Source organism: Zonotrichia leucophrys, chromosome 13 (genome assembly GCF_028769735.1).
Source record: "Zonotrichia leucophrys gambelii isolate GWCS_2022_RI chromosome 13, RI_Zleu_2.0, whole genome shotgun sequence".
In the NCBI taxonomy this organism is placed as follows: Eukaryota; Metazoa; Chordata; class Aves; order Passeriformes; family Passerellidae; genus Zonotrichia; species Zonotrichia leucophrys.
Window position 1 is genome coordinate 10,633,247 of NC_088183.1, and position 129,592 is coordinate 10,762,838.

General features: G+C 46.7%; 3 protein-coding genes across 4 annotated transcripts; all 3 read left to right on the forward strand.

The window, feature by feature from the left end:
• The first annotated feature begins 1,167 nt into the window (after positions 1–1,167).
• PDLIM4 (PDZ and LIM domain 4) lies at positions 1,168–44,672 on the forward strand. The gene is made up of 7 exons (XM_064724785.1): positions 1,168–1,400; positions 14,272–14,423; positions 22,757–22,841; positions 33,733–33,911; positions 37,086–37,243; positions 40,903–41,023; positions 41,900–44,672. The coding sequence occupies exons 1-7, from the start codon at positions 1,308–1,310 to the stop codon at positions 42,102–42,104; spliced, it is 993 nt and encodes a 330-aa protein (XP_064580855.1). The 5' UTR covers positions 1,168–1,307; the 3' UTR covers positions 42,105–44,672.
• Positions 44,673–50,935: 6,263 nt separating this feature from the next.
• SLC22A4 (solute carrier family 22 member 4) lies at positions 50,936–75,369 on the forward strand. 2 transcript variants are annotated; one of them, XM_064725016.1, is made up of 10 exons: positions 50,936–51,476; positions 57,460–57,563; positions 59,153–59,307; positions 62,991–63,162; positions 65,017–65,143; positions 67,076–67,176; positions 68,158–68,372; positions 69,036–69,218; positions 71,627–71,762; positions 72,905–75,369. In XM_064725016.1, the coding sequence occupies exons 1-10, from the start codon at positions 51,084–51,086 to the stop codon at positions 72,978–72,980; spliced, it is 1,662 nt and encodes a 553-aa protein (XP_064581086.1). In that variant the 5' UTR covers positions 50,936–51,083; the 3' UTR covers positions 72,981–75,369. The 2 variants fall into 2 exon arrangements, with proteins under 2 accessions (XP_064581086.1, XP_064581087.1); XM_064725017.1 differs by having other exon boundaries at positions 63,039–63,162.
• Positions 75,370–76,774: 1,405 nt separating this feature from the next.
• LOC135453758 (organic cation/carnitine transporter 2-like) lies at positions 76,775–102,013 on the forward strand. Its single transcript, XM_064725096.1, has 10 exons — positions 76,775–77,240; positions 85,706–85,809; positions 88,333–88,487; positions 89,877–90,048; positions 90,989–91,115; positions 94,826–94,926; positions 97,758–97,972; positions 99,235–99,417; positions 99,862–99,997; positions 100,549–102,013. Exons 1-10 carry the CDS (start codon positions 76,848–76,850, stop codon positions 100,634–100,636), a joined length of 1,674 nt encoding a protein of 557 aa, XP_064581166.1. The 5' UTR covers positions 76,775–76,847; the 3' UTR covers positions 100,637–102,013.
• The last annotated feature ends 27,579 nt before the right edge of the window (positions 102,014–129,592 follow it).

Sequence of the window (129,592 nt, forward strand, 5' to 3'; positions counted from 1 at the left end):
ACCAGGCAGTGGGAAGGTGCTCAATGGAACTGGACTTTTTAAACAATGAATCCTTTGTTAGGTCTTTCTTTTTCAAGTGGTAAATTCTGGTCCAGCCCTTTCCAGGAAGAAAAGGAAATTTTACAGATATTTGGAGATTTTTTTCTCAGCTTCTGGGGGACATGCTTTGCAGCTCTGCTGACCACCTACCTCACCTGCAACCCACTCTGTGCCTGCAAACCATCCCATTAAACACTCACTGGCAGCATGGACATCTCCATGGTGCTCCAACAGTCACTGATCCAGCTGTACCACCAGGAAACTGAGATCCTCTGCTGGGCCAGATTCTCTGCTGCTCCAGAGACCCCTGCAAGGACACAGTAATGTTGGGGTACAATGGCCATGAAGATGCTCTGAGGGCTGGAGCATTTCTGCTGTGGGGACACACAGGGACACCTGGGAGCATTCAGCCTGCAGAAGAAAAGCTCTGGGGACAACTGAGGGCCTCTTCCAATGCCTAAAGGGGCTCCAGGAGAGCTGGAGAGGGACTTGGAGCATGGAGAGACAGAACAAGGGGGAATGGCTTCAAACTGACAAAGGTAGGTTGGATATTAGGAAGAAATTCTTCCCTATGAGGGTGATGAAGCCCTGGCATCTGTGGCTGCCCCATCCCTGGAAGCATCCAAGGCCAGGTTGGATGGGGCTTGGGTCGACCGGGGACAGGGGAAGGTGTCATTGTCCACAGCAGGGAGCTGGATTGACATGACATTTCAGGTGATCCCAAACAAAACCACTCTGTGATTCTGTGATTATTTTCCTGGAAGTTTATCTTTTGCCCAAGTGACGACCGTGAAAGATTCACAAAGCGCTTTAAACCAAATCTGATTGTTTCCTTGAACTTTTTTCTCATTCGGGAGACTTATTGTAATGAATAAAACAGTCACAACCAAACGTTTAGTGACCTATTGCATCATTTTCCTTGCACTGCAAAGGATTAAACTGCAGTGAGGGGAACTTTGACCAAAACCACACCAAACTTCACTTTTGCATACTGGTAGTATGCAAAGTACTTTACTACTAGTAAAGGACTGCAACTTTACCAGGGCGAGTGAACGCTCCGAACCCCACTTATAAAAGCATCCAGGGGGAAATCCGCGCTGTAGCTCCCCCAAGGCCAGTGGGAGCGGGTCCATCCCTCCTCCCCGGCCCGCCTTGAGGGCGGGGTGTGCCGGGAGGCGGGCTCGCTCCGTGCCGGCGCTGGGGCTCGCTCCGTGCCGGCGCTCGGAGTTGCCGCAGTCCGCGGGCAGGGAGCGCCCGCCGCCGCCGCTATGGCGCACTCGGTGGTCCTGCGTGGCCCTTCGCCGTGGGGCTTTCGTCTGGTGGGCGGTAAAGATTTCAGCGCCCCGCTGACCATCTCCAGGGTGAGCCCGCAGGGGGAGCGGGGCGGCCGCAGGTGATGGGGGCGGGCGGGTGGTACCCGGAGCCGGGCGGGTGGCAGCGCTTGGGCTCTTTGCAACTCCAAATTATTCTGTATGTACTCAAATGCGTGCTCCCCTCTGAGCTTTGCACTGTTTCAGCTGCTTTCCCCAGTGTTACAGCGTTCTCCGTGCTTTACTTTTTTGGATGTTAATTCATAAGGATCTGCTTTCAAAGTTTTTAGTATTCGCAGGGTTTGGATTCGTGCCCTGGACTGAGTTCACAGGCTGTTGGGGTTTTTAAAGAAGGCATGAGTTAAGTCAGCAAGAAGTTTCTCCATGCAGGCTGCAGTGTTCTGGGGTCTATGTGGGCTGGTAATAATTACTGTGTAAGTGTACTCACACTTGTGTTTGACCTTACAAATCTGTATTCTGGAAAATTCTTTGCTAAGACGCCCCTGATAGTTTGAAATAGGCTTTGTGTGTAGATACATGTGCAAACAAAGCATCCCCCGTGCGGGAAGGCTGGCGGCGCAGCGGTGTGATGGCTGGGTGATGGATGAGGTGCTGGGTGTGAGCTGGGCACGCTCCTTGGGGCGCTGATGTGTCCGTGCCCTGCTCTGCCTGCCCGGCGTGTCGGGCTCTGCAGCATTGCCCAGCACCCCTGGGCAGCTGCTGCTGCTGCTGAATTTCTGGAACAAACACTGAGTGCATTTGAAAGGAGCCGTAACTTAAAAATACTGTTGTAATGCGCACAAGCTGTTTGCCGTCTTTTAATCCATCTGCCAAAGCTGTGACAGAAAAGAGAAAACACGAATCCTGAGTTTCAGAGAAATAATTATGGAAGAGAATGTGTTTTAAAGAGGTTTAGTTTGTCTTTGAGTTCAAGCATGTCTATTGCATGGCTTTGTTTCTGTTTCTACTTTGGCCTGTCCCTTTCCCAGTGCTCCAGTGAGGGCTGTTTTGGGGAGAAGCAGGAGGAGCTGGATGGAGGAGAGGGAAGGTGGGGTGGTGCAGGTGGGCTGGCTGTGCAGCACGGGGGGCTGTATTCCACGCAGCTGGGGGAATGTGCTGTGAGAGGGGCACTCGGCTTTTGGGGCTCAGCCTGAACCTCCTGGACATGGAGAGTTCTATTTCTCCCCTGGTAACTTGGCATGTATCAAAAATCACTTCCCAGCAATTGTAGAAATGTTCTTGTTGTGGAAGTGAACATCTGAACTCAGTGGAGGGAGCCAGTTTTCCTGTTACTTAAAAAAAAAAAACCCAACTGGTTTAATATTAAACAAGAAAAACCTAAGTCTGCTTCTGCCTAGATATGTGGCTTGCCAAATTTCTTGTTTGATTCAGCAAACCTGGGAGGTGTCAGGAGGATGATTCTCAGGCCAGTCTTGCTGTGGATCACCAGGAGTTGTAATGCAAGAAGCAGATGTAGGGTGTTATTCCATTTGGCAGCCTTTTAAATTGGATCCTTTTTAAATTCTGTTCCCCCTGAGGAGTGGGCTGATGCTCTGATGTGCTGTACTCTAACAGCTGCTCCCAGAGGGTGGGAGACAAACCACTAGGGTGTAAATCTAGATGTAGGGTGCTCTGCTTGGGCTCTAGTCTCTAAACACAAGAAAAGACCTTACTTGCTTTGCAAACAGTACCTGAAAATGTTAAAGCTGGGGAAGAATTATCTTCTGCTGCAGCTCCTGGCTGTGGGGATGTAGGAAGGGGCTGCTGGAGGGCTCCTGGGGAGCCTGGGCTTTGCTTGGTGGTGGCTCAGAGCAACCCTGCTACTGTGCAGAGCACTGATCATGGCTGTTGTGGTGCCATATTCCCTTTTATTCTGTAATTGTCCAGGAAATCTGTTCTTTCTGGCTTTAAATCTTGGCAAGGGGGCTGGGGGCTTCCCATCTCCAGGAATGAGAAGCCTCCATCCCCTTTGTCCAGCCTGGCTCACGGCAGGAGACTCTTGCTAATTGTGGAGGCTTTTGGCTGACTTCTGCTTCCCTTCAAAGTGCCTTTCTTCTTTAATTTCGGTTTTATTTGTTTTATACTAAAATGCCATTAAATTACAAACATCTTTGGAAAAGCAGAAACCCTGCTGGAAGGCAGGACCACACTCTCAGATTCCCACATCCAGCTGTGGGCCCAGGATGCCAACATGTGCTGGGTGTGCTGGTCTGCCTGAGGGGTGTGGGATTGCTGTGTCCCAGTGCTTGGCCAAAGGAGGCTGAGGATCAACCTGTCACAAGGTGTTTGGGCTGTACAGCTCTGCAAGCATCCTACCTGGTTATGTTGGGAAATCAGGTGCAGTTTGGGATTTCAGGCATCCAAGGCCACCCACATTTGGCTCTGGGTGCTGGAGGCTGGAAATAATGAAAGGAGCTGCCAGGGTGAGCTGAGAAAGAGGCATAATGGTGTCAGGCAGGACACAAAGCTGAAGGTGGTCCACAAAAGTATCTTGTGATAATATTGTCAAGAGATAAAGGACAGTATAGGGGTTTACTAGCATGGAACATGACAATGACCCTGTCCTGCTTTGGGATGGAACTTGCCTCGCTCACAAGGGTTTACTTTGGCCTTTAGCCCCTGTGAGGTGGCTGTGGCTGTGCAGGTGCTGATGGTATTGCTCTGCTGAGCAGCTGATGCTGAACTCTGCCCTGGAGAGGCCAGGGCTCCAGGTGGGGTGTTGTGTTCTTTGGCATTAAAGATAAATGCAAATCCAGAAGGGCATGCTTAGGGCATCTCTCTCATACAGTCACATGAAGAGTTAGGTATGCTATAGCCACTCTTTTATCTTGTTTCTTCTTGTATATTCAGGAGGACCCATATTAGCAGGGCTGGAGTTTGCTGGACTGGTTTGGGGGCATGCAGCCCTGAGGGTGAGACTGGTGTGTTGTCAGCACAGGGCACAGTTTGTTTCATAGCCACTGTTACAGTGAGCTAACACTAGGTGTAGGACATCACATCATTCATGGTTACTCCTCCTAATGATATTTATGGGGGTAGGAAATTATCCAAAAGATCTCCTTCAAGTTGACCTTAATGACTGGATAGAGTGGTTTTAAGATTTAATTAAATTTCTGGTAGCTGCTTTTCCTTGGTTGAGCAGGCTAATACAGGGTGCTGTGTTTGCCCTCTGTGGGAAAGGGGGTTCCCTGTGGCTCTGACTCCAGTGACAGCATTCCTTTTGACCAGCAGCCATGGCTCAGGAGCAGGAATGGGATAACTCACTTGGCTGTTCTCAGTGTTGTGCTTGTAACCACATCAGTGAGTGCTGTGGTTCTGTGTGGGATCACAGTTGATCTATCCCCTTGCCTGGGATTAAAAGATAATCAGTCATTAGCGTAACTGGAGGAGCTGAATGCATTTAATCATTTGAACTTGCTTGTCCTGCTCCTGGAGCAGCTGATGTCATCATCTGCCCAGTTCTGCCATGTTAATCCATGCACTTGCTGTTTTTGAAATCACAGATAAATTACTTGGCTAAACAGATAATTGACAAATGGACCAATTCCAGTATTTTTAATGAGATTTTAACACAAGTTTTCCTTTATCTACTGGCTTCAACATAAGTTTACCTGCTGGTCTCTAGAGGAGCAGCAAAAATGCAAGTTTCAGTTTTGGCTTGGAAATGTAACACAAGAAGGATGAGAAATAATTGGCCTGCAATCCATTATCCAGGTATTGTTTGAGTTAAGGTTGACTTTTAAACTTAAGCAGCTTTCACATTTGAGCAGAGACGTGTCCTGTTAAAGGTTAGGATACTCGAGAAAGAATTCTGCTGAGGAAGGAATTCCAGTAAAAGTGGTTTTGTTGACTCTGTCAGGGCAGGCAGCAAATGCCCAAGTCTGTGCTGTGATCCTGTGTGAATGCAGAGGGAACTCAGTGGTATAATACCTGGGAGGTTTGTTCTTGTGTGGGTGGGATGGCTGAGCAGAAGGGGCTCCCCAGGGCTGGCAGTAACAGGTTTGGTTACCCCAGGAGCTCCACCTGTGTTGGTGTAGAAGGCAAGGATCAGAGACAGCAGCAAAAGGAACAGGAATTTTGTCTCTGTTTAAGACAAGTTAGGAGGATTTCAATTTCCTTAAGGTGGGGGGGTTTTGTTTCATATAGTTCTTATGTATATGATAGTTTATTAGATGGAAATGATGCACTCTGTTCAGAGCTCCCAAATGGACTGAAGAAGCCTCTCTGTGTTGCTGAATCCCAAAGCTATGCCCCCCCCTCGATTTCTGGATTTCTGCTGACTTTTATTGGGTTTGCTGTCTGTGTGGAGCTGAGTGATGAAAGCTGTCCCTCACTTTGTTGCATAGTAAAGTTGTTACAGTATTTCAAGTGGGATGATTACTTCAAGTGGAAGGAAATACTTTTGCTAGTCAGTTTTTGTTTTTCTCATCACTCCTATAAACTCAGGGCCGAGAGGTTTGGGTGTTTAAGTGTGAAGCTGTGCTGGTACAGAACACTTAATCTGAGCTACAGATAAGAACTAACAGAAATATGTCACAAATATATTTGCTGCTGAAGCGTTTCTATGGCTGAGGCTTTGTTTAATAACTGAAAGAGAAGAATAAATGCTTGTGCTGGTTCAGGAGACAGTAGTGGTGGAACATACTGGAATGAAAACCTAATACTAATTACCGTAATTAAGCACCCTGATAATCCTGAGTGGGAAAGCAGGTGGAAAGAATGATTCATGTAGATCCATGTAGGCAAGCTCTGACCTTGGGGCAAGTTAACAAAATAAACCCAGCACACCCGTGAAAACACCAGGCCTCTGCCAGGCTGGACAAAGCAGGGTCAGTGTCCCTGGGTATTTGGGATTTGGAGTTTTCTTCCTTCCCCCTTCTTTTTGTTTTAAATGGTGGTGATGTCAGCTTCCCTCGAAGATTGAAAGATTGCCTGTTGGGACAGGTATTCAAAATTATTTCATAGAAGTGTGCATTTAAATCCCACTTGATAAAGTGGGTTAAAGGGAATAGTTAGATAACAGGCTTACTAGAACAGCCCTGTTGGTGCAAGAAGTATGCAGGGGGAATTATGTGCAATTATTCTTATTTTCCTAAACTTTTTTTGCTATGTAACAAAACAGATGGTTATAATCCTGGTCTGCCTGAAATTGGGTAAGTCCTTTAATTTTTATACAAATATGTGTCGAATTAATGCAGACCAATGCAATTTAATTTCATTTTTGATAGCTTGAGGATGAAATACATGTCACAGGAAATCCTAGAAAGAGCAATATAGTATTTCTAACTGAATTTGTTTTCCAATTTCTGAGCTCTCAAAATACCTTGACTTGTGATTCTCAGATCCCCAAGCACTTAGTAAAAACATTTTTATTTTTAAGTCATCTGTAACCACAGGTTCTCAAGTGTGAAAGAAAACAGTAGCTCTCTCAAGATCTAGCAGTGTTGATAGAAAAGGTTAAAACAAACAAGTTCACAGAAAAATACTCTGCTTGATTTGTTATCAGTGCCAGATGTGTGCCAGAGCAAACCCCGTATCTCACTGAGCTTGTTCGTGTAGTGGGTTTGTACACAGCCCCTAACACCCCACTTGCCCCAGGCCCTGCTAGATAAGGCTGTGTTTGGTTTCTACTTCAGGATTTACACAAAAACTTCAAGCAAACACAGGTTTCACTATGTTACTTGAGCAACAGCAAAGATGTCAAGCCAGTGTGGCTTTTGAGGAGCTTTTCCAGCCAGGAGAAGCCCAAAACAAATTCTGATTTCTCCCCATAGAGAACACAGCTGTATTTAACAAAAAAATAAAAAGTGCTGTTCAACAGGATTTCAGCCAATGAGTTTTCCAAACACCATCAAGATGCCTCACAGCCACACTCAATCCTTCTTGACAACCAGAGCAACTTGCATTCACACCCATTAAGCCTTAAGTAGTTTTACATATTGTGTGGATTGATAGCAGATTATGTGGCAATGACATTTTACAGCCCAAGCTTCAGAAAACAAAATATGCCAGAATAAAGAAGATTATTTGAAGTCATTATTCTTAATTATTAGATATGGGCAGTGCACAGCTAAAGAGAAGCTGTTTTGAGCAGCTGACTCCAGGACGGGTTGATAAGAGCAGAGGAGATTGTCAGAGGGGAGGTTTGCAGGATGCTGACCCTGCTCTGAATGCTGTTGTCTACCATAAGCAGCAAAACACATCAGAAACCTTTAGTATATGCAAAGGTTCTGGTCCAAAAACCAAACCCTGCAAACTACTTGACATTCACCAATAAAGCAGCTGTGCAGCAAAGGCACAAATCCCTGCACTCTGTGATTAACACCTGAGTGTGCTACAAGAATGAAACTTCAGGTATGCTCACCAACTGGATTAAACTTTTTATGTTGAAGAATTTTTTTTCTCTTTGGAGATCACTGTGTGTACACTTTCCTTTTGATGGGAAGGAAAGTGTCAGCCTGCGTTCCTGGCCAAGAGGCAGATGGTTTGGAAGGCAAACTCTAAGCAATTCCTCTATGTCTTCTGTACAGTGCTTAAGGCTTGTTCCTGAGAAGGGCTCGAGAAGCCCTGCTCCTTGTTGAGGGGTGTCTGAGGGGCAGAACTTCACTGGAGAGCTGGCTCCTAAAGCCCTGAAGGAGATGAAGCAATTCTGGCCATAAACACTTTCTGTGATGCTGCTCAGTCTGGTCTGTGCAGAGGTGGGGTATCTGAGGGACTGCAATGGTGCTCCAAGCACACCCACACCAGGGGCTCACTGGTGTCCCCAGGGCAGCTCTCCCTCCCTGGCCTTGCTCCCTAACAAGGCAAAGTAAACACAGAGCAGATTTAAGTGTAGTGGCAGCTGTGTTGCTGAGTGGGGCTGTTCTGTGCTGTAAAGCAACACAGAATCTTTAACTTGTCTGTGGAGGAGGCAGTAGGGGCTCCTGGTGGCTGTGACCATGGGGAGTGCTCCCAGAGCTGTGCTGTGTGCCCTTGGGCTGAGCAAGAGAGCTGGTGACAAGATACTCCAGGTGATCCTTGTGGGTCCCTTCCTTGTTTTATTCAATCCATGTGCTGAGCTCTGCACATGGGTTAGTGGCTGGTGCTCTAAAACACGTCCAGTTTCACTGATTCTCAGCCTCTTCTTTGTACAGAGACCTCATACTTAGGGCTGGGTTAGGATCTGCTCTATGTTTCTAAATTTGGATTTGGATCCATTAGTACTTGGATTCAAAAGGATTTTTGACTGTCTTGCCTTTTATAATACTTGATTCTTTCCCTTCTATTGTTTTAAACTTATTTTCTCCAGTAGTTAAATGAATTCAGATTCCATGAACAGTGTTCTTCATGTACTGGGCTGTGAGCTTATCTAAATAATGCCTTGATACATCAGACTTTTATATAAGCAACTAGAAAAATGCAAATGAATTGGCAAGGAATTCAAGGCAGGATGCTTTGAAAAGCTGAAGAGAATCCCTAGAAAGAATGTTTAAAGGGTTCAGGGAATTTATTTTCGTTAGTTAATTATTTGACTCTTGGTTCATCTTGTTTTAAAAGATGTAGCTATGTAAGATCATTCCCTTCCCCATAGCATGGAACAGACAGGCTTTGTTTAAAAGCTGAGAATTTTGTCACACTGTCTTGAAAGTCTCTCAAAGACTTTAATTGGGTCCTTTTGATCACAGTTGCAGAACAGAGAATTCCCCCAGCCTTGCCTACAACAAACTACCACTGATTTAAGAGAAGAGTGATGTGGTCTGTGTAGGCTTGTTTGGGATTGCACCTTTTAACCCATTAAATCCTGGCTTTGTTCACTGATGGGATGCATTAGAGTACACCTTTAATAAAGTGAAGATGTGGCAGAGATAAAGCTGCCTTCATTGTGTAGGTGGGAATGGCCTGAATAGGCACCTTTTGTTGATTTGGATAAAAAATTTCTGTGGGAATAAAGACTAACCTAATCTTTCCCATGGCTGTGCTGAAGTCTTGCAGGGAGTGAGGAGCTGCATCCCTCATCCTTCAGTCCTACACAGGTGACCTCAGATTCAGGTTTCTGGGGGAAAAAGTAGAAATAAAAAGGGATTAAGTTAATATTACAAATTAACCTTTTACTAAACTATTGATTGGTTCAACTTGTGGTGTTTGCCCAGTTCTGAAGTTGGCTTGAGCAAAGCTGTTTCTGAGTAGAGCCATCCCTGTGAGGGCAGGGATGCAGGCATGGGGACTTCACCCTGGTTTGAATGCTCTCCCAGCCCTGGCTCCCTTCTGTGGCCAAGCTCCAGGGCACATGGTAGAACACTGTGTTTCAAGAGCAAACTTCTCTTGGTGCAAATAATCTTGCTTGCTAAATTAGACTGCATGGCTCCAACACCAACCAATTTAGGTTAAGCACAAGGCAGTTGCCCCAATGGACTTTATTTTAATGTCCTGTCATTGTCAGATGCCAGCACTCAGTAAATCCTGGTGATGCTCCAGTGGTCAGATAAGACAGCTGCTGCTGCCTTTGGGACTATCCCAATCTGTTTCATTGCATCAGAGTATGCACTTGGCTGGGGAAGGGGCTGCTGGAGGGTAACTGCCTGAGAGGAGAGGTGGGTGATAATCCTGAAAAAAGCAGTGAGGAGTATAGTTGAAAAAACCTAATAAACACAGCCAATTTTTAAAAATGAGATAGAGTTCCCTGGTGGATGATTTGGCAAAAGGCATGGTGTGGAGGTGATGCTTGCAGTGCTGTCACTGAACCTTCTGTGGTGACTGAAGAGGCAGAGGGCAGTGAAAGAAGGGCTGTCCTCTGGGGGCTCTTTCTTTAAATTTGTCTTTTTCTTACTGGAACAATAGAGGGGGTGGAGACAGGCACCAGTATTGGACCTCTGGTATTTTTTGAAGCACAATGCTATGTGGAGGACATGAAAAGATGTCACAAATGAGACATATCCCAAGGGGATTAGGAAGAATAATATTTTTATTAGAAAAGAGGGGAAAAGTTCTGGCTCCCTAGGGGAAAAAATCCCTGCAGGACACACCCTCCACAGGCATGCTGTGTGAGGAGGGGCTGCTCTCTGGGATCTGGAGAGCCTGGACCTGCTTACCTGGGGCAAGTGCTCTGCAAACACCCCCTTGTGCTCTGCTCTACCATAGCATTGCTGGCCAAGTGGTTTGTTTCTTTAGTCTTTTCTGTTTATAAGCTTTCTGAAGCATCTTCATTTTTTGAGAGCGAGAAGCGAGGAAGCAGCTGCTTGTTTATGTGGAGGGGTTAAAGTCAGAGGGTTGTTCTTTATTTAATTTTGGGAGAGCAGTGAAGCTGGCAGGCGTGCGTTCTCAGAGCAGCAACCGTGCTGTGCGTGCATGGCTGAGAACACCCCAGAGCTTCTTTGGGCATAAAAGGAGCTGGGAAAGCACCAGTGCCAGTGACCTCCCAGCACATGAACTGCTTCTGCACATATTTCATGCTTGGTTCCTTCCTGCTGAAAATGGAGCAGTGCTTAGGTGGTGGGTAGCACTGGGATCTGCTTAACCGTCTCATGAGGAGCTCACCCAGCCCTGCCATGGTCCCTGATGACAGATCCACTGCACTGGACCTGTTCCTCTGAGTTGCTTTGATTCACTCACAGAAGACTTGAGGATATGGCCTTAAGCTGAAGTAAGAAAGATTTAGATTAGATATGAGGAAGAAATTATTTCTGTGAGCATGGTGAGGTAATGGCATAGGTTGCCGGAGAAGCTGTGGCTGCTCCATCCCTGGAAGTGTTCAAGACCAGGTGGGATGGGGCTTGGAGCAGCCTGGGATAGTGGAAGGTGTCCCTGCCCATGGCAGGGTGTTGAAGCAAGATGATCTTTAGGGTCCCTTCCACCCCAAACCATTCTGTGGTTCTGTAAAACATTCAGCTCTTCTGGATTGCATCCCAGGCTGTGCCTCAGAACTGCTGAGCACCAGGGATGGCTCACAGGCAGGGGTTGGATGGTGCTCCTGGGGCAGGAAGATACAGAGAGATGGTGTTCTCCCCTTTCTGCAGGACTGGCATGTCTGTGTTGGGCAACTTCACCCCAAGTCTGCTGTAGGTGGCTTTGGATTTATGTTGTCCTTTCAAGAGCACAGGGCTGCAGTGACTTGGTGCAGGTTTTCTTTGCACTGTTTTTAGCTTCATAACCTGTCTGATTACTCTCAGATTCGTGTGTGCTTCCTTCAAGTCACACACTCTGTGGTTCTGGCTCAGGGCAGACCTGAGGGCTCTCTGGAGAGAGGCACAAGTGAGTGCCTCTGATCCAAGCTCCATCCCAACACCTCTGTGCACTGCCACGCTCCAATGTCATAAATCACAGAGTCCTTTGTGGGACAAGATTTTTAGGACATCGAGTCCAGCTGTTAAGCCAGGACTGCTGAGGTCACCACTAAGCCATGTCCAGAGCAGGTAAAACCTCTGCACTTCGATTCAGGCTCAGCACTGACCCACAACCAGACCTGTCAGGCTTTCTGTGGAGTGTTTGGTCTCAATGGCTTTGCACAGCTGTGGGTCAGGAGAACTTAGTCTACAGTATTTTAAATATTATTCACTAAAATACAAACTTTGGGCCTGACAGACATTACAGTAATGATTCCCAAGCTGTTTAGTCACTGATGCTGTATCTCAGATGAATTCTTGGAGTGCAGCTCCGTTTCAAGCCCTCAGTCATCTCCACAGCAAACATAAAATGCTAATATGAAAATACTGCCAAAACAATTTGAAATAAAGCAGAAGCTTAAATTAGGAAACAGCTAAAAGTCCCATTTGTGAACAGCTTATTCTTCAAGGAAGCTACAACGTGGTTAAGATCAGTACAGGGGAAAAAAATCCATCAGACATCTAGACAGCATTGAATAGACAAGAACAAAATACAGCTGTCCTGGGTCAAGCTGAAGGTCTGTTAGTCTAAAAGCCTGCTGGCAGCCAGGGATGAACACTGGGGGAAGCAGATAACAGCAGGCAAGAGCATGGAGGTGCTTCCTTGGAGGTGCTGGTTGAGCTTTAGGTTGCCTTTCTGGTGAGCCTGGCAGCTTCTGTGGCTGTAAAAGGACCCTAATGCCCTGTGAATGGATACAGGGGTCAGAAAGCCCCTAACAATGCCAGGGGAAAAATAATCCTGTCCTGGCTTGAAATGTCCTGTGTGAGAGCTAATGTGTGTGGAGCTGAGAGCCATCTCCTGTTGTTTGCTCTGAGCTGAGTCACAGGGCAGCCCCTGAGCAGTGGGTCTGGGCGGGTTTGGTGGAGCCAAACAGCCCAGCTGAAACTATTGAAGGGCAAATGGCAAATACTGATTTACTCTGACAATGCAACAAAAGCTGTAACTTGGGCTGCCAGTTCTGCTTAACTGTCAGAAGTGGTTTGGAGCTTGTCAAACACCTTCAGGTTTGTGTTTCTGTGGTGCAGGAGCCGTGCTCTTGCAGGGAGCAGTGCAGTGTTATGCTGGGCTGTTGTGGTAAGACTAAATCCTCTTCTAATTCCCTACAAAAACAGAACAAATTGTCCCTGGAAACGTTGAAAGCCAGGCTGGATGGGGCTTGGAGCAGCCTGGGTGGAATGTGCTCTGTGTTGGAACAAGGTGATCTTTAATCCTGCAAGCCATTGCAGGGTTGTACGAAATCAAGATGAAAGCTGGGATGTACATGTGCATGCCCCCTTTCTAAAAAGACCGCCTGTTTAATGATGAGCTGTGGTTGGGGGCTTCTGGGCACTGGGGAACTGCCCCACTTGGTCTTACTGCCTGAATAACTACACCACGTCTGCCTGGTTGCTGTCATGCACTGCTGTAAGCCAAGGGCAGGTGGTGGGTGCAGCAGTGCTCCTGTTGTCTGGGTTTCTCAAGCAGGGTGGGGCAGAGACCCAGCACCTAAGACAGGGAATTCCATTTGTGTAAATCAAGAGTAAACAGAACCAAAGCACCAGCTTGCTTTAGTGCAGTGACACATGAAGAACCAAAAGTCAGGCATGCCATAACTTCTCAGTTGATAAAATGTGTTTGGTTAGCAGATGCTGTGAATAAACTGAAGAGGAAATTAGAGGGAAAGCACATAGCATAGAGTTTAACCAGACATGTTTACCTGTTCTGAATATGCCTTGCGTCATTCTCTATTACTGTAAAATTAAAACCACATTTAGAATGATGTAAATGAAATGGTAATTTCTCAAGAACCTCTTTTATGGGCAATAGGATTGGTCTTGTTGCTGACCACAGACTGTACCTGGACCTGTCATTAGTTCCTCAGGAAAGAAGTTAGAAGTTTTATAAGGTTCTGGCACTCTAACAAAACCAGAAGGAAAGAATTGTGGAGGCTTAAAGAGCTGTGTGATATTTATAGAATAAAATCATGGAATCATTTAGGATGGAAATGATCTTAAAGATTCTCAGTTCCAGCTGTTACCTCACCACTGCCAAGGCTACCACTAAACCATGTTCCCAAGTGCCATATCTGCTAAATCCCTCTGGGGCTGGTGACCACGCAGGGCTAGAAAGAGACAAGTCATTTGGATGTCAGTGCAGAAGAAGGGATGTCAAACGTGACCTCTCCCCCAGCCAGGGGGATAGTGGTTAACCAGAGGAGGGTTTCATGTGCTGCTTAGGCACAGACTCTTGCAGCATCATGAAAGGCCTGCAAGCCAAAGGAGTGTGAAACATCTCTCTGGAAAGAGTGTGTTACATTTATTTCAAGCAAGAGACAAATGTGAAGAGGGGACCTGGTCACACAGTGGCTAGAGTTGACTGAAATTCCTTATTTCAAAGAGTGTTGTTATAGGGCATGGCCCTTGGAGACCTGAGAGCTCTGACATCCAACCCCAGGTAGGTGCTGTTGGTGAAAACACATATTCTCCAGAAATAACTCTTCCCTTTACCTGCATTTTACTCCAAGAAACTGGACTTCTTTTAAAAAACCCAGCATTAAGTAACTTTTTTTTTTTTTTTCCCCCAGATTAACCCTGGCAGTAAAGCAGCCATGGCAGACCTGTGCCCAGGAGACATTATTCTGGCAATTAACGGAGAGAACACAGACAACATGACACATCTAGAAGCTCAAAACAAGATCAAAGCCTGTGTGGACCAGCTGCTGCTCTCTGTGAACAGGTTGGTTCTCTCTGATGTGCTCCTCTGTCAGTTTTGCTCAGAGGGCTTTTGGCTGGCCCTGGAGCAGAAGAGCTCTCAGGCTGGGTTCTTGGAGCATCCCCATGGCCTGGGTAATTCTTCTGTGTTTTCAAAAACAGTAAAACAAAATGATTTTTAATGGTTCACTGGTAGAAAAAGTGGGCTCAGTTAATTTTTACATGTGGAATATCACTTGTACCTTGTAAGGCTTGTTCAGGCTGTGGCCTGAGTTGAGTCTTTGTGGTTGTGTCAACTCAAGCAAGAGTAGCATGGGAATCAAAATGTCCTTTGGACAAACCCTTCTGCTTCATTAACATCCACCATCATTTTAAGCATCTGTTCAATAAAAAAACATTTGAAGGTCCTGCCAGATTCGCTTTTTAGGGTATTTCAAAGCAAAATGAAGGCATGAGTTTGGTATTGGGGTTTTGGGTTTTTTTAATAGTTGGGATGTTTTGTGTGTGTTGTAGGGGTTTTTTGTTTGTTTTTTTTGGTTTCGTTTTCTTGGTCTTCTTTTTGATTTCTATTGGAATTAATTTTATAGCAAAATCACAAATTACCCAAGCAAAATGAGCACTCCTTATAAGGTTCACAAATGGCTAATAGTATCTGGCATAAGTTAAAATAAGTGAATATAGTTTTCCACTTCAGATTAAAGAGGCATTTCCTGATATAAAGAGCTATCATTTACTGTTTATACTTTTCTTGGAAAACCATGTAGCTGTGACTGGATGCCTGGGCAGTGGGGAAGGAGCACTGCCATAAATGGAGCAAACTCTCAGTGATTCCTCGTGGTTCCTCTGACAGGCATCTCTGAGCTGTCTGGCTAAAGCAGAGTCCCCTGAGCTCAGCTCATGGTGTACAGATGATGTGGCTTCAGTATTACAAAAGAAAGAAGATAAGAAAAGCAAGCAAAACCCCTTCAGACAGGTGGAGTTTCCCATAGCCAAGGAGGGCAGTAGTTCTGCTTTCTGTCTGGAGCAGTTTTAGGGAGACTTTGTGATTTTCTACCCCCAGGAGGACCTGTGCCCAGGGCAGGACCAGAGTTCCCTTCCTGACTGCCTGCAGGCTATTGGGGCTCTCCTTGGAAGAGGTGAAAATCCAGAACAGGAGGTTCTGGTGAGCCACCAGCTGCTGTGGTGGTCTCAGAGCAGAGCAGCTTCATTGGGAGTTAGAACCACGTTTTCCTGAAAGCAGCTTTCACCTGCAGCATGGAGGTGTTTATTCTCATTGATGAGGGTTTCTGCTGTGTGAATTGATAGACTGAATTCCCCTCTTTGCATTTTAGCCCCTGATATCAACTGGTGTTTGTTTTTTGGCTCAGACTGGACCCTTGAATATCTCTGTGTGGGTGCATCTCCTCTCCTAGGTGGCGATTCCTGCCCAGGGCAGAGGTTGTGGTCACAGAGGTCTCACAGCAGTGTTGGTGGGTGCCTTGCTGGGGTTAGGGATGATCTGTCTGCTTGCTTTCCCTTTCCATGCTCATTCATGACCTCAGGGTGACCTGGAAGATGCTGTGTGGAGGATCTGTGGCTTCAGGTTGTTTTTCCCAACTGCACCTAGCAAGGTGTAGATATTTTTAGCAGTGAGACCTTGTGGTGTGTCCAGAGGAGGTGAATTTTCTAACAGAGATGTTGCTGGTGGTCACCCACAACCTTTCAGTGGTGCAGGGTTTGTGGGTGACATGATTGGTCTTTGCTAAGCAGTAGGATTGCAATGGTTTTGTCTGGCCTTAAAGTCTTTATAAACACAGATTTTAAAGACTCTTGTATCTCATAGGCTCTGCAAGGCAGGAGCACATGGTGATGTGAGAAGCTGTTCAGCTTGGGGTGGCTCCTCTTGGCGATCACACTGCTTGGTGGCTTCTCCAAGGGCAGAACTCACCTTGGCTGTGCCCAGAGATGTCCATAAGAGTGGCATTTTTCTTGACAGGAAAAACGTAGTTTGTTTTTTCTGCAGTAGGGATAGCAGCTCCAGTGATGAGCTGTTAGGTCTGTTTTTAGTTTGGCCCAAAGTGGGTGCACAGTGACTTGGTTCTTGGATTTCTCTCCTGTCTCGCAAGTGACCTGTTGGATCCTGTTGCCCAGCTGTTGGTCATTGCTGAAAGCACATCTGGCATTCCCTCCTAGGTGTGAGTAGATCCCTGCTCCAGGATCTGCCTCCTAGAACCACCCCACCAGGTGGGGTGACCTGGTACTGCCCAGGGAGCCGTGTCCTCGGGCAATAATGAGGGGTTTTGTTGGTTTGTCTGCATGTCCAGCCCCTGCTGTTTGTCACAGCTGTGGATCAACACCCTGGACCCTGCTCTGAGGCTGAGCTTCAAGAAAGCCCTGCCTGTGGTGGTGTGGGTTGGTATCTTTTCCTTTGGGCTGAGGTTGCTCTTCAAACATCTTTTCTGTATGCTGCCTTCAACAAAATACAATTTGCAAGCCAACACAAAAGATTTATTTTTAAATGTGTTTGTCTGAAATACATTTGCAATTAGAAGCCTGTTTGTTGCATGTCTTTAGTGAGGAGCTGTTTTGTCAAAGCAGGATTCTTCCAGCCAGGCATGAGGGAAGGGGAGGGCAGGGAGTTGTGCAGTGCTTCTTTCCCTGTGGTGCCCTCTGGACTGCTTCATTCCATGCCCTTTCTCCATCAATCCTTGACATTTTGTGTTACTGAGCCAGAGAACAAGATGGGTTTTGTTTTCAGTCTCTGGTCAGTAAATGCCCTGAGACATAGGAACTTCAGTAGGAAAGTCAGAATGTGGGGAAAACAAGAAAGGGGAGTTACTGAGTGGTCTGACCAAGGCCAAGTATCATGCATGAAATAAAGGCAGCCATAAAATGGGGTTGGAGCTGTGTTTTGCTGAAATCACTGCTTGAAAGTACCTTGGGTGTGGGATGGGAGACCTCATGGCATCACTGTTCCTGCTGACACAGACTACCAGGAAACCCTTGGCAGCACTGTCCAGACCTGCCCATCTGTGCCAGAGGGCCAGGGCGAGCCCCACAGCTTCTTCTGAACCTTTTGTCATCTGCCAGGGAGGATGAAGGCTTGTGCTGCAGCTTTCCTGAAGAAACTGGCCCTGTGCCCACATTGGGAAGACTGCTGGCAAGGGGGTGCACAGGTTTTTGAGCTGTGGCTCCCTGCTGGGCTCCATGGCTCTCCTGTGCCCCTGGAGCCCACAGGCAGTGTTGGTGTCTGTGAAGCTGCCCCTGCTCTCAGGCTGGACTAGCAGATATTTCCTTTCTTTCAAATCTCTTTGTCATTTATCAAGGACAAATCTCTTGAGGGGGTTTTACTTCCTTCTTCATACCCTCCATTTTCTGCCTCCTTTCTTGGCCAGACCCCTGACCTCCCTGAAGTCAGTGGGTGTTTTGTCTCTGGATCTTTTGGATCCTGCTTTTCCGCAACATGTGCAAGCCTGTCTTTGGGCAGTGAAAGGCAAAGCAGCACAGTGGCCTTACTGTTCTGAAACAAAGTGGTTGAAAATCCTCATTGGTTTATGAAGTGTGTTGATTTATGTAACTGATGCCTATGTGGGCACTGATGTAAGATGTGAGGAATTACTTGGTGTGGGCACTCCTGGAACAAGGGCTTGGATGTTCAGGCTGTGGTTAATGGCTCCAGTAGGGGAGGCCAGGAGTTCACATGGGCTTAGTGAGCCTATGGGGAAGGCAGTGATAAAGATTCAGCAGGATGGTTCAGGCTGCTCTGGTGATAAATTAGGCAGCTGTTCCATCATCATCTTCCCAGGTGTTGAATCTCTAGCCAAGGTAGCACGAGCTGTACTTTGCCTGCCTTAGTGCAGGAAGGGTCAGACCAGTTACATGGCAGTTGGTTGGAGAAAGATCTGGGGTGTTGAGCAGCACCATGAAGTATTACTCACAAACACCTGGTATAAAACTTGTTCTTTTTACTCACTGTGAAGTTGCTTCCAAGTTACACAACAAATTCCTTAAGAGGCAAGGAGTGTGTTAGTGTGTTGTGCCAGGGGAGGTTTCAACTGGCTGTTAGGGAAAATTTCTTCTCTGAAAGGGTTTTCAAGCCCAGGGACCTCATGTCCCTGGAGGGATTTAAAAGACATGTGCATGTGGCACTTGGGGACATAGTTTAGTGGTGGGCTTGACAATGCTCAGGTAGCAGTGGGGCTTGATGGTCTGAGAGGCTTTTTCAACTTTCACACTTTTAAGATTTCCAGTCTAATCCAATTCCAGCCCTTTGTTTTGGTGACAGCCCTGGGGTATTGTGCACAGGGCCAGGTGGGTGCTGGACGGCTGGGAGCCCTGCTTGGCCCCAGGTGCAGCCAAGAACCCCAGGGTAGTTGAGATGAATTTCTTTCCTGACTGTGGTGTCGAAGAATAAATCCTTAAAGATTCAGCTTTGATTCCTTCTATCGAAACTAAATCCTGGAAGCAGTTTTTTCCCCCTTGGTTTGGTGTGTATGCCACTGCTGAGTCTGCTTGGAGAATTGACTAAGAAGATTATCTATTCCTGTTCTGTGCAAAAAGAAGGAGTTTCTCTGACAGTTTCTGTGTAAGAAAGCCCAGTAATGAATCTGCTGGACATGTAGCCCCAAAAGGACTTGGAACCTCACGTAGTTGATGTTCCTCCCATCTCCCCCAGTTCCTGGGGATTTTATTGGGGTCTGTTAGCTGTAAGCAGCACAAGCAAGCTGCTGGAAGATGGGAAGGATGACAATGTATGTTCTCAAGTTTCCAGTAAAAGTACAACTGAAAAAGTGAATCACAGCTTCCCCTCTGGAGCTCCTTGCAGACTATTAGAGAGGAAACCCGGCAGCTTTCCAGAGCAATACACAATGGTTTCAGCTGAGAGGAATGAAGGAGGAGAAATCCTGCAGCTTCTTCACAATGACTGAAGGAGTTGTGTCCTTTGGGGTGCTGAGCAGAGCTCAGCTCCTGTGCTGCTCAGCTGCCCTGCAGAGGATGGATCCAACACCCCACAGTTATTGGGGGAGGTTCACAAGCCTGGGAAGTTTGAAGCATCGGCTGTAGCTGCTTCTAGACTGAGTTCAGCTTCTGGAAGGCTGATGGCCATATCAGTGGTAACAATCAGCTGTGAGCACAGAGATGGGCCACAGTGGGAGGTGAAGAGAAGTCAGGAGGTGGGCAGGACCCTGGAGTCACTTCCAAAGAAAGGGGGTGAAAATAGCAATGTGATTATTCGGTGGTTTGCGGCTGCATGGTGACAGCAGTGACCTGGATCCAGGTTGGCACTTCCCCAAGTGATAAATTTTAGTTTTTAGGGGATGGAGAAATAAGAAATTTGGTAAGACACAGGAATTCTTGCAACTTAAAAGCAGCTTGACAAACTTGAGAGTGAGGCTTGCAGATCACTAGCAGGTGAAAAAACATTCTGGTAAAATATGTGAGCATATGCAAGTAATCTTTTGAGAGTGACTGAGACTCTTAGAAAGCAAATGGTGGGATAAAAAGTGTCTGCAACTTTGGTTTTTTTTAGTGATGTCCTGTTTATGGGTCCATTTCCTACGAAGCCCTGTGTGGAAGGCCTTGCACGAACCTAGGTCAAGTTATTTTTCTTGGGATTGTCCTGGATGCCATTAAGAGAGCAGAGTGGTGTAAGTGCAGGGTAATGATTTCCACATAACTGCCTTTAATCCCTTATAGCACATCTGAGAACACTTTTCCTGTCCTTGAACTGTAAATTAAACAACTTGGAACATTTGAGTGATGCCTGATCTGTTGCCTGTGACGTATGAGAAATGTGTTGGGATTTTGCTGTTGCCTAAACACAAAGCTCTGACTGTTGGTAGGGTGAACCTGCTCCTGGGGTGGGGGTCTCTGCCAGCCCCCAAGCCCCCACTGCTCTGGGGCTTGTTCTGGGGGTACAGGGGACCCCCCTACTGCTGGTCCTGTGAGCATGGGATAGATGTTCCTGGCAGCTGGGGTTGGGGTGTGAGCTCCAAGCATCAGCCCCTCCTGCAGTAGCTTCTGTAGCATTGTTCTCTCAGGCAGAGTAATCTCTTAATTATTTTGGATTATTTCAGATTACATGGTATTTTGCTGTTCCCAGGGAAAAGAGGGGGGTCTCTCTGTGTAAGCATAAATGCTCATTAAACTTCCAACTTGACTTTCTTTTTGGTGAGGCTGGTGGTTCTCCCATTCACCTTAGCTTTGCCTTTCAAAGTGCCAGGTGGAGCCCAGATTGTGCTGTATCAGCTTGTTTAAGTGTAGTTCAGGTGGAAGCTGGGGCTGATGTGAGCCTGGCTCTGTTCACACTGTTGCTGGAAGCTGTCAGAGTTGGTCTCAGTTATACCAAGAATTTGTTGTCACTCTGCAGAACTGATAGTGAAACTTTGAGTTTAATCATTAACGCATTAACCATGAATGGGCTTCTCCATGTAAACTGAAGTCTGTCCATGTCTGTCAGTAAGTGTAAACATACCCATCATGCCTTTTGGAAAGCACAGGTTTATTTGTTTTCTGCTCAGACAGTGTGATCTCTGTCAGGGATATGGGGAGCTGGGTGTGCTGGCAGTGCTGGTGACTAAATGCCATACCTTCACACAGAATGAATTTACTGCTATTGCTCTTATCTTCTGCAATCAGAATCACTTGCTGAAGCTGTGTTCTTATTTACTGGCAGGCTGAAGTCTTTGGGGATGCTTTAAGCTGTGTTTGGCATGTGGGCTCCAGAGCTGAGAGGGGGAAGTCATCATGGACCCTCCTCAGGGCACTGTGAGCTCCCCTCAGGCTTGCTCAGTGCAAGGGAAAGCACAGAAATAATAATGGTGATCCCTGCCAATGCAATTAGGCATTTCCATTGTTCTGGGCCTCCAGATTTGATTTTCAATGTGGAAGCAATGTACACAGCACCAGATCATGGCAAACAGCAAGTGGGGATTGCTGGGAATGCTGATGTTCCTGGGAGAAACAGTTTCCTTTGTCCCAGTTGGACAGACTAATTTATAAGTGAATTGTCCCAGCCTAAAATCAAATAATAACACTGAAGATAAATTACCAGAACAAGATACCTAGCTATGAGAGTAATCACTCCCTGTTGAAAAAGCTGTAATAGCAGTAGTGAGGAAAAAAAGCTGAAATCCTCAGAGGCTGGATCCAAAGTGTGTTCAAGTCAGTGGGAGTCTGGCATTTGGTAGGTTTTGGGTAGATTTGTAAAGGCAGCTTTGTATGTTGACTTGTGTAGCTGCAAAATACCAAAGGTAAAAATCTCCTCGAGAATTCCTGGGTTAAAATCATGCTCCTTATTTTTCAAACTTGAACTCTGCAGATAATTTAACTGAAAGTGAACATGGTATGTGGCAGGGGTGAAAGTCCACCTCTCTCATCCAAAGGATGCTTGGATGCATCTGTGCCCATGGAACAACAGCTATTTTTGTGAAGTGGTGCATGTACAGAGTGTGATGATAAATAGAACAGTTTCCATGTTGAAAGCTTTATCTTGAACTTACTCGAGTTTCCATCTTCCAGCTTAACCTTCTTGCATCCTGAGAAGTCTGGATGTACCTGCTGGACCTTGCCCAGGCCCCTGGGACTCCCTCATACCCTCAGTGCTGGAGATCACATTCCAGCTGTGTCCCCAGATGCCTTTGTGGGGAAAAAATGATCAGGCACATGGAAAATCTTTGGACAGTGACAGTATTCTGCTCTGCCTTGGCAGGACTGAAGATGCATTTGGGAATGGAAACTGTATTTTTAGGGCTTTTTCTATCTGGCAACTGTTGAAAGGGTCAGGATGATTCATACAGGGTGGTGAAAGCCTTCTCCCTGAAAGGTGTTTATGGAATTCCTGATGTGGTCTAGTACACAGGCCTGCCAGGGATTGCATGTGTATATATATATATATATATCTATACACATGTGTAATCAGAATACTTTCTGGATTCAGGGCCAGGAATGTCCAAAACAGGAGCCACCAAGAGCCTGTGTTCTGATTTCTTCAACCAAAATAAGTTTGTCTCTTTAACCTCAAACTAAGACAGAACCTTGTAGTTCAAGGATGGTTTTGAGCTTTAATAGAATGAAACTCATATTCTCTATTTATCATTGTAATTTTTCTGAGGATAATTTTGCACAATTGCAAATATAATATAAACCTGCCAAGGAATTAATAGATGCTATATATATATATATATATATATGGCTTTTTCTTTTTTGGCTTGTTTGTTTTGGTTTTTTTTTAATTTGTTTAATTGCTTTTTGTTTTGTTTAAGGAGCCTGTTTCTTTCTTTGGGATTTTTGTGGGTTTTGTTTGTTTGAGGGGGAGCACTTTGATTTGAGCTTTCTCAAAAGCAATTCAAGTAGAGTTTACCTTATTTCCCACTGCAGATCTGAAGGGAAGACCTGGTCCCCCCCTGTCCTGGAAGATGGCAAGGCTCAAGCATACCGGATCAACATCGAGCCAGACCCACAGGTATGGCAGCTGCAGCCCTGCCCCACTCTGCTGCTCTCCCAGCTTGCTTTTGGGGGAGAGGACATCCATGTCTGGAGGCTGGAAAGCCCTGTGCTCTGCCTGTGCTCCTTCCAGAAGTGAAGGAGTTTCCATGTGTGATGTTGAAGTTCTCTGCTGGTCTATCTGTGCTTTTCTTGGGCTGGTTCCCGCGGTGAGCCAGATCCTGAGCAGATCTGGCACAATCCCATCTGTGTCATTGCCTTCCAGCCAGGCCAGGCTTTGCTGGATCAGCCTGCTGGGGACACAGGATGGCTGGGCAGCACGGGGAGGGTGGCATCCAGCACTGACCCTGTGAGGCTGTGACCAGGCTCAGAGTTAGTGTTATTTTGGATGGAGCTCTTGGGAGTCCTCTGACTGTCCAGTGCCTGCCCTTCCCAGGGTACAGCATGTCCAGGGTCTGTCTGCCTCTACCTTGGCTGCTTCCAACATCTGCTGCGCCCTCCCAGTCCCGTGACAGTGATTCACCTCCCATGATGGTGGATTTATTTTCTTTTTTTTTTTTTTTTGGAATGTTCTCATCCTTTGGGTTGCTTTGGTTTTTTTCTCTCTCACTCCTCCTCTCTGTTTTGCAGCTTCTCTCTTTCCTCTGTCCTCAGCTCTGTTCCCTGGAGCCTTCTACCTGTATCCTGCCCTGCCTTACTACCCTGTCTCCTGCAGCAGCCAAGTGGTGGATGGAGCTGATCTTTTCTACCCATCTTTTCTACCCATCTCTGATGGCTTGTTAGCAAGGTCAGAGGTGACTCTCATTCTCCTTTGGCTTCTTGATGGAAAGAGGAATGGGGTTTCTCTTCTCCCTCTCTTCTTATAAGGTACCAGATTGTGAATTTTTGCATGTGCTGGTCCACGTTGTGGAGATATCTGGGGAACAAGGAGGAGACCAGGAGGACAGATGGGCAGAGGGCAGCTCCTGCTGTCTGGCTCCCCCTTGAATGTGTGCTGGGCTGGTGCACATGCTGCCAGCCTTCCCAGGGCACCTGAGGTCATGGATGGCAGGGCTGGAGCCTGCTGAGGCTTCTCACTGCTGTAGGTTGGCCACCCCTCCCAGGGCAGGGCAGAGGCCCTGGGGCTGCCTACAGCCTTCAGAACATCAGAGTCTGTCAGTTCAGGCTGACAGAATCCCCCGTGCTTGCTCCCAAAGCATGTGAGCTCCCTTTGGCTGATGCTGAGTGTTCAAATATTGCTCAGATGGCTGTCTCCTCCACAGAGGTGGTTTATGTCATATGCTTTTCCATGCTTTTTCTCCAGCCCTTACAAAATGCCTCTGTGCAGGGTCTGCTGGTTTAGCTCAACTGCTCCTTTCCAGAGAGGCTTTTAGAATGTCCTGATGAGGGCTCCAGGGTGTCCCCTCAGCCCTCCCTTGGCTCATTTCAGAAGGATTACAAGAGCTGCAAGGGTGGGAGAGAGGGAATGATGCTGTAAGGAGCAGTCTCCTTCAGTGAGGAATGGGGAGAAAGTATTGGCAGCAGAGAACCCACTGAGTGATCAGGATGATGGTGAGATCCCCAAAACCCCATGAGAAATGGACCAGAGTGTGAGGCCATTGGGTCTGTTGGCCATTCCAGCGATGTGGAGTTTGCAGATATTCTGCATTTCTGCCCAGGACAGCGGCACAGCACAGCAGCAGCAATGGCAGAGCTGCCTGGTACCACACACCAGCAGCCCATGGAGCTGTTTGTCTTTCCTTCCCTGACTCACAGCCCACGCTGATGTGTGAGCTTGGGCCTTGCATTCTGGCCATGTTTGCTTCATTTATCAATTACAGCCATCTTTTCGGACAGATATTTTTTCTTACTAGGCTTTACCTATGAATAATATTAAATTAGGAACAAATGTGCAGCAGTTCCACTGCCAGATACAACTTCCTGAGGTTTAATGCAGATTGGATTTGAATCTGACTATTAATATATATTACATATGGATCTTTTTAAAAATTAGACAGTTTTATAGGATATAATGAAGGGGATAGGGCTATATCCAGACCTACACTGAAAGTATGTAAATCTGGGAAGTTGGTGTGCAAGGCAGATGTGTTTGTGGTAGGGCACCAAGGTGTGTGTGAACAAGGGTACACAAGTACAGGCAGCAGATTCCTGCTCTTGCTCTTTTTTTTTTTGTGCCTATATCCATGTGTTGTCTTCCTCAGTGGCTTTTTGGGTTTCCCAGAGAGGAGGTGAAGGTGGTTCCACACACACCTCCACCTTGCTGTGCTTGCAGCCAGGGTGTGTTGGTTGACTCTTCTCCCTAAACTGCCTCCAGTGTGGTTCATGCTGGCAGCCTGGAGCAAATGCCAGCAGCTGTGCATATCTTATCCGTGTTGTCACTGATGTCCTCTGACCTGTGTGAGGCTGAGGGTCACCATCAGCTCCCAAAGAGAGCCAATCTTTGCTGCAGGTGCCAATCCCCTGGGAGCAGAGCTCACAGGCAGGGCTGGGGTCCCTGTGGAGCAGTGCCAGGTGACCCAGGGCTGTCCTGTGCTGTGTTCATTCAGCCCCTCTGGCAAAGGCACGTACGAGATTGTGAGAAGGAAAAATCTCATTGTAAAGTAATAACTTGGCTCAATATGTGCAACCTTTAGGTGCACTTCCTTGCATCTGGAAAAAAGCAATCTGCTTTGAAACGCAGGGAAAAATTTCTGCTGGAATTCTGCCCTCAAATCACAAAAAGAGTTTGGGGGTTTGTCCCTGAAAAAGGTTTTGAAATTTTTACCCCAAGTGGCCTTTGCAGTAATAGGGAGCGCATATCCTTTCTTCTTCCAGGTTTTGCTCTGTATGCTTTTTCATCATACTGGACAAAGATCTATTGAAAATCTTGACTTATGACTACAATAACTCTTGCCTGAAACATGTGAGCATAAAAGCAGAATGCCTCAGTCTGAATGATTTGTAGGAAAATCTGTATTTCTGTTATTACAATTTAGGTTTTTAGGTGTAATCTTTGTCTTGAAGGCAGTGAAATTTGTAGTTACCTTCTGTGCAAGAGAACTTGGAAGGTGTGGAGTAGCTGGTGAGTTTTCCTTTCCCCTTTTTCTAAATCTGTTGTGGTTTCTCAGTTGAGCTTTCTGGTAAACCCCTACTCAGAGTCCAAGAATGTGATCAATCCTCCTTATTAAAACTTTGGTTATTGCCATGACTGTGGGAAATAGCTGCCCTCAAACTGTAGAAGCAGGAACTGGAGAGCTGCTTTTTCACAATTAGCAGGAACAGCACTGAACAAGATGAGTGAATCACTTTGGGGAAATATTATTTTTAAAAGCAGACTTTGGTTATCAGTTGGTTTTGCTAGATGAGTCTGTCCTTAGCAGGAAGGACCTACAGAGGAGGCCACAAATGCAGTGATGCTCAGACTTGCAACCTAAAGAAGGGCTGCCTGTCTGTTGGACCCAGAGATGGGTGAAGGTGGGACCTACAGGGATGCTGGGCACTGCTCAGAGCTTTCCATTTTCAAGATTTCCATCATGCAGACATGACATCACTGCTGACATGTTGGGATCCCCAGTCTCACTTGGCCTGGTGTTGGTGTCCCTGTGGGCACTGATCCCAGCCACTCCTCCCCAGCAGACAGGGGGAATGGTGGCACCCATCCATCAGTTTCTGGAGATCCCATTGTTATTGGCTTCCTGTAGCATGAGCTTGCTAGTCAAAATATTGCCATGCAGTGCTAATAAAAAGAGAGGATGTTTATTTTGTTGTTCATTCCCAAACTGCCAGAATTGGCAGCTCTTTGGCCCAGGGGGGCTGGAAATGTGGGCTCTGGGCTTTGGGGACTCTGTCAGTGCTAACTGACAATAGATCAAGTGTGTTGGTGGGAGAATAATTGCAGCAGAAATTAAATTGGGAGCACGTAGCCAGAGCTGGAATAGGATGCAAGTCCTCCCAAACCTGGATGCTTGGCTGAAATAACTCCATGGGATGAAAGGCTGGGCTTCCTCTGGCAGTGCAGACAGCAGAGGCCACAGTTATCCAGGGCAGCAGCCTCCTGGTGCTACTGAGCTAGCAGAGCAGCCCCATGTCATTCTCAGGGCATGGATGAGGGAGGTGCAGCAGCACTCTTGCTCCTCTTGTACTCTGTCCTGAGCTTTCCCATACTGACCCCCTGACAGGGAGGGTGAGCTCTGGGCAGTGGAGAAGAGCCACAGCACCAGGGGAGCTGCACAGGAACAATGAGAAGGCTGTTTCTGCTCATCATTTACCAATTATTTTTCCTATGTGTTACTCTGTTCCTGAGTACCTAGGTCTCAGTCCACAGAAATTTGTTGTTAGTTTGCTCTGACTAAAATCAGGTGTGAGGTGTGTGGCTTGCTGTGTGAAAATGCCAGCCAGAATGGGATGAAGAGGAATTGGGATAAACTTTTGCATCTATTGTAACTGAGCAGCCTAATCCAGGCAGTGCTGGGTGTGAGCACACTGGGGTTTGAACACACCTTTGTTTGCTCTAGTCAGAGGGGCTCAGGTGTGTGTGGTTGCAGGGCTGAGGACCTGCCACCTCTCATTGCACATGGCATCCGCCCAGCATGGGCTCTGCAGTATCATTCCTGGGAGCTTTTCATACTTACAAATAGTATCACTGCTGATCCTGCTTGCTCCTAACTACATAAATGAAATCACATGTGGGCTTCAGGGCAGTGTGAGCCTCTGGTGCCCCAGCTCTGGGCACCCAGGGACAGCAGTGGTGTCCCACAGTAGAGCAGGGAGGGTAGTTGGCTGCTTACCTGTCCCTTAGAACTGATTTTAACACCTTTAAAATGTGTTAAATATGCTCATATTTACTTTTTTCTAGATTATATATAATTTATTTTTTTTACTAGGGATGAATGTCTCCTTATTTAATTAACTGAGTAATAGATTTAAGTTAACTTTAATTAGATGGAGTGTTGTGTTAAGTTTTCTGTGGGTTGCTGCCAAGCAGGAAACTTCTATGTACTTCTTTGCAAAAGCCTGGCATGGGCCATGCTGAGTTCTGTGAGCTGGGGGTTAAAGCCTCCTGGCTGGAGAGATGGAATTTCCTTTCTCAGGGAGACTGACCATCCTTCCTCCCCTGCTCTTGGGGCAGGATGGGCCATGCTTGCTTCTGGGAAAGCTCCTGCTGTGACCCCCAGCCCCAGCCAGCAGGGACACCAACCAACACTCTCCTGAGGAAGGAGGGAAAATGTCTGCTTTGGGGAAAACAAAGGATGAGCTCATGCCCTGGCACAAACCCGGGCTCCCTTCCATGGGAACTTGCAGCTTGTTGTTTGAGGACTGATTCAATAGCAGAAACATGCTGAATGCTGACAGCCACTGTGGGTGCATCAGCCCTGAGCTCTGGGTGCTCAGGCAGCATTTCACACCCAGATATTGGGGTTTTACACTACAAAAAACACTAATCTAATTTACTGGGTGAAAAGGTTACACACACATAGCATGTGCACTTGTGTTTACTTTTGCCTGTGATAGAATATTGCATCATTTGAAAGCAAAGGAGTTTTCTGAGTACCATTGTAACATCTTGAAGCTGTAACCTTTTATGTGAGATTCTCTGTGTGTGTCTTAGGTAAATTAGCATCTTAAAGTCAGTTTTGACAGTCCTGGTGTATGAAAGAGGCAAAAATAATATTGGGATAAAGGAGGGAAAAATGGGAGTGGAAACTTCAGAACAGTGTTTTTTTCTGTCCAGGTAACTTGAATAGTTTGTTCTCATTGAAGGTACATAGGAATTATCCTGAAATGATAACAGTGGGGGTTGATTTGGGACAAAACAAAATGCTGTTGGATTAAGTGCTAACACAGACATATACTGTGTTATTTACTTGATAACATCAGTTTCAGTGATGACTGCATTAGCACAGCTCAGGAAACTGCTGCTTGTGTACTCAGAAGTGCCAGGTGTTTGGAAGCACAGGTGTAGCTCAGTGGTTTTGTTCTTGTCCATCAGGAAAAACAGCTTATCCCCTTTCACTTTTCATTCTGTCTCACTTAAGAGGAATTAACTGCTCTTGGAGGTCACTGGAGTGGAGAGAGCCATCCCCAGTGGTACAAAGAGGGATGCTGGAGGGATGCTCACTGTGATCCCTCAGGATGATGAGGCTGAATCAGCTGCTTCCATCCCCTAAAGCAGCTCGTGCCACAGAGGGCTGGGAAAGGCTGAGACATGTTTTTAAATCTACCTGAATTTATCTTTTTTATTAATGAGGAAAAACAAAAGGTTGGGACAATCCAAAATGAAACCATATATAATCCTGTTGCTTTTGCTATGTTTTCTGGTGCACCTTATCCTGGCTTTTACAGAAGGACGTGTTCAGATAAGCCGTGCTGGTGAAGTAGGCACCTTTTGGTTTTAAGCATGTAATATTTTGTAGCCTGAAGCTTAGCTTGTTGCCAGTAAAATTTTTAGTTTCAATTAGCTGCTGATAATGATTATGGAAAGAAAATCAGAAAGTGTGATATGGTAACACCTGAAAATGCAACAATTCCTCAACTCAGAGAGAGGAGAGTAACAGTAAGGTGGAAAACATTATATCAGGGCATAGTCTGTTAGTGTTAAACCCACCAGGTTTGTCCTGTAAGCCAAACACCAGCTGGTGAGTAAAGTGATTCAATGGGAGCAGCAGCATCTTCCCTGGGAGAAAGGAGGCAGTCAGAAGAGCATGGACACTTGCAGTGATGGTTTCAGGTTTTTTTCCGTCTGTAGTGGATATTATTTTCTGTCAGTTGGAAATTTAATCCAACAGCAGCCTGTGCATGGTGGGGGTATCAGTCTGACACCTGCACTGAGCAATGCCCTCCTGTTCTGAGCTTGGAAGGTGACCCTGAACACTGGGATCTGGGACAGTCCTCTCTAGGGTTTAGGTTGTTGTTCAGCCTAGCTCTAGTGAGGTTGTCACCTGGCAAGAGCTTGCTGCTGGGCAAAGGAGGAAATTTCAAGGCTCTTCTACCAAGATATTCATACAGAGCTCTCCTCTGTCTGCTGGGTAAATGCCCCTCACACACTTGATGTTAGAAATGTGCTCTCTGCACTGTGCAGGCAAGATAAATGCAACAAACACGTTTCAATCTTGACAGTTTTAGGTAACTTTTTTCCATTGCTGAGGATTTTTAAGAGACTGCTGGGGAGCCAGGTAGGTTAAAGCCCTGGCATTGCAGCTCAAGTCTCTCCTGAGCTCTTTAATTTGCACAAGGGTGCAGCTTCTCCCTGGAGCTGTGGGAGGAAACATCCATAGGAGCCTTGCTGATGGCCATCCATCCACATGGCTGCTCCAAGGTGGAGAAATGTTACTGCTCTTTGTGTGAGAGATTTGTCCCTGGGTTAAATGTGTATACAGAGTCACAGAATGGTTTGGTTTGAAAGGGACCTTAAAGCTCATCTAGTTCCACACCCCTTCCATGGGCAGGGACACCTTCCCCTATCCCAGGTTGCTCCAAGCCCCATCCAGCCTGGCCTGGAGCACTTCCAGGGATGGGACAGCCACAGCTTCCCTGGGCACCCTGTGCCAGGGCCTCACCATCTTCAGAGGGAAGAATTTCTCCCTAATATCCCCTCTAAACCTGCCCTCTGTCAGTGTGAAGCCATTCCCCCTTGTCCTGTCACTACATGCCCTGGTGCAATACAGCCTGTCCTGGGAATATGGGCAGGCTGGGGCTCCACCAGGCTCCAGCTTGAGTCTGTTTCATGTGAACATTGTCTGCAGCCTTTTTTCAAAAAGATCATCTGATTTTAAGAGTTTGGTCTCTTACTTAGAGAGGTCTGAAAAACTAATTTAATATTTAGCTAACAGCTGTGAAAGGAGTGTAGTGAGAAGGATGTGATGGATAAGGCTTTCCTTCAGACTGTGGTATACATTTGTTAGGATCCAGTTTAAACCCAGAAAAGTGAGGAAAGCTGAGTCTCTGTGTATAAACCACAAAGAACTTTGAAGGTTCAAAATATACCCAAAAACTAGATTAAAACCAAATGAGGCTAGATATTGGTGCCAAAAAATAGATGTATTTTTTATTTAATAGTAAAAGAGGCAAAGAGAAAAGAAAGAGAAAAATAAGGGGGGGGAGAGAGTGACAGGGGTTAGGTGGAAGCATCACCCATCCAAGGGTCCCAACAATGTCTTGTCTCATTTTGTCTGGTCTGTGGTGGTGTGGGTCCCACACCATGCTGCCACATGCCAAAGAGTGCAGAATTCCATGGACAAATAGGACATTTTGCACTATGCATTAAAAAAACAGTCAAGCATGAGAAAACAAATTGGGAGTTTCTACTGGGCAAAGGAGGAAAAGAGGCTGAAAGAGTTCTCCTTGATGAGAGTTCACAGGCCAGCTCTTAAGAAGGGTTTGCAAGCTCAGTTTAAGAAAGGCCATGAAAAGCAGGAAGAAAATCCAGCAAAGAAAAGCAAATTGGGACTCAAAAAGGGGAAATTTGAACTGATCTTGAATTTGACAACTGGAAAGAAATCCATCTGGTTCTGGGTTTCTGAGGGTGAATGTGTGAGTGTTTTGCACTCAGACCTTGCAGAGGTCTCACTGACTTTGAGGAAGAGGAGACTGAGCTCTGGCCTAGGAGCAGCATTTTGTGCTGCAGGAGGAGCCTCTTGATCCCTATGGATGCTGCTGGGTCACCTGTGGCTTTATAACATGGCTGAGCAAAGGTGAGCTGCCACCACCATGAGCATCCTCCTCCCACAGGGACTGGGAGCTGGTGGCACTGCCAGGCAGTGCAGGAAGGCTCTGTTTCCTCCCCTCCATCAAGGGCCTCCTTTTGGAGAGTGCCCAAGCAATAAGTTTTAGCTTTATAGCAACATTTGGTCCTGATGTACAAATTGCTGAGCTTAACAGGGACGAAGGGGCAATGCTTTACAAACTACTCTGGATTTAAGCAAGTCCATGGAGATGATGGTCTGGAGGAGGTTTCCATTCTGGAAACAGCTGCCAGTTCCATGGTCTGGATGGCACCAGTGTGCAGCGGGCTCTTGAGGTCAGAGGAGAGGACCCAGCCCTCTCCTGTAGCCACCCTGGACTGAGTGTGAATCTGGCCCAGATAATTAAAGGTGATGGCTTTCTAAAAGCTTTGCTTCCACTCATATGGGCCATTGCTTTTATCCCAAAAAAATGTTTATGATCCTTCTTTTCCTCTCTGCAGCATAGTTGAGTATTTTCTTTATTTCCCTTGAAATAATAATCAGAATCTGGGAACTGGGAACACATAGCCTGCTTGTGTGTGTATATATATGGTTGGGTTTTTTTAAGACTATAAATTGGGGAACAGTTAAAATTATATTATTCCTGGCAGCAAAATTCCTTTTTTAATAGACAATTTGAAGTTATTATGTTGGAAGCAGTTTTCCCCACGTGTTTGTGCATGTGTGGTGTGGAGGGAACTGTGCCTGGAGGGCTCCAGGCAGCTTCTGAGGCAGGGGGAGCTGCTGGGAGCTTGCTGAAGGCTGCAGGCTTTCAGCTGATGGTAGGAAAAAAGCCTCAAAGACACAATCTTTCACTTCTGAAGTAAGCTTGGTTTTATCAATGGACATTTTGCCTTAGGAAGAACTGAAGAGTTGGACTTTCAAGATCTTTTTCTAGCAGGATCTGGTTTTTACTTCTCTTAGCTGTTGGTTTTTACAAGGTTTGTGAGTGCCAGTGTGTTCTCCTGTGCACTAGGGATAGACACTTGTTTCTAATTAGTATTTATTGGATTATTTTAGTCAAAAATAAGCTTTGTATCAGAGCCCCACGATATACACTTCATTATTTGCTCACAGGATGGTGTTTTATTTCCCTGCTTGGCTTTTTATCAGCTTCAATCTACTGAAAAGCTGGTGGAAGGCAGCTGTGTTGGGGAGCTGCCCTAGAACAAATTAAACCAGGTTAAACAGATTCCTGCCTCTTACACATCATCTATGTCTTTCATCAGCCCAAGCATGTTTGTGACTCAGATGGCTGGAAATAGCAGCCAATGTGTGTCCATGGGCTGTGTCCAGCTTCCTGCTGCTTTTCCCAGTTGCTGGGGTTAGCTCCTCTCCCCATAGTGAGTTTTTGCAGGCAAAGCCTGGCTCAGGTGACATTAGCAGTAGGTATTGCTTGGTTTATGGGTGTGGATGGGACTGACTAATAGGACACCCATGTATGTGGAATTCCATGTGTGTGGAATAACACATAGGTAATGTTTGACATCGGTAAAATTGTAAAATAATGTGGAAAATTTGTCATTTAATGGCATCTGAGTTCCTGACTTGAGGTCATATGACAAAAATATTTCCACAGTTTACCTTGGGACTTGAAAAGCAAATGGAAATATGAATATCAAGCTAGACCCTTGACTGATGTATTTCTCACACTGTAAATGACTAATCTTATTTGGGGAGAAAACCTTCCTAAATGAATGTGGATCTGTGTGGACAAGGGTGCTGCAAGTGAAAATCCCAGGACTGGTCCCTTGGCCTTGGGTGTTGCCCATCCTGCCCATGGACCTGCCTAGCCTGGGTTTATCCTGTTTTCCTGATAGAAATGGAAGGGATGGCCTTGAAGTCAGGAGCACAGCAAGTGCCCTCAGAGTGATGGAACGTGGAATAAGAAGTAGACTCACAGCCTTTCTTTTAAAGAAACAGCAGATGTGCTTTTAAATAATAAATGCAGGAGAAATAAATGCAGAATATTTGGCAGTGGCTCACCATGGAGAAACAGCAAATTCATTTGGTTGGGGACCAAGGGGAGCTGTGTAGATTCAGCACAATTTAACTGCAGGTCAAGCCTGAATTTTCCTTTTCCTGCTGCACATCTCTGTTTTCCACAGCACACGTAAAATGTTATTACTGCAAACTGCATGTCAAAACACAGCCCCTCCATGTGTATCACACACTATAAATCTCATGTTTTCTGCTTTCTTTCTCTTCCAGGATAGTGGCCCTGCCCAGAGCAGGAGGTCCATGCCCCATGGAGCTGGGGGCAGCCCTGTGGACAGCAAGCAGATGCTGAACATGCAGCATCACCAACCAACCCGGCTGTACACGAACAACAGCTCTGAGTCAGCCCTTCCAGGCCAGCTGAGTGGACTCCACATCACTCCTGCACACAGGTAGGAGCAGGGCAGGGCTTGGCTCTGCATCTGCTGCTGCTCCTGCTAACTAAGGTTCAGGGAGTGCACAGAGGCTGCTGTGCTCCTCAAGCTCCTGAGGTCATGGAATCCTAGACTCACTTCAGTTGGAAACACCTTCAAGATCATCCTCTCTAACCATTGACCTAACTCTGCCAAGTCCATCAGGATGCTGGGCTGGTCAAGTGTAGGTGGGAGGAGAAAAGAAACTAACCAAATAAACAAAACAAAGCAAAAATAAAAAGGCTTGGAGACGGCAATTTCTGAACAAAATAGCCACATTTACATAGGTAGCAACTGCAACATTAAATTGAAGCTTGTGAAGCAATGCTCAGGTTTGCATCTTGGTGAAGGTGCTCACTCTCCAGATCTCTGTTAAGATCCTTCTTTTGCTGATGTTAGTAGGCAGATTAGTGTCCCCTGGGTAGTCCCCCAGCTGGGATTAATGCCAAGGAAGACAAGAGGAAGACAGGTGTAAATTGGATAGCAGCAAAAATTTCTTCACCAACAAGGTTGTCAAGCCCTGGCACAGGCTGCCTTGGGCAATGGTGGAGTCACCATAATTGGAGGGACTTAACAGACATGTGGGTGTTTCTCCTGGGGACATGGTTTAGTGGTGGCCTTGGTAGTGCTGGGGGAATGGTTTGGCTTGATGATCTTAGAGGGATTTTCTTGCCTAAATAATTCCATGGCTCTGTGAGGGTCACAGACAATAATACTTTGTTTATACTTTGTTTTTTCAAAGTGTATCTCCGAGGCAGGATGGAGGGTGCTGCCCTCCTAGGAGTGGGGATCACCTTGCCACAGACCTAGGAGCCAATACTTGCCCTGGAAGCTGAAAGGATGAACTCCAGTAACTGGGATGTTTATAAGTGTAAGATCTGCTCAGTGCAGCTGTCCAGGAGGCTGAGAAATAAATAATGCTCCTAGGAAAGAAAAGGCTTTTGTGTAGCCAAGAATGGTTTGGGTGAATAACCCAGACTTTGAGACAAGCCAGGTTGTGGACTGGGATGCTTTCACATGGCTTATGAGGATCTGATTTATGTTCTTCCAAACTGGCAAAATATCCTGCAAGAAAGTAATGTCTGTATCACAAAGAGAGTTTCTTTTCAGCTTGGGAACTCTGTGTCTGCATGAATCTGCATTTCAGTGATGCAGCAAGCCAGCTCATTCCCTGTGCTGCTCTGGGAGAGTTATTGAAGTTGGAAAGAGGAGAACTGCACAGAAAATAGAGAACAAAATCTGGTATTTTCTGCAAATGAGCCTAAAGCAAGGACATTCACTTGGGTCTTTGGATAGAATTGGGGCAGGAGTGCATTTTCTTTGAATTGCAGTACATTTTCTTTGATGAGGCTGGGCTGGTGTCATGATTTGACACTGGCCAAATGCTGGGCACCACTAAAATCACTTGCTTACCCTCTCTTGCTTTCAGCTGGGTAGAGGAGAGGGCAAAAGAAATAACAAAGGGCTCATGAGTTGAGATGAGGACTGGGAGAAAACAGAGTAAAAGGAGGCTAATGAGAAGTAAAATAAGCCTTTAAAACACCTATTTCCCCCCCCCCCGCCAGCCCTCCTTTCCCAGTGACAGCGCAGGACAAAACAGGGTGTGGAGGTTTTGGTCAGTTGATCACCTGAGATTTTCTGTTCGCTCAGGGAGAGGAGTCTGTTCTCTGCTGTGCTGTGAGTCCTGCAGTGCCTCACTATCCCTGGAAAATCTGCCCCTGCATCGTTTTAATTTGCTTCTTAAATATGTCATCACAGAGGTGTTACCAACCTCTCTAATTGGGCCAGCAGCATATCCAACTTCAGAGCCAGCAGAGATTTGTTGTCAGACATGGTGGAAGCTTCCAGCAGCTTCTCACAGACGCTACCCTTGTGGGGCCCCTCCCTGCTGCTACCAACAAACCAGGCTGTGCCAAATTAACACAGCTGGCCAAAACCTGCCCTTTGCCATTGACAATGTGTGAATTGATGCAGGAGTGAGCTGTAGCAGGGTAGAGAAGCACTGGGAGCACACCTGTGGGGTTTGGACTGGTTGGGAGTCACAGGGATGGGTTCATGGCTCTGCACCACCCAGGCTGGTCCTCACCTCCCACAGGGAGCAGAGCTGCTGGAGAGTCACTACCAGAATATGGAGCTGTAGCCATTCTCTGAAAGTGACTTTTGCTGGAGGTTTTTTTCTCCTTCCTTCTTTCTTTCTTTGAAAAGTGAATGTTATGTCTTTTGTTTATTTGTTTAAGCAGACATGAATATAACACTGGTGGAGAAAATGATCCAGATGATAGCTAAAGTATGTGAAGCTGATGGAGTTCAGGGCTCTTGCTGTTTTTACTGGTTTTATAATGACCTTGATGACCCTCTCTATAAAAAGGAAGAGGAGCCCCTTCCCCTGGAGCTGTGCTGTGTGTTGGGGCCTCTGGAGCACAACAGCACTCGGATTCAGCTTTTCTCAGCAGGACATTTAAGCATATACCTGAAATATATTTGATTCCAGACCATGCTTTTCGTTTTTTGATGTTTTGGACTGGAATAATGGTTTAAATTGCTGTTTGTTGTCTGTGCATCCCAAACGCTCCTCATACAGAGCAGGAGCAGGTCCAGGCTGGAGGAGGAGGAGGGTTACAGGGCAGCCCCAATGTCCCCCTCCCTGGTGAGGTGGTTTTTTCAGTTAAGCTGTGCTCTGTGTTTGTGATGCACCTACAGTAACACCAGCTTCACAGGAAGCACTTGTGGGTGGTGAGGAATTTTGCTGTCCTGCCTGGCACACACTCTCCAGATGCCCTTACAAGGGGTGGGTGCATGCCGTGGCCTTACACAGTTAATGAAATGCATGTTTTTTTCCCATTTTATCAATAAATTCCATGAGTAGCGAAGCAATTTACAGCATTTGCAAGCAGCTGCCCTCTTTCCTGAAGGCATCTGGTAACTGGGCCAGCCCTTGCTGTGTTGCTCAATGGGAGCCCAACAGGGAACAAGTTTAACCTCCTCGGTTCAGCAACTGTTCCTGTGCCAGACATACCTCCAGGCAGGGAAACACATGAAAACAGAGGTGCTTAATTGAATCTGTGGGAATGTGGAGATTTCAGTACGTCCCTGATGAGCTGACAGTAGCTGTTTCTGTTTGACTTGAGCCTTTCTTTCTTTGCTTTAAACCAGCATTGACCCCGTGAAGTCTCTCCCACGGAACAGAAATGGGATTGATGTGGAGTCCGATGTCTACAAGATGCTCCAGGATTATGAAAAGCCCATTTCAGAGCCAAAGCAGTCTGGATCCTTCCGGTACTTGCAGGGCATGTTGGAGGCCAGTGAGAATGGTAAGGGGGTTGGCACCCAAGCACCCTCCTGTGAGGAGACCACTGGGATGGCAGGCTTCAAATCAGTGTTTCACATACTCGTGTTTACCAGATTTTGTGGCTGACTTGAGCACCGTGTGAAAGCTGGATTTGTAAGCAACGTGGCAGCTGTTTTCTGAGATGGTTTATGAGATGTGATGGCCTTAAGCAGTTGTGTAAGATCACTGTTGGAGAACCTGGTCTGGTTAAGTAAATGGCATTTGCATAAGAACGTGGGATGGTCCTCAGCAAGACAGGGATAGAGATCAGGAGCTCTTGGCTCACTTCTCAAGTCTGTCACAGCTTCCTGCCCATGTTGTTAACACATTAAATAATAAGATCCCCAATCTATACATTTCAGCTTCTTTTTTATTTTATTTGCCTTTCACCATTAAGTCTACTGGGGCTTTTTTGTTCAAATTTTTAGGCTTTGCTTTACAGTCTTACAGGGCAAGACCCCTCTTTCTGTTTCCTTCCAAGGGCCCCATACTGCAATCATGTGAATCCAGGAACATATCTTTTATGAGAAAATACCAACTGCTGTAAATCTCATTATGGAGCCGTGAGAGGTAGTGAGTTGGGCTGTTGCATTTCAGTTTCTGTTTGTGTAAAATGTTGGAGAAGTCTGTTCTTTGACTGGAAGGATGTTGATTCTTGCTTCACAAGAAGCACAATTGCAGGTAAATTCTGATCATCATGGAATTCCACCAGTGTTGTTTTTCTCAGTGGGACTGAGCCATAGTTGCAAAGCATGAGGTAGGATCAACCTCAGAAGCACTAGTTATATTATTGTATTTTATATTAGTAATACAGCCCCTGCATTGGCAGTATTAAAGCCCTTGAATTGATGTTAAATACAAGCCTCATTTGGACCTTCAGGTCCTTCAAGACCTCCAGGAGCAAGGACAAATCTGCTGCTTCTCCAGTCTCCTTGTAAGGAAGAAGTAAATGGGAAGTGACTGTGTTAATCCCAATTAGTAATGCTGCTGCCTTCTTCCCTGCTCTGTGCCAGGGAAAGGGAACAAAATTCAAACTTTGCTGGTTTGCTCCTGCCTCCCCCTGCATCCTGCAGCCCTGGGCTGGCAGAAACCCAGTGCTAGGAGGAAGGGAGAAAGTAAAGGCTGGGGAACAAAGAGGTGCCAGGACAAATCCCCACATCCTGAGACAGTGCAGCAGTCCTGAATGTGTGCTCATCAGCATTCTCTGGCTCTAACCTATCACCAGTGCAACCCTGTGTGTTTGACTGCAGCCTGACAGGCTGCTTTTGGTACCAGCCAGTATGGGACAGGCTGGAGCAGTCACTGTCACCTGGGTTCCACCATTCTCCCTCTCAGTAGTGTGGAGGGGATGTGTGACTGCCTGCTGGCACAGCCTCACTTATGCCTTGGTCATTCCAACGCTGTTTATTTCACAAGGGATGAGAAATTAGGTGAAAAGCATCTCTGCTTGGCATGAAGCTCTGTGATGTTACAGCACGTTTTCAATCCTAAATGTTCCTGCTGAGTTTGTTTTACAGCTGCCACCCCTGCTCCTTTATCCTTAAGCCTAAAATTACACATTTTAGGCTTGAGCCTGTAAATTGACCTGAGCCTGCTCTGCATTGTCCTTTTAAAGTCAAGCTCTCCTCTCCCAAGGAGCTGAGTGTCTTGGACAACAACCTGTTTTATATAGAATGTATTCCTACTGGAAGCATTTTAGCCCTATCCCACACCCTTAGGGAGCAGTGCCCACCCTCATATGCACCCATAACCCAGAAAGGACAAAAAACTCCAGCCATAACGTGGATGGCATGGTGGGGGCTGTGGAGTTAAAGCATTTTACTGCCTTGCTGAAGACCATAAATCACCATGAGACTGGGCTGGTAAGTAGAAGGAAATGATACACAGTTCAAGAAGATGGGAAGCAGCTTTCTCTGCAGGGTTCATTTTGCTGTAAAATCCCTTTTTTTTTTTCCTCTTCTTTCCTTTTTTAAGCAGCTTATCCAAGCACTCTGCATGAGAGGCAGTGACAGCTTAACTGTTAAATGTTGGCAGATGAGCCTGTCTAGTCCAAGCATGCTGTGTCTCATGCTGGGAGAAGCCAACAGCTTAAGCAGTTGCTTCAGTTTATTCCCAGCAAGGCAGCGGAAGGATTCACCAAGGGGCTTGGCTGGAGCCAGCCAAGTGCTGGGGGAACTCCTGGGGTGGAGTAGCCCTGCTCTGCTCTTGGGCAGGCACTCCTGCATGTAGGAAAGCTCTTGGCATTGCCCAACACTGTGCTGTGTTTTGGGGAGATGGGGGTCTGGTGGGAAGTTGGTCCTTTTGGTTTTACCCCCTCAGCTGGCACTGCCGGCAGTGTTGGCCTCTGTGTCAGAGCCATGGCTGGAGAGGGGGGCTGTGGTGGGAAGGTGCCTGTGCACCCCAGGGGATGAGTCTGGGGTGCACCCTCCTTCCCATCTGGGCCCAGGACAATAAACACTCCTGGGAGAGCAGGGGTCTCTTTTCTGAGTAATGCCCTTCAGAATGTATCTGTGGTGTGACCCTGCCCCAGGGCTGTGAGCAGCCAGCAGTGGTGATGTATCAGGCTTCAGGTACGCAAAATTCCCTTTAGGAAAGGCAGAGATGCTTCTGGAGCCATGGGAGGCACTTACACTGGATTTTGCTCTGAAGCTGCCGAAACTGGCAAAGAGTATACGCAGATACCTAGGTCAGAAAATGCTTGTGGCCTGCTGAAACCTTCTGGGCATCAGGACTTGAAGCCCATGTTTACAATGGACCCTGGACTGAACCACCTTGGAAGCCCAGGGAGTGTGGCAAATTAGAACTCTGGAGATGATTTGTTCATCCAAGAGCTCCTCTGCTGCTTTTCCAAACTGTGAGCCAACTGGTCCTTCTTCATGAGCCTTTCCTTTCTATGACCTTAGGCCATCACAGAGGAACCATAGATCAATATATGCCAAACAGACCCCAGTCAGTTGTCAGCTGTGGAAAACCATGCAGTCAATACTGGAAGCTTTTAAGTATCCCAGGGGTTGGCAACAAGCATGTTGGTGATGTCCAGAATTGGAGGGCAGATGGTAGATGGTCTGTAGGGAGTGGGAGCAGCAACACTGAAAATTCTGCTAAGATATTTTTCATATGCACAAAATCTTCATTACTTTCTTTCCTGTCGTTGGACCTTCATTAAAGGAGGCCTGGTGCCTCAGAAGACCTTACCTTCTATCACAGTATTTTGATTTATATTGTTTGAGCTTAAATATGTGCTCTGGGAAGAAAAGTGCATGTGATTCTATTATTGTTTGGTTCAATTTGCCTCATTCTCTGAAATTCTTTCATGGATGGAACTTTTTTTTTAGGGGGGTGGGGAGGAGTGGCTTTTCTGAGCTCTTCCCTTTATTCTTAACTCAGTAAGTAGTATTACAGCCAAATTAACCTCTCATCTCTAGATCACAGCTGCTGTGCATTTTGACAAGGTCTATGTCTGTTGAGCTGGGGCTGTCCTGAAACTTCCAAGGGAGTTGCAGGTCCTGTTATGACAGGCAGGCTCCATCTGACTCTGAAAAGGAAAAAAAAGGAAGAAGAAGAAAGAAGAGGGGAAAAAACAGCTCTGAGAGGCCAAGTTTTGGCCAAGTTTTCAATCTGTGTCTTTCTAATTCTTGGCAGGTGAGAAACTCGACAAACTGAGCAACCCCCGGAACATCAAGTCCCCAGTGCCAAAGCTTGGTGGCCCCATGTCTGGGCTGCAGATGCTCCCCGAGTGCACCCGCTGCAGGAATGGCATTGTGTAAGTGTCCTGCCTCACCAGGGCCCCTGTGCAGTGGGGACAGTGACACTGGGATGTGGCTGGGTTGGGTCCTGCCCAGCATGTGGGTTAGAATTTATGGCAGAATACCTTCAATCTCTTTCTGGCTTTTTCTAACCATATCTAAACCTGAGCAATGCAGTTTGGATTGCCCCTTTTAAGGGAATCTCGCAAGGGATTATTTATGGGATGGTTTGTGCCCTGCTTATCATAGTAGCTGCCCAGGGACTATGAATAGCACCACAGCACCAAGCACTTCTTCACTGCCTTACAAGGGTTGTGGGAGAAACACCTTGAGTGTTGAGAAGAAGACAGCTGGTTTTTTTGTTTCTTGAAGAGTTACTCTCTGACAGATGGATGTTTATTTCAGAAAGTATAGGTGGTTTTATGCTTTGTTGTTATTTATGACCTGTTGTAATTTGTGTTCTGCTGCAATTTACATCCTACTCATGCCAAATTTGCTGGCTGAGTGTGAGCAGTGCACATGCCTGCAGTGGTATTGTTGCTGGAGCTGTGAGTGAGGGTCTCTGCTCCACAAGTCATTTTGCCTGCAAGTGCTCAGCCCCAGTCCTTGCAGATGATTTTCAGATCCAGGCTGAGTGTGGATATTCAGGGCTCTGTTTTGCACCAAGCTGTGGAACGGTGCTGCTGGGTGTGGAGCACCCTGCCTGCAGAAGCACAGTGAAGCCACACCTGGAGTGAGGTGGCAGCTTTGGGTGGGCTGAGAACCCCTGATAACACCCTTACATGTCCCTGCACGCTGCTTTCCTCCACTTACTGTTTCACTTGAGGCAGCAGGAAAAGCTGTTCATGCTCCTCGTTCCTCCACCTCACTCGAGCTCTCCGGATCTCTCGCAGGGGCACCATCGTCAAGGCTCGGGACAAGCTCTACCACCCCGAGTGCTTCATGTGTGACGACTGTGGCCTCAACCTGAAGCAGAGGGGGTATTTCTTCATTGAGGAGCAGCTGTACTGCGAGACACACGCCAAGGAGAGGGTTAAGCCCCCCGAAGGATATGACGTGGTGGCTGTTTATCCAAACGCCAAAGTTGAACTCGTCTAAGGCTGGGCTGTGCTCTGGAGAGGTGGGATGGCCCACCCACGTCCTCCTGCCAGCTGCAAGCACTGGGGCTGTAATCAACCCCCATGACCAAAGCCCAAGTTCAAATGCCTTTTCCTAGATAAAACCGTTTACACTTGGGATCTCCGGGGAATGGTGTTGAAAGCATTCAAACAGCTTTTGCCCTTCTTTTTGACACTCTGCTTTTTGCTGTGTTGGGTTATTAGTCTGTGCTGTAATCTTATCCAAGATCTATGTAAATATTGATTAATTCTCTACTCTCTTTCATATAAAACCTGTATTCCTTTTTTTTTCCTTTTTTTTTTTTGTGCCCTCCTTCTACTGAAGATGTTTTAGAAGATGTTTTAAAAGCTCAAAGAAAATAAGGCACTTTAACAAAAGAAGCTGTCTCTTATGTCCTGACCCTAATCTCCTGTCCTGTGGCTGCCCAGTGATTAAAAACCAACCCCTGAGAGTCAGGACAGTACCAGTGGCTGCCTCACTCAGCTGCATCCCAGCAGATGTGCCAAGGAAGGGTGGTCTCTTAAAACAGTAATTACAGTGAGACTCTCTGGACCAGGGCAGTGCAGTTTGAGGCTGCCAAGGACTGATTCAAGTTCCCAAGAGATCTCCCCACTGAGTGTGTCATGAGGCCTTTTTCTTCCTCCTTCTACTCCTAATTCCATTATTCTGTTATCTAATGGCTCAACCACACCTTGAAAGGACACTGCAGCAGTCTGGAGCACCCTTTGATTATCCCCACCTCCTACATTTCTGCCCACAGCTGCCTTTGCTTTGGCCATTGTGACTATTCCCCAATTTTTGCTGTAATTTTACAGTCCTTTATTTCTAAATCCTCAGATTGCTGCTATCTGGGTCTGCCTCCCAACAGAGAGGGGGTGATAAAATCCCTCCAGGCACTTAGGGAATAACCAGAGCTTGGGTGAGCCCCAGGTCCCAGGGCAGCAGGATTGTGTTTATACCCATCTCCTAAGGCTGTGCTTTCAGCCAGGTCCATCGTCCACTTTATTTGACAGGGAAAAGATTTAGTGGCTCTTGAAATGCTTCTATGTTACAGAAATGTGGGTTTTTTCATGTTAGAGGGAGCTGACTTGCTCAGCTGCTGGGTGCTGCTGTGCAAGGTGATGGGAGCTCTGTCTGGTAACACGAGGTTATTTCTGCTTTGCAACAGCCTCAGTCTTCTTCCTCCTTATTTTGAGAGAGAAAGGATGTGGGGGAGAAAAAGAAATGCTTGTGCTTGCTTTCCTTCCATGGAAAAGGAAATAAGAAATGGAGTAATGGGAAAAACATCCCTTTCCCTCCTGGCTCTCCGTAAGAGGGAAAATTGGGGATTGGAGGAGGGTTGGGAACATAGTCCTAGTTGGGGCTGAGCAGGTAATTTCTTCCTACAGGTTCTGCACCCCAGAAGGGATTTTAGGGTGCTGTTGGTCTCCATCTAGACCTCTTCATGCAGTGCTTTACAGGGACACAGCAGCTCCTGCCCCATGCCCTGCAGCCTCCCAGCAGCCTGGGCTCCCTTCAGCTGGGTACCACAGAGATGCTGGCTGTGTGCATTCCTGCTAGCAGGGGAACATCCAGAGGACATCCTCTTCCTTCTGCCATCAGGAATTTTTAATTATTAAAGTACAAGAAATGTGGAACTTTTATCACAGTGCTGAACCACATTTTTCTTGTATTTGCATGGCCTTGCTTGGTCAGTTGGACCCTCTGAAGGGGGTAATATTTGGGACAAGTGTAAAGGAGAACACATGGTAATCAGGTGGGAAGCATTACTGCCCTGGTTTGCAGGGCTCTGCTTGGAGCTCCTATGGGTGCCCTTGTCAGAAACATTTATTCTGAATTCCTCTGTTATCCTTATACATTGCTGGTTTGAGCTCTGGTGCCTGTAGCTTGAGAGTTCAGGCTTCACCAAAATCCAGAACTGAATACAGCCCAGCTGCATGATGGAAGACTCCCAACATGAATGGCACAGGATGCCCTTCCCTGTTTCCAGGCAGGCAGTTGGAGCTCCAGTGGTGCTGTTTGTCACTCCCTGAGGCTCTTGTCCCCATTTGACTCTACCTGCATGGTGGCCATGTCCTGCAGGATGCCAGGAATCTGCAGCCTTGATAGAGGGAGCACCAAGAAGTTCATAAGTGGGTTCATTGCCCTCATTTTAAACACCCAGCTGAGCAGGCTGCTGCCAGGGCACCCTTGGTGGTCTTGCTTGGCTGCCACACCAGTGGGAATGCTGGGCATGGAGCTGTTCTTCTAATGATCCCAAGTTCCCTCAAATCAATATTCCCACATGGCATCTCCTGATACCCTTTCTTAGGAGTAATCCATTCACCTGATTCCCCTGCAGAGCTTGGAGCTGCTTTACTCAGGCCCATCCCAGGGCATGTGGTTTCCTGGCTTCAGACCACCCTGTTCCTGTTGTGAGGCTTGCAGGAGCAGCCACAAGTGTCACCTTCTCTGTCACCAGATAATGCTGTTAACTCTGTAAAATGTGGGGAGGGTACTGTTTGTATGAAACAAAAAATAAAATTGTATTATGGGTTTTGTCTCACATCACTTGGCCTTTGCCTGGTCTGTATGTGTGCGGGTCCCCTGGCATCCAGGTGAGGAGGACACCGGGTAAACTTCAAAAAGCATCTTGGAGATACAAATTGCATCTCCATGCCAATTGTAAATGTGAAGTACTTTCCACATTTCATTGAGAGCTTGTTTGAGGTTTGGTCTGTGTTTTGGGGGAGTTGGTGTGAGGTTTTTTTAACTTGGGACCTTCCTGGGATCCTACATCCTATCAGGTGTGGAGGTGGGAAAGGCCACTGTGTCTCTGTGTGTTCCCCCACTGGTGCCTGGCTCCTCTCCACCAGTGGGACCCAGCCCACCCTGTGATGGTCCAGAGCTTTTCTGCCTCTACTCCTGCACAAGGCTGAAGAACCAGTGGTTTTGGTGATGTTTAATCAGCCACAGTGACACTCCAAGGGATCCTTATCCCACCTGATGTCCCAGGCTGTCACCAGACTGGAATCCACAGTTCTGCAGTGCTGGAGTGAGCTGGGCCTTCCCAAGGAGCGGTTACTGCTGGCCCTTGGAGTACAGAAGCCCACTGGGTGGTGGGAGTGTGGGAGATTGGGAGGGGAGGGCAGGCTGGGGTTAGCAGCTGTGTCAGAGGGATGTTTGCTTCTGTAGCTCAGTCTCTGAGTTTTAACAGTCGGTTGGGATTCAAAGCACTGGTGTATGGGAAAGTCAGAAGGGGTGTGAGGTAAGTGCCTCCAATATTTAACCTAAAAGGTTTGATTTGGCAACTGTTCACATATGGAAATTGTTGTCTGTATGTGCCTAAAACATTTAAAAGACAAAACCTCTGAGGCTCAGCATGTGGCAGAAAAAGTTTCCATAGGGGAAAGAAAAAGTTTCCAGTGTGGGTCTGTGTGACTCTATGTCTAATTTGTACACATATTCAAATAATTAATATGGTTATGACTCTCCAATTAGTGGCTTTTCTATTCACCCTTGAACACACACATGTGTTGGATGTATTTCTTGGTTTAGCCTCCACCATCTCCAGCCCTTCTCCCCTGGGCATTGATGCTGGGGGGCTTCAGCCCCTTGGGGGGATCCCCACTGTGAGACTGAGGGGTACAGAGAGCCTGGGCAGCTCTGGGGCCCCCCAGACCCTCTGCTGCCCACACAGCTACTCTGACCAGCCCAACACTGGGAGCCTCCTCTCTTCTTCAGGAAAAAAAGAGGCACAAGCTCCACCGTGATGAAGCACAGCATTTATTAACTAAATGAGGTGGGACCAGGGCCAGACTGATGCAAGTTTTAATTGTTTAACTTTTTCCATGTATCATTAAAGTTTCTTACTTAGCCAGGCATTATTTCCACCACCACGCCCCTGCTCTGCTGCAGCTTTTGTTTGGAGTTGTTTAACTTTGCTTTTGTTACTACTGGTCTGCCCCAGGGACTGAAAAAATCTCAGCTTGTCCATTTATCTGAGGATAAATGTCCTGTGCCATAGGAGGGGGATTGAGGGGAAGAGGCTCTTTGGAAAAGTTCCCTCTCTTCCCTTTCTCATGTATGAAGGAAGCTATTTTCATTACTTTAGGGAGGAAAAAAATAATCTTCCCTTTACACATATAGTAAAACCCAGAAAACTGCTCCTGATTCTAGAGAAACTTATCTGCAAGTTGTCTCAGTTTCTCCTCAGCAAATACTCTCAGAGCTCTTCCAGCTAGGACCAGCTTCTCCCCCCGCCCAGGACATTTAAATATTCTGAATTTTTAGGTAGTCCTAAAGCAGTTGCTTGTGCAGGGAGCCCAGTGGGGAGGGCTTGGGCTGGGCCAGAACTGATTTCAGGGCAGTTCAAGAGCACAGGGCCACACTTCACTCTGCAAAGGTTCTGCACCTTAGTCCTGCACTCCCAAACCTGAAGGGTTGCAGGAGGCCAGTGATGAGTGTGTCCTCCCCAAACCGATGGGAGTCTGAGGAGATGCAAGCTGCTGGCACTGTGGGACCATGGGTTGGGAGGAATTGGGCTCACCAGTGGGACATGGACACCACCACTGGAAAATCCAGCTGAAGTGGCTCTCCAGAGGCCACTCACACCTTGCTCCTGTCCCCAGGCAGCACCAGCCACCATGACCCTCCCAAGAGGTGTCCAGCCTGTCCTTGGAATGGACAATCCCAGCTCCCCAGGCAGCACGTCCCAGGGGTTTTCCCCACATCTGGGGCAGTGCAGGGGATGTAAAGGAGGGCATTGGATACATGATGTGCAGAGGAATGTATGGGATCTGTAGGCGATCTGGTGGTAAATGGATGTGCCTGGGCTGCAGGGGGCTGTAAAGGGTGTGTGGGGGAAGATGAGGGGAAGATGGGCTGCAGGGGGCTGTAAAGGATGTGGGGAGGGGATGAGGGGCAGAGGAGCTGTCTGGCTGCAGGGCCATGGGACAAGGCAGAGCTCCATCCCTGCGCTGTGCTGTCTCCTGCTCCATCTAGTGATGAAAGCTGAAATATCCAGCGGCTTCCAGCAGGCTGGGACAAGAGCCCGCTCTGTGAGAAGTCCGGGCACGGTGAGGAAGTTCCTGAGCGAGAACATCCAAATCCTCCCAGAGGGCAGCACTTTGGGAAACGTCCGGCAATGATCTCTCCGGGAGAGGTCGTTTCACACCGCAGTGATGGGCTTGAGCATCTCCTCTCTTCTCTGGAGGTTCCTTGCTCCGATGCAGCCCTGACCCACATCACTGACTCCGACCCGAAGGCTGGGGCCAGGGAAGCAGGACGTGCTCCTGCTGCACAGGAAGCAAGTGCTGGTCCTCGCCAGGGCCAAAGCAATGTCCCTTCCCCACCAGGAGTGGCATTGCACCAGGCAAAATTCCTGAAGTCCTTCCTGCCTGGTGGATAGCCTTGGGAAAGCTGACTGCACTGGAGCAGGTGGGCTCTGGGAGGCTTTATCCCAAATCCTCACACACCTGCTAAAGACAGGCATCCTCACTCCATCTCTTTTACAGGATTCCTACCACAAATAAGATGAAAAATCACTCACACCATATGTTTGTCTGCTGGGCCCTGTTTAGGAGGAGAGAAGTTCATTCTCCACTACCAGGAGCTGGGAAGTGATGGCCATAATGCATCTGAGAGCTCCAAGTCCCACAGGCTGGATTCGAGTCTCAGGCAACTCTTGGCACTGCTGCAAGGGGTACCTGCACTGAACTGCTGGGAGAGCAGAAAGGCTGAGATGAGCCAAGAGCCTTTTTAAAGGCTGCCAAAGATGACTTTTTCCCAAGTGCTCTTGGTCTAGTGGGATGTGACCCTGATGGATGTGACGACCAGGTGGGCAGCAGGTAGGCCAGGAGGGCTTTGGCCAGGAGGGCTGTGCCACACTCCAGCAGGGTGGCACAGGAGCTCCAGCATGTGGCACAGAGCCCGTCAGAGGACACACTGCAGCTCACATACAAAATGGGCCTTGATTTGCCCTGTTGATAAGCAAATTTCCATGTGATCCCAGTGCTAGGCAATCCACAGAACTCTAAATTATCATGTGCTTTCTTAATTCCCATCTCTCCAGATGGCTACTGGGAAGGTGGCACAGCTGTCCCACCACAGCAGAGAGTCCCTTCAAAGGGGCTTTGCCCTAGCAGAAAGAGCAGAGCTGCTGTGGGCAGCACCACCCCACTCTGGAGCAGAGCAGGAGCTCTGATGCCAGCAGTGGGACACTGGGTAAGGGTAATGTGACTGCACGAGCAGGAGCTGGGCTCCTCCACAGCTGGGGGCAGCTGTGGCATCCAGCAGCCATTGGAGCAGCTTCCTGTTTCCACAAGAACCAAGTGCCTGCACTAGAGGTGGTGTCTCAGCCATTCAAAGATTTGTTTCATCTCCCCCTATAGCAAAGTACTCCTCCTTTGCTCTGCTGGCTCCTCGGCGTCTGGCTTCAATTTGAAGGATTTAAATCTGAGCTCATTTCCCACACACTGCTCTTCACCTAAAAGCTGAAAGTGTGTTTTATAAGGCTATGGTAAAATCACAGAATTGTTTAGGTGAAAGAAGCCTCCAGCACTACCAAGCCCATCACTACACTATGTCACCAAGTGCCATATCTTCGTGTGTGTTAAATCCCTCCAGGGATGGTGACTCCACCACTGCCAGTGGCATGAACCAATTTTCTCTAATATCCAACCTAAACCTCCCCTGGTACAACTTGAGGCCATTCCCTCTCATCCTATTGCTTGTTCCTTGGGAGAAGAGACCAACCCCCACCTCACTACCTCTCTTTTCAGGGAGTTGTAGAGAGCAAGAAGGTCCCCACTGAGCCTCCCATACTCCAGAGCCCCTCCTGCTCCCTCAGCTGCTCCTCATCAGAATTGTGCTCCAGCTTCTTCCCCAGCTCTGTTGCCCTTCTCTGGACACATGCACTGGCCTCTTTAAGAAGGGTCAGTTGCAAGAATTAGGGCTGGTCATTCCCCTACAGTGAATTGCTCCACAACAGTCCAAACCATTCACTGGCCACTGTTTCATGTAGTTTTCATAATCTCCATGCTTGGGTTAAAGCATCCCTGATGTTGGATCACAAGTGGGTTTTGCAAGCTGGGGAACACCCAGCAAAAGCTCTGGGCTATGGTGATTGCAGCAAGAGCTTGTGGTGCTGTGGCAGAGCTGGCTAGAACACAAGGGATTTCTATTACTGCTAATTTATGCAGGTTCACAGTATAAGAGAAAACCCTGTGGTGTTCTCATGTCAGACACATGAAATTTTAATATGCTAAGCATGCATTTGCAAACCAGATAAACCTAAGCACATCATCTACCACTTACTGAGTCTGTCTACCACTTTTGATATGCTAAGTTTGCAGCCTAACCACAGTTATTTCTGAGCTCTGCGAATTAGTCTTCTGTAATAAATTACTGTTGACTGAATAATTGCTAAGATTGCATTAACATTAATGCTTAAGACAATACACTCCACATCCCTAATTTCCTCATGGGAGCAGGCATGCATTGCATTTTACTGTGGTTCTTGCACAGCCTCAGGGCAGGGCAGGTGGAGGGTTGCTGCCTGCTGCTGCCTGGGAACCCCTGATCCGTCCCAGCTGGCCCCCACCCTGCTCTTATCACTGGGGACACCTTAGACTGCTCAGTAGCCCAGGCCTGGCACGAGGATGTCCTCTCCAAACAGGAGATATCTGGAGCTTCCCATGACATGAGTTCTTCGCCCACATCCAAAGCAGCAGCAGCAGATCGCTGCCTAGCAGATAAATGTCGCCACAAGCTTCTCCTCCCCAAGCACCGCCGCTTCCACTCCGCGCTTCCTTCCCACACTCCCCCTCGCCCTCTGTGATCTCTGCTGGAGCGATGCTTGCCAGCCTGCCCTCGCACATCGCGCATTGGCATCCTCGTCCGGGCACAGCCCGACCCGGGCACCCTGCTCACAGCTCCAGGGAGCTGCATGGTCCGAGCAGGGCAAGCACTGTGCTCGTTTCAGATACCACCGCGTTTCTGAGAGCTCCCTGAGTCATTTCAGGAGATGACAGCGTTGTTCGGATTTCTGAAATGGCTCTGACAGCTATCCACGTATGGGACTGTGGGCAAAGCCAGAGTCACGTGTGGAGCAGGAATAGTAAATGGATAGGAGATGGGAATATAAAAAGCTCTTCTCTCGGGGCCAGAGCTGCTGCAGGCTCCTTGAGCAGACACTGCTGACCTTGTCTGTTACCGAGAGTAAACACTGCTGGGAAAAAGCACTGGGATGCATTAGGAACGGGATTTCAGGGGCTGTGAGAACGTTCGATTCCTAAAGCACTGTCTGGTCCTTGTTTTTCCTCTGTGCCAGTGTGGAGGAGGGCTCCCATTATTGACCCGCTACCTAGTGGGATGAGCCGGGCAGAGAGACCCCGCCGGCCCGGCAGCTCCCGCTGATGGCTCCTGTTCCAGCTGCTGGTCCATTAACGGTGCCCGTGATGCCCGGCTGTGCTCCGCTCCCGCGGGGGTGGTACGATGCTGTGCCTCCATCTTGCAGCACCAATACAGGGGATAGCCTGTTTTGGCTCCCCGAATGGAGGGATTCGGGGCTCGGGGAACGCTGGGGGCGGCGGAATCATCGCCGCGCTCCCACCAGGCGCTGATCTCGCACTGCCAAGAAAGCAGCCCGGTCCCGCCGTGCCGTTACCGGCACCACCCGCTCCGCTCCGGCTGCGGCTGCCCAGGCAAATAAATGGAAAAAACCCGGACACGCCTCCTACGGAAAGCTCCAGAGCCGGCGGCGGAGCAGAAGCGGTGCCCGGGGAAGGCTCCGGGGATGCCGCCGCGGGGAGGCGGGGTCGGCAGAGCCCGGGCCCGGCCGAGCTCCCCCGGTGCCCTCCGGCCGGGCTGGGACGCGCCGCCCCGCGGGGGCCGGGCCGGGCCGGGCTGGGCGGGGCTGCCCGCGCCGCCTCCGCGGAGCGCGGCTCCGGGGGAGACCCGCGGAGCTCCGCGCTCGTCATGCGCGACTACGACGCGGCCACCGCCTTCCTGGGCGAATGGGGCCGCTTCCAGCGCCTCGTCTTCTTTTTGCTCAGCGCCAGCATCATTCCCAATGGCTTCAACGGGATGTCGGTCGTGTTCCTGGCCGGCACGCCCGAGCACCGGTGCGTCGTGCCCCGCGGGGCCAACCTGAGCGCCGAGTGGCGCAACGCCAGCATCCCGCTGGAGCTGCGGGACGGGCAGGAGGTGCCGAGCCGCTGCCGTCGCTACCGCCTGGCCGCGCTCGCCAACTTCTCGGCGCTGGGGCTGCGACCCGGCTCCGACGTGGAGCTGGAGGCGCTGGAGCAGGAGCCGTGCCTGGACGGCTGGGAGTACAGCCGCGATGTCTATCGCTCCACCATCATCACCGAGGTGCGGTGACACCCCTACCCCGGGTCATGCTGAGGCTGTGGCCTGTCATTCTGTCTGGGGGAGGACGAACAGGGAGCAGGAGCCATCGGGTGAAGTGCCTGTGGGAAGGGGTCCGGGTGGGCACGATGCTGCGAGAAGCGGGAGGGAGGTAAAGGTTGACGAAGGAGCTGCACACTCTCGCCGTTCCAGCTGTGTTTGCCAGCTGGTTTTACTCTGGGACAGGTTTGTATGGAGGGGGAGGCAGAGGCTGAAAATTGAAGCCCGGTAGTTTCCTCCTACCGCACGCTGATCATCCCGGTAATTTTCTATGTGATGGAATTGCCCCATGTCCTCAGCGCAGCGTTGAATGGGGACATGGATAGGTTCAGATAAACACACCCCAGCTGTCCGGGGCTGGAGCAGAGCGGACTCTCGCTGCCCCGCTCCCTGGGGTGCCGGTGTTCCGTGGCGGACAGCGCTGGGACCGGCGGGCGGCAGGTGCCGCGGTCACTCCCGCGGGAGCCTGGCCTGGCTGTCCCCGGGGTTTGTAGGCTCTGTCTGCAGTGGCATCATCTGTGCAGAGCGGCACGGGGGAACATCAGCGGTGCCGGGCAATGTGAGCACTTGTTTGTGTCCTCCGGCCGTGCCAGGGTGTGGAGGCAGAGCCGCGCTGTTCCGTAACGCTGGCACGGAGCGGGGAGCTCCGTTAGGAAGGGAAATGATTCCTCTGAAGCTGCAGGAGCGCTGTTGCTCTTCCCGTTGTGTAAGGGGTTTCAGGGAAGGACAGGCTCGCCCTCGTGGCAGGCGGTGGCAGCAGGCGGCATCCGCGGTCCTTCAGCCCAGGGCCACCCTCCTCACCCTCGGGAGCCTGACAGGGAAAGGGTGGGGATCCCTCCTCACGAGTCCCTCTGACTCAGCAGCAACATCTGTCACCAAAAAAGCGTCGGAGGATGGCACAGCCAGGAAAGGTTCTGATGCTGAGGCGAGGAGTCTGTGCCCTGAGGACATAAGGAGGAGGGTCTGTGCCGGGGGTGGGCAGACACAGGCTCAGCCACATGCCTGGCATGTGGGCAGGAGGTGTCAGCCTCCTGTCACCTGCTCAAAGGGGCGCCACTGGCACATGTGACACTTGCCATTGTGTTGGCACTGGTACTCAGTCGCTGGAGATCCCTCACAATATCAGATCAAGGCCTGGGTTTGTGGGAGGCTTGCCCTGCTCCTGGCCATGGGCAAACCTGGCTGCTGCCCACATGCCCAGCTGGCACAGCTGCTGCCCACAGAACCCACAGGCTGGCACGGCTGCCAGGCAGGTGCCTGGTGCCCACCACTGGCAGAGACAATGCCACTCTCACTGCCAGAGGGAGGCCAGTTTATCCTGGTGTCTCTATGAACTTGTTATCTCTGTTTTAGAGTCAGTGCGTGCTCTGGGAGAGGTAGTAAATGAAGCAAAAGAAGGAGAAATGTGATTCTTCTTAATGAACAGTAAATCATTTATGTTGGAAAATGCCAGACAAGAGCATTCTGTGCAGTATTTGGATGGGACATAGCTGTGGGGTTTGCCTGGGGGCCTGGGGTGTGCCAGAGAGGCAATAGCACATTCAGAGATGGAAACCAAGTGCCAGGTTCCCATCTGTAAGCCAGATGGAAAAAGATACTTGTTTTGTTTCAAAATTGTCATGGACATTTGGAAAAAAATGCAGAATTTGGTTTCAAAACAAGGAAAACAGGCACTGATTAAATGCTGGAAAGAGGCAGTTTAGATAAATTTGAGATGCTTATTTTTGTACCCAACATTTTTCTCTGTATTAGGAAAGACAAGCCAGGACAGGCCACCAGAAGAGCTTAGTGAAGAAATAGCTTCAGAACTCAATTAAAGAACAGAACTTGATGGTACAGGATTAAGTGCTGGAGACTTCATTTGATTCATTCAGTTGTATTTAATCCTGTTATTAAATGCTGCTTGAAGGCAAGTGGGAGATGCCAGCTCAGCACCTGTGTTACTTGGTCTGTGAGGACATGCTAAACCCTGGGACCAGAGAATCCCAGACTGAGACATTTTGGTGGTGTTAAAATGGAGATGATGGGGAAAAGTGAACATGTGCACAGGTGATCTTTGGGCCAGACTGATGTAGGAAAGGGGCTGTGAGAGTAATGGTGAGCAAGTGGAAATGTGAGTCATTGTGGGGTCCAGAGTGATCCCTTGGCTGAGCTGAAGGGGCTGCAGGGCTTCCTTTTCCTATTGCAGGCTCCTGGGGTCTGTAACATTGGTATTCTTTTCTGGAACTAATCTGCTTGTCTTTTACTTCCAGATAATGATGTTCAGATCAAATATGAATTAGAGGCTCAAGGAGAAGCACTGATTCTGCCCTTCAGAGTAGGCATTAGGATCCAGTCAGTTCCCTTGAGCCAGGCTGTCACCAGCACTGCTCCCTGGGGACCCCCTGAGCTGCCTCCAGCACTGGGGCATGGCATGTACCCCAGACACCACTTTGGAGCCCCTGCAAAGGGCAGAGGGAGTGCCAGAGTCTCTGCTGGGGCTACTGCTCTGTCACCTGTGTCATCCTGCTCAGTCCCTGTCCCAGCCCTGGCCCTGATGTTAGTGAAGGCAGAAAGCAGAAGCTTTTGGGACTGGCAGAGGCAAGAGACTGGGTAGAAATTGCTGTGGTTTGAAGGCATCTGAAGGTCTTTTCTGTTCTGGTTTTTTCCATCAGTGAAGAGCAGCCCTGCCCACCCTGGAAGCCCACCCTGTGCTCAGGTATGGAGGTGCTGGTGCTTGTCACTTGTGCACTGAGCAGAGCTGGTGTCATTGCTGGACCTGGTACCCAGGGAGCAGGATGGGGCCATCTGTGAATAATTAACACTTCTCAAGTTATTCATGGTCAGCTTTACTCTTGGAAACAAGTTCAGATTTTCCCTGCTTTGCAGCCCCACCCATTTACACAAGGCTCCACTAGTGTTTTCTCCTCTGATGTGAATGGGCTGTACTCAGGGGGTTAATTAGTGATTTCTGATTGGCAGGGGGGCACTTGAGGCAGTCAGGGCACCTTCTCCAGCAATTTCAGTTTTTCAGAAAGCTCCTCCATCTACAGTGTTCCTGGCAGCAGCACTTAACAGAATTGGCTCTTGCAGTAGCTGGGAGCTTGTCAGAGAGGGCTGTAGGGATTTGATGGGAATAAAATGATTTAATAACAGTGTTCTTGAACAGTTCCTATTCCTAGCATTCAGAGGCCTTGCCTGGAATCTTACATGAACTTTGCTCCCCCGTTTGCTTTGCTAGGGACATTACAGAATTACTTATTTTCTGGTTAATGTATAATTAGCCCAGTAGAGATATTTTGGAAGTTCTAGCTGTAGGCAGTTTTGCTGTGGCTGGGCTGGAGCTCCTGTAGCTATGGAGTGCTTGGTGCTGTCTGGGAGGGATGCAGCTCTGAGGAAGGGGTCAAACAAGCTACATTTCACCTTTCCCTATACACTGAAGCACAGCTGAGACTTTACCATGTTTATATGTGGTTGATCACTGTGCATGAGCCTCAGTCAGAGTGAGAGCCTGTGGGGATGGGAAGCTGGAATTTGGGAGATGAGGTGTAGCTGTAGGGTAGGGCTGTATTGCTCAGGTGCCACGTGATATTGGAGCTAAAATAGGTGGATTGTTCACTCAGCAGCTTCAAGTATACTTAAAGTCAGATGGATTTGATGTGTTTGTGTGTTTTCTGGTCAAATGCAGTGAGTTCCTGTAAACAGTAACCCCCCTTTGGACAGCCAGCTGCTGTGTGCTTTTTATACATCCCCCCCAAGTCTGGAAGACTTGACCCTGTACAGTGAATTTTTGCTGGGTATGCAGTATATCATGGGAAAAAGTGGAGCAAACACCTGGATAGGAGGCATTTGGCACCAAGGAGGTAATGCAGCTTCATGGGCAAGTTATTATTTAGCTGGGTTTATTTTACAGCCCAAGTGCCTTTGGCACCATGGAGACATTTTGAAAACATTGATCCTTAACCTCGAGCAACTCAAGTCTGAAGGTCCAGGAGCAGGTGCTGTGATGGTGGCCCAGAGCAAGGTGCTCAGTACAGATAATTGACAGTAGTTTGTATGAGCTGCAGGTTCTGCCATGCTGTCACTTAACAGCTTTCCCTGAGAGGGGCAAAGAAGGTGCAGCAGGATGAGGTGAAAGACTTCTGCAGTGCACTTTGAAAGCCATGGTTTTTGTTGCTGAATTTTGCTTTGTTTTAAATACTGGACTTGATTTCTACTGACTTTCTTTACAGAAATTTGTTTTCTTGCACAGATGAAGCAGATCTCTGCATCTCTTTTTCACGGGTAGCATCCTTGAATGTACCAGAGCCCCCGACCCACATGCTAACCTCCACCTTCTCAAAACACAGTGCAGGTGTGTGCCTAGACAGGCCCACACATCACCACTTCTCCCTTCCCAGCAGGGACAAGAAAATACCTTACAGAAAATTCTGCCACAGGGTTCTTTTTGTTCTTAATAAGATCAAGGTCTTGGAGGCACATTTTAGTCCACAGGTCTCCTTGTTCCTGCATTGAAGACATGTGTGTTTCTCAGGAAGAGGCATGGGCTGTGTATTTAACCTCAACTTCTTTTTTTGTTGTGTAGCTGGTGTTACTTTGCAGGCTGGGCAAAGGGCAGAGGAGCTTAACTCCCCTCTGCTGGCAGTGTACTTCTTTCTGGCTGAAAATAGGTATTAATTGCATCTCTTGCCTAAATTATAGTCCAAAGCCAACGGCATCAAAGCACACCACCTTCCCCCTTGTTCTGGGGTTTGCCTGCCTGTTCTGCAGCAGCTGTGAAGCTCACCCACCAATCCCCTGGTGGTTTGTTTTTGGCAGGGCTGTGGTGCCATCAGACAGCACCTGGGTGTCTCTCTAACACAAGGGCTGCTCCTTGTTGTTGAGTGAGGAGGCTGAGCAGCTCTGATGGCAGGTTTCTGCTCCATCCCCAAGCCTTTGCCTGTGCTTGGCCCATCCATTCTCTGAGCAAAGGGTGCCTGCTGGTGCAGGCAATGCCCCTGCTCTCTGATAGCATGGCTAATTATTAAAATGATGCCATGCTTTAATCTGTGATCTAACTAGCTTACCATTGTGGTAGAATTATCTGATCTGAGAGTGACATGTTTGAAGCCTCTCCCTAAGTGCTCCTGGCAGACATGCCTTAGCCAGGAGATTAGTCACCAGCAAGGGAGCAAGCCTTGGCAGAGACATGCTCAGCTCTAACTTCGGTGGACAGAGGCTCATGATGCCATTTTTATTTTTTTGAAACCTTGTCTGAGGTTATGAGTAGTTTTAGGTGGAAGTTTCCACACTGGCTCCTGTCCTAAGTCTGCAGCCACAGCCAGCTGCAGTCATGAGGCTGTGAGTGATGGGTGGCAAGTCAGTGGTGCAGCTGGTGGGGTGGAACAGCATTTGGTAACACATCAGTGCAAGAAAAGAGATTTCATTCTGTGTGTCTTCTTACACATGCTTTATCAGCCCCAGAAGTTATAAAGATGCAGCTGTTTTTGTGCTGGCAGAGATAAACTGGGAGCTGTCCTTAACTGGGGTGGTTCTTTACCCTGATCCATTGCTCTGTTTCACTGGGGGAAGCATCTTGGACCATGGGGAGGCAGCTCCAGGGGTCTGGTGGTACATGATGGGAGGATTGTACTGGAATCAGGTCCAGGACAGCCCCTGAGCTGCACACATGGGCTCCCATCAGGTCTGGCATTGCTGGCCAGAGGCAGTGGGGCTGTGTCAGACAGCTGCTGGTGCTCTCATGGAGTTGTCTAGGGAGAAAATCACTTTTCCTTCTTTTTCCTGTGCTTTAAGCAGGGTGTTCCAACAATGACCTTGGCCAAGAAAACAGTGCTGGTGATGGGTGGAAGTGTGGGAAACAGAATTCCATTGCATGGAGATGTGTGTGTCTCCAGCCAGCAGCCCCTGTGCTGGACGAGGCTCAGCACTGCACTGGGGCAGGGTCTGAGCACAGAACTTTCTCTTGCAGTGGAACCTGGTGTGTGAGGACGACTGGAAAGCCCCACTGACCACCTCCCTCTTCTTTGTGGGGGTCCTCATCGGCTCCTTCATCTCGGGGCAGCTCTCAGACAGGTAATGCCATGGGCAGGGCACACCTGGGGCATTTGTTTTGAGAGACAAAGGGAGTGAAATGTCCAGTGCTCTGAGTTCTGATCTGAATTAGGTAACTGGTCTGGCTTCTTCAAAAATCCCATCCTGGTCTCTCCCACGTGAAGGATTTCTCTCTCTCAGGCACTTCAGAGCCCAGGGACTGATCTCCACAAGGAGCCCATGTGGCTGCTTTGCAGATTGATGCAGTGGGTTTCCCATCACAACCCACTTCCCATTTGTTTCTTTATCCAGCCTTTTTAGTAGTTTAAGAGATGCTGGTTTTGTTGCACATTAACTGATAATCCCTTGCTAGAGCTGCAAGACAGGAATTTGCCCTTTGAATGGAATCTCTGCATAGGAGAGATGGTTTGGTGGAAACAGAGTAAGGACATGTGAGAGGAAGGAAAAAAGTTAACCTGAAAGTGATAGCAGTTGTCATAGCATCTCACTAGATATAAATGTAAAAAGTCATTACAGGCATTTGATAATTGTCTCAGCAGTGTGGAGGTTTTGGCCTTGCAAGTGTTGAATGCAGAATATACGTTTCCTGTGCAAATCTCTGCTCCATTCAGCCCTGTGTCCATAGCCATATGATGAGATCTCTGGTCCTGCTCTGACTGCTCTCAGGAAATGAGGATGTCATAAGGTAGCAGTGTTCCTCTGGGTGCTTAGTGGAGGGGTTTCAAAACTCACTGAGAGTCTTAATCCTAAAGCCTCCAGCATTAAATTCCATGTGATCTGAATTTAATCTCCTGACTCCTGCCCCAGTGCAGAAGTCAGTTGGTGTTACTGTTTGAAAGGGAGATGAGATAATCACTAAATCCCAGTGGTGCCATTTCCCAGTGGGAGCATTTGAGGAAGTGTGTGTGCCCTGGTGGCAGCACAGCCACTGAGAGCCTGGCTCATGCCTGCCCACATGAGCTTCCTTGCATTATTTGGGGCTTTTGTCAGTAAAGGGTTGTGATCTGAGCCTGTCCCTAAGCAATTTCCCCATGCCTGCCACCCTTTCCAAGTGAGGGGTTGCTGCAGGCAGCAGGTGATGCAGCCTGTGCAGCATCTGTGCCCACAGGTATGAAAACCTGAGCTTGTCCTGCCTCTCCAGGACCACAAGCCACCTAATCCTAATGCAGAGAAACAGGTGAGACAAAGGGGGCAGTGTGTCTGGCAACTCAGACCAGAACCAGCTGACAAAGCTATTTAGCACACTCAAAGCATAATGGTGTTGCAAAGTATAGGTGCCAGTAGCCTAAAATCCATAATTTCCTCACTTTCAGGTGTGTGGCTTGCAGTTTGCATGGGTCTCCCTATTGTACTGTTGCCTGGTCCCCTTAATCTCTGTCTAGTGGCTTTCTGAAGTTTCTGCTCATAGCTCTGTTTGTCTTCTGGGTCTTGGAAATTTTAATATTTTTTAGTGCATATGAAAATAGTAAAATTCTTTAAGATGAACAGAACTTCAGGTTGTGCTAAGATGCCTAACTTGAGATTGGATGTTTGCTCTCCCATGTGCCCTCTTGCATAGCCCCCACCATAAATCCATGCTGTTTCACTAATAATCTTTTTCTTTACCAAAGGTTTGGAAGGAAGAATATCCTTTTTTTGACAATGGGTGTGCAGACTGGCTTCAGCTTCCTGCAGATCTTTTCCACCAGCTGGGAGATGTTCACAGTGCTCTTTCTCATTGTGGGGATGGGACAGATCTCTAACTACGTGGTGGCCTTCATTTTGGGTATGAATATATTTGCATTAGATTCAATGTTTGCTTAATGTACTGTTACTTTTTTCCCCTCTGACCCTGGATTATTTAATAAGCCAGTGGTAAATCTGCACTGGTAAAATTCCTACTTTAGGCCAGAATGATTGGTTTTTTGCTCTGTGATTCTTCAAGCCTATATTTTCTGTAGGTTTAGCGAAAAAGAAGAGAGCAGGAAGAGTCTAAATAAACATCCATTTCATTCCTCTTTGGAGAATACATTCAAGGCAGTGTCCAGGGTTTAGCAGCAGCAGCAGGTCTGAGATACAGAAGGCATTTGGGTTCATCCCTGCCTCCCTCTCCACCCTTTGCAGAGAGGCCAGTGCATACCTGAGTGCAGAGCCTTGGAGCAAACCAGCCATGAGTGTCAGGGGGACCAGAGCAGAGGAGCTGGCTGGTGCCAAAGCCCCATTAGCCATAAAGTCCTTGTTCTCAATGTTGAGATCAGTGATAAAGACCTAAGTGTTGGAAGATTTTTTGCTTTCTTTACTATGGAGAGTGTAGGAATAAAGACCCAGCAGCTGCATGGCCTGAAGACCCTGCAGGGAACAAGGGACCCCATGGGAAGGGGACCCCACAGAGGCTCCCACTGGACACGGGGGTTTCAGGAAAGGCAACAGCATGGGCAAATTATGGGGATGAGTGATGCATGTCTCAGGGTGGAAACTGAGATTTGCTGTCTTTAAAGTCTGTATAAATATATATTTATGGCTGATTTTAAACCCCTGGTATCAACATTACAATTTGTAGATCGTAATGTGAGCTAGATTAAAATTGTACATTACTAGTTAATGCTGGTCTTTCCTACCCCATGAGGCTTAATGGGGAAAAAAACAGTTGAGAAGAGCATGAAATGAAGTCAGTGCTATGAACAGAATACTACACTGTGTCCCCAAGCAGCCAGGAGTCACTGCTGCCTGTGGCACAGGGTGGAGGATTAAGGTCAGGCTGTCGGCAGGGAGATCCCTTGTTACCATCACCAGTGTAACTGTTCCTGCCACTGCTGTCACAATTGCCACTGCTCCCACTGTCCTGGTAGTTTAATCCTTGTGTGGAGCTGATGGAGCAGGAGCAAATGCCTGCCATGGGAAGGCTGGGAGGTACAGCACTGGGCAAAGCTGAAAATCCTTGTGGAAACGCATGAGTGTTGTGTAGCACAGAGGTGCAGGTTCTGATCAGGCAGGAATTTGGCTGCCAGCTCCCCTGGGAATGGGGGGCACAGCTGGATGTGGATTGGGATGCTGTCTCAGTGCTCAGCAGAAGCAAAGCTGGAAGGGAGGGCCAGGAACACCCCAGTGGGCAAGTGTTCCTTCTGTTGAGAGAGGGGACTGGGTTTCCCCTGGTGCCATTAGGCTTGTTTAATGAGTTAGCTGTCATTTGCTGGCTCTTGCCCCATTGGGCTGTCTCTCCTGCCATCCCTCCTCTGTAGAGTTGCCACAGCAGCTGTGGCTGCCAGGGAGCAGAAGGGCACATTCAGCTGTGGCTGCCAGGGAGCAGAGGGGCAGATTCAGCTGTGGCTCCCAGGGAGCAGAGGGGCACATTCAGCTGTGGCTGCCAGGGAGCAGAGGGGCAGATTCAGCTGTGGCTCCCAGGGAGCAGGGGCAGATTCCTGGGGCACTTGGCAGCAGTGCTGGCACTCCCCAGCAACCTTGAGGCTGGTTCTAAGGGCAGGGTTAATCTAAACTAACTTAGACCTTCGCTTCCTAGTTTAAGTGAGCCATCAGCTGCCTGTCCTGGGTAAGGAGGGAGGTACTTACAGAGGGTGGCCCTTCCCACCCTACACTCCACAGCCAGGTGTCCCCATAAGCACTGTGACTTCTGCCTGTGGCAAGGCAAACCCAGGAGCTTCCAGGAAGCTGCACATGATAGAGGCACTGAATAGGATAATAGACCCATAAAAAAAAAGTGCCTCCTTTAGAAAGCCCATCCTGATTACAGGATGTGCTGGAGATGCTCCCCTTGTTTCAGGCAGGGCTGAGCTGTGCCTGGCAGGGCAGCAGTGACACCAGCACCTTTAAAGGCCCCATTGACCCTGGCTGTGCTGCAGCCCTGGCACCCTCCATCCCTGAGTGCAGTGGGTCTTTTCCCAAGTTCAGCACAGTTTCTCTTGTCACTCAAACTTTCAGCATCCAAACCTCTGTTGCCTCCCCATGTGCAGCTCAGACCCTGTTTCAGCACCCAGGCTCATGCAGCCCTTTGCACTGTTGCCCACCTTCGTGGAAATAGCTCCCCCTGAGCTGTTGGTGAACTTCTGTAGTCAATGTTAGGGTTTTTTCAACCATGCTGTGCAATTTCTCTCATAGCTTTAGTCTCTGTTGTTCTCTGTGCTCAAAACTGTTGTGTTCAGGTTCTGGGGCTGCAAAACACTGCAGAGGTTTGTGAAGGCATTGAGTAAGGCATTGGTATTGTCCAAGAGCTGTTACTCCATGGCTAGGAGAATGAGGGAAGAGGAAAGGCAGGAGAGACATAATCTCATACTGTCTTTGAATTTACACAAATTATAATGTAACATTTAACAGGCTTAAAACAGTGTTTCAACTATCAGACCTCTCCCAAGAAAGCCTCTCTAAACAATAGCAAGTCAAGAGGAAGATGGTATAATTTATTCCCACACATTCATTTTAGCCCAGCAAATTCTTATTTTCATGGTTTTTTACTGTGACTTTATTCAGTTACTCCAGGTTTCTGAAATGAGAATTCATTTAGCTATCAAATAGGAGGGTTTTCCAATCTTGGGTATTTTTCCCATTTTCTCTGCAATAATAAATGTTGGAGTTCTTGCCATGATACACAGCCCAAGTACACTCTCCACACTTTGTGACCCTCAGTATGCTCAGTGTCATTTGTGTTTTAATTAAGTCCAGATCAAACTGTGGCAGTCATGGCCCTTGCAGTGCTCCTGATGTGAAGGAGAGCTCTGCAGACCAGGGCCTGAGAGCTCAAGGAGAAGTGAGATGGACTTGATGGCTTCAGTTGATTCTGCTAAGGAGTGGCTGGGTGTTTTATTATAAAAGAATTGAGGTGCTGTGGAAGGCTTAGAACTGTCTGAGTTATCATGACTCGATATTAGGTTGCTGCATGGTGCAATGGCTGTAGGATGCTTTCCCTGACTGCTGCCTGGCTACTGGAACAGTAACATTACTAGAGGATGGCATCTTCCCTGGTTCTGTCCTTTAGCCCCTGATGTGCCCATCCAACATTCCAACCTTCCTTCTGTTCCCAAAAATAACTGGGAAATTTGTTTCCACCTCACCTGACTGTAAATTCACATGCTTCCATCCCATGCCAGTCTGCTGTGCTCAGACCTTTGCTCTTTCAGAAGTGCCCAGCAGTGAATTAATCTTAAATCCAGATGGGTTAATGGGGGAGCAGGATGAGTGTGTGGGGAAGGCTCCTGGAAGTCTGGCAGCCATCCCCCATGCCTGTCCTTATCTGTGTCTGCCAATGCATTAATCAAAGCAAACAGAAGTAGCTTCTTTATCTGAAGGTTCCCAATACTCCCAGCAGCATTTCTGTACAGGCATGTCTGTGCTGTGCTGCTCTTTTCTAAGATTGTTTAGCTTATTTTTTTGTTGTTGTTTGTAAATGCAATAAAGTATTTAGTCATGCTTGAAAACAAAGAGTTAAAATGCTAATCCAACCTCCCTTGTTTTAAACAGGCACAGAAATTCTTGGCAAATCAGTTCGTATTCTATTCTCTACATTAGGAGTTTGCATATTTTTTGCAATTGGCTACATGTTGCTGCCACTGTTTGCTTACTTCATCAGAGACTGGCGGATGCTGCTGCTGGCGCTCACTGTCCCGGGGCTGTTCTGCGTCCCGCTCTGGTGGTGAGTCCATGCCGGGGCCACGCTCCCGCTCCCCTCCCGCCCGGGGCTCGCTGTGCTGGCTCAGGGAGGAGGGCGCTCTTCTATTCACCGAGTCACAAGGCTCTGCCGTGAGGGGATATTTTTTGTTTGAGGTTTCTTGCCAATTTTAAGTCGAGTAACTACCTAGAGAACCCCGTTGGTGCTGTGTAGTTGAAGCCTTGCTCTTTTGGGCTGGACAAGCACGGAAGAAGGGAAGATAGCCCTGTTTGGTTGCCGCCTTTCTAAAGGGTCAGGTGTTTGAAAATAGGAAAGGAAAAGCAATGCATCACTCACACTCCTAAGTTAAGAATAATTCACAACAGAAAGAGTCCTTTCATATTATTCAGGGAACTCCTTTCTTTTTGCTATCTTGAAAAAGTTATATCTGTAAGTGAGCAATTAGGACCTTTATAACAATTGTGTGATTTAGACACACTCTTCTATAGGCTAAAACACCTCCTGCATGTCCCAGTCTTGTTAGAAGTATCTGCTGATGGTTTGTTGGTTATTGGGGGTTTTTAACCTCAGTCTTCAAACCAAGCCTTTAAAATCGTTTTCAGCTCCACCTCTGCAGTCATAGGATTTTAAAGACAGTCTGATTCTGTTTAAGGGTCAGTTTGCTTATTTCACTTGAAGTGTTTCAAATTCCTTCCTCACAGCAGCATTTCCCTGTGCACCAAGCAGCTGTTCTCTGGGGAGGCTGGTTCTGGGTGGGAGCCTCTCAGATGTCTGCTGTAAAACAGGCACTGTGAGGCACAGGAAAATTGTCCCCAAGGCACAGCTTCAGAGTCCTGCTTTGAAATCTATGGGCTGGGAATTCCCAGGCCTTTTAAGAGCTTACACTTAAAAGTGCCAAAAACTTCCTGTGATGGCACTTTGGGGCCTGTGTGGGGGTACATGGGGATCAAGGTGCCCTGGCAAAGCTCTGCCAAGGCAGGTTGGTGTTAGCTGGTGTTTTGGCATGCAGACCCACTGCTTCCACAGGCTATGTGATTTACAAATTCCTCTGCTCTGTATAGTTCTTGCTCCTTCACTCATTTCCCTTCCAAATTCTCCACAAGGTTTCCTGCATTATCTCTGCAGTCTCAAGATCCTCAGCTTTCCCAGGAAGAAGAGCAGTGGAGCAGCTCATCTTACAGAAAGTCCCATTAATGATTATTGATCAGATATAAATCATCTGATGTTTTTAATTATTGACCTGACTTTGAGTCAGTCTTTGGGGCTCATCAGAAAAGGAGTGCCTGACCTGCTTTTTTCCAAGGAGAGGAAAAAGTGCTGCTGGCTAAAGGGAGCAAGATAGCATCTGGTAATACTAAGGGACTTAGTTAAGGAAAGTCAAAGTTTTCTGTCCCATGCTTGGTGTTAATTCATTCAACATGTGCCTGTAATTGATTAGAGAATGTCATCAACTCTACAAGGGGACACTGCCCCCGCCCTGTGCCTGGGAAAATCTGCCTCAGAGCTGTGGCAACATGGTGAGGTTTGTGTATAAGATCCTTATGACACAGAACCTTCAAATACACTCTGTGCATATTTAAAGCATTTCCACATCATGTGCAGTTTCCTAAGAATATTTTTGATTCACACTGGCTAAGCTGCTCCCATCCTTTTTGTCTATCTGGTGACACCTGGTGGACATCAATTATTCCTTAAAAAAAGCCACTGAGGACAAAGCATCTACTATAGCATGACCATAGGTCCCATGTATTTGAATTACACTGCCCACGTGCTTCTGTGCTGGCTGTCTCCTGTGAGATCTAACTCCTATAAATATGTTATTTATAACTTGTTACTTGTGGGGAAACATTGAATCATTTCTTCTGAAACTTATTACAGGATCATTCCTGAGTCTCCTCGGTGGCTGATCTCCCAGGGAAGATATAAAGAGGCAGAAGCTATTATCCAAAAGGCTGCAAAAATGAATGGCATTCCAGCCCCAGCTGTGCTTTTTGACACTGCAGAGGTATGTTCCACACATCCTGGTGCTTTACCTCGCTGGCACTTCCCTGTTTGGCTGGTTGACTTGTTGGGAAATGCCAGCAGAGCTCTTGGGCTGGCAGTGGCTGCTGGCCTGTGGTAAGTGCTGGGTTAGCAGAGTGATCAAAGAGATCAAAGTGAGAACCCAGAGGGAGGTTTTATTTGTTTGCTTTTCACAGTAAAACTCTCTTCCTCAGCAGTTGTTTATTGTGGCTTTCAAAGCAAGGGTGACCCAGATTGCTTCGTCCTTTGGGCACTGCAAAAACCCAAGGAGAATGTGTTGTGCCCGTTTCAGTTTGGTGCTTTTTTAGCAGTTTGCAGTTTAGCAAGAGCCCTTTGCAGGGGTCTGTGTGCAGGACCCTGAACCAGCACCCACACCAGCTGGGTCTGTGTGGAGCCTGAGGGGCTCCTCAGGTTGCCCAAACCAGCCAAAGCACCTGAGTGCTACAGGGGACTTGAAAACCATGATGTGAGTGAAGACAGGGAAGAACATCAAGCTTTTCTTCAAAACTGTGTTTTTACTGTATTTCATATCTATTGGTTAAAAGAAGAAAGTCTGGTGAAACCTGGCAGCCCAGCAGCAGGGAGCAGCACAGCCACAGTGGGATGGTTGGTTCCTGTGCTCATCTCTCCCTCTGCTGGCTCTGCCCTCACTGGAGCTCCTCACAGAGGTTTTTCTTGTGCAAAGACTCCTCCAGCCCTGCGTCAGCAATGACCCTGCGTCTGTAGGTCGGATCTTCCTCTGCTGCCTTATACTGCCACCTTCCTTTTGTGGCAGAGAGAGCAGAAAGCAAAGCACCGTGTGCTCCTCTGCAGTGGCTGCAGGACAAAGATGCTGCAGGTTACCCTCCCCTGGGCAGGATCCATCACTTGACTGTCACACTTATATTTTGGCTGAAGATTTCTTTCCCAAGTGGAAGTTTTTACGTAAATTGAAGCGTGTGTTCCCATTATGTGAAGCTCATTTTACACCAGCCATGGAAAAGCGCTTCTCTTACTTCACAGCCAGGCCTCAGATGTCTTTCAAACTGGGGATGACTTTTTTGGATTGAAGCATTTTATCATTCCTGCATGCTTTCATAAACCAAGGAGACGCTCATCTGCTTAATGGAAATTTTGTGTGCCAAAGTGTCTGTCAAAAAAAGCCTGAGGAAGATGTCTGCATGCTAAGTCTCATGTTGGAAGTATTTTTCAAACATTAATAGAAAGACACTCCTGGGAAACCATCATCTATTCCTAGGAAAGGGTATCTCCTGGATAGTCCTGGAGGGAGAAGCAGGGCGGTTTGTTCTTTGGGCCTGGGGGAAGCCTGGCCACAGGTTCTGGCCTCACCCTAGCAAGGGCAAAGTGTGCAGGCAGAATGGCACCCTAATGCCATCCAGAAGATTCCTGCTTCAGGCCTCAAACTAGACCCTCCATCTCCAGTCTGAGGTGGTGGATTCTCCTGTGATGTGCCCTGGCCACCTCACCAACTTTTCTCATCTGTTCCTCTCCCTGTCAGGGTGCTGGCAGGCAGCAAAACTGGCTGATTTCCTACATTCATTTCCCATCACTTATGAAGGTTTGAGAGAGTTGAATGGACAGGGCAGAGAATGGACAGAACAATGCCTCTGGTACTGAGGTTACTTCTGGAACTACTGTGCGAGATCCTTAAGGAAACGTTAACTCATCTGCCTGCTCAGCTGATTCTCCTTTCTAATTAATCTTCGTGGTGCAGTGGAAACTCCCATGAGTACAGCTGGGTGCAAGGACAAGCTCCACTAAGGACTGTGCTCCCTGGTGCAGAAGTGGCCCTTGGGCTGACCACTTGTCCCCTGATAGCCATAACTCCGTAACTGCCTGGACTGTGGGTAGCAGAGGTTGTTATGCTCTTAGGTGTGTGGGAATTTTTTTGGTTTTGTTTTCCTTTTTCCTTCAGATGCAGGATTCGAAGCCCCAGCAGCAGCAGAAGGCTATCCTTCTGGACCTATTTCGAACCCGAAACATTGCAACTATTACTATTATGTCATTACTTTTGTGGTAAGGAAATGTGTATTCCTAAAGTACTCAGGCAGTAGAACAGTTCCTGATTTGAGGGCACATGCCACGGGTTTAGATAATAAGTCTGAGCCTCGGAGTCGAGCTCCAGTGCTCCTTGGCTGGTACATGGCCCTCAGTGTCCTCACAACCACACTGCATTAACACACAAGAATATGGAGACAGTAGCTTGATGTAAAATGTACAGATGTAAAATAGTTAGAAAACTATATGTAACAACTTCTGTATTTTTACGTACATGGTTTGTTTTGTTTTTTTTTAAATGCTCCCGATCTCTGTAATCTCTATTTGAAGATAAATATTTTTCTTGAAACAAAGGCAGCAACTCAGTAACATAACAAGAGCCAGACCCATGGCCAGCATTTTTGTTCTGTTCTGTACTGTGCCCATCTCAGTGAGATCCTGGTCCCTGCCTGGGCAGCCATGAGAAATGAGGACCTAATATGCTGTATAGACAAACCAGAACTCTTTCTGTCCATATTCACTCCAGCAGAAAGGAACTGGCTAGCACATTTGGTAAGGCACTCCTGAGATCTGAAACATGAACATCCAGCTCTCCGTGAAGATTAAATAAGATATAACAGAACTGCTGAGGGTGGGAGATCCTGGCACTAGCTGCAAGTAGGAATGTAGTTGGCTTGGGAAGCTTGCAAGAGTGTCATTGCGTTGTTGAGTCCATTGCAGTGAAAAGCCTCTGTGAACACCTTCCACAAAGCTTTTTACTTGATGTAGTGTATGCAGGAAGGACAGAGAAATCTGAGGTGTCTTCAAGCTGCTGTGGATATGATCACTGAATGGGATGACAGAGTTAGAAAGAGAGGGTTGCCACTGAGACTCTTTTAAGCCACAGTGCCTGTGGCGGTGCTTTGCGGTATCCTATTTTTGTAACGACTTCTGAGGCAACACTGGAGGCATTCAGAGACTGCTGTTTCTGGAATAATTTGTTTTTATTGCTTTTCTCAGGTTTTTCACATCAATTGGTTACTTTGGCCTGTCCCTCAGCACTCCAGACTGGCATGGGAATGCCTATGTCAACTGTTTCCTCTCAGCTGTTATTGAAGTTCCAGCGTATGTGATCGCCTGGCTTCTCCTCCGCTCCCTCCCACGGCGCTACTCCTTATCTGGCACCTTGTTTTTAGGGGGAAGTGTTGTCCTCTTCATTCAGCTGGTTCCTGCAGGTACAAAATTAAACATGTGACTTAAGTATATGAAACATTCAAAATATGTTACGGTACTGTGTAATAGTACTGCAAAACTACTGGAAACCAGGATCAAATTTAGAATTCGAGGTCAAGTTTATGCTGATCCCTTGCAGCCTTAGGTTGTTTATTTTGCATTTGTATATGCTGAGTCACACTCAACTCTCATTTATTGTGTCAAATTACTGAGCTTTATATAGTTCAGGGGGAACCAAGTTCTAAAATTTAAGCTGAACATGTACTGTGATTTATCTGGTTGTGCTTCCAGGCTACTAAAATCTGCATCTGGATTTCCCTGTGTGTAAATCTCCACACAATTTTGTGAAAAAGGGGTGGGTTCAAGCTTGTAGTTTATTGCTGTGTAATCCAGAGTTTTGTTCCATTTCAAGAATGCTGTTTTACTTGAAGACAACCAAACTCTGAAAAATACAAAATAACCTGAGCATCTACTTTATGCTTAGTGGGGAGTTTGGAGTCATCTAGGAATGGGATTAATACTTTGTATAATTAAAATAACCTAAAGCGCCCAATTTGTGACCTTTTGGAAAAACACCGTGATACAATCTTTTGGATATAGAAGTAATAGAGGTAATAAGCACAGGGTGTTGTTTATTCACCTTGATTTTATTTTTTCTCCTCCAGAACTTAATGTCCTGTCTATTGGACTGGTGATGCTTGGGAAGTTTGGCATCACAGCTGCATTTTCAATGCTTTATGTCTACAACGTGGAGCTGTACCCCACACTGGTGCGGAACATGGCAGTGGGAGCCACCTCCACAGCCTCCAGGCTGGGCAGCATCATCGCTCCTTACTTCGTTTACCTGGGTGAGATCTCCTTCTTCCTGCCTTGCACCACACAACTGCCACAACAGAGAAGTTGTCTGGGCTTCTGCAGTGCAGGCTCAGCTTGAAGTGCCTTCACTTGTTGGCTTTCCAGTTCTTTCTCTCAGCTTGGGTGTGAGTTCACACATGGTAGAAATTAAGCGGAGGTCCCTGGGCCTCACAGAAGGATCAGGCAGTTCATTCCTTTAGGGACCATTCGTGTATCCCTGAAGCTCCAATACAATGATGAAGTTTATAAACTGTGCAAGCAGAGTGGCTGAAATGATAATAACATCTCAGGGTGCCAGTTAGTTTCCCAGGAGAGTGTGACAAGAAATGGTCTTGCAAGTAAGGAAACGTTGCAGTAGGAAATTCATTGCATGGCACTGTCCCTGTGCATCCTGAGATGGGTATGTTGGCAGGTGGGAATCCAAACATTCCCAGGATTTGTGCTCTCTAAAGTAATACATGGAAAAAATACAGGTTAAGTGGCATGACAGTGTGTTTACTTGAAGTGGGCTTTTTAAATTTTTTTTTTAGTTTCTAAGCCAGTCATCTCAGCATTCATTCATTTTGCTTTTTCTTATTGCTCAATATTTCTGTAAGCAGAATTATTAATTTCCTCATAGGCTTTTTTTTTTACACTCAATGCCATCACATTCTGAGTGCTGCTCATATATTAACTGACAAATATTTTTTGTTTGGTTTGGTTTTTTGTTTAATACATAAAATACATGTTACTCATGCTGCAGACATGAAAGAAAGAGTGATAGAGGTTAGGGGACTAAGGGTGAAAGTGAATACCTTCAGTTCAGTCTGGGGTGCTCAATCTCCTCTTTCTTTCATTCACACATGATTTATTTCCTTCTGCCATTACTGGACCCATGTCAAGCTCTCTCTGCCCCTAACGAGTGTTGCTTCCTGCTGAGATCTTTGATAGAACATGAGCTTGACTTTTCTGGCTTTGACACAACATTGCTGGTGTACTGCTGAGGGGTTCCTGCTGATTCTCTATGGCAGGAGAGTGGAGAGGAGATTACTATCTGTAACTAATCAGTGTTGACTCACCTCTGCATTCCAGTGTAACTGGAACACACTGTACCAAAAATGATGAAAATACCTTGTCTTAGTTTCATGCTTGTACAGTGCAAATGTGAAGTGAAAGGGTCAGCCCGACTGTGATTCTCCTTAAGGTCTTCAGTCTCCATTGCAGCACAAAGAGAGAAATGTAGACAAAACATCATTTTTACTGTTTTGGTTGTTTTTTTGTTTTTTTTTTTGTGGATTTGTGGATCTTTTTCTCCCAGGTATCCATGGGCTCAGTCTTTAAAAAATCTTTTTCCAGACATCAAAATAGTTTCTTAAACTTTAAGAGGTTTAAGGAGAAACTTGTCAGCTGCTGCTATTTGCTGCAGCTAAATTAGGACCTTGCCATTCATCCAGCTCAAAAACAAGAGGAGATCAGATCACAAACTTCAGCTCTGTGAGACATACCCAGAGGTCCTCTCTTTAATCTGAGTTTATTCCATACATTATAAAGCACATTGCTCTATCCCAGCTATAAAATAAAAGTGTCATGTCCAGTTTGGTACTTTCTCTGTCTTCAATACTTTAACTCCTAGCTAATCCCTTTTCATTGCTGTGCTGTTGTGACTTGAGGATCTTGCATCCTGCCTAAACAGTTGTGTGCCAGCTTGAGGCTGCTGGCAGAGGCTGCTGCATTCATGTCCAAAATAATTTTCTGAGTAGACTAAGGTCAGAGCCTCATGTGTGTCTTGGAAAGCCTGATGTTCTCTCCCTTTGCAGCAAGGAAGGCTTTAGAGCAGTTCCCCAGTAATGAGCTGTTAGTCTGGAGCTGACCTGTTAGCTGACTTGGTCCCTTCCCTTCTTTTGCATCAGCCCAGCAGGGTGTATGATCTCAGGCAGTGATTAGTGTTCACTGCTTACAAGCAATTTTATTCCCTCATATTGTATTATTTAACAGAGGATTTGGTTCTTGATGACAGTGTGGTACTGAAGGCTCCAGCAGAGCTATTGCCTTGCAAAGATGTTGATTATTCCAGTTGAAAATATATTTTTAAAAAACAGTTGAAAATACAAAAATATAAAAAACCAACCAAACAAAAAAAATTACCTAAACTTTTGGCTGCTACACAAGTGTGGGGGTTGGCATAAAATAATGGTAGCTGTGGCCATCCAAGAGCACATTCTGAAGCTTTAAAACTGAAGAGTCCCTTTGCTGGCAGATAATAGATGTAATTAAGCTTTGGATTCACCTTTGATATTGATGAATCTTTCAGCTAATTATTCCAATTAATTCTGCATTACAGCAATGTCTGGAATATAAACTTTACATGTGGTTTGTCAGTTGTGGACATTGAGTACTGTTGGAATGTTGTGTGTTCTGCCAGGTGCCTATGACAGATTCCTACCCTACATCCTGATGGGGAGCCTGACTGTGCTGATTGGGATCCTGACCCTGTTTCTCCCAGAGAGCTTTGGCAATCCACTGCCTGAGAGCTTTGAGCAGATGCTGAAGGTGAAATGGTAAGGCAGCTTTCATTCAGCCCACACTTCACAGGAGTTTAGAATAAAGTCCCTTTTCAAAATCAGAGAACATGTTTTTTCAGGTCCACTACAAAACTTCAAAGCTCTCAAAGTGCCCTTCAGATTGTTTTCTTTGGGGTTGTTAATTTGACAGACAATGACATCATACAATTTCTCCAGAATGTCTAAACCTGAGAGCTGATGTGTGCTGGCAAAGCAAGGCTGACCTTCACAGCACCTTGAGGCTGCTGCTTCAGATGTCCAGACATTTTCCACCCTATTTACTCTCCTAAACTCTTTATTTAAACTATTCCTTGAACTGTTTATTTAGTAGGATTATATGCATTATGACACCCTTCATTCTTCCAGTGTAAGTTCTTTGGGTACTATTCTGAATTAAATGCAGGATTTCAGCATTCTAGTCTCTTCCTGGGCAGCCAGAGACAGGCCAGAACAGCTTTTCCTCTGGTTTATATGATTTAGCTGTAAGCAATGACAGTTCTCTTGTCCCACCAACATTGTTATTTAGGGTACCCCAAGCAAATATTAACACTCAAATCTGTGCACATCCACCACAGTGTAAGAAAAATTCTTAGAGCAGCAGAGGGAAACTGAATTAACTAAAGAGCAGCTGCATAGCCACCATTCAGCTCAGTGAAAATTGGTATTGGAACAGAATCTGCCCTGTAAGCAATAATAGCTTGAAAAAGCTATCTAATTCCTGGTCAGCATGAGGAGCTGTCATTATGCTTTCAGAAAAGGAAAAATTGCTGGGCCTTTCCTTGAGAAAGGACATATTGCTCTTTATCACAATTGCTTCTTAGATGTCTCACATGTGGCTTTTCAGCTTTGCAGTTGACAAACTGTAGCTAGAAATCCTAGAGTCAAACCAGATGCCCCTTGAAGGTTCCTTGGATGAACAGCCTGAAGTAACTGAGTTATAGTTGCTGAATGATGTTGAAGTTCCAAGCGTTGTTTGCTGCACTGCTGCTGCCATCCAGCAAGGAACACTGCACAGAACATTATATTTCATCTGGTGTTTATACTAGCAGTGTAACATGGTTATTGTAGTGGTGCTTGTAGGAGAGGGAAGTGTCTGATGATACCCTGGAGAACGTGCTCAGTCTTTTTCTTGCTTTCAGTTTCAGAAATGAGCAACAGACCACTGGCATAAGGAGTTCCAAGGAGAGTCCTAAAAGTCTGATAACACCTTTGTGAAGAAAGACACACCCCTCAGAGGGGCTGAAAGAAGAACAAAATCGTCTCCAAATGCATTTGCTGCAAGAGGAAAATGAACAAAACCCAACTGCACCATAGTTGTTATCCCCTGTGCTGCTGTCCCCAGATTACATGGTATACTGACCAGATGCTGTCTGCTCCTGCAGGACCATTACTCTGTCATTCAGTGTCCTGTGCCCTGCTGTTTGTCAGCAGACACAGTCCCCATTGAGAAATGGGGGCCTGTCTGTGCTGGACACAAGTCAAGGAGTAAGCTGGAAGTGAGCCTTAGAAATAACACAGCAGTGACTCCAGGCAGTCAGGTACTCGATAAAAGCTGCTGAAAGGGGAAAAAACATAGCAAACCTAGTGCTGCTGTTTCTTCTCACTTTGTGTGTTAACTGGAGGAAGGGGAGCTGGGTGTCTGCCTTTCAAAACCTGAAAGAAACATCCTGGCCTCCTTTGAAATCTGTGACCAAAGCCCATAGACTAAGTGGAATCAAAATTAATTTGTAGCAGAGCAGACACAGACTTCCCTGTAAGGACATGGGTTTTAAACAAGCCATCAGAGTGGCTTTAGGTGTCACTGCTTTTCCCAGGACCTGGGATCCCCCTGTTCCTGTAGAAGCTGCTGCTCTTTCATAAAGCCTGAGCCCACCCAAAACCCTCAGCTTTGTGAATCTTCAGTGTCTTTGGGGAAGGGGGAAAATCTTGAGCACTGAGAAAGGACTGTAATTTGCTGACTTTCTGGTGGGTCACACCCACTTTCAACAGAAAAGTGAGCTGTAGCAAATCCATGATCCTGTCCCAACGTGCCATGCATTATAGCTTTCAGGTTTTTCGTGGTATGTGGGCATAAGCAGTTTTTTAGCTCTCTTGGGGTGTTGTTTTTTCTTTTTCCAGAAGTATTTAATTTCTTCTTTGAATATATACCACTTTGTTCTGCACTGCAAAACCTTGTAGAATTTACAAACTTAAAGGCAATTTGATGCTCACAAAAATCTCATTTTCTGTACTGGATATGTTCACCTGCAGCTTTTAAAAATTCAAAAGGACTAATTTGGGACCATAGGGTTTTTTATTATAAAAAAACAAACATACAAACAAAAACCCAAACATCAACAAAACCAGTATTTGGTTTTCAAATCCTACAGATTATATATGTTTGGGGTTTTTTTTTGTTTTGTTTTTTTTTGTTTTCTTTTAAGTTTGGCAAAACTAGACTGGATGAAGATAAATGTCAAGTTCAGAGTTGTGCTTCTACTGTTTTATGAACACTACATTGTTTGAAGAGTGTAATTCCTCTTATTTTTGTATTTATTGGCTGTATGTGCACTTCTTGGTCACTTAAAGTCTGTCAGACCTGGTAGACTGATTTTTATTCTCTATAAATAACAATTAGCCCTGATTCACCTTCTGTAAGGGCTAACAAAAGCACAGTGTCTCATCTCTAATGCATGAGTTCAGGGTAGGTTGTCTTGTGCTGGCTCTTGGCACAAGAATGAGGCTCTCCCTGAAGTTCAAGCACAAATTTTAAGCTTTATAACAAGTGCAAGGAACTTGTGCAATTAACTCAAGCTGCTTTTGGGAGTTAAAATACTATTTTTAATTTCCTGCAGTTATGCTTTTGCCATAAATGTAACATGGCATAAGAGAATCTGTGACTCCTGATCTTCTCATCCCTTCTCAATCAATTTCTCTATAATAACAGCAGTATTTAATCTTGCTTTTACTTTTACAGAGTTAATCTAAAGATGTACTGTTTAGATGTAACTGAATTTCTCAAGAAAGTATTTTTATCAGCATAGGACAGGTTTGAGGACTTGAGTTAAATATAGGTGGTCATATTTTTATGAAGATTGTTTTATTTTGAGACTTATTTTATGTGATTATAGGTTTGGGTATTTCTAAAAGGTAAATATTTTTGTACTCTTGAACCTTTTAGTACCTTAAAACCTGTTTTTCCTTTTTTAAATAAGAAAAAGTGCAGTGTTTTTTAAAATACCGTGTTTTAACCAGTCTCATTTTTCTTACTTAAACCATTGATTTTGAGCTAGCATCACACTTAAGTATTTTTTGCAGCAGATTTAATAATCTTTCAGGGGAGTGGAATGTCCTTCTTAAAATTATGTGATGTGGTTATAAGGCCTTATGGAGTCTGAGCACAGTGGAAATGAGGGAATCCCAGCCGGATTGTTCTCACTGCCACAGGGATCATCACCCTGTGCCTCAACTGTAACCTCTGTCACCTTCACTGGGGTCTCTCTGTGCAACCTTGGATCCTCAGCTGACTTGCTGGATCTGCTAATAATTATATAAAGCTGTAGTAATTGTCAGTCATTGCCCTCTGTCTTCATTGCAATAAAAATGTGCACTGACATTGTTTCAACCTGCTTCCTGTGTGGATTCTATTTGATGAGCAAGTCTCTGAACTTTATTTTAAATAAATAAATAATAAAATGTAGTTAGTGTGGATCAGGCATGGAAAAAAAATCCTGAAATAAGCTCTTTCACCGATTAAGTTCTTCCACACAGAATACTTATGATGATGTTGTACAGTTTTACTGCCTTTCAGGTGCAAATCCCTGGAAGCTGACCCTGGCCAGGCTCAAGGATGATTTTATTATTCAACTCCTATTATGTGATTCATTTTCTACCTTTGAGATTTTTCACAGCTGCGTGATTCCAGCCTGGGATAAAAGATCATTGTAAATACAAGTGTTCAAAAAATGGAGGTACACTATTTTTTAAAATCAGTTAGAGGTGGAGAAAAATATCAGCCATAAAAAGCCACTTGAAAATGTGAATTAGCCTTATAAAGAGCAGGACCAAATTTGTGCAGTGATCAGTTCAAAAGCTGAATTGTATATCTATGGGAGTCTGTGAAGTTCCTGCCTGTACCACTAGGTACTGAGCTAGGATTTTGGGCCTAGGATTAGAATATTATTTATTATTTATTAAATTTATTGTCAAGCATGTAGTGTGCATTGCCTGAGAAAACAGTGCCAGGGTCGGGAAAGCTTTCTTACAGCTTTAGCTGAGCCTGCTGAAGGGACAACCGCAGCTGTGGGAAGGTGCTACAGAGTGACCCAAGGAACCCTTTAACTCCTGAACTTGCAGCACCTGCCCTGCTTTGGTGAGCAGAACACTCCACGAAGGCTCCTGGCTCATACGTGGCACTGACCCCAACGAGGTTTTCTGGCAGAGCCCCAGGCAGGGTCACAGTGTGCCTTGGGGGCTGCAGCAGCCCAGTCACCCTTGGGTGGGAACGGGCGGCCCGGGGGTGCTGAGTGCGGGTCCCTGGAGGTGTTTAAGGGAACATGGGACGTGGCTGTTTGGTCAGAGTTTGGACGCGACGATCTGTGGGATCCTTTCCCACCTCATTGACTAGAATTCATCTCCACCCTGGTTTTTGAATTCTTTAGGCAGTAAATGCCAGATCCGACGCCTGTACTAATGGCCGTTTCTGATCACTAGTCACGAAGGGCAGGGGACCTGTCCCGCAGCCCTGGGCCGGGCGGGAGCTGGAAAGCCGCCCCAGGCCCAGAGCCGAGGCCGGGCGCAGCGGGCAGGGTGCGGGGCCGCCGTGTGTGCCCGAGCTGCCGTGCGTAGCACGGCCGCCGCAGAGCCGCGCTCGGCCCGCCTGAGGCGGCTCCGCCTGCCCCGGCCCGGCCCGGCCCGGCCGAGCCCCCGCCGCGCCTCCGGGCGGAGCGCCCCGGGCCCGCCTCCGCCGGGCCGGCCCCACCTGCGCGGCCCCGGGCAAACCCCACCCCCAGGCCGGCCCATGGCGCGGGGCTGCGCTGCCGAGCCGCTTCCTGCCCGCGCCACACCGAGCCGCGGGACCGGCGGCCGCAGCTCGGCCGCGCCATGCGCGACTACGACGCGGCCACCGCCTTCCTGGGCGAATGGGGCCGCTTCCAGCGCCTCATCTTCTTTCTGCTCAGCGCCAGCATCATTCCCAATGGCTTCAACGGCCTCTCCATCGTGTTCCTGGCCGGCACGCCCGAGCACCGGTGCGTCGTGCCCCGCGGGGCCAACCTGAGCGCCGAGTGGCGCAACGCCAGCATCCCGCTGGAGCTGCGGGACGGGCAGGAGGTGCCGAGCCGCTGCCGCCGCTACCGCCTGGCCGCGCTCGCCAACTTCTCGGCGCTGGGGCTGCGACCCGGCTCCGACGTGGAGCTGGAGGCGCTGGAGCAGGAGCCGTGCCTGGACGGCTGGGAGTACAGCCGCGATGTCTATCACTCTACCATCGTCACCGAGGTGCGCGGGAGCGGGAGGGGAATCCCGGGCAGCCGCGGAGAGCCGCGGGGTTATCGCAGTGCCCGTGCAGCTCTGCTGCGTTCTGGGCTCTCTGCCGGCACATTGATGTGCTGCTAAACCCGCCATGCCGAGTTTATTTTGAGGTCTTCTGCTCACTTTCATTTGCATAAAAACGAGGAAGGAAACTTTTATAGTGAGGGTGGTGAGACACTGGAACAGGTTGTCCAGGGAGGTTGTGGATCCCCAATGTTCATGGGCCAGGTTGAGATAAGGCCTTGAGCATCCTGGTCTGGTGGGAGATGTCCCTGTCTATATCAGGGACTAGATGATCTTTATAAGGTCCATTCCAATCCCTTAACATTGTTTGTTTCTATAATGAGTTTCCAAGTGCAGCCTGTTTCCTTACCAGCGAAACTGATCACACTGTGCAAATGCTTCTTGGTTCATCAGGTATCTGTGCAAGGGGCTGGAGCAGGGTCAGCGTTGGGTTCTGCTTGCTTGGTGTGACAGAGATGTCTCTTTGAACATCAACAGTGTTTGTTTTCTTTCTTTAAAACAATAAAGGTGGTAGAACTCACGAAATCACAGGGTGGTTTGTGTTGGAAGGGGCCTTAAGGAACATCCAGTTCCAACCCCCTGGGATGGGCAGGAATACCTTCCATTACACCCGGTAGTTCCAAGCCCTGTTCATCCTTGCCTTGAGCACTGGTAGAGATGGGGCATTCATAGCTCCTCTGGACAGCCTGTGCCCATGTGTCACCACTCTCACTGGTTGGAGTCACCCTGAGTTGTGCAAGATACATGGGTGGGGAGGCCTGGTTTAAAGCTTTATTCGAAGGACCCTGAACTTTGCTGTGTGCCCACAGTGCCTCTGCTGTGTCCCTGTGCTCACGTGCTGGGACAGGTCATGTTTGTGTTTGTGCAGGTGTACACTGCCTGAGTCAGGTCTGGGGTGTGGGCAGCCTACCAAAGGTGAAGCTGTGCTGATTGTCACTGCTTTCACAAGATAGCTGTCCAGACAGGGGCAGGTTGACTTCAGAAGCAAGGAAATGGATTTTGATAAGTACTTTTGAGGAATACTTGAATTTCAATACAAGCATAGGCCTTTTTCAGAAGGCTTACAAAGTTTGTACAGTCCCATTGCCTGGACATGAGTTTCATGGAGCTGGAGCTCCATAAAAAATCTGCCATGATTTCTTGTTTTGCAAACTGGGTTGTGATCAGTGTTTGGGTAGTGATGGGTGTGGGTGCTAAATGTCCATAAGCTGATCTGGGCACAGAGGAAAGGTGGCTTGGGGAGCACGGGAGAGAAGCCATGGCAGCACAAGGGAGGATTAGAAATGGGAACACAGGAGTTGTAGGAAACTCAGTCAAGGGTTTGAATGATTCTGACAAGTGCAAGGCATTGCCTCATCTAAAGAATTGCTGTCTTACTGCAGAGGAAAGCTGCTGGGAATGTCTCAGCTCCAGTGCTTGCTGAATGCACTGTTGTGAAAGGCTGAGTGCTCTCAGGGCAGTGTGAGGCTGTTGGCATCTTCGTGGGCAGGCCTTTCACAGGGGGCACATGGGTGCTGTTTGAGTGCTGTGCTGAGATAGTGATCCTGGCTTAGATGTACTGCCTTGTCTTTAGAGCTTCGCTCAGCTTTGGCTGGATGTTAATTAAAATGTCTGGAGCTATTGGAGTATTGTCCAGGAGTTTTACAATCTATAAGACAAGGGAGCTGCTCACATAGTGCTGAGACTCCCCAGCCCTGGCTCCTGGTCTGTGTGACTTGGCAGATGTCCCATGTCCGTGGGAGGCAATGTTTGTCTGCCCAGGCATCATGCACTGAGGCAGTATTTTTTTTTTTCTCCTCTAATATTAATGCTTCTGAGTGAGTTTTGCAAGAGCTGTGGCCTTTCACACACTTACAGGTTTTCAGTGTTTAACTTGTTTAATTTCTTGGCTTGGTGGTGCTGCTTTCATGATTAACTAATCTTGTGTTTAGTTGCATATCTAAGTTGTTGAATAATCATGAGGACCTTTGTCCCAGATTTCCATGGCTGACACTGGGAGGGGGAAGGGGGATTTTTTTTTAAGAAAGGTTTTTGCTGAATCTCTCATGACTTTAGAGAAACCTTGTTTGTGGTTCTGCTTTTCAGTGGAGACTTAAAACATTCAGTTCTCTCCCACTTAAAGAGAGACTTTCATTTCTCACAGACTAACAACAGAAGGTTGTTATTAGCCAGTCTGCAGTATTTAACCAGCTCTGGTGTAACAAAATCTCTGTCTTTTACTTTTTGAAATGCTGTAGCTCAGGGCATAAGAAGGGTTTTATTTTGGCTCAAGAAACCAGCTATGTCATCCTAATTCCTCCATAAGTCCTGTAAAAAATGAATGTAGGAGTAGTAAAAGTTCATACATGGTAGTAAAAGGACTAAACCAGGAGTAATTAAGGGAAAAGATTAACTTCTGCCAGTCATGGCTGTTATGGGGCTATACCAGGAGTAGAATTGAGCAGTGGAGTTAAGGGCATGAGTGCACTAGAAATATGATATAATGAGGTGTTAGATGATACATCAGTCAGAACATTTTAGTTCACACAAGAGTAATTTTTAAACAGTGAACCATAAACAGATGCTGAATTTTGGATGCACTTATTCATCCTCAACTTCCAAAAAGGTGTTGTATTGTTCATCAGTTTGAAATCAGTGCAGGTGGTGTGTGCCAGATTTGCATGCTTTGTGTCAGTTTTGCTATTGGCAAACTTTAGGGCCTGTTGGCTTTTGCAGGGGAAGGAGGCACATGGTGGGACTTGCCAGGTGTCTGGAGGCTGGTCAGGTGCAGGGCTGCTGCTCCTTCCTGTGTGGCTGTTCAGAGAGAGAAAGTTCTGGGCAGAGGTGAGGGCCCAGAGGCTTCCATTCTGTACCCCAGGGATGCAATGCCCTGCTGTGCTGTCACACCACAGTTCCTGCAGGTGAGTGGGTTATGCCAGGGCTCCAGGGAGCAAGGGGAGGCTGCAGCAGTGACATGTGCTGGACACAAATGGGCTCTGGGGCACAGCTGCTCATCCAGAGGTTTCTGCTGGAAGGCAGAGGGATGTATTGTTTCACTTTGCCAAAATAAAAACACAGGCTTGTGCTAGACATTGTAATTTATACAGTCATAGAATCATAGAATGGTTTGGGTGGGGAGGGACCTCAAAGATCATCTTCTTGCACCCCTGCTGGCATGGGCAGGGACAGCTTCCTCTAGAGCAGGCTGTTGCAGGAGTGGGGCCAGCAGCTGAATTGTAAATCAGCCCTGTGTCATCCAGGTTCAGCTCTCACCAGCTCTTCATTAATTAACATTTTTTGTCACCTCCACTATTTATCATCTTTTAAAATAGGTGCTTCTTTTTTATTGTTGTATGTTAATATCTGCTTATCACTGTGGCTGAAGTTTCATACTCATGACTTTGCAGCCCCAGGAGCTGAAAAAGCTGTTTGCAGCTTTGCAAAAGTTTAGTATTACTAGTCTTGTCAGAAGAAGGAAAAGAAAGTCTGGTTTTCATTTAATAAGTAAATACAAATATCTGACAGATAAAGGTGTTTGTAAAATGCTGGGTTTTTCAAGGTGTGATTTAAAAGCACATCATGCAGTAGTGTTTGGAATTGTACAAAGTACAGCTGTTTCTGAGATCACAACAGAAAGTAAGATTAATATTGTTAAAGAATAATAGGCCTGCAGTTGATATTGTTAAATGGAAACAGTGCTCTTTTAGAGGCGCTGTGGGCAGTTAATAAAGGTAAAATTCCCTTTATGTTGCCTTTACTTTTAAATTCAAACTCACCTCAGGTGATGGCAGTGCCCTGTTTCCTTTTTCTCCAGCCATCTCAAAAATGTGATGTGTAGGGAACAGTTCAATTTCTGCACTGGGATTGTAAAATATTTGGCAATTTCCTTCCTGTTCTATGCAAACTTTATGGCTGCAAAAATGTAAAACGGCTAGAGGAGGCAAAATTAAGCAGAATGTGTATTTTGTAGACACAGACTTCTGTTTGCTGTACATAATAAGTTTCAATGTAACATCTAGACCTTTTAAGTATTTGGAATATACAAATGTGTTTTTAGAGGAAAGGGTGTTTAATAACACAGCTTTCAAGTAAGCAGAGAACACTTGTATGGATATAAACAAAATCAGATTCAGCATCAAAGGTTGTCAGTACTTGGTTGTGTGATTGAGATTTTTTGAAGAACTTGCCCCTACTTGCTGAGAGAAGCAAGTGGAAGGAGAGAATACAGGGTACTGGGCCAGCTTCAAAAAGTCTTGATTTTTAAAAAGAAAAATTAATACATGGAAGTAGCCACTTAATTTTTCAATTAGGCATATTGCATAATTGGTAGGTGTTATCATTGTGCATGTTCTGAGCAAGACAGGAAAAGAGTTTTAAAAAATAAAGGAATGTGATGACACAGTATCTTGTAGCTGTAAAAATTGTTTTGTCTATGAGGCTTTTTCTTGTAGGGCAGGAGTCAGATGATGCTCTTGAAGGTTTGTATTTGTCACAGTCCAGCTTTGTTTAGGGTTCTTGTACTGGCACTAGGGAAGGGTCATGAGTTTGTGGGAGGTAGGAGATCTGATGGAGTAATTTATGGAGTTTTCATTCTTCTCAGTTCTGTCACTGGCCTTGCCTTTCTAGCAAGGGATTTGGAGACATGGTTCCAGGCAACTGGCATGTCAGAGATCAAGCAGAACTTGGAAAGTGCTGTCCTAGAGAGGTGTGTGAGTGATGGCTGTAAGTGCCTGGGACTGTTTGATACTCGGGCCCCAAACCTGGGCTTGAGGAGCAACTGCTTCAGTCCCTCTCCTTTTTGCTCCCCCTGCCTTCTGACCCAAGCTGTCCACATCCCTGGCCATCTCCATAGCCTGTCCTCTTTTCCTCATCCCCTGTTCCCAGCTGTCCTCACCAGCACTGGCATCAGCCAGAGATCTGCTTACAGAGGTGCCTGAGCACAGCTCGGCTCCAGCACACAAGTGAGCATTGTGCTGGCTGTGAGGCTGCTGGCAGACATCACCCCAGCCTGAGGAATGGCCTGGGAAGTAGAAAAATCACACAATATCTGTAGGATGAGTAAGAAGACAAGTTTAAACTGCAACAGAGGATGTCCTAAAGTTATAACAAAATAGATCAAGAATGCTCTGTTCTGTTGGGTACCAGTGTTGAGCAGCTCGATGCTTCACAATCAGCAACTGCTCTTCAAAAACAGAGTGGAAATGTTTTTCTTGTGTTTGAAGCCCAGATACCTTGCCAAGGTTAGCCTTATCTTGTCCAGTGGGGCAAAGGCTGTCACAGCTAGCAGGCTAGTTCAAAAGAACGAGATGCTAGCTACTAAGAAGTGAACATAGCACATGGTTTTAGAGCACTAGGTCACGGTGTGCTGTGTCCAAACAGCACTACCAGCAGCAGGGGTTGATTAGTAACTGCTCCTGGGTCACTTGCTCTTTGCCATGCTGATCTAGCAGGGTTGCCTTGGTGACTTCCTCTTGGACAACGTGCAGTTGAGGGAAGGGTATGGTTGCAAAATGATCTGGAAGGATGATGCCATCATCATGGACAAGCAGTATGATAGACCTTAGAGGTGTGTCATTAATGACTTGAAGACTTTGACATTTATTTACTGGGGCAAAGGGTAACAGACCTTAAAATCCCTTTGTTCTAATTATTATGTTTCTGTGGAGTCTGTAAATAACTGGTATTGTACAACCAAGGTAGTTCTACTTTGGAAATTTGATGTTGAAGTTCACTTTGATGCCTGGTTCAAAGTGATCCTGAGCATGACAGCTCCTCACTGTGCTTTACAGGGAGGCCAGAAAAACAAGCTGGTAATCATTGCCACGTTTGAATGCCCAGTATGTTTCCACCTGCCAGTGCAAGAAGGTTTTGGCAGAGCTTAAAAAAACATTTTAATACCGTGAACTTTTCCAAGAAAGGTCTCCACCTCAGTGATCTGAAGGAAGTGTTTGTTGTAGGACACAAACGTGCCAGTGTCTGGAAATCCAAGTGTTGTTCAAGCCTTGTGCCAAAGTGCAGGGTGTAGGACAGATGAAAGGAGGTGGTGGACTCACAGGCACAGGGTGATCAGCTGGAAAGTAATGATCTGTTTAGTAATAACAGACTAATGACCAAGACAGGTTTTAGTTCTGTTATTGAGGATGTCTGGCTGCACTAGCTGATGCAAAGATAACTGCTTGTGAGCAGGCAAGTCTTTAGAACAGCAGGATTTGTATTTGTGCTGTTTGTTTCTCTAGTAGGTGTTGTCATATAAGGGCATATACTAACCACTGAGACCTTTGGCCTGTATAAATTATAAATTTGATAGTAATCATTTGCTAGTATTTCCTAGTTGCCAGGTATATTTTACTGAAGCTTCCTAGCTGGCTTAGCCTCTGTGGTCATGACAGACTCAAGATTTCTTTAATCTACAATGAAGTATAGCTTTTGTTGAATAATAGAGATTTAACTATAAATGTTAATTATAGTTCATAATCTAAATGATGTGGATAACTATAGTACGTTCAATTCCTTACCATGAGTGGGATACATTGATTAACACACTGGAAAGCCACAGTTCTGGAAGGAACTTCTGTAGTGATGCCTAATTATTGGTGGTGGTGGGATGTGCTGGAGCACTGCCTGGAGTGCTGGTACCTGAGCTCCAGGTGCTGTGAGGCTGGAAAGACCTGGGGAGGAAATGTTGAGGGTTATGAAATCTGATAGAAAGAGAGATTTTTCAGACATAAAATCATAAACAGATTTATCAATGGAGGGGTTGTGAAATGAACAGAATACAGTTGCAAAAAAGGTGCATATTGACCTTAAAAATAATACTTATGATGACTGTCTTATAAATATAAGGTAATGTAAGGGCTGGCAGCTAGACTTAGACAGCTGATGAGAGTGTAGCCTGTGTGAATGACCATAATTCATCTCTGGAACAGTTCCCAGTTCTAATTCAAAACTAGATGCTATTCCATGAAATAAGCGATGGCTCTGTTGCATTTTGATGCAGGAATCTGGCAATGGAAGGCCATTGCTGGTGTTGTTCATTCTGTGCATAGTTGTAAGTGATGCTCCAGCCTTAAAACATGAGCAGGATGTGGTTCTGGTGTGACTGAAGGGCTGAGGGCTGTGAGATTCCTGGAGTCAAAGGCTCGGTGCTGAGGAGATGGGGCTGGCAGACAGTGAAACAGGAGCATTCCCTGTGTGGGAGCTGGAGCACACAGCAACTGCTGTGTGTTTATCATGAGCAGATCAAAGCATGCAAGGGTGTTCCCTTCAATGAATTGAAAAAAATAGACTCAATTATTTGTAACTGGGGGACAAAGGGGATTAATTATTCAGGTCAGGGTGAATATTTTCATTCTGACCTTTTTAATACAGATTAAAACCTAAAATTTTCCATTGCTAAAACACCAGAAGGGGCCTTGAAGGAGCTGTTTGAATAACTACACTCAGGAGGGTTTGGTCTCACATCTGTTGCCTCCCAGTTCCTCTCCTGCAGGGCTGCAGCACCTGCCCTCTGGCAGCAGGTACTGGGAGAGCTCTGGGAAACTGGCTTTATATCCTCCAGTCAGAACATAGCTGTGAAGGAGGGGATGAGGGATCCCTGCTGGGTTTTGTCCTTTCTTCTAATATTTACACATTTTTTCCTCCAGAAAACCAAAATAGAACTGAGAGTCTTTTAATAATAGTTGTTTATGTAGATGGAAAAATAACACAAGTGCTGTTTCAAAAACATCTGACTGAACTGGGTAGGATCTTGAAAAATATTGAAGACTTTATTTTAAAAATATTTCCTTTTATTCCTCATTTTTGTTTTTACTTGGAAATCTTTGTTTATTTGGTATATATTTCAATTTGTATTTCAAAGATTCTAATTGAGGTTAGTTAGATTCCCAGGGAAGAATGAGCAGTCTCCTGTCTCTCAAAACCATGTTAAAATGTAATAAAAGGCTTTTTCCTTCCTATATTGTTGTTTCTATGGTTCAATTTTTCTTAAATTAGGAATGTTAATTTTTAATGGGAAACATTACAATATGTAGGGAAATCAAGTTTAGAAACTATTTACAAGGTCATGCAGTGACAAGCCAAGGGGGAATGGCTTCACACTGACAGAGGGCAGGGTTATGTTGGATATTAGGAGGAAACTCTTCCTGTGAGGGTGGTGAGGCCCTGGCACAGGGTGCCCAGAGAAGCTGTGGCTGCCCCTGGATCCCTGGAAGTGTTCAAGGCCAGGGTGGATGAGGCTTGCAGCAGCCTGTGACAATGGAAGGTGTCCTTGGCCATGGCAGGGGGTGGGAATGAGATGGTCCTTAAGGCCCCTTACAGCCCAAACTGTTCTGTAATTCTGTTCTCAGTCCTTCCAAAGCCAGCTCAGCAGAGTTTAGGAGGGAGGGGAAATCCTGTTTATTAAAAGACTTTCCAATTCTCTCTCCCTGCAGTGGAATCTCGTGTGTGACGACGACTGGAAGGGACCCCTGAGCACCTCCCTGTTCTTTGTGGGTGTCCTGCTGGGATCTTTCATCTCAGGACAGCTCTCAGACAAGTAAAGTATATACACCAGAGCTGCTGTCTCTTTGATATGCTCATTTGTAGGCATTTGTTGTACATCAGCTTTCCTACTAGTGTCCTTCTGCAACTGCTAACGTGTCTGTTCTGTGACTGTCTAACCCGAGTGTACACAGAGTGGGTAGAGAAATATGCTGAGCTAGAGCAGAATGTTACAAAGATTGTTAGTAAGTGTTGTCTACATCTGCTTGTTCTTGCAACAAAGTCACTCTACGGCAAACTGGTATTTTGTGACAGAAAACAGGTGTTGGAGATGAGTTTTGTCTGGAAAAATCTGATCAATCTCTTCTGTTTACTTTGAACTACCTTCTGAGGGATCCCTGACACTTGTTTTCTTCTTTTTTTTTTTTTTTTTAGTTTAAATTGGGATTTTTCTTTTTATAAACTATAGCTACTTTTTCTCATCATCAAGTACAGCATTTAAGTCCAATGATCTGTATTTGTGGAAGCATAAATGCTGTTCAGCTGTACTCCAGAGAAGCAAGACTTTCTTTTTTATCTGTAGAAACATCAAGAGAAAAGGAAGACACCATTAATTTCTGTGGTGATGCCAACAGTTGTTTGTATTTTGTAAAGCTCAGTTTTTCTGATTCTCTCCCTGGGATTTGCTGTGCATTGTGTGCAGTCTTTCTGATTCCCTGAGAACAATATGTGGTTCTCTAATTTGCTGGTACTTGCAAAGTTTCTGTTTCACTGAAACATAATCTCCATGCCACAAATCTTCTGGCATCATTTAGAGCCTTTTCATAGCTGCCTATCAGGATGGACCAATCTCAAGCTTGGAAAGAATGATCTTTAAAAATTACCCAGGCCTCCTCTACTTCTCCCCAAAGATATATGCTATGGTTTTTGTCCAAAAAAATCCCTGGGCAGGCCAGCGTTTGCTCTCTCTGTGATCCTGCCTTCTCCCTGGTTCCTCCCCTCCCAGTCCTGCTCTTTCCCCCTGCACAGCCAGCAGGCTGCTGGCCCCCACACCCCCATCAGTGCAGCCTTGTTTGAGGTCCAGCAGTGTCCCTTTGTCACCTCCTCAGCCTTCTCTGTTAGGAAGTCACCACTAATGAGCTCCAGAAGCCTCCTGGGTTGTGTCCTTCCAGCATGTCCTAGTGTTCAAAGCCCTCATGGTGGGCAGTGCCTTTGGACACAAGGAGGTTTCCTGTGGTGCTCTGCAGCAGGTCCTGTTTGCTTTTTTCTCAGCAGGTGGTTGCAGCAGGCACCCAGCACCCTTGTTATCCTCCCTGCAAATCCCAACCCATGATCTCAGCTGGCTTGTCACTCATCCCCAGGCCCAGATCCATGCCGTCCCATGTGAGGGGTGATTCCCCTCTTCCCTGAGTCTCTCACCACCTTTTCCTGGTGCTGCTGCTTCAGAAGGTTCAGGTGCTTCCCTCCAAAGAGCTCCTTGTCTGCTACAAGGATTCTGTCTCCCATGGTCACTACCCAGCAGCTGTTCTGGTGCCAGAATCCATGAGCTCCCTTCATTCATACTGGCAGTCTCCTGCAGCTCCTTCCCCTGGTGGCACAGATCCTCACCAGGTGCAGGTGAGGAGCCCATCCCTGCATCCATCCCTGCATCCATCCATCCATCCATCCGTCCATCCATCCCTGCATCCATCCATCCATCCAGTCACTTGTAGCCACTGAGGGACACCAAGCTCAGGGTCAGGAGCTTCCTCTGTCCATGAGGAGGATGGTCCAGCAAAGCTGCCTGCACTGTTCTGCACTGCAGTGAGCCTGAGACATGAAGGCTGACAGAATATTTGGGGGTTTCAAGTAACAGTTCTTTGTGTAATGCCCCTGACACCAGCTGTAGACCTGCAGGTCAGTGTGGACTTTGGAGCTGTGAAACCTGCACTCAGCACACCCTGTCCCAGCAATGTGGGGCTGCCTGGGCCAGGACAGCAGCAGCCACTCTTACAGCAGCTTGACAGGTTGAGTTTAGTTTGGTTTTTGGAGTTTTGTTAGTACTTCATCAGGAGTTCTTCTAGAACCCCTTAATTTTGTTCCAAAGGGAATAGAGATTGTGGCACGGGATCACTGACTGCCAATAGCATCTTCCAAATCTCAGTTTCATCTCTCTTCCAGAAGCATACCTCTCTTCCTTTCTTCTTTTTCTTTTTTTGACATGTTGATCTGTCAGGGGCCATGTGCTCCTTGGAGGAGGAGAAGCATTGGATACTCTTGCACTTAAAGTAACTTGTTTCTGATGATTTGTTTCCAGTCAGTAAGAGAGGAATAAGTATTCCAGCGCACGCTTGAAGATGACTTAACTAGCAGCCCTTAGAATATAATTTCTCTCTTTGCCAGTGATGTTTTTAATGTGTTTAGAATAGTTGTGCCTGTGTTGCATTTCCTGAACCTCTGCTTTTTGCAGAAGTTTTGTATCTCCTTAACTATGCATATAAGTAATTTTATTTTTCTGTTTCTGTAGATTTCGTTCATGATGTTGTTTAATCATATTTTTTTTCCCCTTCTCTTTCTTTTTTTAATCTGTCCATGGAAGGTTTGGCAGGAAGAATGTGCTGTTTGCAACTCTGGCAATGCAGACTGGCTTCAGTTTCATACAGGTCTTCTCTACCAGCTGGGAGATGTTTTCAGTGTTGTTTGTGCTGGTTGGCATGGGACAGATATCTAACTACGTGGCAGCATTTGTTCTTGGTATGAAAGTCCTGCTGGTCACTGCATGTGTCCTTTCATCTTGTGCTTTTTCTGCTCCTTTTCAGTACTGACTTAGGGTAGATTTGTTTTGCCAAGCAACACTGTTAAGAGTGTGGCCTCACCATGCATGAATAACTTCTCTTCTCCTTGGAAGCTTCCAGCTGATAGAGGTGCAATTTGAATTGTTTCTATGGTTTACCATCCTAAAAGAGGCAAAACCCCAGAAACTATTTGAAATAAAGTCCAACTTCTAATAGGAGGCATAATACATGTGAGACATGATTTCTTGGGGATTGGAGCTAGATGATCTTTAAGGTCCCTTCCAACCCAAACCATTCCATGATTCTATGGTTTTTCTGGGATTTCTGATGTCCATTTCTAGCCTAAATACCTGTTTTATTTAAAAGTTGCAAAAGAACCAAGATAGGTAGAGTAAATTTTATAAAGTATTCTTTAAACAGCCTATAGTAAAAATTTAAATGTCGTCATGACTTTTGCTTTGTATACTTTCAAGCTAACTAAGACCATATTTAATTATGGGGATATGAATTACCTCATGAATCTGAGATTAAAAAAAAAAAAAAAATTCATTTACCGTGACTTTACTGTCCAAAGTACCAAATGGTGGCAAGAAACTATTTCTGAGCCAGGGAAGGCCAGTTCAGGGGTGAAAGTGGTGCTTAGATAAGCTCACTGCACATAGCCTGCTGCAACTGCTGGCATCTTCTTTGATTTCCATGGAAACAAGAAAGATTGTATTTTTCTTCTCTATCTCTTGATTTGAAGGTCCCAAAACATTTCGGAGGAGGGCACTGACCCCTGTTCATGCATTTAATTCCCCTGGCAGTAGTGTGGTCTTTGTAACCAATATGAATTCCATATGTCTACCCCAAAAGACAGTGAGGATTTTGGCTTTTAGATAGTCTAAATAGTCTTTTAGATAGACTAAATAGTCTTTTAGAAGGTGATACAGGTTGGGAACTTAGTTTAGGGACCTTTGAATTATTCTTTAAAGAAGCTGGTCGCTCTTCATAAGCTGGAGAGGATTCTGGACATCAAGCTACATTTAACTGTTGAGAATGTCAGGTGATTTCAGCTCCTCAGGTAAAATGTAAGATTCTAAAATGATAAAATTACAGAAATATGAGCTACATATTGAGCTACAGAAATGCTATGTGGCCCAGTTCTCATTCTTTTACACATGTAATTACCTCCATTGGTGCAGGATCACATCATGAAGCAGCTCTGTGGTGCCTCCAACTAGACACCAGAGTGCTACACCCTGCAACTATGCAGTGCATTTCAAAGCCAATTGCTAGGGGCATTTTTATTAAGTTACTTGGTTGCTATTAAGTGAAAATCTAATAATCCCTCTGCTGTTTTGAACAGGCACAGAAATCCTTGGCAAGTCAGTCAGATTGCTGTTCAGCACCCTGGGTGTGTGCATCTTTTATGCCTTTGGTTACATGCTGCTGCCCCTGTTCGCCTTCTTCCTCCGGGACTGGCGGATGCTGCTGCTGGCGCTCACCCTGCCCGGCCTGCTCTGCATCCCGCTCTGGTGGTGAGTACAGCTCACTCACAAGGCTTTAGTCTATAGAAGGTCCTGTCTGCAGGTTTTTAAGATGATGAAGTTAATGAAATTCAGGAATGGGTAGGTGAAGAATGGGTGTTGTGTCCCGGTTGTTTCGCTGTCGGTCCGTGGGGTTGTATGTGATCTGACTGATGCCCGAAAAATCTGCTCTTCATGTTCTCTAGGCTTCTGTAAAATTAAGTCTTGCACATGCAAAGAAAGCAAAAAAAGGTCAATAAAACTCATACTTCTGCACCAACTGAAGTCCACAGGCTTTTAAGTATAGGTGTGAACTAAGGGCAGAAGGAAAAAACAGATGTTCTGGGCATTGGTAGGGTGACACAGATATGACAAACTCCAACACAGTACTTGCACAGCTGTGGCACTTCCGTGTTTTCTTCTGTAGTTGTTAAAATACTAAAGATGAGTGGCATGTAAAGCTGAAATAGTCCACGTGGTGGTGGTGTTGCTTCACTTACAGTAGCAGCTGTGTTTGTGCTTCCATCTCCGTTCCTGTGCAATCGAATGACTGGGGAATTCTGCTCTCTGATTTTCCTTTGTCACAGAATTTACAGTTACTAATTTTATATGTGTTAGCATCTAAGGATTTGTTTCTTAACCTACAGTGTGCTGCCTGTGTGCTCACATTTCTGAATTTCTTAAATTAATCCCATACTTGGATTGTTTGGATTGCTCTTTTTTCTGACTCACTGCTAATTCCTTCAGCCCTTCTGAAATCCATAAGAGCATATTAGTCTGGTCTTGTTCCTTACACTAATCTGCTCTTGTAAATCTGATTTCTGTTGTCACTGCACTAATTCCTGCAAGATGTGGCATGTTCAGAGATCTTCCTGCCTGGAACAATGTGTTGGTCCCTTCAGCAGCTCTTTCTGTGGAAATGCAGGCTTGTTATTGTGAACCTTCTCTGCAGGATCATTCCAGAGTCTCCACGGTGGTTGATCTCCATGGGGAGGTTTCAGGAGGCAGAAGACATCATCCGAAAAGCTGCAAAAACCAATGGCATTACAGCCCCTGATGTAATAATTGACCCTAGTGAGGTAAGTCTTGTTTAGCAGTCCAGTTGTTTGTGGACTTTATGTAAAGCAATTAATTCCATACAGATGAATGGAGTTATGCCTGCACTGCATTCTGTGCTTCTCAAGTGGGTGAAAGATTATTGTTTTCTGCTGAAAAGCACAATACCCTTTCCCTTCATTGCAAAGCCTTTGTGGTGCCATTCCCACAGGAAGGCCAACATGCATTCTAATGCAAACATCTTTTTCATCCAGTTTACAGCTGCCCTTTTTCCTTTTCAACTCTATTTTTCAGGGGAGTATAATGAATTTGAGATGCCTATTGCTTAGTCATCTAAATATTTCCACCAAACAGATTCTGTGTTAATTCAGTCTGTAATATAACTCTGTATAACGCAGGGCAAATCCTGGCCAATGACATTGGAAATACTCTAATTCTAGTTCATACTCAACTTCTGTCACAGAATTTACAGTTACTAATTTAATATGTTTTAACCTCTAAAGATATGTTTCTTAACCTACAGTGTGCTGCTTGTGTGTTCACATTTCTGAATTTCTTAAATTAATCCCATACTTGGAATGTTTGGATTGCCCCTTTTTCTGAGTCACTGCTAATTCCTTCAGCACTTCTGAAATCCATAAGGGCATATTAGGATTCTAATCCACATTAGGGAAAGCAACACTTGAGCCCCTTTCAGGTGAAGTAGTGACAGATATCTTTCCCATCTCTTTCTTCCTACATGCTCCTGTTTTCTCTGGAAATCTTCCCTTTGTCTGAGCTGAAGGGTGCCTTTAAGGAGTAGAAGCCGTTCTGTAGACATTCAAACTTGACCTCAGAAAGTCAAGACAGACAAACTGTTTGTATATTACAGGAGAATGGGCACCCTGACAGAATCTGTCTGGGCTGTTGCAGGCTGACAGTTGACAGTCCTTTAAGTGACAATACATATAATGAATATAATGAGTATAATATACTCATTTGCTTTACAATGCCTCTGTTCTGGGCTAAGGAGAATGGGAAGCCATTAAGCTGTAGGTGTTTGCTACTGAGATTGAAACAGCTTCCCTTGTGTTGAAGTCAGCTGGGTACTGACAAAGCTGTTTGTGCAGACTTATTAGGAGATGGTAGGGCAAACATCCTGGTCTTACTGGAACAGAGTAAGAATGCCAAGAAAACACTTCTTCTGATACCTTTTCCTCTGGATCTTTGTTAGAATACATCTTTTGCTTTTTCTTCTTCTTCTTTCTCATGCTGTGGCCATAAAAACTCATCTATTGCCAGCACTGCAGTGGGAGAATAGAAAATAAACTCTGGCTCCAACATCTGCCTAAGATCACTGTTCCTGGAATCTTCTCTCTTGTTCTTGGAAAGAAACACTGATGAGTTTGCTGTCTCTGAATGGGGTTGGATAGTGAAGGAGCAGAAGGCAGGGGCAAAAATAGGGATTTTATTCCAGGAAATGCTGGACAAGGAGAAATGTGTTGCAGCAGGGTGGGCTGGAGAATGTGGTGTGCGTTTACAGACACTAGCACATCAGCTTTCAAAAACATACTAACTTTCTGACCATCAAAGGAAAATGATCTTGATGAACATGGAGAATTCCTGTCCATCTCTTTCCTTTCTAAGGTAAAAGTAATATTGTGGCCAAAAGATCTGCGCAGAACTCCTCTGCATCAGTGGTGTGTTTACATTGTTCTTGTGTCTGCTATCTGAAGAGCTGGAAAGCAGAAGGCTTAGAGCCTCTTGAGGGTTTAGGAAGCATGTTTAGGCTGCAGAGAGGTTCTCAGAAATCTGGCTGGCCCCTTGCCTTCCTCATTTGGAATGTGTGTTTGGGGTGGAGGAGCCACCCGAGCTTATGGCTGGAGAGTCCCTCAAGCCTGTGCAGCTGCAGAGCTGCAACTGCAGAGTTTGGACTCCAGAGATTTCAGGCCAGTTGAGGTCCAGCAGGTGATGAATCACAAACCAGCTGTGGAGCACAAATGGGGTCTGGTTGGTTAAGAAGGGATAGAAATGTTTGGATGATAAATTTAATTTCAAACCATCATTTTGTTTTACCTGTCCCTCTGTCATAGCTTCTTGTTTGAGCCTGTCCTGGTAAAGATTATGTTGTCTGCTTGTCCAGCTCTTGAAAGACAAGGACCCTTTTTCTCATCAACTGACTAATTGACTGCATATTTCTCTTCCTGGTTTTGTTTTATGGTTTGCTTGTTTCTTCTTTTTTTTTTTCCCTTGTTTCTTGGCAACAAGTAGTGGCATGTGGAAAGATCATGTGATTTATGAGAAAGGGCTGTGAGCTGTGGAGTGACTACAGTTTGTGTGATGTAAGTTTGGCTTCAGGCAGAGAGAAAGCTAACAAAGGTAAAGGACTGTTTGGCTTTTGTAGAAAACGGGATCCATGAAAGCAAATTCACAGAAATTTGGTGTGTACCAGACTGCTATTTCATTATCCAGATCTTCAGAAGTGACTGTCACTTGGAAAGAATTTTCATGTTACTGCAGAGGTTTGAGAAACTCCAAGTTGCTTTATCAGAGCTGATAGTTTTAATCAATGGATTTTGTCCTCTTAAATCACCTTTTCTACATTTTGAAAAATCTTTTTCTTGGTCCCCCTCTTTAGAAGCCTAAATAAAGTCCTAATAAATAAAAAAATCTTTTTTACCGTCTTACCAAGCACAGAACTTGTTCTCATACTTTGTGGATGAATACCCTTGCATTGTTTACACGGAAGTGATTTTATGTTGAGAGGCTGGAAAGTTTAATGGGGAAAGGAGAAAGATTGTTGTCTTTTTGTTTACATTCTTAGAAGATAATCTCAAAAACGGACTAGATAATGATGGGCACTCTTCAGCTCATTAGCCAGTTTGTCTCAGTTTAAATACATTACTCTTAGGTCCATCTTGAGAAGTCATTGGCTAACTCTGCTCTGCTGCAGTTTATTGCAGCAAATCTTGTTAATTGTTGCTGTGTCTGCAATGGACAGTTTATCACTTTGTTTTCCTCATATTTGAAGACTATGCTGTGTCTTTCCAGATATCTTTGGTCTTCTGACCCTTAGGCTAAAGAAACCCTCTACTTTTTATCAAATGTCTCACCATCCATGTTACTCTCTTCTAGTCTGAGTGCAGTTGATTCTCCAGATGCAGTGCTCAAAATTGGATGTAAGAACCCTTCCAGCAGTGACATATAAATAGTGAATTAATGCTGTTGCTTTATGATTCAAGTAACAAAAAGCAGCTGATTTGTGAAGCCTCAGACAAAGAAAATTATTACTATAGACCCATAGAATGTGCTGAGCTGGAAGGGAGCCACACAGATCGAGTCCAGCTGCTGGCCCTGCACAAGACACCCCAGGAGTCACACCTGAGAGTGCCTGAGAGCATTGTCCAAGTGCTTCCTGGGCTCTGTCAGCCTTGGCGCTGTGACCATTTCCTGGGGAGCTGTTCCTGTGCCCAGCCACCCACTTTCTGATAAACATTCCCTGACTCAGCTTCATGCAGTTTCCTTGAGTTCTGTCACTGGTCACGAGAGTTAAGAGTTTCAGTCTAAATTTTAAGTGACTTTAAATTAGAGAGGAGCTTCTACTTTCACAAGTTTGGCTCTTACATGTGTTTTGTTACAAACCTTTCTGTAGATCAAAAGACTGAGGTATAAGTTGGTGGTAGGACTTAGTTTCATAATCATTATTTTTGCAGGAAGTTAAAGTTCCCATGTTTTGTTGTTTGCTCTTTTACAGCTACAAGATGTGAATTCCCAGAAGCAACAGACATACACCATTTTGGATCTACTGAGAACTCGAAATATCCTAACTATCACAATTATGTCAGTGCTTCTTTGGTAAGCAAGTGTGATTCAGGAGTATGTAACTTTAAATATTAAGGAATTCTGAAGAGATACAGACAAAACCAGTTCAAAATTCAGTGACTTGCTGGCTGAAACAACAAAATTCTGGTGACATAGGGTCTTCATTTTGGTGACAGTGTAGAAACACATCTGGGTTGGTGTTACTTTCTGAACAGTCAGGCTTATCCTGAACTGAGCAAGAATCCAAACAGCTGACAGTGGAAGTGTGGGAATGCTGCCTCATCCTGGACCTTGGGGAATGCTCTTCTGACTGTAGCAAAGTCTTTTTAGAGGAATGAGTCATAGTCAGTCCCCAGTCAGAGAACTTCTGCCCAGGGATCTGAACGTGATGCTGAATAAGGGGAGACTCTTTCCATTTGTTTTGTATTGGCTCTTAAAGGGATAATGCTGCCTTTGAAGTTCTCATCTGAGATTTCCCTATATCTTCCTGATACCTGCTTTGTCTACTTGTCATCTTCAGCTTGGCTTTCACTGGCTGAAGCCATGCTTTATGCTCAGTTTGATTAAATGGTAGTTATTTTCCTTACCAGAAATCTTACTAAGCTGTAAACAGAGAGGGTAATTGAAAACCTGCCAGAGGCTGTACAAGTGAGGTTTAATTAGTGCATGTACCTAATGACCAAACCAAGAAGGTCCCTTAAGTGCTTGGGAGCCAACTAAGTTTATATGCTGTCTTCTTGAGCAATGTTCCTGTTCCTTAGGTGGCACAGCCTCAGAGTTCAGTCCACTGACCTGCCAGCACATACAAGATGATGTGGCATCTTAGGGCAAAGGATGAATTGGCTTATGTTTAAGCCAGATTCTCTGGCCCATAACCAAGCACAAGGCCAGGCCATAAACACACTGAGAAGGGAACTTGTGCCAAAAAAAACAGCTCAAAAAGAAGAGTAACGTTGGTTCCTTGCAGAAATGTCAGTAAGGTGCCTATATAATGTCTTACTGCTCAAGTCCAGTCACTGACTCCCATGTGTGATTGGAGGTGAGACTGCCCTACTCCTCATCTGCTTGATGTGGGGCAGTAGCTCCTGGGCACAGCCAGCTTTGGGTGTGTGGTTGTAGAAATCAAAGGCAAAACCTGTTGGAACAGCATTTCTGGCAGGATGAAGCAACTGAGAGAAGCACTGACATGACAGTATGTAATCCGTTCTAATGGATTCAGTAACACATACTGAAGGGCTTTTTACCACATCAAAAATCAAGTTTTATGATAGGCAAGAAGAGGCAAGGAGGTGCAGTTGACTTGCATACTCTTACCTCCTCTTGCAGAAAAATATTTGGTTAAGTTGGGCAATGTTTTCACTATTCTAATTTATATGTCAGTGACCTAATCTCCTTTAAATTCCCAGTATATAAAGACATAATATCTTGTGCTTCCTCACAGCACAGTTTCCAGCCCATGGTACACTGATGGTGTATTCCATGTCATTAATTAAAAATTCTCACCAAAAAGGGCTATAAAAGAGGATACTTGCAGGCAGCAATATATCAGCTTTACATAGTGCTGAGTGTTTTATAATTTTGACTAAGTAACAGGCCCTTAAACTATTCCCTTTGCAAGGTTTGCACCAGGGATGAAGAAGTTTGGCTTCTTGGCACCCTAGGATGTGTAAATACCACTGAAGTTTTTCTACAAATTATATAACTATATTAAGGTTTGCCAGTGTAATGAGCTGAGGGAATCTGCTGCCAAAAGGGAATTCCAGCATTACAGTTTGTATATGAAAATAACTCCAAGGAGCACAGGGTGTGAAAAACACTGCAGAACTACTTGTGAGAAGAATGGCTTAGGGCAGGGCACCACAGCAGCTGGGGGTAGCTCTTAGCTGTGTCACTTCATGCCCTCCCAGGCACACTAAGCAGCTTTATTTTAAGCAACTGGACCTTATGAAGGCTCTTCCAATATTCAGTGAGGAGGAGGAAGAGCTGATCTTTTGTCAGTGGTGCACTTGGTGCTGTGCAGGGGTTTTGCTCCAGGTTCTGTTATAAGGTAGATGCTGGTGGAGATGAAATGCCAAATGTTCTGTGGCTCATGTTTGCACCTGGACATGTCCTGATCCACTGCCCATTATTTCCTTATTTACCACATTATACTTGTCAGTAAAGCTTAACCTTCTCTACCCAGCATCTCCCAGGACAGGACAGAGTTTGTCTCCAAGGCCAGTTGTGTATTTCTCTGGATTACATGGAAGCCAGCTGTCAGCTGGCACAAAATTAAGATTGCAGTGATCCAGTCACCAGTCTCTGTCCTGATGCACTGACCAGCCCAGGCAGCCAGGCATGCCATTGTCATTTGGAATCTGCCCAGCCAGCTTGGAGCATGGCAGAGAAAATCACAGGCTGCTTGGGGCTGCCAGGATGCCATTCTCCTCCTCTCTGACTTTACACAGAAAGCATGGAGCATAATGACCCAGAAACAATGATCTCCATCCAGAGCTTTCTGGTAAACATAATGGAAAGCTGCTGTAGGCCTAAGCAGCAATAAAATTCAGTAGCTCAGACTTTCAGGTTAAGGCTATAAACAATAATAAAGGCAACTACTGCATTACTGCTGTGTGAATGATCATCACTTTCTTCCCAGGGTAATATATTTTTTCCTTTGAATTCAAGAGCAGTCTGAAAGATCAAAAGCATCTGCATGCTTTAATTGTTGACTTGCTGTTTCTGAGTCTGCTTCAGAAGTGAACAAGTCTGCCAGATGCTGAATTTACCCTACACAGCCATTTCTGTGCTTGATGGAAATGTGGAAGAGGTTCATGGCAACCTGAGAAAGAAGAGAGATTTGACCCTGCTATTGTTTCTTTCAGGATGATAATCTCAGTTGGCTACTTTGGACTTTCCCTTGACACACCCAACTTGCACGGAGACGTGTATGTGAACTGCTTCCTGTCAGCAGTGACTGAGGTGCCAGCCTACATCATCTCGTGGCTGCTGCTGCGCAACCTGCCCCGACGGTACTCAATGGCTGCTGCGTTATTCTTGGGAGGCTGTGTTCTTCTCTTCATTCAGCTGGTGCCTTCACGTATGGAATCATTAGTTGATCTCACATGTCTATGATAGGTGAGGTGCAGGACCTTGCATGGGGCAGATGTGGAGGAAAAGTGTCCTGAGGGGACTCAATGCAGACACCCGTGTCCTGTCTTTGCCCCTACTCCTTGGCTCTCAGTAACTGCCACAGCAGGACATTCAGACTCAGGTTGAAAGGTGGGTCATTGGCTTTGGGATCTGTTGGGATTAGAACTGTAGTCCAGCTTTGCCTCTAAGCTATATCTCTGGCAGGGTGTCCTGGTAAGGTCCAGGTGTAAAACCAAGACTAAACCAACCAGAATTTGGTAATTTGGTAAGTGGAAGTTACCAAGGGGCTGCAGAACTCGCTTCCCAAACAGCTGCTGTTGACTTTGGAGCTTATTTAAAGAGTTACTTTCAATGGAGTCATTGTGAAAGTATTTTTGATAAGCAGATATGTTTGTACTGAATTAGTGTTGATAGTTTAAATAATATGGAGCTACTGGGAAGGAAGGCCAAGCAACATTTATTGGATCTCAAACCATACATATCTTTAGTCCAGTCAGATTAATAGGGCTATAGAGTCATTACTGATAACAATATTGAATATAAGGGGAGGTGATGTTGCCTAGGACTCATTTAAAAATCAAAGACATACAAAATAGAATGTGCGAGAACTGCCTTGCTTATTTTATAACAGTAATATGTGTGCTGCATTCTCAGGTTTGGTGGTTTTTCCCCTATTCTTTGAGTCAATTGGACATTGATATGATCCATTTTGATTTCCAAACCTTAACTGTTTCAGTTGAAGTCAACTCAACTTCCTATAATTAAATTATTACAGCTAAGAGTGTTAATGGAATGAAGAATGTAGCTAAGAATGTTTATGAAAAACCAGTTTTTTAGGAAACCTAAAATAAAATAATTTGTTTCAAATGTTTTACTTTGTTCACTTCATTAAAAAGGGATATATGGCATTTTTTTGCAATAGCAGAGGTCTGGCCCCTGAAACCTGAGAGGATCTCAGCAGTTCTGACTCTGCTCTCCTTATTTTTCACTTGGCAGGAAGTCCTGTTCTCAAGAGAAAATGGAAACGTTGACTTCTAGTAATTTAAAAAAGAAAACATTAAAAAGAACATTGCTTATGTTTGTGGATATTTACAGGGGAAAAAGACAGCAGATATTGGAGTTAATTAGGCAGGAGTTACACAAACACAAAGGAGTTAAGGGATACAGTGAATTGCAGGAGCCTAAGTCCTGACTCTGTTTGGCTTTCAGATCTCAATGTGCTGTCTATTCTGCTGGTGATGTTGGGCAAGTTTGGAATCACCTCTGCCTTCTCAATGGTTTATGTTTACACGGCTGAGCTCTACCCAACAGTAGTAAGAAACATGGGAGTTGGAGCAAGTTCCATGGCCTCCAGACTGGGCAGCATCCTCTCACCCTACTTTGTTTACCTTGGTGAGTTACCTGGGCTGCTGGAGAGATGCTCCAGAGACTCAATTCTCTTGCCTCAATAAGGACACTCCTTACAGCTGTTTATTCCCACTCATTGAGTTCCTACAACCACAGTTATAACATTCACTTTGAAAGTCAGGCTGTCATGGGGGTTGATTGGTTTTGTTTCTACTGAAAGCACAAACTTACACAGGTAAAGCCTTGAACCTTGGTACAAACATTACCATAGAACCACAGAATGGTTTGGGTTGGAAGGAACCTTATATATCATCTCATTCCACCAGACTTCCACCAGACCAGGCTGCCCCATGCCCTGTCCAGCCTGGTTTTGAACACTTCAGGGAAGGGGCATCCACAGGATCTCTAGGCAATTACCAGAAACTTAGAGCTGATGCAGCTTTTTTTTTTTTCTTTGTTTCTTTCTCTTCTTTTTTGGGTTTTACATAGGTGCCTATGATCGGTTTTTGCCTTACATCCTGATGGGGAGCCTGACTGTGCTGTCAGGAATTCTCACACTGTTCCTGCCTGAAAGCTATGGCATGCCTCTTCCTGACACCATTGACCAAATGCTGAGGGTCAAAGGGTAAGTGCCACCTGCTTTAACATCCTCTGCTCTGAGCGTTGGTTTTGCCTAGGTATGGTCAGAGGGAGAGGCTGGTTTTACAGCAAAGGTAGTACTCTGTTGAAAATACAAAAGCTTAGCTGAAGTCTTAGTCCCTCTTCCCAAGTGTAAATGTTCATGTGTACATCTCTCACTCCAAATTTATCATTTGACTCTGATGACTTAATAAAAGTACATCTGAGGAATGCATTTCAAAAGTATGTTGCTTTATCAAGGTATAGGGGCATGTTGTAGGTCCTGAAAGTCTCCTAAGTGCTGGGGAAGAGCTGAACTCTTCCAGTTTAGTTCAGCTGATCTAAAAGGCACTGAGAGCATTTGGCCTTTTGCCATGGCTCTGATTGAAGATGACACATGAGCACAGATGTGCTGTAAGAAAGGGACCTTTTCACATGAAGTCAACAGGATATTAAAAATAGGAAGCTGTGTCCTTTCAGACACGACTCTGATTTTTTTTCTCCTAAGTTCTCTCATCTGTTTTTAAAGTTATTTTATTTTTTCTTTCTTCATTCTAGGTTGGAATACAGGCCTCCATCTAGTAGTACAAGGGAATCCAAGGAGGAAGAAGAAAATCCAGAGATTTTTAAAAGCACAGCTTTTTGATGGAACTCCTATGTATTTCCTGGTGGACTGAAAGTTAAATGGACTTTTCTTCTAAAATTTATCCTAGAAAGGGCTAGTGACAACACTTTGTTTTATGTAATTTGAACCTTATTTATTAATTTAAGCACCATGTTCCCTACATTCTCTTTTTATATGAACATAAATACTTTGTAGCCTTCAGTGAGATTTTTCAGCCACGGTTGAGTTCATGCAGTAGTACCATGGAGCAGAATCTGATCAATCTTTTGTAACTTTACACATATAGTTCAGCTGAAAGATACTTGAAAATGAGTTCAAGGGCTGGCAGTGTGCCTGGATTCTTCAGTGAACCTCCTCCAAAGCTAATGCTTACATCAAGAGGTAAAAATTGCCTGGAAAAGTTGCTCATTGCTTTTGGTTCCTTGACTTCGGTTTGTGAACAGGAAACTTATTTATTATAGTGAAGGTTTATGACAACATGCCTCTCTGTGATCTTGCTCAAATGACTTTGCATATGCTTAATTTGTTATCAAATTGAGAAAGATGCAAAGAAAGATTTTGAGAATTAATTCTAACCTGTTATGTTTTAACTCAGCATAGACTGAAAGGACTGTCTTGCACAAAGTATTTAGCACTGAAATTTTGTTCACGAAATTCACTTGATTCCAATGCTGGATTTCAACTGTACCTTCTTGGTGAAGTTGTTTACATCTGACCTTGGATGTGGCCTTTTTTCAGGCTGGATTTATTCTAAATAATGCAAATGGTTTCACCTGTGTGTAGAGGGAGTGGTGTTAGTTTGGCATTCTCCCTTTTCAATGTGTGGTGAAAGTTTTATGTATAAATTGTTTTAATGTTTTCTGTGCAATTTGGATGATGGAAACAATTCTCCTGTCTTTGTTCTGTGTTTTCCCCACTCCTGTACACATGCACACAATTAATACATTTAGTTGTAAATTTTTATGTTAATCATGCCACTGCAGTGACCTCCTGGTGGAATGTACTGAGAACAAAACCCAGAATATATCTCTGACCCCTGATTCTCCATCTTCAAGTGTCACCTATATGATTGCTGTGAGGTCTGTACATTCTAAGTTAAGTTTCACTTAACTTATGTAATCAGTGAATTGCTTTTAAATTGTTTAAAAAACCCAACAAACCCACAAATCTTGTTGCCAGTCTGCCAAGAAACTGTTCCTTGTGTTATGGAAGTTTGGCATTACCTGTGTTTCTTTAAATACACACTATATATGTACACAGAGTCTCATTTGTGCTATGCTGGTTACAGTGTGACAAATGTGAGTGGTGAAAGGTTTCTCTCTCATGGCACTTGTGTTTTGTTCTGTCTTGTTAAATTAAGACAATAATAATAAACAGCCTAAACCTTTGTAGCCTAAACTCTCAGGGTCCTTACTCTGCTGCAGCAGCTGGTTGGGGAAGTTTTGCATTTTCTTATGGTGTTTAAATATACAGGTGGTGTTGGCTGATTCCAGTCTTTCATTAATCAATATCCCAAATTGTGACCTTGGTAACAGACTCCAGCAGTGGGACTGATGTGTACCTTGGACTGCTTGTCACAGGAAGAAAGTAGAAAATGCTCTATAGACTATAGTGGTTTGGTTTGGTTAAATTCTTCCTAACAGTGTCTTGAGCTCTAGGGTTTGCTTCACTTTTCCTGCATTTTCTCACCTCTTTATTTAGGATTTTCATTTATGAATGCAGCAGGGAGCTGACCAGTGTCCCCGGGTCAGAGAATGATACCAAAACCACAGTGTTATCAGCTTTTCCAAGGAAAAAAATCCAAACCTTGGGGCAGGTTCAGTGTCACTCTGTTTAGTAGGTTGACAAGCCCTGAGTGGGCAGGTTTAAAATGCAGTGTGTGATTTGAGGCTACTGCCAAAATTGAGAACCTGGATTTCACAAGCCTCACTGCACATCACAGGACAGCCTTGACATGAACAAATACGTGTCAGAGTAGTGCATGTAACAGCCAGTCCCCCTTGCCCAAAAACATGACCTGATTTGTGAGGTTTACAGCCTTTTTGAAATATTTATTGCAAGCATGAGAGTATGTTGTAAAATGTAGTACAGATATTTTTCTTTGTAAACCTTATGTTTAGGAACTGGAACATTGAGAAGCAGCTTTTTTTGTGTGTGTTGTAGGAGAATGATCTGGTAACTGCAGGAATCTGAAGCAAAAAACATTTAGCTGCAACTTCCTTGTGATGAATTTGCCAATGTAAACATCCATGTCCCATAAGGCTCTTCCTGTAAACAGCTTCAGAAAGTACCCTGAAATGTAAGATATGTGCTTGCCTGATAGATGATTTAGTCTGGAAATTCCAGTCCTAAAATGCAGTGTCCATTTAACATCTGATTTAGCTGTAATTTCTCACCCATTGTTTTATCAAAGTATGTGCCTTGAAAGAGAGACTTTTGTTCTTGAATATTTAAATATTTTCATGTTTACTAAAGTTCTTTGTGAGGTCTCCTGTTGTTATTGTTGGTTTGGGATTTTTTTTTAAAATCCAAATTGGGGGATTTCCTGGTTGTGACTAATACTACAAAACTCAATGACAATCACTTCATGTCAAAAAACGGGTTTTTCCCTTGCTTATGTTTTTAAAAGTCTGAGTCAGAAATGTGGAACATAATTGAAAGAGCAGACTGGGTTATTTTGTACTTACTGTTTTATCCTATTCTTTTCAAGTTCAGCTCTAAGCCAAGGATCTTGTTCTAGTGGGTAACAGGCATCTCCAAAAGAAACTGAGGGAATCTTTTAAATCTTAGAGTGGTATCCATGCTGGCAACAGATAAGATTTGCAGCACAGAGTACCTGCAGAACAGGGAGAAAGGCCAGAATTGACCTTTGGAAGAGGAATTGTTACAGACCTGTGAGCTTGAGCTGCAGAGGAGGAAGATGAAACAGACTTTGACACTCAGTCTGATCTTAACGTGGGAAATCCTGCATGGTTTGGTGCCTATAACCTGCATCACTGCAGCCATGCGTGTTACAGTTACCTGGTTAGGGAGGATTGTTGCCAGAGAACAATCACAGAATAGCAATGGCCTTGGGGACAAGGATCCCTTCCTTTCCTGCTCTCAGGCTGACTCCTGTCATCATCTCAGGCATGGCAGATAATCCTGTGACTTCTGTTTCTTTGCTTGGAAATGCCATTAACTCAAAAGGTACCACACCTACTTGTGATGTTCTGTGCTCCACAGTCAATCATTGTTAGAATCTGATCTGACAGTGAATGTAATGCTCCCATAAGCATCATTTAGTATTTCATCTTCCACAGTTTTTCATCTTCTCATCTGCCACAGGGGCAGCTTTGGCTGACTTCTGACACTATTTTGTGAAAGGTTGTAACTTCTCCCCCCTTTGCAATTGAGCATTTGGGGTGGGTGGGTACACAGGGAGGGGTGCATTGCCCAGGGAGCTGCACTGCAACACCTATTTCAGTATTTGTAGAACAGAAGCTTAGTCCTGGCAGTTATAAATTATTTTCTTAAAACATACAATCAGCTTAGGACCATAAAGCCTTAATTAGAAATGCTTTTGGGAGTACCTTAAACCAGTAATGGCTACAGCCTTGTACATAGAAAGATATATAAATTTCTTCTAACAATGTAAATATTCCTAGCTGTACCTAAATTGATTCTTACCCTAGTTTTTTTAATATAGAAATGCTTGTTATTTGTAAAATTAAGAATAAAATATCTGGAATTATATTTTAAATACTTTTTTTTTTGTTTAGAAATATATCCTGGTATCTATTGAAAGGCTCTTGGTATGAAATTTCATTGTTTAGTAGCCAGTCTGAGATCCCTTGGACTGTCTGTACCCTGGATCCTTGTGTAAGAGCTCTCTGTGTACATCCAAACAGCAGCAGGCCTGCAGTGCCCAGGAGCCCACCAAGAGGTGCCAGCAGCACTTGTGCAACCCAGAGGTGCTGCCCAGGATCTGAGCAGAATCAAAGCAGAATGAAATGTCCTTTTAGAATAACCAGCAGGTCAAGAGACAAGATTCTACCCCTGTACTCTGCTCTTGTGAGACCCCACCTGCCATGCTGTGTCCAGCTCTGGGATCCCCAGCATCAGAAGGACCTGGAGCTGCTGGAGTGAGTCCAGAGAGGCCCTGGAGATGCTCTGAGGGCTGAAACCCCTCTGCTCTGCAGCCAGGCTGGGAGAGCTGGGGCTGCTCACCTGGAGAAGAGAAAGCTCCAGAGCATCCTCAGAGCCCCTGCCAGTGCCTAAAGGGGCTCCTGGAGAGTGGGAGAGGGGCTTTGGGGTGACAGGGTAAGGTGAAATGGCTTCAAACTGACAGTGGGCAGGATTAGGTAAGAGATGGAAAAGAAATTATCAACTGTGGAGGGGCAAGTGCCTACTAGAACAGAGTGGCTGGCCCATCTCTGGGAATATTCAAGGCCAGGTTGGATGGGTTTAGAGCAACCTGATCTAGTGGAAGGTGTCCCTGCCCATGGCAGGGGTTGGAATGAGATCAGCTTTAACATCTCTTCCCACCCAAACCAGTCTGTGGTTTCATGTAAACCCCTGGTGCCTCTAGCAGCCTGTGCACAGTGGTTTTTCTTACATTTGAGGTCATTCTTCTGAACAGATCCTGGGAGCAGCATTCCAGAAATTCTTGCGCAGAAACAAATGCTTCTGAGGAGAGAAAAAAAAAATCCACCCAAACCAAGACTGCACTGTGTAAAGCCAGTCATTTCTGGAGGTGGATGTCCATAGCTGCAGGGAGAGTTTTTCTGTCTCACTTGCACTGTAGATCTTTGACCTCTCACGCCAGCAAGTCCTACCTGTGTCACTTGAGACTCTGCCTGACTTCTAACAAACTACAAGTGTGCTGGCTCCTAGGTCACCTTTACTTTGAGGCAAGGTAAATAATGAGTGATAAGCAGCAACTGTCCAAGAACACCAGGTAATTGATTAAATTCCTGAAGAAAATACCTTAAAAGCCTGCAGTCACTGAGTGAGCATTCCTGGCAGCAGCTGTTGCCTCCTGGGGTGTGCAGCTGTGCAGGAGGGGTACTGCAGACCAGCTGAGGAGGATGTTCCTTGCTCCTGCAAAGCACTTCTGAGAGTCCCAGCTCTTCTCCCCTTGGCTGTGTCGGTGCTGGCTTTCTGCTAGAAGTGAGACTTCTTGAAGTATCTTAATTGTGACCATCTGGAGGGTTCTTTGCCCTTGGGGTGAACCAACTTAATTTCCTTTTGATTTATTCATTAATTGTTCTTAGCCATAAGAACTCTTCAGTGCTCTGACAGCTTTACCCAAGCCACCAGAGTTCATGTAGCTCCTGCTCTCAATTGCAGAGAGGATATTGGTCAGAGGGAGCTCTCCTGTTGTGGTACTGCTGCTTTCCCATGAACAAAGTCACTCCCACCATCCCAAGTGCCTTCAGGTCAAGTCCCAAGAGGTAAATGACCTTGTGGGAGCTGGGTCTGCCATATCTACAGGGACTCACAGAATCGTTCAGGTGGGAAAAAGCCTCTAAAAGCCAACCATTCCCCAGCCCTGCCAAGCCCACCGCTAAGCCCCGTCCCTAGGTGCCACATCCACACGTCTGTTAAACCGCTCTGGTCCCTCCGGTGCCCAGCCCAAGCGCTTCTCCACCTGTCCTGCTGCAGCTCAGGTGACAATCGCGGTCGGGCCCGGGAAAGGATAAACCCGCTGTGTCTATCCTTGTGAGAGGCGGGCAGGGGGAGCCGCTTCTCCCGCAGCCCCGGCTCCTGGCCGGTCCCTCCGGGTTTCCCCCGCTGCTTCGGGCCGGTCCCCCCGCCCCTGCTCCCCCAGACCCTTCCCCGAGGGCGGCCGGAGCCGGGGCCGCCCCTCCTTGGCCAGGAAAGGGAAAGCGAAAGCGGAGAGCGGTGTCACTGGAGCGGGGCCGCGGCCGGAGTGGGGCTGGGGGCGATGGGGCCCCGGCAGGTGAGCGGAGCGGGCCGGGAGGGCTGCGGGCCCCGCGGGTCTGGCGGCGGGCACTGAGGGACCGGCTGCGGCGAGTCCCTGCCCGGGCCCCCGGCGCTCCCTTCTCCTCTTCCTCCTCATCCTCCTCCTCCGGCCGCGGGCGGGTGCTGTCCCGGAGCGGTGCCGCCCGTTCGGGGATCTCCGCCCCGCCCCGGTCCGGTCCGGTCCCGCACCCCAGGGCTGGCCCCTGCGAGCTCCCGGTGGAGCCTCTGAAAGTCAACCTTCGCATGTATTTATCTCTCGAAAGCAGCAGGATCCTGGCACGCATGTCCTAGAACAGCTGTGGGTGCCTGTTCAAGGCCAGGTTGGATGGGGCTTGGAGCAGCTCGGTCTGGTTCCATGGCTGGGTGTGGATTGAACGAGCTTTAGGGTCCTGATAATAGCCCGCACCGTTCTGTGGGTCTGGGATTCTGTTTGGGGGGGTTCTTTGGTGCAAGTGTGTCCCAAAGTGCTGGGGAGCAGCTGCCCAATGCTCTGATAGTTTCATTTATCCCACAGCAAGGTCCTATCTTCAGGTTTTCAGTTGCTTATAAATTCTGTCGGTTACTTACCATTCTGCCAGCTTTAGTTGTCTGAGCTGAAAGTTGTGACCTGGGTGGCTGCCTCAGCTGGGCTTTCCTTTCTGTGTTCATTTATTTTCTTCCATCCAAGAGGGAGGCAAGGACTGACCCCTGGCTCTCAGATGTCCATAGTTCTGGTGACCTTTCCGTGGGGCAGCACTGCCTGCCCAACCTCCTTCTTAACTCCAGCAAGGAATTCATATCTGGGAAGGGGGAACAGATTTTGTAAAGATTACTTTACTTGCCCAAGTATAAGCTGGTTTGCACAAATTCTAATAAATTACAAATTTCATTTCTTTCTGTTCTGTCTCAAGTTGGGTATTGATTGTACAGTTTGCTGGTACAGATTGCTGCTGGTGGAGCCAGAGTGTGAAGAAAAGGTCAGGAACCTGAGGGGGTGAGGCATCAATGTAGGTTTAGCAGATAGTGCTGGGATAAGGGGCTAATGTTGAGGTTGGACTGACTACACTATAAATTGCAGAGGATGGAGACCAGTGAGGACAGGATGCTTTACCCTTGCCTTGGCAGATGAAGTTCAGTTTGTTCCTCTAGCAACAGCTGTGATCAATACACAAATGCAAAAGCCAATAACTGTATTGCCATTTATAACAAGAGGAAACCTGGAGGGAGAGTTATTTCCAGAAGAGGGGTTTGCAGGAGAGCAGAAGTGTGCTGGGTCTGGTAGAGAAATTGCAGGTGGATTTGATTGAAGAAACAGGCAAAGAAGATGTGAGGTTCCTCCCCTGAGCGGCAGTTTAAGCTGCTGCTAAAAGTGCTCCATTACTTCAGAGGAGTTTGAGTCAGTCCCCTTTGCCTTACAGAGCCTTTTCTTTTATTTTAGCAAGATATGTCCACAACTTACGTTGCCCAAGTGAACCTCTCCCAGCTGAAACCGCGTCCCTGGAGAAAAGGGAACGCCTGGTGTGACTTTATTGCCTTTCGTGGTTGTGGTGAGGAGCCTCAGGGCAGCCTCTCCTCTCTTTACCTCTGGCAGCCGGTGGGAGGGATGCTCTTGGAGAGAAGGTGGTTTCATGGGTGAGATGTTTTTGTTCTAAGTGAACCATGCTTAAGGAGATTTATACACTAGTTATACAACTCAAATGGTGCTCATCTCCTATACAATTTAAACAGTGATTAAACTGGATAAAGCCCACTTAACTGGCTTTCCCTTACAAACACCTTATTTTCCATCAGCAAAGGAGCATGACTGAAGGGCTGCAAAACCAGTTTTCCGTGAGTGTTACAGGGAAGGGATCGTCTTGAATACCATGTTCTCATAGCACAGTGTTGAATGGGTCAGAGGTGGCTGCTGACCCCTGGACAGGGCTCAGGCTCCTCAGATGAAACAGCTTTTGCCTTTGCACCATCTGATGGTGGAAGGTGCAGAACAAGAAGATTTGGAGGTGACAAACTTTAAACCTCTGCCTTCTTTTCTCTGGGTTTCCCATAAGAGTTGTTGAAAGGCATTTGTTATATTCTGGCCACCTAAAGCATTTACCTGATGACCTCCGTGTCCTGCAAACTTAAAAATTGTCCTTCCTGGGGACAATTGAAATACTGCTCCTTCCTGGGGAATGTGGGCTGTAAGCCTCGGAAATCAAAGATGCAAAGATGCAGAGGTCCTGGGCTCCTCCTGCCGCAGCCCTGCAGAGCCAGGGTGCTGAGGGAAGGCTGCATGGTCCTGCCAGCACCGGCCTGGGCAGCTGCTAATTACCTGCCTGTCATTAGGGGCAGTGACACCTGCTGATGGGGGGAACCGAACTGGCCTTTCTGGAAGAATGACATCGATTTTAATAAGTGTCAATGTGCCTTTAATTTACTCGACTGTCACTATCCGTGCCTGTCTGGCCAGGCTTTTCACAGGCCCGTGAAGAGCTGCAGGAATGTGTGTCCCCAGGTGCCCAAATGCAGCTGCCATCCTTTGTTCAGGGGTGGTGTAATACTGTCATGGCATGAGGTTAGTGATGATGGAAGTGACTGGGGCTGATAAAGCTGAACTGGTTCTGTGCCCCTGAAGAGAAGGATAACTGGGAGCTCCAGGGAAAAAAGCAGCAGGCAGACATTGTCATTCCAAAGGAGTTGTTAGCATGGGGCAATGTTCCTTTCCTGGGGGTGTTGTAGTGCAGGATGGACCAGTTCCCCAGCCCTGTTTGATCTCGGGCAATGCCCTGGCTGCTGCTCCCTCGAGGGAGTTTAACTGAGCACTGGAGAAACCAGCTGTTTGTTTGCGCTGAGATAATGCAATGGGCAAGGGATAAGATACAGAAACTGATTGTCTTATCTGCTCAACCCTTGGAGTTCAGCCTCTGGGAGGAGCCAGAATGGGTGCAGAGGAGGAGCCTGATCAGGGACAAGCCCTGCTTGTTTTCTCCTCTTGGCTACCATACACCAATTTTCTCATCCTGATACTTTTCCCTCCCTTAGAGGAAAGAAAAGGCACAGCCAAAAGCCTTCTTGAGGAGGTCAGTAAGCATGGCAGCAGCCATTCCATTCTGAAGGTTGCTTTTCTGAAACAATAAACAGCATTGCATAAAATAGCTGACGCTTCCCATGCAGCTGTTGCATCATCTTTCTCTGGGCAATAAAATTGTAGTTTGGGACAGCTTGGTGATAACAAGCATCAATATGTGAAATAAACAGGGCCAGGAGACTTCTTCTCCTTTATAATGCCTTTATTAAAAGTGATCAGCTCAGGATTGGGCGGCTCGGCAGGGCTGCAGTCCCCGTCGCGTCTCCCAGGGCGACTAAGAGGAGGAGGATATGCGCAACTCCGTCCCCTAGGGGCAGAGCCGGGGGGTCCAGTGCGCGTGGGAGCCTTAGGGCGTGAGGTCCCCGTCAGATGTTGACCCTGTTACCTTCCCAGGTGGCTAGTCTCGGCGTTGGGACCACTCCGCGCTCAGGGCGAGAGGGACTCCGCATCTCTGCAGGCTCAGCCATCGACTCCTCACGTCCAGACATCACTCTAGTCTCTCAACTCTTATTTGGCTCGTTGTTTTTGGGGTTTTCTCGTTGCATTTCGAGTCGGGGTCCCACAAAGCATTCTGGACTTTGGAGTCACTTTGCATAACCCCCCCCACCCTCTCAGGTGTCTTCCCTATGCTGGAAGAGCGCACTGCCTCGGGGAAGGGCCATTACCCCACCCAGCCAGGCTTTTTACTAATACAAAAGAGGAGATAAGCCTTAACGACCCGGTATTACAATAACAAAGCACTAAGAATCCTGGCAGAGACCGATCTGGCGGCGTCCCTGTAACTCTTTCTCACAAAAAAAATATTAACTGAATTTTTGTTCATAACAATATGGGAGGTCCCTTGGCACAGGAAGGAGCTGGCTCCAGCAGAGCTTTAATTTATACCAAATACTCAGTGTAAATAAAAGCAGCTTGTGCTGGGCAGTGACTGTCCCCTAGCTGGGAACTGGTGAGGCCACACCCCAAACCCTGGCTTCAGTTTTGGGCCCCTTATGACAAGAGAGATATTGAGGGGCTGAAGTGTGTCCAGAGAAGGGCAGCAGAGCTGGGGAAGGGTCTGGAGCACTGGACTGATGAGAGCAGCTGGGGGCACCCAGCCTGGACAAAAGGAGGCTCAGGGGGGACCTTCTCATTCTCCAGCACTCCCTGACAGCATCAGGAGCCACGTGGGGATCGGTCTCTGCTCACAGATAATGTGATAGAACAAGAGGAAAGAGCCTCGAACTTGTTGGGGTTTGGGTTGGATATGAGGAGGAAAGTCTTCCCAGGAAGGGCTGTCAGGCCCCTGCCCACATCCCTGGCACACATCCCTCCCTCTGTCCTGCACACACAGCGCAGGGAGCAGCCCTGCTCACAGTGTGGGACCACAGCTGCTGCTTCAGGCACTGACACCCCGGGTGAGTGTCACAGCTGGGAAATGACTGATTTCTGCACATGGGTATGAGCGGTGAGCCATCCCTTCTCTCTCTCAACTACCCTCTTTCCTGGTTGGGTGTAGCCTCAAGGAGATGGAGAGGAGTCCTGGTTTCACCCTGGTGGGGAGGAGCTTTGCCACTGCTGCACAGCTCTCCCTGTGGCTTCCTCTGCAGGAAGCACTCAAAATGACCCACAAGGTTTCCGACTTTCCTCCTTTCTTTTGAGAGAAAAACATTCCCTAAGTGCTTTTCCTCCTGTTCAGCAAATTACTTAAATTGTTGGTTCTTAGCCCATTTTAAATGAGGTTTTGAGTTCTGCCCTGGATACAGCATTCAGTGCCTGCTCCAGCAAAACCAGGCTCGTGACCTTGGTTGCAGGAACTGCATGATTACTCAGAGTTGGTTTGTTGTTTGAGGAGAATGGAGGATGCTGTCTCCCAGCATAAACAGCATTGAGACAGTTTTAGGAAGAAAGAAATATATCCATTTGTTGAAGTACATCTTCCTCTGTAATTTATTTTGTCTGTTTTCCTTTGTTTACAACTAAGAACTTACATGGAGAAAGGGACAAAAAAGACTATGTGAGTGTTCAGTGATAGGATATTTCTCTTTTACAGTCATCAAACCTGCTTGATAATGTCTGTTCTTTTGCCTTGGAAACATCATGGGAAAAAGAAAAAAAAAATCCCTGGTGACAAACACTATTTTTTAGGCAAGTAATGCAAGTGGAATATAGATATGGATTGGGGGTTGAGTCTGTAACTGTTGCTCACTCTACACTGTGGGCTGTAGAATCCTGGTCCTGGGTGTCCCTGTCAAGGCAGAGGTGCCCTGTCCCCTTCTCCCAGTGCCTTGCTTTCCATCAGAGGGCATTTGGGCTGGGCTGGAGCATCCAGCTCTCATCCAGTTCTGTGTCTTTTCACTGAGACACAGAGCCAGCCTTGCTAGACCACCTTGTAAATTCACTCAGACTCAGGGCTGGATGGCTTGGCAGCCTTGCAGGTGTGTTTCTGCCCCTGGGCATGTCTGGGATGGGTTCTGCCTTCCCAGTGAGCTGTACTGGCCCCACCATGGAGCCAGACTGGTGCTGCTGGGGCAGGTTGGGTGCTGTGTCAGCTGGGCTGGGCTGGGCACTCTGGGGCTATTTTGAGCCCAGAGAAGGTGAGCCTAAGAGCATGACTGTATTATGGCCTCAGGCAGGAAGGATTATAGCTTTCAAGTGAGTTTTTTGTTTGTTAGGGTTTGTAATGTTGACATATCTGATGTGGACCTATTTTTAAAAGTGTCAGGTTTCCTCCTGGCACTGGTGTTTCCAAGGACAGATTGCATTGCAGTGCAGAGACAGCCCTGAGGACCCAGGTCTCTGTTAGCAGAAGCTTTCCTTTGTTTGTGTTGTGTTCTTGGAGGGCAGATCCTGCTAAGGAAAGAAAAAACAAAGATTACAAAAATAGGAGCAGTATTCTGTGTTGCCTTTAGTGCTGGTTTGAAGCTGATCAGCAAATGTAAATTTGGAGAGGCTCCTCTGACAAGGGCCTGGAGTGACAGGACAAGGGGGAAAAGGGCTTTAAACTGGGACAGGGAAGGGTTATATTGGATTTTGGGATGACATTTGTCCTTGAAAGCGTAGTGAGGCACTGGCACAGGCTGCTCAGAAAAGCTTGGAAGTTCTCAAGGCTTGGCTGGATGGGCTTGGAGCAGCCTGGTCTGGAGGAAGGGTTGGAACAAGATGAGCTTTAGGATCCCTTCCAGCCCAAACCATTCTGTGTTTATGCCACTTTGGTGATGATGAAAGCACAGAGAGCTGGCAGGAGGCAGGCAGGGTGACAAAGCTGGGTCACTGGGTCACCGCTGCTGGGTCATTCCTGCTCCCCTGATCTGGCTGTTGCTGCTGCTGCACCTTAAAGTGTGTCATCAAATCCTGTAAAGTTCCAGTGTACCTTGGCAAACCTGGCAGTAAGGGAAGGAGAGATAACTCAGTGCATGCAGGTGCTGGAGGTGTCTGTGTGTGCCAGTAGCACAGCAGGCCAGCAGAGCCCCACACTGCCACTGTCACAGCTGTGCTGGGGAAGCCTGACCACAGATTCTGCATTAAGCAAGAAAGAGACACCTGGGAATCAATCCTGTATTCTGGAGGAACAAACCCAGGCACCAAGATCAGGGTTACTGTGTTGAGGAGTGTCCATGATCTCTTAAAGCTGCCAGGGTGGGGAGCCATGTGAAGGGTCACTGTGCTATAAATAGGGAATTATGATGTGCTGTGTGAACCATGAGTCATCAGAATATAAAATATTGCTTCCTGTTGATCAGGGTGAGGTAGCAGAGACGTGCAGAGCTGAGGGGTGAACAGGATGGGGGGGATGGGGACACTGTTTTGGTGTGGTCTGGGTGAAGAAACAACTCAGCCCAAGAGGTTGTATACCCATGTGCCAGAAAATGGCAAATCTTAAATGTTTTACTACTCACAGAAGGCTGCAGCAGTGTTTAACCCACTGAAAGTTAAAAATATCACCAAGGGAATTCTCCTGAAATGAAAATAATGGCTACATTACAAACCTGGCTGGCACTTTGGGTTTGCAGTTGTGTTACAGCCAATATTTCCTACAGTTATTTATATGATTTAGCTTTAATTTTGTCTTAGTAGTTTAACCCTGTGACAACCCTTCCAGTTGCCCTGTGGAGCATCTTCTTGTGTCCTAGACTCCAGTGACAGGAAGGAATGATCCAAGTAATCTGGCCTTGCCTTCAGTCCACAAAGCAGGTACTCAGCAGAATGTTGCCCAGGAACTGCCTTCCCCTGGGGAAGCTCCTGAATCCATGCCCTTTTAGCTCTGGAGGGGCTGAGTTTGCTCTACAGAGAGTTTTTGATGGGTTTTTAATAAATACGTTGGGTCCACCCCTCTCCACCCACCTGGGAGCTGGCACTGGTCAGAAGAACTGCTGCAAGTGGCCCAGGCAGATAGGAATGATGCCAAGGCTAAATGCCTTCTGGTTGATCCAGGAGGGGTAAAAATGTTGAGTTCAGGACAGAAGGAAAAATCTCATAACAGAGATGTTCCTAAAGCAGCCGTTTCTCCAGCAGCATTTAAATTGCATGGAGCATACTGGGACTACACACCTTCCTTGTCACATACAGACTGTCATTGTCACATATAGACTGTCTTTGTCACATATAGACTGTCCCTCTCACATACAGACTGTCCCTCTCACAGGACATATATGTGAGAAGGAAGGTGCCTTGTCCCAGTATGCTCTGCACAATTTAAATGCTGTTAAGAGAAATGGCTGTGTTAGGAATGTTTTCTGTCATGAGATTTACTTTTCTGTGAGCTGCTTGGGCTCAGTGACACAGAAGCTGTGTGAGAGTGATCACTCTGTGAATATCAGGTTTCTCAGGGAAAAGGGAAGCTTAACAAATGCCTTGTCCCCTGGCAGATCTTTCAGTCTGAACTGAGCTGGAAACGCTTTGCTTTAGCCATGGACTCGGCCACTTTGACTGTGCTGATGCTGTATGTGTAGTTGAGAAGGGAAGTGTGGGTCACTAGTGTGTTTTGTCTGGTTTACAGACTGCAAAAGGACTATGAAGGCCAGCACTGGCTTTTTATTGAAGGACATTTTTTTGTGAGCAGCTGCTGGATGTTTTGAAGGGGTTTGGGATCTGTGAAAGTGAGAGGGTAGCATGGTACATAGAGCTTGATGTACCATGCAGATTTCCAGGGAGGTGGACGCAGTTCAGAGGGTGTGAGTTACATGTTGAACAGCTGATGGCACAGAAAATGTTCTAAAAGGAAGAGGCTGTGCTGCAATTGCCTTTTCTTTTGCAGCTGATAAACTGCTGAGCCAAGAAGGAAAGGATTCCTCTTCCTGCCCTGCTCCATGCAGCATCCCAGGCTGTCAGTGCCCAAGAGCCAGGGCCTGCAGCAGAGCTGCTCCAAGAGCTGCTCCCACAGGAGTGGGCTCAGGCTGGGCTTTGTCCTGGCCACTGTCAGCGCTCACCAAAACAACCACACGATGGTGGTGTCGGCTCTCAGAAGGAGGAAACACACCCAGCCCAGCTCGAAAGCACTCCCCCAGGACACACCAGGGCAGAAACATCCCTGCTCTCTAATCAGCTGTGTCAGGACAGAAACGTTTGGCTGATCTTCCCCTCCCAAGTGCTTACTCTTCTTTGCACCACATTCAAAGGACAACACAACTCCTTTACCCAACACAGCTTTTCACTCTCAAAGAGTGAAACTTCTAACAAACTTGGAAACATCTGGCAAAAACAGAGCTCACAGAAGTGCCCTCTGATAAAGCTCTTGCTGCCTACAATTTCACCTGCACCCATCAAGCTAGCAGCACACACCCTGCCATCAGCACTTTCCTTCCCAGCTCTAGGTACCATCCTCAGCCTTCAGTCTCAGAGTCAGGATCCAAATGGAACAGGACTGGGGACAGCTCACACACTAAAGCTAACAGGACAGAAAGCTCAGCAGCCTGGTGTCTGCATTCCCACTGACAGTTCAACAGCTCTAACCCACACAACTGCCTCTTGGGAAAAGCCTTCAAGTTCACTAGGCTCACCCAAAGTGTGCATCCAAACTTGCTTTCTTTGCCAAAGAGAGGAACTAGAAGCTCATCTCAAGAGAAATGGCATCCCCTCCTCCAGAATGCAAAATTTCCAGTGGCTGATCCCATACAAAAGTGCCAGAACACTGTTACTGGGCATTACCTGCCCAGGGCACTAGATCAGCTGCACACCCAGCCTCAGCATAGCTGCTTACCTTGTCCAAAAGAAGTGTGCTTCCAGAATTTCAAGAAGCTCACCTCTGAGAAGTGCCAAACTGAATCTTTCAGGAGACCGCCTTCCAAGGATGAACACCATCTCCATTATTGTACACATTGAGGCAGTGCTTTCACACCAAATATGCCAGGACAGAAATTGCTGCTGCTGTTGACCTGCACAACACAGCTTTTATCTGCACCTCCAACACTTGGGTTACATGCTTTCCTTCCCATGAAAAGGCATTGCCATTCTCGTTCAGGAACTTAGCAAGCAGAAGTTGCATACCATGTCTCCAGTATTGAACATGTCCAACAATGGCTCCTGCACAGAAGGGGCCAGGACAGAAATGTCTTGCTGGACTGTACCTCCCCATGGTGCCTTGACATCTGCCCTGCCAACCCTGGCACCAAGGAAAGGCACTCCAAGTCTCTTGACTTTGCCTTGCCTCCAGTACCATGCCTAGTTTTCCCAGCCTACCCTGGCTTTGCTTGCCTTGCCTGTGTCAGTCTTGCCTCGCCCTCCCCAGAGCTCCCTGGCCTTGCTAAGCCTTGCCTACCACTCCTTGCCTTGCCTTCTGTGCAGGCAAGGCACTGCAAACCAAGTGCAGGCAATTGTGGGTGAGTCAAGGTGCAGGTGGGCAAGGTCAGAGCACTGAAAGCAAATGGAGTGGTGGGAAAGAGCAGGCCCAGAAGTTGTAGGCAAGGCTGGGCACAGGAAGGCAAGCCCAGTGAAGGGTAAGGCAGGCAGAAACAGGAAGGGCCAGGCAAGGCAAGGCCCTGGAGGAGAGCAGTAGGCAGGGCAAGGGTGAGGCATGGGCATACATGCAAGCCTAGGGAGGGTTTGTAGGGCAAGGCAAGGAACTCTTGGGGTTGCCAAGGCAAGGCAAATGAGATGTGCCTTCAGGAATTGCTGGTGTACAAAAACAGCCAGGCACAGAGTGCTCTGTCTGGCCTTGATCCCACATGGGCCGTCTCTGATCTGCACCTAAAGCCCTGGGGCCACCTGATTTCCTGTGTATGCAAAAGAACTGTCATTCTGATCCCGGAGCCCAAGGGCAAAATCTAGATTGCCTGTCCACAATTTAACACATACAAGCACTGATCCCATACCAAAACCACCCAGAAAGGCGGATCTGGCTGCATGGGACCTCCCCATGGCTTCTTCTCATGTGCTTCTGAAACACTGGGGCTGTGTGATCAGCCCTGGGAGTCCTCAGGGCAGGACAGGGCTGGGACATGCCTGGAGAAATGGGATCCTGGGCTCCAGGTGAGGGAGGGGTGAGCAAGGAACAGAAGGCAAGTTCAAAGGCAAGGCAAGACAATCAGTGCTTTGCAGGGAAACAAAGAGGGAAGCAAGGCAATGGAGTCTTAGAAGGAGAAGGAAATGAAAGGGTTGACCTGGACAAATGGGAAGGGAAGTCAGGTGGGGGATGGGGGAACAAGTCAATCCAAACAGTGGAGGGAAGGAAGGCTGAGGGAGGGATACAGACTGCACAGCAAGGCAGAGAGTATGGTAGGGACAGGGAAGGCAAGGAAATGCAGACAAGGTGTAGGCCTGGAGGTGAGGCCCTGGAGGAAAGCAGTAGCAGGTCAAGGGTGGGGAATGGGCATGCAGGGGCATACAAAGCAATGGAGGATCAGCAGGGCAAGGCAAGGAAACTGCTGGGGTGCCAAGGCAAGGCAAGTGACAGCTACATTGCTGCTGGTACACAGAGGCAGCCAGGACAGACTGCTCTGTCCAGCCTTGATCTCACATGGGCCATCTCTAATCTGCACTTAAAACACTTGGGCTACCTGCTCGCCTATGTATGCAAAGGAACTGTCACTCTGGTCCTGGAGCAAAGGGCAAAATGTGAATTTTGTGTCCAAAATTCAAGACATGCAAGGACAGGTGCCAGAACAAAGCTGCCAGGACAGATGGGTGTGCTTGCACGTGACCTCCTCTGGGCTCCCTCTCACAGGCTCTTGAAACACTGGAGGTATGTGAAGGTCTGGAGAGTCCTGGGAGGAGCAGGCAGGGAATGGCACGTTGAAGGAATTCCACAAAAAGAGGGGTGTGGAATTCTAGGGGGGGTAGGTGAGCAAGTCAATGCAAGGAACTGGATTGGAAGGAAGGGCAAAGGAAGGATGTGGATGGGTCAGGAAAGGAAAAGAAAGGAATGGTCAGCAATGATGAGGAAGTGCAGGTTGTGTAGGAAAGGCAAGGCAATGTAAAGGGAGATGGGCAACACAGTGAGTGTCTTAGAGGAAAAGTCCATGCAAAGCAAGGCCAAGAGAAAAGGGGTAGAGAAGTCAAGGTGGGGAAGGGTGAGTGCAGCTGAGAAATAAAGAAAGTGCATGGCTCCAATGTATGTGTGTGAAGTTTGAAGGATGTAAAGGAAGAAAGCTGGCATAAATCCGAGTGAATGGACATTTTCGAACATAAGTGGCAATGTCCAAGCAACCTTTCCCTCCTGGCACACCTGTGTGTGTGAGATGTAGCCAGAAACTTCTCTGTTTAGATTCAGATGCAAGCAGGGCGCAGAATGTGACGGTGTGAATGGCTGAGCAGGAAAACACAGAACATCAGCATGTGTCAGCAGCAGAAGTTTGTGCCAGAAGGAGATGGACACGTGGGACTCCAGCAATATGGCAGTGCACTCAGCTGAGAGGCAAATGCCTTGGTGTGTGCTCTGAAAATGAAAGGCTGCAAGGGAAAGGCAAGGGGACAGGTCAGTGAGAGCTTTCTGTCCTGGCACACTGAGCTGTTTGAAGGTGAGCTGCTGTTCTGTGTCACTGAGGACTCTGCCACACTGAGAGGATGTGCTTGTCCATGCAGCAGAGAAGGAAAGCCAGAATCACCTGTAGGAGTGGCAGAGTTTGGAGGCTGCAAGGGGAAGGTGTAGGCTTTTGGCTGTGGTGCTTGTTGCACGGAAGCAGCTGCTGATGCATTAGAAATTGGATTTTTTATGAATTATGAAAATAAATCTCATTTTCCCATAGGCACAAGTGCATGAATGTATATGTTGTATCTTAATTATCTGGTTTTCTGGGGCTGTTAGATTTTTTTAAGGAGGTTTAAATCAGGGATCAGTTCTCACGCCAGGGTTTGGGTCTTCACTTGACTATCTCCATATAGGTTTATTATCCTAAAAATAGAGTACTATACCCTAGTCAGATATTGTCTAGAGATTGTTTGGCTGCTGCACTGAAAATTAAATTAAGTGTGTTTTAAAGGAATTTAAACAAAATGTGTTTTGGAAAAGGAGAACACCTAAGAACACCTATTTTAGTATTTGAGTGTCTTCAAAGATGTTGGCAGGAGTAATTTCTCCTTTGCACATGTAAAACACTGTTTCAGTTATGCCATTATGACATACACTCAAGGATATAGCTCACATATGTTCTTTTCAAGCTGAGTGTTATACTGGGATACAGCAAAAGTAAAATTTAAGATAGTAAACTGGAAGAAACCCATTTTGTTGTGCATAAAATGCACCTCTGGAATTTTCAGTTCTTCTTTTCTGCAGTGTTACAAATACCTTTATAAAAGGTACTTATAAAAGGCATAATGGCTATGAGCTAAAAAAAAAAAAACACCACTCTAAGAAGAAAAAAAAAACCAACCAAAACCCCTGTGGCTGTGGTATGTTCATTTCATGTTTGTGGTTAATATTTCCCAGGCTGCTTCAAGGTGAGGGTAAGTTCAATCATCACCAGTCTGCTGATGTTTCTAAATTACTCTGATAAAAGACTGTGAAAAATGAACCTGTGGTAAATTGCATCATCCTTGTTGTGTGTGTTCAGATGGGGACACAACACAGAGCCCTCACGTTCAGGTCATGCTCAGCACCCCACGGTGGGGGCAATCCCATGGGTTCTGCTGTGATTTACCCCAATGCCCCTGCATTTCCAGCTGTGCTGCTTTCCTCCTCTGCACTGCAAATCTTGCATCAGCTCGTGGTTGTGGAGACACCAGGTTTCTCTTTGATGGAAGGTGAAAGCTGCTCTGGGAGGAAGCCCCCAGCCCCTGCCCATGTTCAGTGAATGGGAATGAAGGGGAGACACTGAAGTGTTCCAGGCCAGGCTGGATGGGGCTGTGGATGACCTGCTCCAGTGGGAGGTGTCCCTGCCCATGGTGGGCTTTGGAATGAGATGGGCTTTGAGGTCTCTTCCAGCCCAAACCAATTTGTGCTGCTATGAAGCAGCTGCCAGGTGGAAATGTGAGTTAGGAATTGGTGCTGAGGAAACACTTGCAATAAAACAGCCTCTCCAAACATGTCTTTAAATGAAGTTCATCACCCCAATTAACTGTAGGAAGAAGTGGGGAGTACCTGCTTGGCAGAATTGTTAGAAATTAAACCAGGCCCAGTCTCTGTGGGTGTAGCTGGGGTTGCTGGCTGTTGTGGTGCTGGAGTATATTTAAGTGGTTTATTTATATGTAAATATGAGAAAGCAGAAATATAAACCCTTCTGGGTATTTGGCTATTCTAAAATAAACCCACACAACCACGTATTTTGAGGGAGGTAATGCAGATGCTACAACCAAATCAAACAGGAGTACCCCTGCTGGCAGCCTGCTGGTTTTGCTTGGGTGGAAAAATTCTCTCTTAAATAAGAAGTGCCTCATAAATCAGTCTCCACATGGTGATGTTTCCATCAGCCCCATGCCCTGGGCAATCTGTGGTCTGGCTCCAACCTCCCACTTTCCCACCCATTGTGAAGCAGGAGTGACTGTGCATGAAAGGAGATGTCTGGATGTGAAACCAGCTGAGAAATATCCCAGTCACTTCTCTTTTCCCATCAGATACTGCTTCAGTTCCTGTTTCCTAATGCTGCCTCTTTCACGGTCTCCAAGCCCTCTCCCAGGTTTCTTGTCAAGGATTCCTGAACCTTGGACAAAGCCATATCTGAGCTATTTTAAATGGATCTTTGAGGTTCCTATTGCATCTTGTCTTCAAAAGGGTGTTTATTATCCTTTCTGCATAATTTTTCCCTTTTTTGTAACTACAAGCAGTACAAGCTAGAGTAAGACATTTGCACCATGCTATCTGTAGGGCTCTGGCCACAGTTCTTAAGGGGCTTTTCCACCCTAAATGATGATCCTGTGGGAGTGGAGGGTGTGTGGCACATGGCTCCTGAATACTCAGCCAGTCCCACAGCAGCCTGATCACGAGCAGCTGTCCACAACAGCCCCAAGCACCTCTGCAGCTATAATTTTCAGAGCTGTAGGGAAAAGGAAATAAATAGGAAGTAAAGCTGCTGTAAAGCTGCTGTAATGCATTTTTTGCATGCTTCAGTGTGGTGCTGTTTACTTTGTGGAAGTCTTTTTAATTTCCATTTGCATTTGAGTGTTGTGAGCACCAGCTGCAGCTCTTCAGCTGAGCTCAGCGCTGGGGTTTTCCATGGTGCAGTTGACCCGGGGCACTCCTCAGTGGCTGCATCCTGCCAGCACCAGGGCTTTGCAGTGATGTTATTTAGCACAGGGGGAAGGGAAAGGAGCCAATAGATCCATTTATCTGGAAGCAGGAGCCTCCCAAGGGCAGCAGAGCCAGGCTGGGAGCTGGCAGCACAACAGCTCCTCTCTGCAAAGGTACTCTGATATAATTTGAATTTTTTATTGCTTGTTACACAAGCATAGAAATGGTGGAGAGATACCAGAAGTGCAGTCCTGACATGGAGATGCACTGGTTTGCTACTATCCTGGGGCTGGAGAGAAGACCCCAAACTAATTTACTGGGACACTGGGGAAGAATTGAGGGCAGGTAAACCTGGATTCTGTAGCTTTAATAACTCTTGGTCAAGCAATTCCATCTAAGGAAGTTTGGATCTTGTTTGAACTGCAAGTAGCTTAAAGCTGCTGCAGCCATCCTTGGATTTAATTCTGTTTTACCCTCTGAAGATCAGTAAAACAGGGGTTTCCATGCACTGGGTGCTGCAGGTTGTCATGGGTTGGCATGAATCAAAATAATTTAGGAGCAGTACTGAGTGCTCTGAAAAGCAGAGGAAAACAAGGAAAGCATTCTGGTGGAGCTGCCTGCACAAATGTGTCTCTGGCACAGTAAGTGTTGCATTTTCAAAATGAAACTTTTTGTTTTGGTTGGGTTTATTTTTTGGTTTTTGTTCATTCATAATGGAAGCCAAGCTCTACTGATTCTCAACTTTCCTTTTCTACTTTTTTTTTCTTCCGTATTTCCAGCTTTCCCTGTCTTTCACTGCACATATTCTTTTTTTTTCTGTGCTTATTTTTCCTGTTCCTCTGTTCCAATGGAGCATGAGAAGGCAATGTTTGCCATGTGTGAATAGGAATATCATGCAAAAAAAAAAGGAACTTCCAAGGCACCAACTTCCTAACTCATCTGTGCCAATTACCCTCCACTCTTTTTCTGTAGGAAATGAGGAATTGTCTACTGTGGCTTACTCTAGCAATAATGACATTAAAATTGCCATCACAGAACTTTTTCACATTTTACAGAGGGCAAGGGGCCTCTTGGGCTTTAGCTCTTGCATCTAGATCATTTGAGAAAATAAATTCCTGAGAAATTGAAAGCATTTGTGATCCCAGCTGTGAGAGATCAGAGCCCAGAGCAGGCTGGGCTTCTCAGGGCTCTGCAGGAGCAATGGCTGTGCTCATCTCAGTGTCCCCATGGAGCCAGAAGCAGGGCAGCAGAGGGACCTCTGCATCCTTCTGCAGCCTGTGAAGGTAATTCCCTCCTTCTGGTTCAGTCAGAGCTTTTGGTACATTATTTCTGGTTTGGGGGAGGAGTATTTGTTATTGATGTTTCATCTTTCCTTGGATAATAAGTTTAGAATCCTTGGTGGTTTTTGGTTTTAAAGCAGATATTAAGCCAGCCAGCACTTTAGTGTACAGAATGCCACAGTTGGTGTGGAAGGCTTAGGTAGAAATGCCATGTACATTCTGTTGGATTCACCTCTGCCTTTGGAGCTGATATGGGTGGGTTCACCTGGGGGGTTTATGCCATTGAACCTGTGCAGTGAAGAAAGGTGCAATGAGTGAGGGGACAGACACTGACAGCAGTGTTCCTGTGTCTGGCAGGAGTGAAAGAACAGGAGGCTAACCATAAACCTTAACTGAAACATCAAAATCAACCAGGAACAGCTCCTCTGTAAGTGTGGTCTGAAGCTGGCTGCTGATTAAAGGAAGATGATTAACAGGTGGTAAATCAGTGCTCTAAGCAGGAGGGGGAAAGCAGAGAGATTCTGGTGGAGTGCACCACCTGCAATGGTCTGCTTTCTGTATGAAGAACATGGCAGAATTAGTCTTGTAAGATAATGGGAAGGGTCCTCAGGAGGGCTGTACTCCAGCATCCAACCTGTGGTCAGCTGCTAGGTCAGACCAAGTTGCCCTGAGCTGTGTCCAATCTGGGAAACCTCCCGTGAGCTGTCCCACTCTTTGGCTGACCTTGCAGGAAGAAACATCACCTAATATCCTGGCTAAACTTGTTATTTTGGCTTTTACCCCTTGTCCCCCTTCTCTTTTGTGTCCTTACCATGCACCCTGGGCAGAGCCTGGCTCTGCTCTCTCAGTAAGCCCCTGGCAGGAGAGTGTTTGAGCCCCCGAAACCTCTCCTTCTGCAGCAGAACAACTTCTCCCTCAGCCAGGGCTCAGTGCCCTGGTTGTGCTGGTGGCTTCAGGCTTTTGGGGCTTTTTTCTCCATTTTGTCAGTGCCTTTCTTGTATTGGAAGAACACAAAACTGGGCACTCTGTTCTAGTGTGGCCTGCTGTGTTCTAGTGGAGGGGAGAGTCCCTTCCTCCCATTTTTGGGATGTGCTTCTCTTGGTGTACATCCATGTGGAGGCCTAAAGAGAAAAGGCTGGGTGAGCTGCAGGGCCAAGCAGGAGCTGACTTGGTGGCCACAGAACACACTGGCTGCTGGCACTTTTGGGCTGAATAGCAATCATTATCATCTACAACCCTAAGCTTACCCTCCTATACACTATAATAACTGCAACCGTCTTCCTCACCCTAAACTCAATCAAAGTCCTAAAACTATCTATCCGAAAAAATCCCATTGGAATTGGTGGGATAGCCAAAGAGTGCCTGGAGGGATAACAACAAAAATAAATGCTTCTGCAGAGATCAACCTGCTATGAGCCCATGAGATACAGCTGAGTCATTTCCCCTTGGTGAGATGGGAGGTGGAAGGAATGGAGAAATCCATGGATAAATGGGGAAAAGGAAGCATGTTCTTGGTTCTTCAGACATGGCCTTACCTGGTGCCCACAGATACTTCTGGCAGTGCTGCAGCAGCATGTGAGCACTCTGCACACTGCAGAAACTCTTGCCTAGAAAGTTCTTTAGGCTAAACTTAGACTGGCCACACAAACATTTTTGCTGCTGCCTCCCCAAGAAGACAGCAAGTTTTCATCACAGAATCACAAGCAGCCACACAGGACACACCCTGATTTATGCATTAATACCAGGAAAGGCTGCACTTCTGTTTGTCGCTCAGCAGACGGTGACGGTTGCCCCAGCATGTGAAATATTTCATGCCTGACACCTCAGTTCAGGAAATGGTGGTTTGCTCAGCAGAGGTGCAAGAGGCTGCAAGTTGTTATCAAGTGTAGCACGAGCCTTTCTCATAGTTTTTCTCAATTTTCTGAGTTTATTTTCCAGAGCAGAAAGCCATGTTGGGCTCTCCGTGGCACATAGTGGGGTACCCCAGCAGGCACTCCTGAGCTTGGGGTGCCTGCAGCAGGGGATGAGTCCTGAGCACCAAATTCTTGAGTTTTTTATTGAGTTTTAACACTGTAGCAAGTTCATTTTCCTGTAGAGCTGGGCTCACATCCTGCAGATCTCAGTGGCTGAGGTTCCTATTCCCCAAATGCAAGGTGCCTGAGGTTTGCTGAACCGCAGCAAGTTCATTGTGAAACTCTGCCACAAAGGTGGCTCAGCTGCCCTGGGTTGCTCTGTGAAGGGGTTGAGGATGAGCCCTTGCAGGCCCTTTGCTGAGGGGTGCTGTGCCCATGGGGTGTGGGAGGGCAGCTGTGGGTTTCTCACACATCCTCTGTGCTGGGAGGAGAGCCTGTGCTGAGGGCAGCGTCACACTCACCCCTCCCCAGCTCCTGCTCTGAAAGCAAAAAGAAACAAACTGGAGCACCAGCGTCTTCCTCCTTGTCTGTCCAAAGGCCATGTGAACAGGTCATGGTGATGATGGGGTGGCTTCTTCCAGCCAAGGCAATGGGAGGTGGGAGTGCAGCCCCTGCCACCCCAGTGGCTCCCAATGCTCCTGCTGATTCCTCCTCATTGCTAAAACAGGGAAACCTCTGCTCCAGCATGGGTCCTCAGCCTTCAAACATGGCTTAGGGAGCAAGCTGTTCCTCTAAACAAGAAGGACCTTCCCCAGGGAAATTAGCTGTTTCCTCTGAAATACAGAAATTTTGTCTCTACTTGGATCTGTAAGGTTCTGTGCAATCTGTTTATGTAGCACAGCATTGGTGCTCCAGCCTTGGCACTGGGAATGGTCAAATGTCAGCCACGTGCAGCTCCCCTGACCCCTGCCTCCATCCCACTGTGGGGTCTGTAGCTACAGAATCCCAGAATCATTTAGGCTGGAAAACCCTCTGAGCTCATGGAGTCCAACCATTCCCCCAGCACCAAACTGCGTCCCCAAGTGCCACATCCACACATCTTTTAAATTCCTCCAGGGATGGTGACTCCACTGCAGCCCTGGCCACACCATTCCCGGGCTTGGCAGCATTTTCCATGTAGAAATTGTTCCTAATATCCAATCTAAACCTCCCCTGGCTCAGCTTGAGGCCATTTCCTGTTGTCCTGTCACTGACTGCCTGGGAGCAGAGGCTGATCCCCTCTGGGCTCCACTCTCCTGTCAGGGAGCTGTAGGGAGCAATGAGGATCTGTCCTGAGCCTCCCTTTCTCCAGAACATTTTAGTCCCTGCAGAAGCTGTCAGAGCAGAGTCATTCCTGACCCTGGAGACACCACCTTGGCAGGACACCCACCGAGCCTGGCTGTACCCCTTGGCACTCACTCCTTGGTGCAAGGAGATGTCACCCTGCTGTGGAACCCAGAAAAAATGTTATTTCAAGGCTTCCTCATACCTGTGAGCAGATCAAGGGCTGTTCCCCTCTTAAATAACCCATGAATGCTCCTGTTACCTAAAGGTGTGTGCATTGTAATCAAACACCTTGGTGAGCTGCTTCTCTCAGCATGCTGATGAGGTAGAATGTTTGTTACCTGTTTAATGTGAGTAAAATACTGGGGAGAAGTGAGCTGAGCTCTTCATTAGGGATGGGACTGAGGGGCTCAGCCTGTGCTTCCAGCAAAGCTCCTCATGTTTCTCTGTGGGAAGCCTTTTTGGGGGGTTACAGAAGCATGGGGTGAAACAGGCTAAGCAGGAGAAATCCCAGTAATGCTCCTCCAAAGCTGATGGTGAAGGATTGCACTGGGTAGGAATAAATCAGAGAATTATTATTTCTATGTGAAATATAGATGTCTAACATAGTTCACTTGCTGATTTTAAATATTGCCACGAGTAATCTATGCCATATCCCTCCAGAATTGTTAAAAACATGCTAAGAAGTAGCCTGTTCCACAAGGCTGGAACCCAGCACAGTCCCCACTCTGCTCCCTGCCTTCTCCAACAATAAAAATGGTGAAAACAAAGCTGTACCTGTCTGGACTTGTCTTCTCAGTTAGTTTCTGCTGCCTGAACACTGTTGGTGAAATCTTTGTAACATTAAGCTGATGAAAGAACAAACTCAGTGAAACATATTCTTGCAATGGAGATATTGAAACTGTGCATATTTAGTGGATATGCTGTGCTTCACCTGGCTCTTGTTATTTAATAGCTGATATGTGTAATGCTTGTGCTCAATTCAATTTGAACCAGGGCCAGTATTCTTATGCTGTTTGCTGTCCTTCATTCCCTGTGTTATCAATGCCAAACCACCCATGCTTTGAAAGGAGCAAAACCTCCAGCTATTTTCTGGTTGCCCAGAGTTCCTCAGCCCCTTCTCCTTCCTCCTCCCTTTGAGAACCTGCCTTTTGCCACTCCCTTGTTTTTGTGTTTTCAGCCATTGATCCATACAAACAGAACAAAGTCCTTCCCTCTGCCTGTGGCTGGCAGGCAGCTGTTTGTGCTCAGGCTGTTGTGCAGTGCTGCTGAAGCTGAATTCCCCTGGAAGGTCCCCAGAAGATGCTGGACACATCTTGGCTTGCCCCAGCTTTGATGCTGTGACCACAGTGTGCTGTGTGATGGAGAGCAAGCACAACAGGCAGGAGTCCTTGGCTGAAGTGTGACACCATTAGTGCAGGACAGGTGCTGAGCTCATCTGTGTCACTGAGCACCCAGCCTGTCCCCACAGCTCAGCCAACATGTTCTGCTGCTCTTCTGGCCCAGGGGCTGTGCCCTGGCAGCCTGGTGGGCACCAGCTCAGCCTCTGCTCCCTGCTGGAGCTGGGGGACCCTGGTGAGCTCTGGGCTGTGGCAGCTTCTCACCCCCCAGCCCACCTGACACCTCAGGCTGGCTGGGGCTGACTGCCAGGCCCTTCAAAGGCTCCTGGTGAGGTTTCTGTATGAATCATAAGCAAAATGAAGGGAGGGGATCATTCTGAAGCTAAAAAGGCTGAGGAGAGCTGCGCTGTTTGTGTCAGCTGTCAGAAAGCAAGGAGAGGCTGGGTTTGCTGCCCTGTTTTCTCTGCAGATCTGATCCCTTATTCCCAGATATCTCCTGCTGTTCCCCAGTGCCTGTTTCACCCATGTGTTTGTGTTAGATTCACAGCCTCACACAGCAGAACAGATGGTAGCTGCCTTGGTGCTGATGCAGACAGACCCTGGTAGCTTCTGGCATGGAGGTTTTGGTGGGATGGGTCACCTGATCTGCTCCTTGCCCAGTGCCTGGCCCTCCTCATCCCTGAGCCCTGTGGCTCCTGTCCATCTCCCACCTTCCTGTCATGCTGTGATCTGGCACTGCCCTTCCACCATGGCCAGTGGGTTGGGAATGTTCATGTCTGGCAGCCCTGAGTCCCTCATCCTGTGTGTGGCATCTCTGCTCATATCCAGCTGGGGACCAAATCCAGCAGGATGAGCAGATTTTCTAAGTTTTAGGCAATTTATGACTTCTGCTGGCTTGGGTTGATGTGCCTTTGAGAGTCCAGCATGGCAGTGTGTGCCGTGCTCTTGTTGGAACTTTGGAAGGGGCCATGGGAAGTTTTCCCATTTTCCAGCTTCTCCTTTTTCTGGGGAAGCTGTGCCAGGACAGAGTGCATGGCAGGGAACCACGCTGGCTGCACTCACATCCTGACCTTATCAGGACAGATGAGACCAAAGGTTAGTGGGGAATGACATAGTGCAAGTACCTGGGATTACCTTGGTGCACTATGCTGCTTTTCTTGTTGCTTTTATTACTGCCTTGGGGGGTTTTGCACATAGAAGGGCTGGAGAGGAACAGGGATGAGTTAACAGTGAGAGAAATATTGAAGAGAATAGAAAAATGTGGGAGAAAAAACAACTGAAGTGCAGCACAGTGGTGGGAGAGGGTGAGGCAGTGGACTGAATGGGTGAAAGGGAAAACACAACTGAGATACAGCTGGTCCATGAAATTGTGACTTTCCTCCCTATCTCCCTTTCTAGGAAAGATGTTTCCCCCTCTAAGCTCTAACACTAACTTTTCTACAGATAACATTTCTTTCCTTCTCTGAGAGAGGCTTTTGCCCTGAGGAAGTTTCTGTCTTTATCATGTTGTGTTTTTACAAACATGGGGGGAAATTGGGCCCTTGTGGAACTGGAGAGGAAGAATGATCCTCAATAGAGAGAAGTGTTTCTAGTCCAAGACATTTGGCTGCTTTCTAAGCAATAGTTTGCCTTTGCACCATAAATAAATATCCCACTGTTTTTGCAGTTATAAATTCATAGCTGTGGCACTGCTATCTCTGCCAGGTGTGATATTGTAAATCATGTGACTACCTGGAAATGTGTGTGATTATCAGGATTCAGTCATCTCAGCAAATAAAGGTGAAAGGATAAGAGCAGGATGACTTTCTGCTGCCTGGAAGGCAAAGTCTATATGAGGTGAGGTGAGGTGCCACTCTCTGGGCAGCCAAGAGCCAGAGGCTTCCCCAGGCACTGCTGAGCCACTCACTGAGAACCCATTTGGACAAAAACTGGGGGCAAATCAACAACTCCTTGTGTACAGATCTCAGGTTTTCCTTGGGGAAAGCTTCAGTTGCCAGATGTGTGAGATCCTGCCTCTGCAGCCCTGAAACCTCTGCTGGCATGGGGCAGCTGCTGCTTCCAGCTGAGTGCAGGATGCTGCAGGGCAGGGTCTGTGCTTGGGCTGCTGCAGGGCTTCCCTGCATCCAGCATGTGGGATTTTGCCTGACACTACTTCAGGAAGTTTTGTCCTGCTGATGGCCTAAGGCTCCAAAGCTAAATAAACTGTTTTTTTAGTTTCTTTTTGAATGGTTTCAAAGCTCACAAATGAGCTGCAGCCAGTGATGGTGTAAGGGTGGGGTAGGTGATGGAAACCCTTCCAAGCCTGCAGCAGTAGCTCATTTCCTAAATGCCCAGTGATTACACAACGACTCCTTTTTTTTTCCACCTCAGAGAAGTTATCTTTATTTTTGCAACAGCTGCACTGCCTGTAGATCTTTCTCTCTGTCATGCAAGGTTCATGGCACAAGAACCTTCTTGTCCTTTGAGCCCTGCCCATAGGAACCTTCCTTTATTGCTCTGGCTGGGTTTGAAAGGGCTGAGCAGCTCTCCCCAGGGACCTGCTCTTCTGTGATGTGAACACTTCACAGGTGAATTTAGCTGTGTGCATAGG

Coding starts and splice junctions, on each gene's coding strand:
- PDLIM4 (XM_064724785.1), top strand. CDS start 1,308: ATGGCGCACTCGGTGGTCCTGCGTGGCCCTTCGCCGTGGGGCTTTCGT. Junction 37,244..40,902: donor GTTGGAGGCCAGTGAGAATG/GTAAGGGGGTTG, acceptor AATTCTTGGCAG/GTGAGAAACTCGACAAACTG. Junction 41,024..41,899: donor CGCTGCAGGAATGGCATTGT/GTAAGTGTCCTG, acceptor GATCTCTCGCAG/GGGCACCATCGTCAAGGCTC.
- SLC22A4 (XM_064725016.1), top strand. CDS start 51,084: ATGCGCGACTACGACGCGGCCACCGCCTTCCTGGGCGAATGGGGCCGC. Junction 65,144..67,075: donor TGCTTTTTGACACTGCAGAG/GTATGTTCCACA, acceptor TTTTTCCTTCAG/ATGCAGGATTCGAAGCCCCA. Junction 71,763..72,904: donor CAGATGCTGAAGGTGAAATG/GTAAGGCAGCTT, acceptor TCTTGCTTTCAG/TTTCAGAAATGAGCAACAGA.
- LOC135453758 (XM_064725096.1), top strand. CDS start 76,848: ATGCGCGACTACGACGCGGCCACCGCCTTCCTGGGCGAATGGGGCCGC. Junction 91,116..94,825: donor TAATAATTGACCCTAGTGAG/GTAAGTCTTGTT, acceptor GCTCTTTTACAG/CTACAAGATGTGAATTCCCA. Junction 97,973..99,234: donor CATTCAGCTGGTGCCTTCAC/GTATGGAATCAT, acceptor TTTGGCTTTCAG/ATCTCAATGTGCTGTCTATT.